Genomic DNA, 144179 nt, shown 5'->3' on the forward strand with positions numbered 1-144179 from the left:
GTCTCACTGAAAAAGCGATTTTGTTGTGTGTGTCCTGAAATGTACGTTCTTGAAAATGTATGTTGGAAGCACTATTCTGAGGGTGCATTTTAAGGGTCTTATGGCATATTAGAGCAATACAAATCAAAGATCACAGCCACCTTGTAGCACGCAATTTCAAAGAAGTTCAAAATAGTGATGTTTCCAATCTGAGCTATGTTGTGATTGACTCTGTCCCTTCCAACATAACAAGTGGTAATAGGGAGCAGCAGTTAAGGAGACTCAAATCAAGATATACATTAAATATGAACAGTATTATGCCTACAGGACTTAATACTGAAGAAGAACTATATGTACACCTGTGATTAACATATATTTCAGTGTCTTCTCCTTTGTGTTCTTAACCTCTTCCATGATCATGACGGAATGGTTCCATCATGAGCACAAGTTCCAGTGTGCTCATGATGGAACCATTCCGTCATGTGCACACTTTCAAAAAATCACAGAGGGATTTCCCTTTTTTTGCTTTGGGAGGTGGGGAAGAGATTCCCCACCTCCTAAAGTATGTTTAGGGTTTTCATTGCAATGACGATTGCACGCATGGCTCGCTGTCATCATTACAATGAAAACAAAACTGAAACTTAGTTTCAGTTTCACAGTTTCGGTGCTTGTGGGGCTATCTCAGCCCCCCGAGCACTGAAAACATGGGAGAGGTGTCACTGGAAAGGGGAGAATCCCCCTTTCCAATGGTACCCTTCCCTAGTGGATCCCAGCTTGGGGATCGCCCCAGGAGGGCGATACCCAAGCAGGGATCCACCCACTAGCCAACAGGGAGGGGCAGTGGCCCCCAGACAGCCTTTCTGCCCCCCTGGGGGGGGCAGAAAACACCCTAGTTGCCAGGGATTTTTTTTATAGGCCAGGGGTGGGGGCTGCCCAGAATAGACATGCCCTTGCCCTCACCCTACCCCCAATGAAGGAATTCGACTTTGTTGACCCCAGGAGGCAGATGGGGGCAATAGCCCCTGATCTGCCACCCTGGGGGCAGAAAGCCCAACAGGCCCCAGGGATTTTTTTAAAATATATACATAGGGGTGGGGGCTACCCAGAATGGGCATGCCTATGCCCCCACCCCAAAAATGCCACAGTCTTCTGCCCCCCAGGAGGCAGATGAGGGCATTAGCCCCTGATCTGCCCCAAGGGAGGGCATAAAGCCCACAAAGCACCAGGGATTCATTTCTTATATACTTAAGGGTGGGGGCTTCCCAGAATTGGCATGCCAATGCCCCCACCCCAATAAAATACCACAGTCGTACTGGCCCCCCGGAGGCAGCTAGGGCAATAGCCCCTGATCTGCCACCCGGGGGACAGAAAGCCCACTAGGCCCCAGGGATTTTTTAAAAATATAAATGTAGGGGTGGGGGCTGCCCAGAATGGGCATGCCTATGCCCCACCACAATTTGTTTTACATTCTTTTTGCTCCCCTGCTAGGTAGATGGGGCAATACCCCCTTATCTGCCCCCAGGGGGCAGCCCACTTGGCACCAGGGATATTTCTCTCCAAAGTACAGGGCAGGGGCTGCCCAGAATAAGCATGCCAATGCCCCCACCCCCCAAAAAAAGCCACAGTCTTTCTGCCCTCCCCAGGAGGCAGATGGGGGCAGTAGCTCCTGATATGCCCCCAGGGGGCAGAAAGCCCACTAGGCACCAGGGATTTTTTTTAGGGGTGGGGACTGCCCAGAATGGGCATGTCAGTGCTCCCACCCTCAAAAAATTACCATACTCTTTCTGCCCTCCTCGGGAGGTAGATGGGGCAAAAGCCCCTTATCTGCCCCCTCAGGGGACAGAAACCCACTAGGCATCAGGGGTAAAAAAAATCAAAATTCAGGTATGGGGGCTGCCCAGAATGGGTATGCCAATACCCCCACCCCCCAAAAAAACATGCCCCAATCTTTCTGCCCCCCCCAGGAGGCAGATGGGGTCAAGGAGCCCACTATTCACCAGCCATTATGCATGGCTTTTTTATACGTTGGGGTGTGTGCTGCCCAGAATGGGCATCCCAATGTTCCCACCCACCCAAAAAAATTAGCCACAGTCTTTCTGCCCCATTGGGGGCATATCGGGGCAATAGCCCCCGATTTCCCCCCTCCCAGGGTGGCAGAAAGCCCACTAGGCACAGACTTTGTTTCAGAATGTGCCTACCTTGGGTCCTAGCGCAGCTGGCATCCAAGGAAACCTAGCAAACCTATACATTGTTGAAAACTAGACACCCAGGGGCATTCAGGATGTGGTGACTTGTGTGGTTCTCACTCGGTTCTGTTACGCAGAATCTCTTGCAAACCTCAAACTTTGTAAAAAAACTAATTTTCCTCACATTTCTGTGATGATAAGTTCTGGAATCTGTGCAGATCCACAAACTTCCACCCACGCTGCATTCCTCAAAGTCTTCTGATAAAAATGATACCTCACTTGTGTGGGTAGGCCTAGTGTCAATGACAGGAAACGGCCCAAACTGCAACATGGATACACCACAATCCTGGATTCCCCTGGGTGTCTAGTTTTCAAAAATTTATAAATTTGCTAGTTTTCCCTAGGTGCCGGCAAAGCTAGTGTTAAAAATTTACAGCTAGGCACTTTGGAAAAAAAGGGTCAGTTTTCACTGTGAAAATGTGGTGTATCCACATTGCCTTTTGGGCTGTTTCCTGCTGTGGGAACGAGGCCTACCCACACTTGTGAGGTACCATTTGTCTCTGAAGACTTTGAGGAATGCGGGGTGTGTGGAATTTTGTGGATCGATGCAGAATCCAGAACTTTCCACCACAGAAATGTGAGGAACATGTGTTTTTTAAAAAAAAAGTTTGAGGTGTGCAAGGGATTCTGGGTAACAGAACCTAGTGAGAACCAGACAAGTCACCCCATCCTGGTTTTCCCTGGGTGTCTAATTTTAAAAAATGTATAGGTTTGTTAGGTTTCCCAAGGTGCCGGTATAGCTAGGGTTCAAAATCTAAAGCCAGGCACTTTGCAAAAAAAAGGGTCAGTTTTCACTGTAAAAATGAAGTGTGTCCACTTTGCGTTTTGAGCCATTTCCTGTCGCGGGCACTAGGCCTACCCACACAAGTGAGGTACCATTTTTATCGGGAGACTTAGGGTAACACAGAAGTGTAGAGCAACTGTTATTACCTATTGACTTTTGATGCATTTCTGCCTTTCAAATTAAAGCCAATGTGTAAAAAAGAAGTCACTTTGAAAAATGTCCTAAAATTCGCATGCTAGTATGGGTACTCACAATTTCGGACCTGTGCAAATAGCTACTGTTTCTAAACTCTATATTTTGTTAATATTTCAGAAATACATAGGTGTCTTTCATCCTGTTTTTTCACTATATATATTTTCCCAAATTAACTGCTATATACCCGGTGCATAATAAAAAACCTTTGCAAGACGCTGCTCAGTTATTGGCTCTGGGTTCATCGGGTTCTTGGTGAACCTACAAGTCCTATATATCCCAAAATCATAAAGGTCAAGTGAATGTAACGGTATATTGCTTTCAAACATATTTCATAATTAGAAGAATTTACAGGTGAAAACGCTGGCACAACATGCTGTGTTTTTCAACTCATTTTCAATTTTTCCTATTTTCAGCTGTTAGAATCTACACAAATGACCCCTTGCTGAATCCAGAACCTTGTCTACTTTTCTAAAATGTATAGCTTTCCAGGATCCATTATTGCTTTCATACCCATTTCTACCATTAACTGGAAGAAGGTTGAAAGCACAAAAAACAGCAAAAATAGGCTATATCCCAGTAAAATGCCAATTCTGTGTAAAAAATGTTGGTTTTCTAACAAAAGTCTGTCAGTCCCTGAAAGCTGGGAAAATTGTGATTTCAGCCCTACAAACCCTATGTTGATACCATTTGCAGGGAAGAAAACTAGACACTTTAATTTGCAACACTTTCTTCCCATTTTTTCCACAACCTCCCCCCCCCACATTTAGCTGTATTTTGGCTAATGTCTGGGTCCCCTCCAGAGGAATCCACAAACCCTGGGTACCTTTAGAATACCCATGATGTTGGAAGTAAAGGATGCAAATTTGGCGTGAATACGTTATGTGGTCAAAACGTTATAGGGGCCTAACCGTGAACTACCCCAAATAGCCAAAAAAAGGCTTAGCACGGGAGGCCTTGCAGCGAAGACGTTAACCAGCTAGTAAAATATGCATTGAGGATTTTTTTTTGTTTGTTTTTGTTTAGTGTGTTTCAGCAAGTTTGGACAGTTTTTTTGTGGAGACACATATAGGTATATGTGCAAATGTATATATAATTGGAAACAATGGAGTAGAATGAGTGTGAGTACTAGACTAAAAGATTATGGCTTTACCATTTGCGACATTGTACAACATCCTAGGTAGTTTACTTCACATGGACATTGGGTTGAGTTTTGACTGTTGGGGAAAACTTTTGGCTAATTGTGTCACATTTTCTGTACATTTTGATATGCTGTGTTAGCCCACTGGGGTGTAATTTTAGCCCGGCAAAAGCCAGACTTCATTGAAAATTTTTATTCAGAGGTCATTGGTGATCAATTTGAAAATGTGCCTGTGATTGATTTGAAATTTTCCAAATTGTGCTTTTACATATATTTTTTTACCAGCAGATAATTTCTTGCATGTGGAACATAATGATTAATGTTCCGATGGGTATGATGCACTGAAGGCACTTTATCTTATTGTATAAATATTTCAACATTTTTAACGGTATTACACAATGACTATCTAATATTGTGGATGATATCCAATGCATTTTAACTCCATGGTTTTATCACGGTTAGAAGAGGTGATTGTAATGTCTCCTTTATGTTAATTGTTGATGGTGAACATGCTGTTTGTATTTAAATGCATTAAAGATGGCATTTTGCTAGTTTGAGAAAGTTTGGTGAGCCAGCCAAAACCCATATGTGCGGCCACGCTGAATAAAGACTTCAAAATTTCAATACCGTGGTGTGTCGGAGCATGTTTTGGATGCATGTAGAACAGAAAGTGGAAGAAAAAAAATTATAGATATGTGTGTGTGTGTGTGTATGTATATATATATTCACTGAAAAAAACATAGGTTTCAGGGACGTTATAGTTAGTTGGACATTTCACTCATCAAAACCATAGAAATTCCCCCGTTTATAGTTAGTTGAGCTAACTATAACCCGCGCCCCCGCAATGCACTGCTGATGACGTCACATATTACATCATTCATGACATGGTCAGTGACATCACTGATGACATCACTGATGACATCAACCAGTGACTATGTGTTTCTATAAACTGTAAATATGTTTAATAAATATGCCAAGGTGTATTGAAGAATGAATGGGTGTATAAGAGTTAGGATGGATGATTTAGTAGGTGTGTGACTTACTGTATAAGTGAGTGATTAATTGTGACTTACTGAATGCATATGTTGGTGACTAATACAGACATTCACACAGTTTAGTTTGTCAGTTGGCGGGTAAGCGGTTCCATGGGTTGGTGAGTACCTAAATGAGGATCTATATGGGTTATTGATTAGTTGTTTGAGTATCTCTATAGGTGCCTGAGTGTCTGTGTGGGTAGGTGGGGTTGGGTGTAACTGTCCCTAAATGTGTGAGTTGATGATTCACTGGGTGTATAGGTTCAAGAGTGCATCTGTGAAGAGCTGTATGGATGGGTGAGTGTGTGTATGGGTGTGCTGGTAAGTGAATGGATGCCTCAGTGGTACATGTGTGAGTAACTGCATATGTGAAAGGCAGTATATGTGAGTGTTGGAGTGTATTAATGACTATATGTGAGAGTGAGTGATTGTGAGAGTGGCTGTATGGAACAGTGTGTGCTTGTATTAGTTATTGTATTAGAGTGTAAGTATGTGTTACTATATGTTTTAATAAGTGAGGTGGTGTGTGTATAACTGTACAGGTGAGGAAATGTAAGTGTGATTGAATATTTCCATGACTGACTAAATGTGATAAGATTGTACCCTTAAAACAATATTTGGTCCTGCAGCGGGCATTTCTTTTTGTTATTGAAATAAATGCACCCACTGCACCACATAGATTTTAGGCAGCTCCCAACACATTTCCACACGCCAAAACACCTGTAATGGTCAAAGCAAATCTGTGATTGTGATGCAACCGCAGTAATGGTGTGCAATGCGGGACGCACGTGAAATGGGAGTGCGTAGAAAAATGAGTGCCCATTTTATGCATGAATACACCATGCAGCTTAAACCTGTCCTATGCACAGATTCCCCACATAACACTTTCTCCTTTGGAGCTGTGAAGAGATGCCCAAGCTGGCCATGGTACAGTGGGAAGAATCCAAATTGACACGGCAGAGTATGAAGATTAAGTTGCTCGTACTAAAGTTTCAAAAATTGAGAACAAAATTAATCTTGAGTTTGGCATGCTTGTGATCTCCGTGGCCATTCTGTGCAACTCATGAGCATAAGCTCAGTTTGTTAAGTGTGCAGTGTGGGCAATCATGAATTAAAAGATCATTTCACTTGGAATTAAGTGTTGGATGGTGGGAGAAGTGTGCAAAAAGTGGCAGAACCACAAGCACTGTGCCAAAAAAATGTTTTTAGATCGAACTTGTCGCACAAGCCCTAGAAGGTGGCCCTGCCTGCAAGCAAAAACTCATTGCCAGAGGAGAGAGACTCTGTAATTATTTCCCAGGAGAGGCAACCACTCGAGTCCATGGGTGCGACACAGCTGCCATTGTACAATGTAAGATGTAAGTTTGTTGCAGTTGCTTTCACATATCACTGTAATCTTATTATTAAACATTAATTCTCATGGGATCATATAACATCACTAAGAGTGAAGCAAACTCAGGCCTCCAACACAAAAACACATTTTAAGTAGGCTGTTGATAGCACGTAGATGGTGAAATATTAGAATCCTGATAAAGAAGGAGAAGCATATATTGTATATAATAGAAATGTTTACACAGCTTCATGTGCTATGTACTGGGATAGGTGTACATACTTCTTTTATGCCATGTAACCAACAGCTTCCCAAGACTTTGCATTGGTCTCTCTTAATGTCAACCAGAGCATCTTATTAAAAAAATACACTTTTGAAAATATTTTGAGCTAGAAGTCCTGTTGCCTTTCCTATAACAAACTATGGTGAGGTCAACATGATTTCAACAATATATTTATCACAGTGCACTCTTTTTATTCTTATTTTACTGAATCACTCATTCAATGCTTTTTAGATGTGCTACACCATCATTAGCACTAGGTCTGTCAGTGCTAACATAGGTAAATTGCCAAGAGTGCCAGGCCTGGAGACCCAATCCCTGGCTGATGGGTGCACTTAAACATTGAAACTGACTAGTTGCTCCTCTAATTAATTGTGACTTACTAATCACGAAAAAAACACTTAAAATCCATTTTCATCAATTTAGATCATGAGTTCAATGTTCTTCATGTTTCGAAATCCATCCTTCATTATATCATATTTTAATCAAATAACTTGTCAAACCCAATGCATTTCGGATCGATAATGACCCTTCCTCAGGGGTCTCTACAAACGAAATGAAACAAGAGCCAGTTCAGCCTAAACTATAAATCTGCATATTTTCCATGTCATACAATGTGAAACTCGTGAATCTCAAATTTCAATCTTGTTGTAATAATCGCGTGTGGTTAGTGTAAATGTTACGAAGAACTACACAGACAATGTGCCTGATACAACTTAAAGAAAACCACGTGACAACCAAGATCAATAAATCCAACGTGTTCAAAATGTATGTGAATCATATTAATCAACGAGAAAGTGCTCCCTGATTAAAGGAACCATGATCGCAATAGAAGAAATGTAAAAGTGACCCCTCTTGTGTGGAGTTCCGAACGCATCAGGACTCCACGTTCACGACCCTATGAAACCAATACATGCCAGAAAAACGTGCCCGTGGTTGAAAAATAGTGATGCTTCACTACCTTTTCGTCGTTTTACGAAACAAACGTGCTGCATGATACAAAACTATGAAAAGCTAAGTGCGCTTTCTGTTGATGAAAATAATCACCGATCTATTTGCAAATGTTTACCACATAAATCCATAACAAAAAACATATATAAGACCTCAAAAGGAAAAAATGATCATGAAAATAAAAATTGAAAAATGCAAACTTCATCGATAACGAGATAAACGGCACATTAAATGCGAATGCGTCCATCAGTTATAGTAAGCATGATAGTTCAATACGGTCATTTAAACCTTGTGGCTGCATTGTAATTAATTTTTGTATCCAAAAAATTTTAGATCGCAACAATAATTTATGTGGATCCACATCAGGCCGATTTGTTAATACTTCCAGTATGGTAAAACATAATTGAGAAATGTTATGTCCCTCATCTCGCCAATGTATCGCTACAGAGGACTTACATTCTTCAGTCTGCTGTTGCTTTTATGTTCTGTTATGCAAATTTTTATTTTTCGTTCTGTTTTCCCTACATAGATCTTTCCACAGGGGCATTTTAAAGCGTATACAACATTGGCTGTTTCATAAGTGCTGGAATGTTGTAATGTTATATTTGTACCCTGGGTGGGATGGGTGAAATGGTTTCCTATCATTACATTAATACAGTGTGTGCAGTTTGCACATTTTTGCATACCTTTAAACTTCTCATTTTGATTTTGTTTAATTTTTGCTTGACAATAGTTATTTGATGTTTCTAGAACGCTGAAATGCGAAGATAGGAATTTTGTTTAATAAAGGTTGTAGATCTGGTTCAGTTTGGATCATGGTTCAATTTTTCCTAATGATGGATTGAATCTGATGAGCTTTAGTAGAATGGTTTAGGATGCAAATGGTAGGCTTCTCTTTAGTATGTTCTCTTTGTTGTAACAGTCCTTGTCTGTCTAGTGCGGTCACTTGTTTAATGGATTCCTCCAGAATGAGATTTGGATAACCTCTTCGCCTAAATCTCATGGCGTATTGATTGATCGCATTGGTTGCTTCCAGTGGGTCTGATGTGATTCTTTTAAGTCTAATAAATTAAGAAAATGGTAGGTGACGTTTCAATGACTCTTGAGGAAAACTCTGATAATGTAGACAATTATTACGATCTGTTTCCTTAGTGTATACGTTTGTCTTGATTCCCCTTTCATCAATTTGTATCAAAACATCCAAAAATGCAATTTCCTTCTTCTCGATTTGGTAAGTGAATTTTATGTGTTCATGACACTGGTTAAGCTCCATGATATTATCCTGCAATTGTTTTACTTCTTCCTTCCAGATGATAAAAATATAATCGATGTATCTTTTGTAGGTTACTAGATGTTTACACCATGATGTTTTCAAAAGAATATCTTCATGTTCAAATTTTGACACAAAAATATTCATATACGAAGGGGCTCCTGCGAAGCCCAACAAAGTTCCATTACACTGTGAATAAAAGGTTTCTTTCCACTGAAAATAACTGTGATATAATGTAAAATACAGTAACTCTAATAAAAAGACTTTGTTTGCTCCTACTGTATTATTTTGCAAGAGGGCCCATTCAATTGCCTCAATGCCTTCATTATGTGGAATGGAAGTATATAGAGCTGTCACATCAACCGTGCATAACCACCATGAGTCTGTTTCTTCCTGCTTTAACGATGTAAACATGTTTTAAAAAGCCGTGGTGTCTTTAATGTGTGTATCCCATTTCTGTACGATTGGCTGGAGAAAAAAATCTAAATATTGTCCAATAGGTTCAGATATAGATCCACAACCAGGTACTATTGGTCTAAATGGAGGATTCATTACATTTTGGTGCACTTTTGGTAGCATGTAGAATTGTGGACGAGGTGGGTATTCAATATACAGAAACTTGTATGGTTTTTCAGTGATCCATTTCATATTTAGTGCATTATCCAGAATTTGCTTAAGAATGATTTGAATTTCTCTGGTTGGATCTTGATCAAGCTGCAAGTAAATGCTTTTGTCTTGTACATGTGCGTCCACATTAGTTTCATAGAATTCCGTATTCATTACCACCAGTGCTCCTCCTTTGTCTGCTTTCCGAAAAGTGAGTTTGTTGTTATTTGCCATATTTAACAAGGTGCTCCATTCTTTATTCGAGAAATTACGTTTCTTAGTTGCTTTGAAATTTATTTTGTTCACTTTCATTTTAATCAGACGTTCAAATGCATCAACGGTTTTGTGCGAAATCGGGGAGCAGAAGGTGCTTTTGGCCCTACATTCTTTGCATTCGGATTCCTCCTCTTGGTTAACCGTAGTTTGCATGGTGTTGAAAAAGTATTTAAGCCTCATGGATCTTACAAATGTGAAGATTGAAATGTCGGTTTCCGCTGCATTACTGTCGTAGGATGGTAAACAAGAATGTGCCTTTATTGAGTACATTTTTCTGTGCTTTGGTCAAATTTATATTGGAAATATTGATGACTAAGACATTTTTGTCTTGCTCCACAGGGTTCTTCCCTCTGTTTCTGTGTCGATTCCTTTGGCAGATTTATAGTTTAGGCTGAGCTGGCTCTTGTTTCATTTTGTTTGCAGAGACCCCTGAGGAAGGTTCAATATCGGCCCAAAATGCATTGGATTTGACAAGTGATATATATATGATATAATGAAGGATGGATTTCGAAACATGAAGAACATTAAACTCATGATCTAAATTGATGAAATTGGATTGTAAGTGTATTTTTCGTGATTAGTAAGTCTCAATTAATTAGAGGAGAAACTAATCAGTTTCAACGTTTGAGTGCACCCATCAGCCAGGGATTGGGTCGCCAGGCCTGGCACTCTTGGCAATCAAAGGTCAACATGATTCCCATATTTGTTCACAAGTTACAACCAAGCACTACATGACCGCTTGAAAGAATGTGTCAGTGAGTTGAGCCCCAGTCTACTCAGGGCTGCCCCTTCCTTGCATGATTCATGGTATTCAGTTAGTTATTAAAGCACACTTTACAGTATGTGGCAAGGCTGCACTTTGATCATATTTCATAGCAAAATATGTAACCAACATAGACAAAATTAAACATTATGATGAAAAGAACAATACCAGTTCTGAAGTCCAACCCAACAGACATATTGTGGGTATGTATATGTGTACGTTCACACATGCTTCACACGCACAACAGTATACACAGATGCTACTCAGAATATATCAAACACACACACCCTCCACATGCTTTCTTTCAGCACACTCAACGTGAATCTAATAACACAAATCTCAGATGGAATAATAAAACACTGCAGCATGTATTCTGGCTCACGATATACACACACCACATGATGACTCATTTAACAGTCATCCCTTTCAGTTACTCAGAGCTGATTTAAACTTGCATGCTCAAGTTACTGTGCAATATTTAATTGCTCTCTATGTGACACCATTGGGGCATAGCTTGATCAGTAAGACTAGGGGGGTGTGAGCTTCAGATTTCCCAACAATCACGCTGGCACATAATGTTAAAATATATTATACCACGTGTAGGGCACACAAGAGGGTCTTAAGGTGCAGCCGAAAAGGAAAGAAATGCGGATATGAAGGGGTTCTAAGAGAGAGAACGTACATTATTTTGTTAAATTACCAATTTTTTTTAAGTGTTTCCAAACAAAGAGAGTGTCTGTGCATTTTTGTCTGTGCGTGTAAAAATTCCTGATGTAATCCGACAGACACTTCACCATACCTTACTGAAATCACCTGTACCCAACTAATTATCACAAAATACATTTATTAGGGGGGTGTAACATACCAAATACCCCCTGAACCTATACTGAACACCATAGACATTACCCCAGTCACCCACAATTTCATGATAATTAATATAAAAAAACAGACGTCAATAATTAGCATATTTACGCTGTCCACCATGTTGTAATTTACCCACATTCGTCAGAGATATACACATTTCACAATCCCCTATACAAAAAAAACATTTGGAGATGCCCTTCTAGCCTGTTTTCAAGAATAGACTTGTTTCGAGAAAAGATGATAGTCCACTCTGGAACATCTCATGTGATATACCCAAGTTTACAAAATGTTGCGCTTGTATTTTTCTTTGTGCACTTCTATTCCACCAGTTGCATTGCCATGTATGTGCCCAGTAGAAGATGTGCAAAGACACACAAACTAATTCACACAGATATTATGGCCACTGACATTTATTTTCACCTTTCTACCAGCGTGGCAATATCTGTTTTTTTCACAGGAAGCTGTCACTGAAAGTTTGGTAGACCAATAAAGTATGTTGTACTGGTATTATCAGAGTTGTTAGTTCAAAGGTTACAACACGTTTCCAAATCCTACCCATCTGACTACTTAGATATCAACGCAGGCCCAAATGAGGCATGGAAGAGCTGAAGCGTATGGGCCCCAACACTTCATAGTAATGTATGTACATGCAACTGTATGCCAGGATGACAGTGTGGATTACAAAGAACTAACATACATTAATGCAGAAAAGGTGGAATCAGTGGTAAGGCATAATGTGTTTGTGTAGTATTAATTTACATATGCTCTTCCAATGTGTTTTCAATAGGCACAATTTGTTCAAGTGTACTATGTATGAGAAACACCCTGTGCCTCAAGTGTGCATGTTTTTACATGCTGAAATGAATTTTCATGATCCAGCTGCACAGATTTAAACTCAAGGGCCCAGATTTACAAAAGTTATGCACAACATGGCACAACACCCAAAAATGCTGCTACACGCTTCATGACAGGGAGAAAGCAGGGAAGCAAGAGTTCTGCAGACATATGGCACTCTCCTCCCCTCTCCCTAACATCGGCGCACAATCAGGTTGCCTTGTGCCACACACTCGTTTGCACCGTAGTGCAAGAGTGTTAGCATGAGGCTAGGACAGGTTTTGTACGGGAAGGGTACACTTTCTGTACAGAATACTATGCCTAGACAGGGGGGGCGTGGCTAGCCAGCCAACATGGCGGACGCGGGTTCCGAACGCTCAGTAATAATCCCCTCGATTATCCTTAAAAACGACACGCACTCGCTCCATCGACCCCTGCAAAAGGTCATGATCGACTTTGGAAAGTGATCTGACTGGCATAGGAGAACAGGGAAGCGCTGCAGTGATGGACGGTTGTTTGGAGACATTCCAGCCCTGGTGGCGGGAGAGGGTAGATCGTCGGGGAAGTGAGCCGCAGCAACCACGCATCGGGAAGCCGCCGGAGGAAGTCAAAGAAGGGTGGGGGTGCAGATGACCAGCATTCTTGCCAGAATCTGTAGAGCAAGATGTGAGATGACCCCCGTCACTGCACGGAAGACGGCTTCGAGAAGAGGTGGATGAGCACCTCCCTCACACTGCAGGAAGACCCGAACAGCTTCCAGCTCTGTTCTGTGGGGACGAGTGAGGCTGCCTGGAGAGCCTTACAAGGAAGTTGCAGGTACGTGCCATAGGCTGAATTAGGGGGTACGAGAGGCGGCGGGCGGTGCCCCTTTGAAAGCCCAGCAACCTCGATCTGCAGTGGCACAGTAGAGATGCAGAAGTCAGGGAGCCACACCGAGGGAAGGTCTGGGGAATGACAGCAGGGTCTACTTTGGAGCGCTTGTGCAGCCCCGCGGAAACGCAGTGTACAACACGGCCGGTGTGCACAACTGCAGCATGCTCCGGGATCGTAGCGCTGGGCACATTTTGGATACGCAGGAGGGAACCGCGCAGAGACTCGGATCGTGAAGCCTACCGCAGGGGCTTCGAGTGCTGGCCCAGTCACACACACAGGGATTTACAAGCTTGACTGAACCCAGAACATGTGCGCAAAAAAGGGGAAAAACAAAGGGAGCAAAGTACATTGGCATTCCAAGACAGGCCAGTGATCCAGAGGCACTAGTACCGGTGCCTAGTAGACAGACCCTGGCATATACGTGAGGCACTGCAGTCAGTTACCCTGTAGAACAATCGAAGGCTCCTTCGGGCTGCATGGGACCCCAGTGGGGGAGTTGAGGATGTGGGAGTGGGCTCAGACTGGTGACACACGGTGCACATGGCGCGCAGGTGAGGGGGAGCGGTGAACAGGTGGAGACCCGGCCCTGGCCTTGAAGCCGACTTTGTCACAATAATAAACAGAGTGTTGCCCAGGGTCCAACGCAGCGACCTCGGTGCTGCAGATTGAACCTGTAGGTGAAGGCCTCCTGCACTGAATGCCCCTGGCACAGAGCCTGGTCATGGGTCAAGTGCACACCAACATGCAGCAGGCCACAATGTGACCTGAAACACAAGAAGCTTTGCGCACTGAAGGCGGAGATGCTAGTGATCCACCGCACACAGCAATTGCAGCCAAGCTAGACTCAGTCTAAACAGCGGTGGGGAAAAAAGGGACAGCACTGGACCAGACTTTGACTTTCTTGGAGTCCAAAATAAACAAAGTCACATCAGATTTTACACTGCTGCGAGCTGACCATCACAAACTGGCAGATAGGACCCAAGCAACCAAACAAGCGTTAACAGAGCTGAAACCAACTACGCATAATCATACAGCAGCCCTGCAGGACCTGCTGGACCGTGTGCACACACTAGAGGATAAATTACAAGATACGGAGGGGCAGTCAGGCTGCAACAACATAAGTGTGGTGGGTCTCCCTGAAGGAGAAGAAAGGCGCAACCCCACAGAATATGTGGAGAGGTGGATGAGAGTACTACTTCCGTCAGGAGCACTGTCGCAGCAGTTCATGGGCAAACATGCACATCGAGTACCAGCTCACAAGCCACCACAAGGCTCCAGGCTTCCTCTTCAGAATACTCAACTACAGAGATCGAGACACAATTCTCAGCGAAGCACGCAAGCTCAAGACGATCACAATTCAAAACAGCCAAGTCCTATTGTTCCCGTATTACACAACGCTGGTACAAAAACAACACAGGACCTATAATGCAGTAAAACAACAGCTCAGGGACCTAGACATCCGCTACATGCTGATATTCCTGGATCATCTGTGGGTGGCCACAAAGGACTCCACCCGATTCTTTGATACACCCTTGGATGTTTGGGACTGGCTGGAGGAATCCGGCCTGATGTCGGGCCTATACCACAGAACGACAACATGGCGCTGTCACAGAACAGGAGAAATCGCTGCTGAGGCAAAATCAGAGGTCCTGACCGTAAGGCACTGTCAAGGGTGGTCCTAGATAATGAGCAGAGACTACAGGAGCGGGAAGATGCAATACATGTGGCTGCGGCGATCAGAGCCCACTCTCATGTCTCTGATCCAGATACGAGTCCAACCTGTTCGTCCAACACAAGTGGACTGACACTGGCCAGGTCAGATGATTTAAACTGTCCACACCCCTCAGAAGTAACACCACAGACAGCGGACACTATAATATGAATACCTTCCAGTCATTAGACTGAGATTTGTTAGCATGTGACCCTATGTCATAAAATATGCTCCACCTCAATGAAACACATAACGTTGCGCAAATGGAGGTGCAGAGGTTTGTACCGGCAGTAATTACATATGCCGTCTGTAAAGGGTCTGTTATGCCCATCCAGTAATTTGCATGTACCCCTAGAGCTAAAAACTTGAGTGAGTTGTTGAATCACTTTTCAGAACCCAGAGGGGGAAAACCACAGTGCACAAACCCTAGCAGCGCGTACCCACGCACAGTTGCTAACAAGTGCACTTGTTGCCCAGTTGGGGTGTCCCAGTTTGGAAGAATATCCCTCAAGAATTCGCCCTCATATGGTTATGCATGACACGGTTGAAACCCCCGTTACAATTTTAGTTTGGACATCTCAGATGGCTTCCGATGTGACCTGACTCCCTGTAGCCCATCAAACACCTCACATTATGAGTCAAACACCACTGATATATGATGCAAGTTAACATTGTTCTGTGGAATGTAAGGGGAATGCACACACCATCGTGACATTACTCAATATTCTCCTATTTACAACACAGGTCCAAAAATAAAGCTGTGCTACAGGAGACACACCTGACACAAATGGAACTAGACAGACTATGCAAACGGTGGAGAGGACAGGTCTTCAGCACTAACTATTCCTCCCAGGCGCGCAGGGTCCTTGTATGGATAAAGACGGGGTTCCATATATAGTAGAGGAGACATTAACAGACCCAGAAGGCAGGTACACACTGGTGAGGGGCAGGCTGAATGGCCAAACGCAGCTCATAGGCTCCATTTATGCACTTAACATAGACCAACCTTCCTTTTTAGACAAACTGACAGGAGTATTGGCTAGATGGAGCGGTATACCGTGGCCATAGGGGGTGACTTTAATTTGGTGCTTAATGTAGACCTAGGCAGGTCATTTCCACCCCTGACGATAACCACAGCGGTATCTAACGCACAGGCCCTAAAGACATGGCCGGAACACTGGTCGCTGACAGACATGTGGCACTCTCTTTATCCGAATACACTAATTTACTCGTTTTACTCGGCTGTGCACGCGCTACATGTCAGGCTAGACCGTTTAGTGGATCACATGTCCTCTCCCCGCTCATAAAAAAGATAGAATATTTAGGACGCACACACTCCGATCATAACCCACAAATATTAACGCTCACCTGGAATGTAGGCCCTCCCCCAATTCCCATTTGGCGGCTTCAACCAGCAGCACTGGAAGATCATGCATCTCTATCCTCATTAGGGACCACACTCCTCGACTATTTTGAGCTGAATGAAGACTTAACAGGTGACATGCTGTTGGAATGAAATGCTTTCAAGGTGGCTATGAGTGGTCACTGCTTGGGTGCCACATGGAACATTAGAAAGCAACTAACAAACTCACTTAATACCATAGGGCGACAGTTATTGCGACATGAAGCAAAAGTAGGGAAAAAGGTGATGGGCGCACACAAATTAGCAGAACTGCACACAGAACATGCAGACCTTCTAGAATGGCTCTGCTGTCATAATTATATGGCACACACTGCACGTACGCATTCCACGGCAGACAGAGCAGGCCGACTATTAGCATGGCTTATACGCCAGGGGCAAACTCGGCATCTAATCAGTACACTATGACATGAAGTGATAAACACCATATACATGCAACATGAAATACATGCAGCCATGACACGTCACTACACTACACTGTATCAATCTAAGGGGCGCTGTGATGAACAGAGTTTGACTGCATTTTTAGATGCATTGCACCTCCCAGAGGCGATGCCGAACCACAGGTAGACATTAAATGACCTCCTTATGCTCAAGGAGATCTGTGCCGCCATAGCCACGCTGGCCACTGGGAAGGCGCCAGGACCGGACGGCCTCCCGGCAGAATATTATAAAGTATACTGCAAATCACTGGCCCCACATTTACATGCGGTGTAGAACAGCTGCTCCCTCCCTCCATGTGTAAGGCCAACCTAGCGTCATTGCTCAAATCAGATAAGGACCCCACGGACATGGGCTCTTACAGGCTCTTAGCTCTACTAAATGTAGACTATAAACTATTGGTGAAAGTTTTAGCAGACCGCCTAACACAGGTGCTTCTGTCTTTGGTCCACTAGGATCAAAATGGGTTTGTCCCTGCCAAAGTACCTCCTTAAATATACGGCGACTATTTAGAATAGCGACTGACGCTCCTACGCAATGGCCGAGAGCAGGCTGTCCGACATTAGACCTGGAGAAAGCACTTGACTCCCAGGAATGGGAGTTTTTTTTCGCAGGACTAAAAAAATATAAACTGGGCCCGGTGTTCCTCTGACTGGTTCGATTGCTATACACTGAGCCAATGGTCCAGGTCATGGTGGATCCCTATATATCGGAAAAAGTCTTAATACAGAGGGGGACCAGACAAGGATGCCCCCTGTCCCCTCTCATTTTCTCGCTAACCATCGAGCCACTAGCAGAGACAATCTGTACTAAACTGCAGGAAGGCATACCGCTGGGAAATGGCATGCACACAGTGTCATTGTATGCAGATGACTTATTGGTATACATCAAACACACTGGAAGAATTCCGCATCAACTAGTGCAAATTTTTAAGGATTTTGCCGCCCTATCGGAACTGAAAGTCAACGCTGCTAAGTCCTGCCTCTACCCATTTAGTATATAAGAAACGGGGTGGACCCTATACCATCCAGCTAGACAGGGTCAATATTAAGATTCACAAAAGAGAAAAAAGCTAGCTGGACATTTAACCACTATCAATCACTGCAAGACCAAACTATTAAATATAATGATCCAATAATTTAATCCTATCCATATTTAAATATTTTTGTTATGTCCACAAAAAGATTTGTTGGTGTTGGATAAGGAGCAAACACACCTTGTTCACCAACAGGGGACTATGTGTTTGAAATAATGCAGCAACTGAAGAAATTAATTCAAAATAGGTTGCTTATAAAATATATCCCCGTTGGGTGGTTGCCCTGAACCATAAGCTTTGGGCAGCTGTTGTTGAGCTCTGCTTACGACTGGTAGCAGTGTATATTTGTATATATTTGTGATTACATGTCAATGTTGAACAGTCATTGGATGTTTTTTCTGTGTAATGTGGATTTTTGTCTAAATTGATCTATGTCTAATTGTAAATGAAATATAATATGTGTTTTGTATATGTTTTGTAAATAATGAGAAGTGTGCATTGTTGTTCCTTATCCAACACCAAAAAATCTTTTTGTGGACATAACAAAAATATTTAAATATTGATATGATTAAATCATTGGATCATTATATTTAATAGTTTGGTCTTGCAGTGATTGATAGTGGTTGAATGTCCAGCTAGCATTTTTCTCTTTTGTGAATCTACCCATTTAGTGACATGAACCAAGACCCGCTGTACGTCCTCAATGGGGTACGAGTGCAATGGCGGTCAAACACTTTCCGGTACCTGGGTATAAGGGTATATAGGCAACCTGCAGAACTAATTGACTGTAATTTGGGCAGAGCACACGCTGCAATCCGTTCCCAGATGTTGTTCTGGAGCACTCTTCCGCTAGTAGTGACAGGTAGAGTAGCCCTGGTAAAATGGTGGTCCTCTCGTGATTCCTCTATTATTTTACGAATCGACCATTTTACATTCCCCCTTCCTTCTTCTGGTCATTGGAGAGATTACCCAGAGACTTTATATGGGGAAATACTTGTCACTGGGTAGCAATCAAGAAACTATATTTGCCCACACACTGGCGAGGCCTCGTATTTGTAGTGGGTCGCTAGATAGCTGACCGACTGGCAACATGCAGACACCACGACAGAAGACCCACCCTATTCGCTCTCACCACTGACTGTGGTCTTTCACCCTAATACGTCAATCAGACAGCCAAAACCGTTACTGTTCGCAGTGGCATATAAATGCTTCCGCAGAAGCCTATATTTGACTAGGAGTGTCGTGCCATATGCACCAGCGATACCTTTGGAAGGAGCACCTAGGGGCCAATCAGCGGTGACCAAGCGGAATTGCGAAAAAGGCACGAGGCAGGGGTTCAAACCATGGGAGATTTATATAGAGATGGAGTGTTAATCCCTTATACAACACTAGTAGAAGACGATGAGTTACCCAAGGACATTTCCTCTTAGATCGTGCATTGATAGCTACCCTTGTGGCTAAGTGGGGCAATTTAGCAAGGGAACTGCAAATACATCTCACGATGCAATATGTGCATGTCATGGGACAGGGTAGGCATCTCACAAGATGGTTTGCGGCCTCACTGAGGCAGCATACTGCAATCAATCAGACCTTGCTATGAGGTCATTGGGAGCAAGACATGGGCTGCCCATGTACAGATAGGGAATGGACCTCGGTACTAGAGAGCCCAGTGCGCATTCCCAGAAACGGGCGGCTCTGCCAGATCCAGAATTACATCACACAAAGGGCATACCTTACACCGACCAGAATTAATTGGTACTTCCATCGCATAGATGCAGCCTGCCTGCAATGCGCCCTTGTGGACGCAACCCTGCTACACATGCTCTGGGGATTTCCCGATTACGAACATATTGTATGGATGTAGCGAATACGTTGGCTATGTGCACGGAGTGTATACTTCCATTTGAATGGCACACATGCATTATACATCTATATCGTAGGCACCAGAGCACCAAAGTCACCTCTAGATTTTTAGATCTAGAAATGATAGTGGCCAAGAGCCTAATTACTCTGTGACGAGTTATCACTGCTTGACACTCGGCCAGTGGCACTTCAGGGCTTAAAACTGAAATGCTCGGGTCCGAGGCTATCAGTGGCACTCCCTCTCTTCACAAGGATGAGGGCCTCAGGCACTTTTGGCAGACTGAGGTCACGCCCATAGGGCTGTGAACTCCTCAGCCTGACAAAGTTCAGCTCAGGATGCCTGACTTGAACAAGAGGAGTGTTTGTCAGTCTGACCTCTGTTTAGTATGACAGAATCTCTTATTGTCTGGGAAAAGTGTGTGGTGAGCCCTCATCCTGTACATGGCTGCTGTCTTCTCACGGTTCCAATCTCTTATCTTCATAGCTCTTTGTGGATGCCTCAGCTCACTCTGCTATCTTATCACCACATTGTTGCTCTTTTACTATATCAGACATAGTGGGACATATTCATAAAGCCATTTACGTCTGTAAACTTGCATTTATGGCTGAAAATGGCTCCTTTTAAGAATGACAGCTACCCACAAAAGGTTACAGGTCAAGCCTAAATGATCTTACCACTGCCTATTTCCACAGTGTGATTGCATACAGTTACATAGTAGTAAGTCTCACACAAGGGGTGAGGAGTGGAAGTTTCAAGGTGCAGTTTGCCTTGAAAATGTGAGAACACTCACACACTCCTCTCCAATTTCTTCCCACCCTGGAAATGTTTTGAGCTTTAGATTAGGAGAGGGCTGGAGTGACTCACCATCCAGGGTGGCAAAAGGGAGCAGAGTAATATGAGGCAGAGTACGCCTGGAAACTGCTCCATTCACAGCTTTGCAGACATATTACTGAGCCTCATTTTTGTTAATAGGGGACCCTAAGAGGAGTAGCACTTCTGTAAGTGTTGTTTTACTGTTCCCTTTTCAAATCAGGCTCTGTCTGTCTTGCCTTTACCTACTGGTTCTGTGACACATGCACAGAAGATCCACATTGTGTCTAGTGCAGAACATTGCAATGTCTCACGTAGTAATAAATAATACCATGAGACTCTGATACGCTATTGTGCACATGTTTTGACCATTAAGGAACTATGCAAGGGTCGTTTAAGGGAGTATAGTCTATGGGAAATTAACCAAAGTGCCACCATCCCTTTAGCTGACTCAGCTCAGTACTTCATCCTTACCATGTATGTCTGTTCTGTCCTCTTTTTCCTCTTTCCTCATCTCCAAAAAAGGGATGGCACTGGACACAGCCTCAGACACCTCCTCTGTGTTTTATCCTCCTATCCTCCACTGCTCCGATGTCTTTCTGCTGAAATGATTAGTGCTCCCTAGACTTGATGTTAAGATCCTTTCCTCTGTGTTTTAATCCAATGGTGGAACAAGGTGTTCTGGCGGCACAAGTTTGTTGAGGTCTGCCATCTAATGTTGCTGGTAACTCGCAGGCATGTTTGACAGCCTTCCTACAGCTGACAACAATGCCTGGAGGTCAGCATGTAGGTTACCTAGTTACTCCATTAATTTGTCCTCCAAGGAAACTGATATTATCTATACCTAACTCTTTATATGTTACCTATTGTTGGTCGCCAGTAGATATATTATAGTTAGGACCTTGTTTCCATAGACAGAGCAATTTTTGTTTTGCTAATAACTTTGGCACCATTTGACGAATCTTCACTACATTTTCAAAGCTAGTATGTCAGTCAGTTAAGTTGCTGTCTGGAAAGTTTCAGGTGATTCATCAAGCGGGGGCCGAGAAAAAAAAGAGGCTCAAATGCATCTTCCCCATGCAATTTCCTAAGGGGTTGTAAACACGACTACAGCCCAAACCTCTGAACGGAATTACAACAAATTTAGCAGAAGCTAGCTCTTGGTACAGAAAGAGCCCTTTTTTGTAATTTGGTGTAAATCTTTACAACAGTTTTTGAGTAATTAAAGAAAAAATATTTATAGATATCAGAGGGACAGCGGATCCAACAGATCTGATTGGCTCCAATTATTGAACCAGGAAATGTTGGCAGCCATCTTGGGACTCAGACTCAGCCGTGCCCCCCCAAAAAAGGAAAAAATAACCAGCAGGTTACAGGGTAGGAATTCTCATACCACCTAGGCCTGGTGGTGGGACCCCAAAAATATCTTTTTTCAAAGGAAATTCCCACAAATTTGTGGAGGATTGACAAATCTACAATAATTTTTTTTAAAAAGCAAGGGCAGTTACCCGCACTTGCTTTTTTTCGCTTTGCCCCCAGGGGGCAGGCTTCAAGGGGATATACTTTTTTAATTAAGGGAAAGGGGTGCATGTGGCCCCCTCCCCAGGCCAACTACATCCCAAGGGACCGTCAGCCTTCAGAGCCCGGCCAAATTTTAAAACAGGGAGGAGGCCATGCAGGCCCCATCCTAGGCCGATTTTGGTCATGGGGACCCCAATTCCTGGGGTCCAGCCGTGCACTGAAAAAGGGAGGGCCCCCCTCCTGAAGCCATTAATGGCCCTGGGGACTCCATCGTCCCAGGACCAGCTCAGCTATGCCCCAGGATGCCCACCCCGAGAAAAAGTGGGAAACCAGAGGGAGCAGTTTAAATCTCTTGCCAAGTGAGAGCGAACACTAAGTTTGCTCCCAGCGGTTGGGTGCATAAAAAATGCTCCCATCCGCTGGGAGCTGAATTTGATCAGTTTCCCTACCCACTGTGAAGCGGGCAGGGAAATAGATGAACATATTGCTCCCACCAACACAGAGCAGCATTCTTAGCTGTTCCCTCTGGCCAGGAGCAATGCCAGCTCCCGCTGAAGGCAGAGAGCTGGCTGGGGCCACAAGGCATTGTGGCTTCCTGGCGACCTCCAACAATATTGAAGTGGGTGCTCTGGGTGGGCTCCAGGGCACCCACTCTTTATTGGCCGGGCCCCTGGGGATGTGCTCCCTGGGGCCAAAATTTGCTCAGGGAGGGGAGCTGCGTGGCCCCCTCTCCCATTGTTAATTAGTCAGGATCTGGGGGATAGGGTCCCCAGGGCCAATATTGGCCCACGGAGGTGGGCTCAGTTCCCCCTCCCTCTATATTATATGGCTGGGCCATGGGAGCTGTGGCCCCCAAGGCCAATATTGGCCCATAGATGGGGGCGGTGTGCCTCCCTTCCCATTCATAATATGACCAGGCTACGGGAGATGGGGTCCAGGGGGCTGAAAGCAGCCCAAGGAGATGCTGTGTGTTCCTCTCTTCCCCCATAATTTAAATGATGGGCCCTGAGAGATGGGGTCACGGGGCCAAATACGGCCTGAGAAGGGGGGCCACATACCCCGCCCCTCAAAAAAAGTGGTGGGCCCCTGGGGCATGGGGACCCAAAGCTGAAATCGGCTCGGAAGAGGGACTTTGTGCCCCCCTCCCAGGTGTGCTGCCTTTGGGGGTTTGGCCAGGCCCTCTGGGCAACCCCCTTGGGGTTGGATGCATGTGGGGGGGTGGCTGCAAGCCAGCCCCAGCAGCAAGTCCCTGCCGTGCATGGCTGAATGCTGTGCACAGCGTGGGGTTGGCTGTATGAGGGGGTAGCCCCAGGCCAACACCCTACCAGGCACAGCTCAATGATGTGCATAACATGCTGTTGGCTGCATGCAGGATTTGGCAGCAGGCCCGACTGGCCATGCACGGCAGAGGTTGGATAAACATATGGTAATTAAATATTAATTTACGTTAAAAAAAAACAGAAATTCACTGAAAGAAACCAAAGGTTACACATAGTTAGGAAAACATTTAAAAACCTTGGAAATTTACTTAAAAACCAAAGATTACATGAACATTATAGTTAGGTTTATATTTTACACACATTAAACCATAGAAATTCAGCAGTTACAGCTAGAGTTATCTCAAGCGACTATAGCTTGTGCCCTAAGAAAACCATAACTCATCCCCTTGCTATGCACTGCTAATTACCCCACATATTACAACTTCTACGCCATCATTGATAATATCTCTGCAACATTTGCTGTAAAAATATTGATGAAAAAACTGCATTGCATGGGTGCGAGTTATAGTTACCTTAAGGCACAAGTTACACGCCTTGCTTGCTGCTGCCTGAATAAATCACCAAGCACTTAACCACATAGTGTTCATGCCAGTGTGTTGTTTTGATCGAGAACACCATTTGTTTGGACTCATATATATACTGAAAAAGTAAAGGTTACACGAATGTCATATTTAGGCTCAGATTTCACTTGTACAAAACTAGTGAAATACGTCAGTTATAGTTATCTGAGCTAACTATAACTTAAGCCTCTGCAATTCACTGCTTATAACCTCACATATTACATCACTCATGACAGGGTCAGTGACATCACTGATGACATCTCAAATGACATCACTCATGACATCACTGATGCCATCATCCAGTGAATGTATTTTGTTAGAGTTTATGATTGTTAAACATTTAAACTAAGGTACTACAAAAGTTAAAGTAGTTAAATGAGTGATACTACTTCTAATACATATTATGTGAGTGGCTGTGTGACTGTGTGTATCCTTGTGCAATTGGGTTTGTGAGTGGCTGTATGGGTGTATAAGTGGGTTTGTGAGTAGCCAGTGTGGGTGAGTGAGATGCTGTGTGAGTGGCTGTATTGGTGAGTGAGTGGGTGTGTCAGTGGTTGTATTGGTGGCAGTGTGAGTGGCTCTATGGGTGGGTAAGTGGGTGTTGAGTGACTGTATGGGTGAATGAGTGGGTGTCTGAATGGCTGTATGAGTGAGTGACTGGGTGTGTAAGTGGCTGTATGGGCGAGTGGGTGGCTGTTTGAGTGAGTGTTTAATTATGTGAATTGGTGTGTTAGTAGCTGTATTGGAAAGTGAGTGTCTGTGTGAATGGCTGTATGGCTGAATGAGTATGTAAGTGGTTATGTGAGTGAGTGTTTGAGGGCATGTATGGGTGAGTGAGTGGCTGTGTCGAGAGGCTGATTGGGTGAGTGAGTGGGTGTGTGAGTTACTTTGAAGGTAAATAGGTGGGCTTGTGAGTAGCTGAATGGGTGAGTGTGTGGCTATGTGACTGGCTGTATGGCTGTGCAACCAGTTGATTGAGTGGCTGGAAGGGTGAGTGAAGGGTTGTGTGAGTGGCTCTATGGAAGAGTGAGTGGGTGCATGAGTACTTGTATAGGTTTGTAAATGGGTATTTGAGTGGTTGTGTGAGTAGATGTATATGAGGTGTTATGGGGTGTGAGTAGGTGTGTGAGTGGTTATGTGGATGATGTCATCATTGATGGCATTTAAGATGTCATCAGTGATGTCACTTACCATGTCATGAGCGATGTAATATGTGAGGTAATAAGCAGTGCATTGCGGGGGCATAAGTTATAGTTAGCTCAGGTAACTAAACTACCAAATTTCACTGGTTTTGTATGAGTGAAATGTGAGCCTAACTATAACATTCCTGTAACATTTGGCTTTTAAGTGAATTTCTAAGGTTTTTTAAATTCTATTTCCTAACCATACAACTCTGTAACCTTTGATTTTTTTAAGTGAATTTCTCTAGGTTTTTCAAAATCGATTTCCTAACAATAACGTCTCCTTACCTTTGGTTTTTTAAGTGAATTTCCATGGCTTTTTAACTAGAAGTTGTGCTTGCAGAGTGGTGGAGAAAGAGGGCGGGGCCTCTGACTAGCTCTCAGAAATCCTGCTGGTTGGACTTACTCGTGGTAACAGGAGGGCTTCTAGGCCCCCAAGAACCCTCAGCATCCAAGAGGACTTCATCACCCAACCGGCAGTGTGTCATGAGGTGAATTTGCAGAGTAGAGGAGAAAGGGGGTTTGGTCTCTGAAGACCTCTCAGCAATTCTGCTGTGTGGAACTTACTGGAGTTAACAGGTGGGCTTGTTGGACCCCAAGGACCGTCTGGAGCCAAGGGGACTTCATCCCACAACAGCACAGGTGCATTTGAAAAGTGGTGGAGAAAGGGGGCATGGCCTCCAGTGACCTGCCAGCCTTTTATTCTTTTTTTATAAATATTTATTTATTCGGGGAGGTGGTCTGTGTAGCCCACCTTCTCTGGGCCAATTTCAGCCCAGGGACCCCATCCCAAGGGGCCAGACTGCCCCTCTCCCCTGGCTGATTTCATCCTTGCCGACCCATTCCAGGGTGCTCCTCCTTTAAAAAAAAAAACCTTTAATAAATTTAACAGAAGCCCAGCCTCTAGTGTAGGGGCCCTGGTCCCACCCAGGGCACTCACTTAGAAATGTTTGGGAACGCGGAGGCACACCAAGGCCCGAGGTCCCTGTTGGCTCCCCCTTCCTGTGCTCACATGCACCCTCCTCTCTGTCAAAGGGATTATGCTCCGCTTAGAGCAAGCAAGAGCAAAATGCTCTTGCTTACTCAAATAGGAGCAATGTTTGCTATGGCTCGGCGGGAGCATTAAAGCCCCTGGCAACCCATAGCAAACAGCTATGCCCCGGGGGTGGGCACCCCAGGACATAGTAGGAGCGGGCCCTGGGGGATGGTGATCATCAGAGCCATCTACTCTGTCCCTAGGGCTGTGTGGAGGGGCCTCCCCCGCATTAATTTGTAAAGAAGCCCCATAGGGGTGGTGGTCCATGGGGCATAAAAAGCCCTAAGAGGGGGTCTGTGTGTCCACCTCCATTTTTTTGCATAATGTCCCTGGCTCACCTAGAGGCTAATAATTAAGGAAGTGCAGGAGACTGCGCTTCATTTTAAAAACAATTATTTCGGTGGGATTCACGGATCCAGCTTTACTCCCACCAATAATAAACAAAAAAAAATGCGGGGGGGCTGCGGGGTCCCTGCGGGACCCCCCTAGAGGCCTAGGGGGTCAGAGTATTTCTATGAGTCCCAAGATGGCCGCCAACACTTCCTGGATTGAAGTGTTGGCAACCAATCAGATCATAACACATGATCGGAAGGGGTCACGAATCCCTAGATATAGAACTGGAAATTTCTTTGAATTTCTCTGTAACTAATGAACAGATTTACTCTATTTAACAAAAAGAGGCTTTCTGGGCAAGCAGCTACCTTCCTGCCAATTTGCTGTAATTGCGTGCAGCAGTTCGGGCTGTAGTCCTATGAAAAGGGGGCTGTGCCCATGTGTGCAGCAGCACAGTTGATCGGCGTGAGGGGAAGTGATGCCCGTGTCGAGGGCATCCCTCTGCGAGCTGGCGCAGGACTCGCCTAATGACCTGTGGGGCATGAGAAGAGCCCCGAGGAGAAGAAGGTGATCGGGAGCCCACCCCGCACCTGGTGTGCCTGCTAGTGCATGGCGGTACATGATGGGGGTAAGAGACCACGCGGCGAGTCCTGGAGCCGGTGGCAGGCCCCTATCACCAGCCTACTGAGGCCCAAATGAAGAGCGAGCCGAGCGGAGCCCACCCGCATCGGTTGTGACGACACGCCGGGCAGGAGGTGAGCCCGTGGAATGTGAGAGGTGTCGTGGCGCGAACAGAAGAGTGACTTCTAACAGCCGGAGGTCCGCGGGAGCCCACCCTGCATCAGCGGCAGAAGGTGAGCCAAAGCGGGAGGACGGAGAGTGAAGTAGGTGCCCACTCCCCCGTCCCCGCGAGGAAGAGGAACTCTGCCCCACAATGGAGCGAGCAGACTCCGGTGCCAGCTCCAGCCCCCCACGCAGTAAGTGAAGTGAGTGAGGCTGCAGTGGTGGGGGGAGGAAGGAGAGCCTGGTTCGCTGACCCCCGGCAGCCCGGAGAGAACCGAAGCGGACCCCAACCGCATCGGAGGCAACGACCCACAGGGCATGAGGAGAACTAGGCACCAGAGTATCCGTCAGCAGCTGCAGCCCCCGCACAGCCATGAGGTGAGTGGCTGCTGCGGAGGGGCGCAGCGAAAGGGACAGTGTGCGGCCTGCGCCACTGGTAAAAAAAGAAGTGGCACGACCGGCAGCTTAAGGAGACCGTCAGAACGGTCTCCTCAAGACAAGCAGGCCTGCAGTGTATGGCCTACACCCTAACGCGGCATGGAAGAGGCGAGTGAGAAAGCAGAGCTCACCCTGAGACACCGCCACTGCCTGTTAAGCACTCAGGCGCGACCGGAGTGAAAAGATAGTTACGTGCAGTGGTGCAAATAAGGACAGGCTGCAGCAGAGGGGCACGAGAGCGAAACAAACCTCGAGCGGTGGTCGGCCACACAGAGACAGCAGCGGAGGCTTTAAGCGTGGGAGGCGACATGAGAAAAAGTGCCCCCACTGCGCCTGTGAGATATTCAAGCCTGTGGTGCCCCCAGAATAGTGTAAATCAAACGTACCTTGGAGCCGGAGAGGCTGCTGATGCCTGGCGATGAGGTCTCCTGCTGCTTGTGACTGGGGGTTGCCCATGCTGCAAGAAGCAAACAGCAACCGGCCCAGCTTTCTGTAACTAGTGAAGGCGGCAGCACTACAGACAACAGTGAAAGAGAGAGCCGAGTTGCGGCCTTAACGGCGATGCCAAAGTGAGTGGGAGTCCCCGCAGAGTGAATCCAGGCAGCGCCATCCCTGAGCACGAGGCCCGCAGCAATAGAACTTGGCAGAGACGGGGATACGAGCGAGACAGCAGTGCCATCTAGTGGCCATCTAGCGCCACTGCACCTGCACAAATAAAAGAAGTGGGCAACACTGGGAGTGAGTGGCAATATGAGATGAATAGACAGCCATTGAATAGAGTACTGCACTGCGCTCACAGGAAGTCTACCCTTTTGACATTGTACAGTGCTGATCAACAGAGGCAGCATGACCTGCCACGTAGAGAAAGTGGACCGCAGCACAGAAATAGCTGCTGCAAACTCCCTTTGTCAAGGGTGGATGCTGGAATAAACGGAACCCGGAGGACAAAGGCTGCCAGGACGAGCGAGGAGGAAGGCAGTGACACCTAGTGGCCACAGGTGGTCATCTGCATCAGCAAGAGTACAAGACAACAGCCCAAAGCAGCAAGTTTCTGAGGGACCGGAAGAAGCGAGCTGTATGCGCGCCCCCAGTGGCTATTGGACGCCACCACAAGCAATAGGTATCGCGTCACACGCCTCTAGAAGTGAATAAACGCCACAGCAACATGTGCTCCGGCGACACATGGCCGGACGCTACATTTGCACTGCAAGCAGGGAGCACGTCACTCAAAGGGACCAACTCCATCAAGCATGCCCGAAGGGAGGAAGGACCAAGCGCCATGACGGCACGGCCTCGAGGCGCAAGCACAACGCCTTTGAGTGAAGAGAAGAGGAGCACCATGAAATCCCTGAGGAGGGGATGGTGCCCATGAAAGGTCCCCAAGAGGAAGAAGCAAGTCCTACTGACAGGACAGACCTGCGACTGGTCCGCAGCAAAGTGAAGACCATCCCAAGAACCGGACACGACCAGTGAAATGTCCATGTGGCACAAACATGCGACAGGCCGCCACATCCGAGTGATTAACCTAGTCGGAAGAAGAAGAGTCTGGCATGACGCCACTCCGCGAAGGAAGAAGGAACAGTGGCATAAGCCACAGGGCAGACAACCACCAGAGGTGCGCAGGAGAAAAAGGAGCAGAGCGACAGGACAGAGGACTCATACCACCACCAGATGAGTGCACCCAGGGACACCAGAAAGCCATCAAGCCGGACCGACATCTCTGGAGACAGCCCAATGGGAGAACCAAATGTAAGTCACAGCTAGCGCGAACCGCATCTCTCTCCAAAGCATTCCAGTTAGACCGTCCAGTCCTGAAGCCAGACCGACGTCCCTGGAAACAGCCCAATGGGAGAACCAAATGTAAGCCGTAGCCAGCATGAACCACGTCTCTCTCCAACTCTTCCAAGCATGACCATCCAGTCCCAAGCATCGGCAGTCCAAGTCGGACGGCATCCCTGCTTCTCACCGCAGAAGGGTGGAGGGTGAAGAACAGCCTCCATAAGATGAAGACATGGGCTGCGAAGTCCCTCCAGTCCTCCTCACTCCCCGAGGTCACCTAAAGCCAGAGATCGCCGCCTGTTTGCCCAACTGATAGAAAGTAACTATGTTCATCATCGCACCACCAGAGTGGATCCCCACACTCCAGACAACCGGAGTTCAACGAGGCGAGCCACCCAGGAACCTTCTGTGTGCCCCCGTCAACCTGAAGCCTGCCGATGTAGAGCATACCCGACCATTGGAAGATCCACCCTTGGGGTTACACAAGACTTGGCTGTGGCCCTGTTGGGAGTTCCACAGCGACCCCTCGGCACGGCCTACGAAAAGGCCCGCACAGCCCACGCGCTCACGTGGCAATCCAGGGGCAAGGGCCTCAAAGGAGTTTCTGTGATAGGGGAGTCCGAATAGGAGAGATGCGTTGGCAGCATCTCAAGGACAGGCACGGGAAGCATGGAGGTCACAGTCGAAGACTGGTCACCCAAAGACCATCAGAGGAAGGCACAGAACCTGAGTCCTGACGGCAAGAACATCTAAACTGAGACACCACCCTCTGCGGCTACATGAGCGACTTGGCTGTGAGTCCTGCTGGCAGTTCCTCAGCGACGCCTTCGCACGGCTTTCACGAAGCCCACACGGTCCCATGGCCGCCCGGCAGGAAGGCCCTTCAGGAGGCTCCACTGAGAGAGGAGTCCAGGTGAGAGAGGCAAGTCTGAAGTTGCTCGGCTGTCAGGAGCGAGGAAGACCGTCAAGCATGTTGCCTCCAAGGAAAGGCCTCACACACCGAGATCATCCCTAACAGTTGTAGGTTTGTCGTCCACCGGAACCTGAGCGCCTGCTAGATCTCCAGAGTGGACTCCACCACCGCTCCAGATGCACCGAAACTTGAACTTTGTACATAGACTCCAACACCGCGAGACCAGGCTGGTCTAAAGTACATCACCAAGGCGGACTAAAGCATGCTGACCATGCGGTCCAAAGCTCCAGCGCTGTCTGGCTGACGGCCTGCAGAGACTCATTTGTTGCTATGTGTTTGTTTATTTGTTTTCTTACAGGTTCGACTTTTGTTTGTTTCTTTTCATTAAAGTTTGGGAGGGATGTAGTGTCCGGCTAGACACGTTCTAGTGTTCTGCTTTGCTGTACCCCACACTTGACACCCACCCACCACAGGCGTCACCTCACCGGTCAGGTGACCCTGCATATAAAAGGGGCCGGGCGCACGTGCCCTGGGCCAGTTCTGCACCATAACTAACTGCGTCAGTGTGGTCATTATTCTAGTATGCGTGCCTAGCGCCTGCCAACTATACAAGCCCCTCCTCATTTCCCTTAAAGCCCTGACTACAGCCCAGAGCAAGAGGCAGGGTGGATTTAGTCCGTCAAACGCCACCAGTGCCTTGTATGAACTGCACATCATTGCACCCCAAATCTGACCCATCTTTCTTCTTTCGATGACATTTAAATTAGCTAAGTAGGCTCAACCATTTTTCCGCAGCTGTGTCCTACAGCACCCACGCACACTTTCAGTATTCCCCCTAAGTCTGACTAGATAGCACATTAGAATTAAATGATCAGCGAATCCTTTCAAATACGTAATAAGATTTTGAAGTTAATGCTTTATATAAAGCACTTACCGAAGCTCGTGATGAAATTGCCTCAATGGTTTGATGTGGTGTTTTAATTAAAGATGACTTGCAGCTGGAGCATACCTGAAGATTCGAACGTACTCCATTATAATGCTACGTGCGCGCTGACGTCAGCTTTCTTTTACTGCAGAAATTCATGATTCACGCAGAGAGTTACACCAGAGGCCCTGCTCAATGTATACTAATTTCCTCGTTAGGAAGTTGCTTCTTGGTGTTGTGAGAGACGTTTTGTTACACACTGTAGAGACGAGAGGTGAACTCTAATATGCTACCTGGGGTGTTCGGCAAGCCTATTCGGTTTTTAGGTCTCCCCTGACCCAGCGCATGCGCTGGTCTGGCGAGACATTTTGTGAGGGCTCCAAAAAGTGCTACCAGGCCAGCCTAGAGCTACAGTGCATGTGCGCGGGCGCGCGCGTCGCGCTTTACCGCGATTACTTTCACTTTCGCTGCCGCATGGCCGCTTTGATGTTTGATTGCGATCACTTTCGCGGCCGCAACCGCTTTGATGTTCTCCGTGAGGCTTCAATAGATTGCAGCAGTTAAAACAAGCATTGGCATAGCCAATAGGTCTCGCTTTTGGGACCTTATAAGTGTTTAGTTATGCAACTGTTGCATGGCTAAACACTTAGAAGGTCCCAAAGGCGAGACCTATTGGCTATGCCAATGCTTGTTATTGGTTGCCGTGTGTTTACCTACAAGGGGCTTCAGTGCAGTGGGTGCACGCGCACTCCCAGGAAAGCTCCCGCTTGCAGTAAACAGAGAAACGTTCCCGCCTCTGTCATGAATTCATATTCTTAAATAGGCCTTTCCCTTCTCCTTCCATTATAAATAAAAAGTGGTGTCTAGAGAGCAAACTGTCGTGTTTTGCGCTCTTCTTTCATTTGTATTGCTTGTGCCGGCTGATAGAAAGCATGATGGATGCGCTGCGTTGAATGGGAACTGCTGAGATAGTTCATCTGCAAATGCATTTGCTCAGTTTTGAATCCTTGCGGTGTCTTCTACAGCGCATGTGAAGGGACTTCATTCGTTTCAGGCAAAATTCCTTTTGCAACCGTTACAGATTAGGATCTGATTGATCTGAATAGGAAATCTTTTTGCCCCAAGATTTATTAAGAATTTCCAAGCCCCCACTCTCCTTAGCTTGTTTCGGTTTCAAGATGTCCATGCCTTTTGGGCCATTGATGGGTTAAGGCTCTCAGTAAGTCATCATACATGCATTTTGTCACTCATCTTTACACTCATGCATCCTGTCATTCTTCCACTGACTCTGTCTTGCATTCACCCTCTGACACAACCACAATTAAACACACAAGAGCTCAACAACATATGCAAGATTAATTAGAAAGAATTCAAGTTGAAAACAGAAAACATACTCCCACCTAAACACTGCGGGCATGTGCTTGCAATGATGAAACTAAGCAAAGCAGCAGGCTTGGTATTGTGCATAGGCTATTGTTGTTGTAAGGTTTTCAATTGGCCACCACTGTTAGAACCAACATATTGGACATCTTAGAAACATGATACACTATGGATAACAGCATTCCATTATGTCCTCTTGGTTTAGATGAAGTGTGGGGTGCAGCACGGTGCAGATGAAATAAGTGACAAGCAATAGTCTGAATAGCAGTGCCTGGGTGACTGTTGTATCCTTTTAAGAAAAATTACACTAAAAAGAGGAGAAGAAAATGCTGCTATTCATAAAAGAAAAAAGCCAAAAGCGACTGGGGTGGACTGAACCATTACCCAATGCACTATGCTGTGATGGATGGAAGCAGGGTGTAGATTACACTCAAATTGGTAAATGACAATGTATGTATTATTTTAGCAAAGCATTGCCCATTGCACTTGGCCTTCATGGACCACTCAAGCTCTTTTGACCAGGTCAATCGGTCAACATTGTGGCAGTACCTACTTCAGAGTCACTTAGATTCACAAATAGTGAACTTTTTATCTGAGTTACATTCTGATTTGACAGCGGGGATAAGATATGGGAAAATTGGGAGTGTACCCGACCTTTTAATTTGGAGCGTGGAGTGACCCAGGGCTTTATACTTGCTCCAGCACTAATCATTTTATATATCAATAATATAGATTTGATTTGTGTCAACAGTGGCCAAAATGTGCATTCAATAAATCACAATGACTCGGTCCTGCTGTATTAAATATAAGCTTTGCCACAAGCCAAAATATAAAGTACAAGCACTCTTTTCGGTAGAAGCACCCAACCAAATCCTGTAGTCAAAAAAAACAACAAGTAGGTGGAGCCTAAGCCCTTTTCTTAGTAGTACTCCCATAGCTCTTTTTTGTTGCTCACATAGGGCCCGATTCACAGAACTAACTTAAGACAAAATCCTAAACTTACTACCATTTTGGTATTCACAGAAGGCACTTACTCATTTTGGTATTCACAGAAGTTAGTAGTCCTAACTGTAGGACTCCTAAATGCCTTCTGTGAATACCGAAAGTCTTAAAGTTAGGATTTTTCTCAGTTTAGGAGTAGTAAAGTTAGTAGTCCTAACTCTAGGGCTCCTAAATGTCTTCTGTGAATACAGAAAGTCTTAAAGTTAGGATTTTTCTCAGTTTAGGAGTCCTAAAGTTAGGACTACTAACTTTACTACTCAACCCCTAGGGAGTCTGGTTCCTGACGCAGCGGCTCATTCCGTGCAACGGGATAGAGCCTCCATTTTATACACTAGGGTACTACAGAATGGCCAGGGCCCACCCGAGCAAATGTTACCAGCAGTACAACCAACAAAACAGCCCCGAATAGAAAAGGGGCATTCATCAAAGCAGCTTGATGTTGATGTCCCTATGATATCTTCTAGTGCCTTGCCGACAATTAATCTCCCCCCGGAAGCATGCCCTTATGTAGTAGTGCTCGCAGGCGTACCAGAACTAAGGGGTGACCAGAACGAGACACATGTAGATTTACACAATAAGGTCACACATTGGCTTCACAATAATAAACCCTTGACTAGCAATGATAATGGTAACGGGGAAATATTACACGTCAGAAGGGTAGATTGGGTAGGCACCAGACGTAAGGACATTGCGGGCAATTGTATTATAGTCAACTTTAGGGACAAGAGAGTAGTGGAATATATCACGGCTTGTCGGATAGCTAACCTTACTAGCCGCATAAAACCATTGCCACTGGGATATATCTTTACCTCAGGCATGCAGCACCTCATGATGTCTTATCATCTGGGAGACTTATGGAGAGACCTAACCCCCATAGGGCTTAAGGGTACGTGGGGGATGGCCCTAGATTGAGGAATCCAGGACCACTAAGTTGCAGTAATAGGTTTAATCCCCTGGTATCGCTTGAGGAGAATGATTGACTCAATAGCACCTTACCCATAGCAGATTCCGGGCATAAAGGAAAAGGGAGGATCATGACCCTTGAGGAATCGCAAGAGGCAGTAATTGAGACACCACAAAACACTGTCCTCTTAATTCCTCGGCTTCTGGAAGAGGCTGATACCCTACGAAATGGTAGGGGGGAGAGCCCAGTTAAAACTCCAGTATATTTAACTATACCAGGGGGGGGAGACACCCTACTACCAAGTGAGATAAGGGACAGGGGAAATGAGCAAACAGCACTGGGTAGTGGGCTAGTATCTGGATTAATGGTAGGTTTGTCAAATACAATATCTAACCCTGCAGGCATAGCTGGCACACATAAAACGGAGGAAGGGTTACAACTCATCTCCTGGAACATAGCCGGACTGGCAAACAAATTTACTAATTGTGAGTGGAGGCGATACATAAATCGGTATCAGATAATTAGTCTCCAGGAGACTTGGGTGGTTGACAATAGTCTCTTTCAAATGCCTGGGTATAAATGTTTTTTTTGTCCCAGCCCAAAAATCAAGATCAGGCAGAGCTAGGGGGGGCCTGTCCATATACGTAGATCTAAACCTTCAGGGTATATGGACAGGCACGACCTGGTCTTCGCAGAATCTCCAGGCCGTGTGGTACAAGGGCAAAGGGCTAAGGCTGATCCTGTTTAATGTTTATAACAATGGGATTCCAGGGGAGAATAATCCATTCCCCCAGGAACTGGACCGTAGATTGAACCAAGAGATAGAAGCTAGCAAGGGGGTACCAGCTCCCACTATTTTAGTCATGGGCGACTTTAATTGCCACCTTTGCCCAGCCTTACTTCCCACTGATGCTGATTGGTCACACTGCCCAGTCAAGAATGGACCCCATTTTGGCCATACACAAGAAGGTTTGGCCTTCACAAAATTATTAGATAATTATGATTTGGTGCACACGTTGAACATGATGGTTCTGGACAAAGATGGGATGCTTCCCCCCACTTTTAAGGGTCGAGGTTGCTCGTCATTTATTGATTATATTGTTCTATCTAGCTCCCTAAAACATAGGATCATATTCGTAGGGATTGAATGGAGTCCTTTTAGTGACCACAATCCCGTGGTTTTGGAGCTCTTTTATCGGCCCCAGTATAGGAGGGAACAGTTGGGTAGCACCAATCTGAGAGCAACAGATCAGGGGAGGCGCCTCAGGTGGTCAAAAATAGATGGGGAAAACTTTAACAAATCCCTTATGGATATAGGGAAAAGTCCTATTGATGAGTGCCTTGATCCTACAGTGGAGGGGTTATCGTTACTTGAAGCATTTGGGCAAATAACTAACTTGGTTGATGGGCTTCTAAAAACAAGTTCCCCAATAAGGAAAACTGATTCCCTGAGATGGTTTGACAAGGACTGCTCACGTGCCTTAAGGGAACTCAAATGTAGTCTTAAGGAAAGGCCAAGTGACAAACAAAAAGTAGCTCTATGCAGATTCACGTATAAGAAGGAGATTAAGAGAAGGAAAGTAACCCTACAGGGTGAAGAATGGGCTGACTTAAGAGATGCGGCAGAGAAGAGTGACATTACCGAGTTCTGGAGAATAATTAATAAACCCTGTTTCCAGGACAGCAATGCCCCAGTGATTGGGACAAATATTCTCCTGGATCAGTGGCTTACACACTTCAAGGGCCTGTATAATCATAGAACAGTACCCACCCCAGAGGAGGGGGGGACAACAAAGCAGGGACAGGAAGTATATTTCACTCTAAAAGAAATTATTTTGGGAATAGAGGGTCTGACAAAAAACAAGGCCCCTGGCCCCGATGGGACACCACCAGATTTGTTCCTAAGTAATATTGAGTTATGAGCCCCAGTACTCACCAGAGTGATAAATGCCGCTAGTAGGTTTGGCCTACCTCGAACTTGGTCCAACGCCACAATTGTCCCGATTTTTAAAAAGGGGAATAGGGATAACCCACAATGCTACCGACCAATCTCATTGATTGTTGTGTCAGCTAAAAGTTTGGGCCGGGTAATTCTAAATCGCCTGACCGAGTGGACCGAGGAGAATAATATTATCTCGGACACTCAGTACGGCTTCAGAATAGGGAGATCTACAAGTGATCAATGCTTGAACCTGTATATGCTGGTAGCGAAATACACTAAAACCAGCAATGAAGCTATCTACCTGGGGTTTATGGACCTGGCTGCCGCCTTTGACCACGTGAACCGGGACAAACTCTGGTCTATGATGATACACTTGGGGATAGACTTGGGACTGATTAACATTTTGAGGGAACTACACGGGGATACTTCTGCAAGGGTACGCTCTAACATGGAGGGGGGCTGACTGAATCCTTTCCATGTACTAGCGGGGTGAGGCAAGGTTGTATTTTGGCCCCCTTTTTATTCTCACTCTATATTAATAACTTGGAGAAGTTCCTGATCAATTTAAAAACTGATTGCCCAAGCGTAGGATCGCGTCCCATCCCGGTTCTTTTATACGCGGACGACGCGGTCCTACTTGCACGCACCCCTAAGAGCTTACAGCTACTAATAGACGGATTTGTAAAGTTCATGGAAACCTTAGACCTGTCGGTTAATTTGGGCAAATCATACGTGATGTTGGCAGGTAATAAACCCTGTACCAACTTCTCTTATAAAATAGGTAGCCACACATTAGAAAAGGTACAGGCCTTTTCGTATCTGGGCCTACTATTTGATGGTTCTCTGCAATTTAAGCCCCTGGTGGAGGATCGCTGCTATAAATTAATAGCCTCCAATGGTGCTATCGCAGGCTATGGGCGGAGAGTGGGTCGATGGTCTCCCGAGCAAACAATGATTCTTTATGGCTCTATTTGCTGCTCCAAGGCTACCTATGGTGCAGAAGTGTGGGGCTTTGTAAACATCCAGCAGTTACAGCGTGAGGAAAATAAAATTTTACGCTCGATTTTGAAGATACCGCAGAGTACCCCAGCTGTAATAGCCCATAGAGAATTAGGGAGGCCATATTTAGAAGATCGGGTTAAACTCGGACCCATTTTGGCATGGCTAAGAATTTGGTCAAACCCTGAGGCGACTTTAAGTAGACAGATTATAAGTGATTGCATGGGAAGGGATAGCATGAGTATACCATGACTGAAATATGTATTGACTAGTTTGGAGAACCTTGGCCGAAAGGATCTATTTTTAAAACCAACGAGAATTGTATCTCAAGATAAGTTGTTTATTAAGAGATCATTCTTGGCCCAGAGAACCACAAGTAGAGCAGAGGCTGAAGGGATTAAATGTACCGTGAGCGCCTATAGTTTCGTAAAAAACACGGAGGGGATGGAGCCGTATTTGTATCTCATGCATAATGCACAGGATAGATTTTTAATGTCCCGTTTTAGGCTCAATCTTTTACCCTATTTACTGGCTGATCCACCAGGTTTTATATCTTCGATTGAGCAGAAGGGTGCCTGCGGCTGCGACAATAGGTCTCCGCAGGACACCCTTTATTTTGTACTTTTGTGTCCTTTTTATTCATTGCCTAGGCGCAGATTTCTGGTAGGAATCCTAAAGCAAGTCAAACTAGCACACGCCAAAGATGCATTAATCTTTTTGCAAAAAGCGGTTGATCCCTTGACACTTTGTAGCATCATGAATTTTATTAGAGTTGCGGTACGATTGACGGCAACTAGGGAGCAAGTTTGATTGTCATTATTTTAAACGAAATGTATTGTTTAGTCTCCCTTTCCACTATATGTGTAGTAACAGTCAGGGTTTTGATAATGATTTAATTGTATTTTAACTGTTTGTATACATGTGCTTTTATGATGTTTTTTAATCATCGAATAAAGAAATACTGACTGACGGACTGACTTATATAGAATAAGGACAAGTTGTGGATGGGAAAATGTGCACAGAGTCAAGGGTTGTTAGTGCTAAAGTCAGAGAGGAAAACTGCACTAGATAAAGTGGGCAATGTGGGATACTGGCTCCAGCATGTGGTGGTTGGTGGTTTGTTATGCCAGAAGTGGATGTGAGGGTAATAAGCAAGGAATGACTTAGGTGGAAGGAGGTGACAGTAATCAGGTGGCTAAACAGTGAAGGAATAAAGCTTAGGAATGTTCAGGGCAATTAGTAGAACATGGAGTCAGGTGGTATCTTCAATGGGCTGGTTAAAGTGAGTCATTGATAAGGTGATGCTTGAAGAGGTGGGTCATTTGCTCTTCCCTGAAGTGGAGGGTGCTGAGGGTATTTAAAGTCGGCACTGGGGTTATAATTCGTGCTGAATTTGCAAAAATCATTGATAATATTTCCTTGGTGCCAGATACAACTTTCTACTGCTATGGTTGCTATTTTATGGCTTGTGTCATCAGTATTGATGAATGCTACTACTGCATATGATCAATGCTGCATCAGGCCTGAGCCTATAAAATTGGTGTCAAGTCTGTCGCATCTGAACCTGTATGTTCTCTCTAACCTGACCGGAAACTCTACTGAATGAGCATGTAAGATCAACTCCTGTTGTCCACAGCCTGAGATTCTGGGTATAATTTTCCCCACCCGCTTCTTCCAAGTAGATTTTGAGTAATAAATCATTTAGGGCCCGATTTATCAACATATCATGGAACGCAGCGCAGCAGCCATAAATGCTGAGCGGCATTGTGTAACAGTGCGTGACAGGGAGGGAGCAGAAGAGCGCAATATATGGCACTCTCCTCTCTTCTCTTATGTCAGCACAGAATTTTGCAGCAAGCACCACACACACACCTTTGCACCATAGTGCAAGGGTGTGTGTGTGAGTCGAGCATATGTTTTGCACTGGAAGGATTGCCTTGCTGTACAGTGCTAAACACATGCAAAGTTGGAAAAGGAATAAGAAATGAAAACATATTTTCTTTAACTCCTGCTTTCAAATGGCATTATTTTTTAAGCAAAACCTAGTCTCAGATTTTTGATAGAAAGGGTTTTGCATCCAAAAGCAAGGGTGGTTGCATGAGAATGCTAATAACTCCCCATTGATGCAAAGTAATCCAAAGCAGTACTCTGGGATACTTTGTGTTACTTTTAGGCAATTTCCCGCACAAAAGAATTTCTGCGCTGGAAAGTTAATAGTAATAAATAACATTCTGTGCTGTTTTTTTTCAATTTGTAATGCAAACACAACAAATGTTGGTAATTTTGCCCCTTAGGATCTACTTGAAAGTTGTAGGATAAAAAAAAATGAAAAGAAGTAAACTTTAGAATCGTAGAAAAATGCTGCGCACGTTTTGTAATATGCTACACAAGGTGAAGTTTATAAACAGCATTTAGTAACTATGGCTTTTCGTCTACTTTTAGGGAAATTGTGCACAAATCCCTATTTGCCACCATATTTTCGGAGTTTTGTTGAAGATGGTGAAACCCCATTACCTAGTAGGGCCAGGCACGTTGGGCACACCATTACAAGATTTGTAATGATTCATGAGTGCTTATCAAAACCTCTGAGGTTTTAGCCTTTTGTGGTAAAAAAACCTTTAAAATGCAGTATTTGACCCCATCTTTACACAATGTTCTCAGCGGTGGGTGAGAGGAATGCTCACTTGCTTAATACACATCATGGTTGGGTTTTATCCCACAAGACTGTTAATAATGGCACCTTCGTAGAAACATTATGTCCTCAGGACTCAGTCACTGGCAAATTCCATTTTGAGCACAGTACTTTGGAAAACTTATGAAAAACATCAGCATTTCGAAAAAAAGAGCGCCAAAGGAGAATCTAAGTTTTTTTTTAAACAAGTAATTTTATCTCAAGTGAGCTGTCACATGACCTATTTGTGTTGAAACATTTGAGTAAAATGTATATGCCGAGCCAATGCAAAACGTAATTTGTCCTTACAGTCAGTTAGAAACTATTTGCACTCATGGTTGGGGCAAAATCAACATTTCCACTAACTCAACAGCCAAACTGCCAACTGGGCAGTGCAAACATTGTCGTTTTTTGTAGTAGTCTGACTGTACAGATATTATTTTTTATTAATTTGCTGGTGGAAGTGCCATGGAATATCGCTTTCTCACATATGGAAATCTGGTCAGTCACTAGCAAAATGTATCAAATTCATACCCAAGTGAAGTGCTTTTGGTGCACATATGAGTACAGCAAGTACTGCTTGCAAGTTGCACACCAACAGCAGATTACAAATTCACTCATTTAAATAGTATACTATTGATCCTTATTAGAAAAGTGCAATCTTGATCCCATCTGAGATACCCTAGGAGTGCTTAATAATCATGAGTAGTCAGCACTCGAAAATATTCTGTGTGATTAATGTTACTAAGCTGAGTGGAGCATTAGAAATGTAAAGTACAACACCTGAAGAATTTGTGTAAGAAGGAGATTGATAAAGGTCTATGTAACATTTATATATTCATTTGCCAGGCTAAGCTAACAAAATGTATCCCACAGAGAGGTTAATAAAATAGACTGTGTATGTGTAAACGAAGGCTGAAGCATTTATTTGTGGGACAAGAATTATTTCCATTGAGATGAATTTAGAATGACATCTTCGTAATCTTTTACAATTTATATGTGTCTTAAGAAGCTGTATTTAGTGTGTGTGTAGAAATGTGCACGTATTCTGTAACCCTGTGCACTGTTAAAGGCGACTAGGATAGGCCTCTAGAAGCCAGTTCAGTTCATGCTCACTTTTGAAATCTAACATGTAATTCGCATTTAATCTTCAATGCAGAACGCATTTGCTTGTATTTTGTTTCCACTGCAGGTATGGACAAAGCCTCATTAGTTAGCGTAGAAGGCTTTCGTTTTTATAAGATAGCAAGGTATGAGAAGATGAAGTTGACAAGCAGAAGCGTGTTAACGAGCAAGGAGGCGAGTTCTCATGGTGGAGGAGAGGAGAGGAATGACTGAGGACGAACGAAGTTGCAACTCATCGATGTGCGAAAGGTGGTGCAAGTATCTAGTTGTGGAAATGTACTAGCAAGGATCACATTGGATTATCTACCCTGAATGCAATTAACATTTTATGCTGAAACATAGTGAGGGACAGAGAGAGTCATCTTATGATTTTATGGAGGGCAGATCTATGCTGCTTGTGTAGTTTTATGCTTCTTGACCCAGGGTGAAAGTGTCTTCTACTGAAGACTCCGAAAGCTGACGCCTTTCTGATTTCACCTTTACCAAATGTTTCGTAGTTTAGTGTTGCCCTTTTAAGTTAGTGTAAGGAGAGATAGCTTGCTCATACTTACTTTGGAAAATCATTTGATGCAATTTGATACTCAGTTATTTTTCCCGATAATCTGTATCATCGTCATAGAGTTAGTCGTGTGCTTTGTTTTATATAGGGTAAACCTCTTCAGGAGATTTGGATTTATCATGGTCTTTCTGTATTTCTATATGATCATGTTGAGATTGGTCTATGTTGATTTGTTTCTAAATTTATAATTAAACCCTACTAAACTCAGATTAAGTTTTCGAGTAGGTTATTATGTGACCACATTGGTTACAGTGTGATGGGATGTTAACAAGTGACAGTTTTCTCTCTTTACATTTCATGCAGCTATAACAAGCATCGATCTGAAGATGTTTGAGTGGGCCCGAGCTTCAGCAATAGTGATACTCTACATTCCACTAAGTAGTAGCAATTTGAATACATCTTACCAGTGATTAACCTTTTGAATATACAGAGCTTGTCTACAAAGTGTTCTACATTGAGCATCTTTAGGAAAAAATAAGTAGTGCCCAATTTAAAGTTGCATGCTTTTGACCACCTGGTAATGATGAACAACTTCATAATCCGTGGTGAGAACTGATCCTGCAACTTGAATGTCCCACAAAATTCTTAGGCCATCGTTACATGTTTTGTGTAAATATTGATTCAGGAGGTATTGAATTTTGTAGTAAAATGTGGATTATATATAATTAGGAAATTCCAGCAACTCTGCAATTATCTCCTCACACATTTCACCAGGGAAAAACAGGCAAAATGTAGAGAATTCAAAATTCAAAGAATGATGGGTGAGTCTGCAGGAATTGGTGAGTTAACAGGATTTCTGTAGTTATTCGTCATCCTCAAGGTCAAAACTTGTAATGGTGTGTTAATACTGCACCCGGTAATTAGCACACCTGGCAGTATCAGTAATCAATCTGTGGTTTAAACTACTGCAGGCCTCATGATGAGCCTCTAAGAAGCCAAGTCTTTTACTGAGGTAATCTTTGGCCCATGAGGATGGAATTTCAGGCAGCATATCTTAATGGATTCAAGCTACACTTAAACACTGGTGTACATTGTTACAAATAATTGCTTCCATAAAATTAATCCACCACCTGCAGTTAAAATATTGCAGAAGTGAAAAGCACTATAGTTGCCTATTCTTAAAATGAGCACAAATAAAAAGCAGTCATGTGGCCTTTTCCCCTGCCTAATATATAGAGATTGGCTGTTAAATTTTAGTTGTCATCAAACCATACCAAAATCTTATACTTTCTAAGGAAAATATAAAAAGTCATGCAAATTTTGTAGTTCATGAAGAACAGAATTATTTCACTTACATGGGGCAGAAACACAGATCCTGCAATACTAATGTTTCAGGTGGAAGGAGAAGTGGGCAAATGGAAGTGCCACCTGAACTTTAATTAGATCTGAGCTCCCTTGCACAGAAGTAGCACTGTTTCAGAACAAGCTACCTTTAGTCCTTCTCATAACTAAGACAACAGTTCTTGACTATTCTTAAAACACATGTAAAAAAGAAATGCCATGGCTTTTTTAGAGAAATTTGAGTAGGCTTTGCTATACTGCCCCTGAAATCTATAAGCATAAAATTAAAAATTGTAGGTGCACCGGATTCAAATATTTTAACATGCTAATCTTGTGCATTTATTACTTTTGTCAGTCTATCTAGTTTATGTTTGGTTAAACGACAACCATAGCATAACCACCATTTGCTGAGAATGAAACTCTCATTTTCCATAAAAAAGTCCACCCCCTTGATCTCTTTTGCGGCACTATAAAAACAGAGTTGAAAAATGTACTAAAATATATATTTGGTAGTACCACAAGATCATAAATATTTATTTTCAGTAGTGGAAGGAACCCTCCTCTTCAACAGATTGTGCGGGAGTGGTCCCTGCGCTCTATGGGCTGGTGAACCTGGCCCCACTACAACTGTAAATTTTATTTTATGCTCCTCTTCGGTCTGCAGACAAAATGCTCATAAATAACACTGTGGAAATTCCAGATCATAGTGATGCAGATGGGGAGCTGGTCCTCACGCCACAACAGGTTAGGGAATGATGAAAGCAGAGGAAAGCAAAAAGAGGGGGACAATAAGAATAAGTGAGGACGGGAAAGACAATAAATAAATAAAAAACATGTGAGTAAAATATAGATAAATAGAAAGAGGACAGAAAGAACAGGAGCCAAAAAGAAGGGTGAAAAGAAGGAAGGAAACCTGAAAGGACATAACGAATAAACAGTAAAAGGCAGGATGAAAGGGTGAAAGAAAGGGTGCAAGACTGAATGGATTGAACTATAAAAGGAAGGACAGATGGAAGGGTTAACAAGTGGATGGATGCATGGATATATTGATGGGAGAATGAGTGAAAGGCCGGAAATGGGCAGATGAATGTATGAATATATGGAAGGGCGAAAGGATGGATAGATGAAGGATGCTGAAAGGGTGAAGGAAACTCTTCTAACGAGGTCTGGGTTTGCTCCCTTTGTATGCTCAGCGTGTCTAGATGTATGGTTCAAATTGGTTATTTTAACTTTCTGGCTACTCCAATGGTTCTTTTCTGAAAGCAACTCTCCCACTTTCCTCAAGTGGCACATGATAGTTGATTTCAATGTAATGGAATTCCAACTTATTTTTCTGAGAAAACACAGGCTACTGACTGTAGAGGCTGGAATCTACATAGAATCTACATAGACATAGACCAGGCCACCCAGGCTTGTGATCAACATTTCAACATATTTTGTATACACAAGCAACTATTAGTAAATTGAAGCAGCCTTTTCTAATGATAGAGGAAGCAGGTCTTTAAGCTTGGACAAATCTTGTTGGCCCAAAGAGTAACTGGCTAGGGTGCATTCATATGAAATAGCATTATGTTTAGAACAGACAGTATTCTATTGAAAATTTACAATTCGGTTTTTGCACGAGCTTGCAAAACAAGATGGCCATCTCCCGTTAACTGTCCCCGATGCCCGCATCATCGACAATCTTTTTTATGACATAAAGCTAGAATTACCTCATTAAATTGGCCTCTTGTGCCTGCTTACCCCCAGCGCTTTGTGAAATTATCTTTGCTGGGGTATTTTCAAGTGCGTGTCACTGTCTGACCTTCCCTCCCATCTCTCCTCTGTTCTGCAGCCGAAGCTCTAGTCAGGAAGGCGAAGCTGCAACAAGGAAAGGGTGCAGCTGAGGCCAAGACCACTCCCACAGCTGGTTTTAGCGGCATCACCTTCTACTTTTAAGGTGACTCTCTTTTATTCCTTTCAACATTTGTATTTTCTGATTTTCTTCACTACATTGCTGCATTTTATCATTATGGAAGGAAAAAATGTGCATGTAGTAAACAAACACAAACAGCGTCTCCTCCATCAGTTAAGTAAAACATTGTAGATTCTAATGAACTGTATTTGCCCACTTTATTGAAAGAATTACAAGCTGTTCACTCTAATACAGAAAATATTGCATCAGAAATAAAAAACATTAGTAAAGATATGGCAACTCTTTCTATGAAGGTCTCTGAAAATGCAATACAAATTAAGGATAACCAGTCAAAAATTGACAGTATTCTGACCATTTCAGAAGAAAATTTTCCAATGAGTAGTGTCTTGCTTGATTTAGAAAATTGCAATCCGCAATATAATTTACCAAAGGACGTTGAAGGAAATGACTGTAGGTGTTAGTTGGAAAACTTACTATCTGGTCTTCTACATTTAGAGTTTCCAGACAAATTTGAAACATATAAGGCACACATAATTCTTTCACAGTGTAATCCAAGTAATACCAAACCTCACCAAATGACCTTTAAAGGACTGCGTCATCATCGTTTACTGATGATCCCTAAAGTTGCAAGAGCGATTCAATTCCTAATGGTTAATGGTAACAATATTTTTAGCCATCAAGACGTGGCCAAGGAAACAGTTCATATCCGCAAAAAATACACGGTGCTCAGACCAAGATTCTGAAGTGTTTTTTTTTTAAATATGCCCTTTTTGAATGCCTACTATGAGAATTTGGAAAGATGGTTTCTCCGAGTCATTTCAACGTCCTGAAGATTTTCAGACTTTTTTGGATCAACACTCTCCGCTTTCAATGTGTACGAATGAGACGAATATCTGAATTCTTGGTTTTACCATTTTAATATAGTTAGCCTATTTACTAGTTCCTATATTAGGGCATTACCTCCACTGGTCATCTTTGCACATGTGTGTGTGCCATTCCATAGCATTATTTATGTGCCTATGTTGTCCTTTTTATGTTTGTCCTTGTCTTTTCTTTTCCTCTATCCCTTTTCTTCTAGAGCTACTTCCTACTTTTGCAGATTATCCTCTTTTTTCTTTACTATTGTTTTATCTCTTTTGTAGATATGGATAATATTAATGGAATTAAACTTGTTTCTTTTATTGTTAAACGTTTATGAAACCCTGTTGAATGTATAAACATTTTAGATTATTTAGCCAGACATAAAGCAGATGCTTGTCTTCTTTAAGAGACACATTTAGATGATACAATTTATATTATACACAAATAAAAAATAGGTTGGAGATGTTCTTTCTTCATCTACTGCTAATAAAAAATGGAGTTGGTATTCTTTTTGCTAAAAACAGTTGTTTCCAAATACTAAACAAATATTGTGATATAGAGGGTCAATATCTTATTGTCAATGGTCCAACATCTGATGATCCAAGGTTTTGATTCCATTTTATCTGGGAAGTGCTTAAATTAGGCAATGTCCCACTTATTCTTGGAGGTGATTTTAATTTCATATGTGATCCCTTATTAGCTAGAACATCTTGAACTAAATATCTTCCTCCCAAAGTATTTTATTTTCTCAAACTAGTATATATTTGGCGTTTACATCATCCAACAGATGAAACAATAACTTTTTTCTCAAATTCTCATAATTCTTATTCTCGAATAATTATTTATTAACATCTCATCAATTAATCAATTCAAATTCTGATCCTATTATAAATAATATTGATATTTCTGATCATGCACTCATCTTTTTTGTTACACAACTTTATTTCCCTCATCAGTCTCAGGGTAGATGTCTTATGAATGTGAATGTCACCCTTAACAACATTAATAAACCAAAACTTTAAGCAGCAATACATTACTATTTTTCTTTTAATCCACAAGGTTCGACTTCAATTGTAAATCAATGGTATACATTCAAATCCTACCTTAGAGGTGTAATTAGATCTATTATGGGAGATGATAATACATCTTTTAATTCTAAACTCAAAGATTTAGACAAACATGTTGCCAAATATGAACACCTCTTTATTACCTCTTTCTCACTTCTATTGATCTTACTTCGTTATGAATTATATTCCCTGTTATGTAAAAAGCCTGGAATTCAAATTTCTAATAATAAGACTATATTTTGTTTAAGTGCTCATAGATCTGAATGCCTTTTAGCAAATTCCCTTTGTATAAAAAAGGTAAAAAACTAATAAATGCAATTTATGGTCTAAATGGAAAAATTGCACTAACACTTAAAGAAATTATTAATTTATTTTTAGATTACTATTTATGTTTATACAGTAAATCTCCCTCAACTGATACTCATAACATTGATAAACTTTTGGCATCCTGTGGTTTGCCTAAAATTTCACAATCAATTAAAAATAAACTGAATTTGCCAATGTCTTTAGAAGAGATTGAATCAGTCATGAAATCCATAAAATCCCTTAAATCCCCTGGTCCCGATGGTTGCCCTGTTGAATTTTATTTAAATGTATTCCTCTACTTCAACCTCATCTACACAAACTATATACTAATTTTAGTAATGCAGGTTCAATTTCGAGATCCTTCACTAAAGACTTAATTTTAGTTCCCCCAGAACTCAGTAAAGATCACACCAAAGTTTCAAATTATCTTCCTATATCTTTAATTAAATAGGACTGTAAGCTTTATGCAAAATTTATAGCAACCAGATTATCTTCTTTCCGTGACACTGTGACACTGTCATCCTGGTTTCATGAAATTTAGGTACTCTGCGAAGAACACTAGATTATTATTTAATGTAATTTGAAGTTAGTTCATTCTTTACTTTACCTCAGGGAATCCTAGCACTTAATGCTGAAAAGGCTTTTGATAAAGTCCACTGGCCTTAATTATTTCATACCTTATGTGGAATTGATTTTGGCAGTTTGTATATTCGCATGAAATCAGCACTCTATTCAAGTAAACGTTTCATTAATGGCCAAAATCAAAACTTCAGCCTATGCTGACGATGTCCTTTTATATATAAGTTAACCTGAGTCATCCATTCCTCCTGTACTAAACCCAATTCAAAATTACTCTTAGATTTCAGGATACACATGAAACTGGGTGTGGCCCAGGCAGGTAAGAGCGGCGGAGAGGGGTGTGGGGAGTCGACAGATGACGACGAGGGAAACTTAAATAAATAAAAATAAAAACCACTTTTTTCATTACCGTTTCCCTTGTTGTCATCTGTCGAATCTCCCACCACCCCACACCTTCATCCCACTCCACCGCTCTTATCTGCATGGACCGTGCCTGCTTTAGACACTAATAAAACTGAATATTTTCCCTTGAATGTTCATTGTACCCTGGATTTGCTTCCCAACAACAGAATAGTATGGCAAAAAGATAAAATAAAATTCTTGGTATGATATTTTTAAACCCTTTTAAGCAAACAATTACTTTGAATTGTGAATACATTATTCAACATATCAACGATACATTTTGTATATGGTCCTCCTTACATCTGTCTTGGTGCGGGAAACTGTGATCTATAAAAAGGGTTATTGCTCCAAAAATGTTGCATTTCCTCTCTATAATACCTACTTAATTACCTCTTCAGTTCTATAGTAATGTAGATAAACTCAAATAAATGTATTTGGAATGACAAACTCCTCATTTAAGTTACAAAAAACTAAAAGCTGCCAAGATTAATGGAGGTTTTGGTTTGCCAGATTTTCACAAATATCATAAAGCTTTTTTTTTTAAAACAAGGTTCATTTTGGTTCAGTACCCTCAACAAGTCACCCTGATGGCTTCTTATTGAATGAGAATTGGTATCAACCTTCCCTTTACCTGCATTGTTAATTACATCCAATTTAACCACCTGACTATAACCATCATTCATTCTTAAATCTACAAAACGAATAATACAAGACTTAGGTGCTGATTAGGATGGCAGTGGGACCGCCACAACAGGCTATCGGTGATAGTCCTATCGCCACCCAGCAGAGCAGTCCGACCGTCGGCATTATGATGCGGTCAGTCAGACCACAATGGTCAGAGGGACCGACCAATGCTTCCGATGTGCTTACGGAGCCAGTCGAACCATTGGGCGGATCATATTCCCTACAATAGGGGCGTGCCTGCTCAGGCACTGCCGTAGGGATTACGATGTCCCTTTCCAACAGTCTTTACATGACAGTCCGCTATAGAAAGGCTGTCAGAAAGGGACTTTGGGGTCCCCAGCTGGGCCTCCGTCCCCCTGGTTCTCCTCTATGGGGTCAGGGGGGCAAATGTGGTGCCCCCCACATACCGATGCTCCCTTTTCCAGACACCACATGGTGCCTGGCACACAGTGCAGAGATGTTTGTAAAGATGCATTAAGGCCCTGGGGCTTGTGCTGCGGCCCTTTTCCAAGCCGCATCACAAATCACAATTGCAAAGGCATGTTTCAGACCACCTACATGGCGGTCGGATCGTAATTCGGTGGGCGGTACCACCTACTACCTGTCAGCTGATCCTGATCCCGCAATGGACCCCCATCATAATAATAAGTAGAGACTCTCTGTTTCAATCTCCTACTTTTAAAATCAAATATGTCGCTATGGTATAATCCATCAATAAAGCTTGTTCGAACAGCTAAAATTTTGCCAGTCTTGGATGAAAGCTGGTATTTATTAATTAAAGGATGTATATCATAATAACACTTTTAAAGGTTTTGATGAAGTGCAAAAACAATTTCTCTTAGCTCTCTCAGACAGTACTAAATATGAGATTTTGTGTAATTCCACCCTCAATTCTTTTCCTAATAATTTGCTGTAGAATGCCACTTCTGACCTAGAAATTTATATTCATATGATCGCTACATCCCCACATTCTGTTTCAAAGTTTTATAAAAAAAAATTGAACAATGTGTTGGAGAACAATATTACCTCTCTCTCTACTTTATGGAACAATGAATTGGGCCTGTCTCTTTCTCAGGAAATTTGGAAGAAAATATGTTCGAATAGTATTTATGTTTGGTTTCCCGTTACTTTATTCAAAACCAATTAATTTATACTATTTTATTGTCTATAGACTCCTTTAAAGTTATGCAATTCAAATCGTTTAGACTCTCCAAATTGTTGGCATTGCAATCTAAAATCTGCCTCTCTAAAACATATGCTGTATGACTGTCATATGGTGTCTAAGTTTTGGAGGGAAGTTTTGGGATGTTATTACAAAAGTATTTAAAATTTCAGATAATCTTTCTTGAGATATGTTGATTTGTAAATCTACAATAATAACCACAAATTCTCTTCTGTTTTAAAATCAACTACTAATTCAAAAAATACTCCTTTATCATCAATCCATTCATGGTAGTCGCGGATCATTTTTGCTAGAAGAGGTGCACATGTAACTCCGTTAGGTTTCATTGATAATACTTCTATCACTAATTTTGTAAACCAATTGATGAATATATAGCAGTTTATTTAGAAATTAGTTTTACTAAGATGTTAAACAAACTGTTAATACTTAGGAGATTTAAAGTAGAAATTGGTAGCTCTCTTTGGATCTTTCTCTGTCCATACTATTGTTTTCCCCTTTTTATTGAAAACATTGACCAGCAGTTTTTACTGCATCGGTACATTTATCATATTCTTATTGTTTGATATAATTTGTGTGCGCCTTTGATCTTTTCTGTATAGTTTATAATTCATCCTAAAACTCAATAAAATATTTTGAAAATAAATGTACAAGCCAACTAGATTGTGTTCTCTTGTGCTGTGTTGTTTCTTGCTGTCAATATTTTCTGAAGCAGATTTCTCTAAATATTCATTGTACCCTTTTCATTCATCTTGTGTGATCACTTTCCATCACCTTGATGTCACATTGCCGCTCACTCACTTCTTCATCCCGTATGTCATAAGTCGCCATGGAGAGCTGAACTTTTTATAGTATCCTGCTAGACTAATTTTATTCCAATGTATTTCACCTATATAGAGAAGGCACTCTTCTATTATTATTATTATTATTATTATTATTGAAGCTTGTAGAGCACACGGCTACCTCCAACGGAAGTGTCCTGGTGCTAGCATCCTACCTAAGAGAAGAGGAAACCAGGGAAGACCACCGTATCTAGGGCAGGCCAAAAAGCCAAGTCTTCAGAGCTCTCCTGAAGAGGATTTCCGCATCTATTTTTCTCAGGTGATTGGGCATAGTATTCCACAGGGTAGCAGTTTTTACAGAAAATGCACGGCCACCGGTCATTGCCTTCATGAAACCAGGAATGACCAGAAAGTTACAACTATTAGATCTGAGTGCCCTAGCTTGGTAGTATTTCTGAAGTCTCCGCTTCAGATATTGAGGACCGGTCCCTCTGATTGCTCTGTGTGCAAGTACTAGGGCTTTGAACTGTACTCTTCTCCTAACTGGGAGCCAATGTAGGCTGCGTAAATGGGGGGTAATATGATGTCGCAGTGGCACATTCCTGATCAGCCTAGCTGCCGCATTTTGTATAAGCTGTAGTCTCCTCATCAGATACTCAGGAAGACCAATATAAAGGCTATTGGCATAGTCGAGTTCAGAGGTAATTAAAGCATACACAATTGACTTCCAGCACTCCATCGACAGGAAGTGAAGAAATCTGCGCAGAGCCTTAAGTTTCCAAAAGCACTGAGAGGAGACATGAGTAATTTGTGCCTTGCCCGTGAGTTGGGCGACGAACTTGAAACCCAAATTCCTAGCAGAGGACACTGGTAGCGGAGGCGGGTTTACCTCGGTTGGCCACCACAGCGCAGTGCATGGAGTAGTCGGTTGGTTAAAAATAAAACCTCTGTCTTATCAGTGTTCAATTTTAGGCAGCTGTCTGTCATCCATGTTGAGATATTTAAGAGACACTGTCTAAAATTGATGAAGGCTGTCTCGTTGTGTTCTTTAAAAGAGAACACAAGTTGAGTATCATCTGCATACGAGACAACCTTCACCCCGCATTTTTTTACAATTGCCGCAAGGGGAGTCAAATAAACATTAAAAAGCGTGGGGCTCAAAGCAGAGCCCTGAGGAACCCCATATGGCATAGGGCAGGAATAGGAGACATTGGGAGGCAGAAATACTTGTTGCGACCGACCCTCAAGAAATGAAAGAAACCATGTCAAAACAGTTCCTGTTACTCCTAAATGGTGAAGTCTATTCAGGAGGATCCTGTGGGAAACCGTGTCAAAGGCTGCGGACAAATCCAGCAGCACCAACATTGCACAGCTTCCCTGGTCTAAGGTTTCCCGGATCGATTCGGCCACCTCCAGAAGGGTTGTCTCCGTACTGTAGCCTGTCCTAAACCCAGACTGAGAATCGTGAAGATGGTTATTCGATTCTAGGAAGTCCGAGAGTTGTCTCTGGACCTCTTTTTCTAAAACTTTGCCAGGTGCCAGAAGGAGAGAGATAGGCCTGAATTTTTTAGCTCTGCTGGATCAGCATTCTCTTTCTTGAGGATAGGCCGGACATAGGCCTTTTTCCAGCCGGTTGGGAAAATCCCAGTCTCCAAAGAGGTGTTCCAAATTGGATTCAGGATGCCATTAAGCCAAGGTGCTAATAGCTTAAAAAATCTGGCTGGACAGGGGTCCAGTGGAGAGCCTGATTTTATTTTCATTAGTTCCCTCAATGACGCCTCCATCTCAAATGGGCAAAAGGCTGACCATTTATCTGACATGGGATGAGTTGCAATATCAGAAGTACCTGATACAGGAAAGGAAGAATAAATGGTTGAAATTTTATTCTGGAAGAAAATAGCTAGTTCTTCACAGAGAGCCACAGATGGGGGAATAGTGCTCTTCAAGGCCTGAGGTTTCATAAAGCCTTGAACTATCTTAAAAATTTCTTTTGGGGAATTATCCGAGTCCTTAATCTGCTTTGCCACGTAGTCCCTAATGATCTTACGCTTCAAACTGTGAAATTTCCTCCGTGCTGCCTTGTATTCACATTTGGCTGAAGGTTCATAGTTTTTTCTCCAGACACACTCGAGCCTCTTACAAAGGCTTTTCTCCATACGAAGCTCCATGGTAAACCAGGGAGCAGAGGGTTTGTTCCTAGATAATTTAACCGTCTTAATGGGGGCTATTTTGTCAAGGGTTGAGTTGACCCAAACGTTAAAGAGAGGAGCATCAAGGTTGGGATCGCCAGAGAGTTCGGGGAGGTGTGATGTAATTCACCACCCATAGATTCAGGTATGACCTTCCTCCTGTTCCTCCTATTCTCCGTACTAGACCTTATATAGTTGTCACAGACCATCCAAGTCAGCCTGAACGGGACCAACAAGTGGTCCGACCAGGTCACCGGTGAGGGCTCCTCCACCTGAATGATGGGATCATTAGTAAAAAGAAGGTCTAAAGTATGACCAGCTACATGAGTGGGACGTGATACCTTTTGAGTCAGGTTTAGCCCTTTAAGGGTATCTCCTAATTGAACTGCTAAAGGGCAGTTCACATTATCCATGTGGACATTTAAATCACCAAGAACGGTGAAATTAGTATGCCTCAGGGAAAGGTTGGCAATACAGTCATACAGTTTCTGCCAGTAGGTGGACACAGTATTTGGAGGTGTATAGACCAAGAGCCCTGCCATAGAGGAGGTTATGGAAAATGTAATGCAAAAAGACATGGCCTCTATTAGTCCAATGTCTTAAATTTTCTTATATGAAATTTCCCAACCTTCCCTCATAATTACGGCCAGGCCGCCACCGAGTCTATTACCTGCCCTATCAACCTTAGCTATTCGATAGCCTATGGGGATGGCTAGGAAAATATATGGATTTGAGCTCTCTCTCAGCCAAGTTTCCGTAATAAACATAACATCCCAATCATAGGTCTTTAGCGAGAGCCAAATATCCGCAGCATGTTTAGGAAGAGACCTACAGTTAATCAGGCATGCCTTAATAGGCAGTGTAGAGCTGGGTCTACGCAAGGATCCTGAAAGTAATGTGTCCACTGGATTATAAATATCTACCTCCCCTTTCCAAAAAACCACATCCACATTAAAAGCGCAAGCTACTTGCTTTCTTGCCACCTGTCCAACCTGTGTGCAGCAATAATATCTCACCTGGAGCTGATAGCAAAGCAAATACTCCTGCTGGTTGGAATGATATCTCTCCTGTGTCGACTTTGCCACTTAGACTCTTTCTGTCAGTCATACATTGGTATGGCTCTCTGAAAGTGAGTAATTGACACATCCCTCTTTAATGAGTCTTCTTCAGACATAGGAATGGTAAATAGTCTGTTCCATAAAACATTTATTTGCGTAGTACAACAGCAATTGTAATCTAACCAATACATAATAATATGCTGGGAAAGGGGCAATGGATCAGCCCCAACACTGTTGCTTGTTGAAAGCGACATTCACATTTTGGATCAGCCCCGGTGGCAGCCAGTGGTAGCAGGAACTGTCAGTCTTGATTCTGGAGTTTAATTTGTTTACTGTAGGAATCCAGTAGGTAAATGAGTCAATCTCCAGCATCACATCAAATGATGTGGATGGTTATGGCTTGGGCCACACCAGGCTGGGCTGTGGACTCCTTTCCCCCCTGCTCTATGCAGCTTTCTTTGGCATGAAGAAAGCTAGAACACCCCTTGTACTGAGCATTCAAAAGGTTCAGGCCAAAGCCTGCATACATGCTGCATGTTGAGTGTCAGGCCCAACACTACAACTCTCCCTGGCCTGCATCACTATTTAATTTCAGACATGGGCTGGACCGTGGAACAATGGTGGAAAATCAGGCACACAACTCTGACCTGCATTTCTATTTAATTTCAGACATGAGCTGGACCCCAGAACTATAGTGGAAAAGCAGGCACACAACTCAGCCTCATGATGAGTGACAGCCACTGTCTCTACTCCAATGCTCAGTTTCCTAAAGCTGACTGCAGGTGAACTGTGACAGAGTTTAGCTCATACATTGTCTCAAGGCCATCGTATTTGCGTCGGCTCTGGTGCTCACTCTCCCAATGCTGACAGCTATACTGCACGGTGATCAGAGAAATAGCACAGTGTTTCCAGCGGATGCTGATCATACCACTACCATGCGCCACTTCTCTTGAGTCAGTGTAGACAGAAGGGGCAGAGTAGGAGCAAGGCCACATGAGAAATGCCACCAAAATAGAAAATAAATATATTAAAGATGCATGGAAAGAAGCAGAGAAAGCACTTAAGTCTTCTTTGTGAGTCATTCCACAAACACACATCTACAAAATGGGCTCCAGACATGGCTGGCTGCAGTGTATTCCTAAATCACAGATGCAAGCGCTACATGGCACAGTCAAGAGGCCAGCGCATGCACCGCTATTTGACCGGTTAGGCATTAGTGTGCTTGCTCGCGTAACAGAGGGCCACATATGTGGGCCAGCCATCTTTGTAGGATGTATTGTATACGGGAGTCATTATTGAGCTTGCTGATATAATATAGGGTCACACATGTATGTTATCTATCTTGTTAAGGGCACAAGTAATATGCAACATAAGTATACAGCCAGAAAAAACACACAGTATGGCTCTTCTGTCTCTAGCTGTATATATTACTGAAGCTAAGATTTTAGAACAATTCTCTGAATGTGAAATATAATTTCTACAGAAACAATGACTAAATACACAGAAGAGCCCGAGGGCATGCACTTATTATTAGGGAGTGATGATGCAAATCTGAACATACAGTAAGCAATGCTGAGAAATTGAACAAATCTGAACAAAGCTCTAGGATTAATGAGTAATGGAGAAAATCCGAGCATGCATTAAAGATTAACCACATCATATTTTAAGCATGCACATCTATTCAACACATATGCCCATGGCTACAAATGATCACATTTTTTGTATTTTCTGATCTGAGATTGATCAGCAAATGACAAAAAAAAGAATGAAAGCGCTCCTTTAAAATGTTGTGCGGTAGTGCTTTTTTTTGTTGGAGTTAATAATAGAAAATAGACACCTATTGATTGAGATTACATTTTGTAAATGATATTTAGGACACAGTATTTATGTGTTACTATTAGGAGACCATATTCTTGAATGTGATGTGTGAAGTAATTGTAGACCCTGGGTTGCTATTGATTTCTTTTTTTCAAATCGGAATATTGGCGCCTGGTCTCAACAAAGATGGGGCCTGCTGTAGATGAATTATTGCCTGAGTTGCACATGATATGACTACAGCCCCTCATAGTATGTCTGGGCTGAATACCTTACTGTACATTCAGGAGTGACTTAGATCTACACTGAGCTTAAGTCTTGATGAAGTCTGAGATTAGCCAGTCTGTGACTACCTATGGGACTGAATGGGAGCTCTGATTAAAAATGAGACACCAGGGAATTCCAGCCTCCAGAAAATCTGTCGGTATACACAATCCAGTAGCAGTATGTTGCATGAGTGATTGGATGGTTTTTTCAGTTAATATGTTTGCAAATCCATTTCAATTGGCAGCTTTCAGGGCATGAAAAGCGGTCTGACAGGCATCGGTCCAGATCACTTTCTTGGGCTGCTTCCTCGAAGTCAGCTCTGCTAAGAGAGCAACAATGGTGCCATATCCCTTGGCAAACCATTTGTAATACCCGGTGAGGCCTAAGAAGGCACTCACCTCTGTCTGAGTCTTGGGTGGTCCTCAAGCCAGAATGGTATCAATCTTGGCCTGTAGGGGCGCCACCTTGCCGCTCCCTACTTGGTGTCCCAAGTACACCACTGATCCCTGCCCTATCTGGCACTTACTGGCCTTGATAGTGAGGCCTGCGCTTTGCAGAGACTTCAACACTTCACAGAGGTGTTGCAGATGTTCCACTCAAGTGGAGCTGAACACAGCAATATCTTCCAGGTAAGCGGCGCTGAATTCCTCTAGCCCGGACAGTATCCGGTTGACCAGTCTCTGGAAGGTGGCAGGGGCGTTTTTCAATCCAAAGGGCATAACACGGAACTGGTAGTGCCCCTCAGGTGTTGAAAATGCTGGCCTCTCTTTGGCCCCTTCAGTTAAGGCAATCTGCCAGTACCCATATGTTAAATCAAATGTACTGAGGTACCAGGCAGCGCCTAACCGATCCACAAGCTCATCAGCTCTGGGGACGAGGTGTGTGTCAGTCTTGGTGACCGCATTGAGCCCACGGTAGCCCACACAAAACCGAAGTTCTGGAGTGGCACGGGGTGCAGCAGCTTTTGGTACTAAGACCACTGGGCTAGCCGAGGGGCTGCTGGAGGGCTCAATTACCCCTAGCACCAACATCTTGGAAATTTCTTCCTTGATGCTGGCCCTAACATTGTCAGCTACTCTGTAAAATTTCTGTTTCGCAGGCAGACTGTCCCCAGTGTCCACATCATGGACGCACCAATTGGTGACTCCTGGTGTCAGGGAGAAAAGGGAGGTGAACTGACCCAACACATGGCAACAGTTCCTCTGCTGCTCTGGGGTCAATGTAGGTGAGAGGTTCACCCCGTTCCCGGACCCATCCTGCTCCTTTGCTGACAGGAGGTCAGGAAGATGCTCACTCTCCTCCTCCATCCCATCATCTGTAGCAAGGAGCTTTGTCACATCAGACCTCTCAAAGTGTGGCTTGAGGCGGTTCACACGTAGGACCCTCAAAGGGTTACTGAGAGACTGCAAGATAGGTTACTTCACTCTTGTGCTCCACTGACTCATAAGGACCAGTCCACTTGTCCTGGAGCGCCCAGGGCTCCACTGGTGCCATCACCCACACTTTCTGCCCAGGTTGAAATTCGACCAGAGTGGCATTCTGGTCATACCATCTTTTCATTTCTTCCTGGCTAGCTTCCATGTTCGCCTGAGAGCATTTCCTGAAGCAGTGAGTCTGGTTCCTGAAGGCCAGCACATAGCTGAACACATCCTGTGGGGTCTTACTAGGAGACTTCTCCCAACCCTCCATCACCTCACCAGACTCAGAGGTCCTCCCACAGGGTGACCGTACAGTATTTCAAAGGGACTGAACCCTAAGGACTTCTGGGGTACCTCCCTGTAGGCAAACAACAGGCATGGCAAAAAGACATCCCACTTCGGTCTCATGGGTTCTGCAAGACCCTTGATCATGTCTTTCAGGGTTCGGTTGAACCTCTCAACCAACCTATTCCCTAGAGGGTGGTAAAGAGTGGTGAACTTGTAAGCTACACCACATTCCTCCCACAAAGATGTAATGTACTTCAAAATGAAGTTGGTTCCCCGGTCGGAGACCACCTCTCTGGGGAAGCCTACACGGGAAAAGATCCCCATCAATACACAGTCCACCATGGGAGCTGTGATTGTCCTGAGAGGATTACGGGTACCGGGTGGCATGGTCCACCAAGACCAAGATTAACGTGTTGCCTAAGGCTGTCTTGGGTTCCAGTGGCCCCACACTGTCGATGCCCACCCGCTCAAAAGGGGTGCTCACCCCAGGAAAGGGTTGGAGGGGAGCCTTACACTTCCCTCCACTCTTGCCACTTTCCTGGCAAGTCTTACAGGTCCTACAATGTGTACCAACGTGCTTCCTCATTTGGGGCCAGTATAAGTGGGTGACAAGCCTCTGATAGGTCTTGTTGCACCCCAAATGTCCTACGAGAGGCACGTCATGAGCCAGACCCAGTAGGAAGGTCCTGAAGTGCTCGGGTACCACCAGCACACGGGCTGCACCAGACTCAGTGACCTTAGGCTCTCTGTAGAGTAATCCATCGTCCCAGTAAATGAGATGTGATCGATCCGGACTGATCACCTGCTGCCTGGTCTGCAGCCTGTTGCCGCATACCAATGAGAGAAGGGCATTCCATCTGCGCCTTGCAGAACTCCTCCCTTCCTGCTGCCAATAGGTCAACTCAGGCAGGTCTCCCAGTTCGGCCACTTGTTCCCCTGTAGGTTCCAGGGCATCCCACTCAGGTTCTGCTTCCTCCTGGACCGTGGGTACTTAGGGGGCTGGTTTCCCATGCTCCCTGCCCCTCCTCTTCCTGGCAGGCCCCTGGGCCACTGTTTCAGGCTCCAGGTCCTCTTGATTGCCCCTACTGGCTGCCCTTGACCGAGTGGTCACACAGACCCACTCAGGCAGACCCAACATCACCAAATGAGCCTGGCGTTCCACCTCCTTCCATGGGGAACTCTCCAGGTCATTTCCTAGCAGACAGTCTACAGGCATGGATGGAAGAACAACGACCTTCAAGGAACCTGAGACCCCCCTCACTCAAAGGGAACTAGCACCACCTTACACAGGCACACAGAGTTGTCTGCTGCAACTACAGGGTGAAGTGCATTGGGAATAACCTGCTCCTCAAACACCCATTGACACCTGACGGATGTCACACTGGCTCCTGTGTCTCTCAGAGCCTCCACCTTCCTCCCATTGATGGTCCCCCACTGCCTGTATTTTTTTAATCTTCTCAGGCAGGTATTACTCCTGGACCATCTCTCTGTCTCCAAAAGAGACAAGGGTCATCACTGCTTGCTCCACCTCTTCAGTGGAAACCAATTCCTTCCCCAACGCTACACTCACTGTGGGTGCTGGGAGTTTCTGGGGGCAGTTAGGGGCAATGTGACCCACCTCTCTACATAAATAACACGTGGGTGGAGGTCGGTTGTCCTGTCTGCCCTTAGGGGGCCAGGACCTCTTAGGCTTGGGGGGCTGGGACTCCTTCTACTGGGAACTATTTTGGGGCCCTTTAGGGAACTCCTTTTTGTTGTTCTTGTCCTCCCCCACCTTCTGCTGGGGACCCTGTCCACCTTTGGCTGTGGTACCCACAATCCCCTTGTGGACCCTGGTGCTGACCCAGCGGTCCGCCTCCTTAGCAAGCTCCCTTGGATCAGTTAGCTTACTGTCTAAAAGATGCTGCCCCAGGTCTGGAACACACAGACTACTCAAGTGCTCCCAAATAATTAAATGGCACAACCCCTCATAATTAGTTACCTTATCCAACCGTCCACTGCACGCATGTACAAATTCAAACACTCAACCCATGTACTTGAATCAAGCTTCTTGAGGTTCCTGAACTTCTGCCTGTACTGTTCTGGGGTGAGCCCATACTTGAGGCATAAGGCCTCCTTCATATTGGCGTAGGTCAGGGTACCCGCCTGCTCTAAGGGTGGTAAGACATCCCTCCCAGAAGCCTCAAAGTGTTTCCATAGGCCCGCCCCCCAGTGTTTCTCAGGCACCTCATTTATCTTTAGTGCAAGCTCATATGACACAAATCAGGCATAAATATCCTCACCCCTCTGGTAATTCTGCACTAAATCCTTGGGTATATACACCTTACCTGCTTGCACTGGCTGTGCACTGCCACCATTCGAATTGGACTCCGCTTGCTTGGAATTAATGTCCAGTTCCCTCATGCCCAACTTATGAGCCAAAAGAAGTTTCTTCTCTTCTAAAGCGAGAGCGTCCTAGCTCTCCTCTGCTCTCTTTTTGCTCTCAAAGCGCAATTTCTTTTCCTCTAGGGCACAATCCTCTTTGCTCTCCTCCATTTTGGCCTTGAGCTTCATAATTTCCAGCTCGTGCTCTCTGATCCTTTGGTTCTCTTTCCGCTCCTCTGGGGAAAGACTTCCAGCGGAATGGACACTGCCAGCCCTGAAAACTGCTCTTGGCACAGGCAAATCCTGTGACCTGATCTCATCCCCTTGTGCATCCTCATCCACTTCTGCATTAGCTGTCTCCTCAGCTTCTTTTGTCTCCCACCAGGCCTTTAAGGCCTTCTGTAACTCATCCTTCTTAGAGCTACTCCTCATGGGACATCCCAAATCCTTGCAAAATTGCTTGAGTTGATCTGCTTTGTAGGAATACAAATCCTCAACGCGAAACTCCAATTCTGCTTTCTCATTCGCTGCTTTACCATTCTGAGACATGATGCTTGGATGACTCAAGGGTCAGATCAAAAATAGAACCAAAATAAAACACAGTATTTGGCTGCGTAGTGGTCTGTGCAAAACTAGTGATGTACACCAATCACTGTGGGTCAAGTACAAATACAAGTTCAAATCCTCATCGCTGACCACCAATGTTAGAAATGGGGATCACTAGTTGGCAGAGGTAGGTACCTTTGACCAAATGGGGACCCTTCCTTCTAGTCAGGGTAAGGGGGAAACACACTGTAGATAACCCCTGCTCACCCCCTTGGTAGCTTGGCACGAGCAAACAGGCTTATCCCCAAGGCAATGTGTAAAGTATTTGCACCAACACCCACAGTAACACAGTAAAACACCACAAATGGACACCACACAGGTTTTTATAAAATTACAGTTATCTTTAGCTAAATACTGCAAGACTAAAACGACAAAAATTCCATACACATTTAATCTTTTCTTGTAAGTGTTCTCTTGGAGGTTCTGTACTTCACTGATGTGACCAAAAATAAACTGGTAGTGGTAGTAGTCCCTTTTGGCACATAGAATGTGATGAAAACAACAGACTCCAACATACGGTAGTTGCATGGACTGTATTCTTTAGGGTAATGCAAATTATCACAATTTAGTTCCTGGGCACCTGTTATCGGTGTACGGTGCTTCTCCTAGCCTTCAAATGGCTTTGCCACCTAAAACAGCTGACTCCATGCTCAGCACTGCCAAATTATGCCCCCAAATACATTTAACGGAGGAGGGAGGCGTAGCTCAGGCCCATGGGGCAGCCGATCCCGCTCTGCTCATATGCGGCCGTCAGCAGTCCCCCTTCGATCTGCAACCCGCCCCCAGGGCAGCGACACACGCTGTGACTCCGTACTTCGATCCGAGTCTTACCTGGGAATTGCAGTTCGTCTTCTTCTGTTGGGCGGACCCGGTTGGCAGCAGCTGATCAGCGCGGATGTGCCCCGGTTACTAGGCAATTTCCGGAACCGCTCCAGCTGTGACGCGGCTCCTTCTTTGGCAATCCTGGCCTCAGGCAGTCGACTCGAGCAGCGGCGGTGAAAGCAGGCATGCAGCACTTTTGTAGATCGCGGGCCAGCGACTGTGAAAGCAGGCACGCAGTACTTTTGTAGATCGTGGGCCGGCTGCAGTGAAAGCAGGCACACAGAGGATCGCAGCTTCGTCCCGGATTCCTCACAGTCACAAGCTGGGTCCTGGAACACGCACTCAGCAACGTAGAGGAGATCACAAGTAAAGCCCTTCTCAGCAACAAGGGCTCTACGCAGAACACAAGCTGGGTGCAAGCACACACACACAGCGGTGTAACGATGTTCTTGGAAACTTTTATATCACTGAGTTTCTGTAACAGGAGGCCAGCTCTTCTCAGGCCCTTGGAGACAGTTCCATCAGGACACAGCAAAGTTCTTTTCAAGCAGGGGGGACACAGCACACAGCAAAGTCCCTTGTCCTCTCCTCATCAGAACAGCAAACTGCAGGCCAGCCCCAAACACAAGAGCAGTACTCCTCAGTCTCTTCAGCTATCCTCATTGGCAGCAGGTTCCTCTTGATCACGAAGTAGTCTAAATTACAGGGGTTTCAGCTCTTATATTTGTACCCCAAAAGTCTTTGTTTTCTATATGTGGAAGGGGTCCTGGACCCAGTCCAACCAGTTCTGGGTGCACTCTGCCAGTGCACAACTTCTCCTTTGTGAATGTGGACCAGGGTCTTCAGACGCACCGCAGGATGTGGAGCCAGCATTCTGGAAGGCAGGCACAGCCATATTCAGGCCCAGGTGCTACCCCTCCCACCACTCAGCCTAGTGCTGACTCACCCAGACTCCTGGCACCACCCCAGCCCCTGTCACTCTCAAGCCAGACAGTCAATCCACAAACAGGCAGAGGCACACAGAAAGGTTGAACAAGATAATAGCCACTTTCTAAAAGTGCTATTGTCAAACACAGAATTTGAAAACCATCTTTACTAAAAAGATGTGTTATTAAATTCTGAGTTCAGGGATCCCAGACTCCAATTTTCTATCTCACTCCTAGGGGAAGATATGCAGGTAATAGGTTACACAGCATTCCCCATTCTGTCCTATGGGCAAGATGGCCTTGCAGTAGTGAACAACTAAATTGGCAGTGTTTCACTATCAGGACATGTTAGACACATCAGTACATGTTCTACCTTTCACATACACTGTACCCTGCCCAGGGGGGCACCAGGGCCTGCTATAGGGGTGTCCTATGTGCACAGAAAGGGAAGGGTATGACCTGGCAAGTGGGCGCATTTGTTAGGGCATCATGGCAGTTAACAAACTGCATGCAGGCACTGCGGTGGCAGGTCTGAGACCTCTTTTTAGGGCTACACATGTGGGTGGCACAATCAGTGCTGCAGGCCCACTAGTAGCATTTGCTTTACTAGCCCTGGCACACTTAGTGCACTTTACTAGGGACCTACTAGTAAATCAAATATGCCAATCAGGGAGAACCAATCATATTCACAATTTACACAGGGAGCACTTGCACGTTGACACTGATCCGCAGTGACAAAGTGCACAAAGCATCTAAGCCAGCAAAAACTAACTCCAGCATAGCATCAAAAACACAGGTGGTGGAGGCAGGGAAAACCACGCCAAGGATGCCAGGTCTAACAGTGATCCTTTAAAATGTCAATAAAAACGTGTGCTGTACACAATCGGCAGTGGATAAGAGGTTTTTATAAATCAAAGGACAGGTTAAAATAGGAACCATTGGCCAAGAGTCCTGGGGAAAGGGCAAAGAGGTTAAAATGTGGAATATTTTGTTGGCACTGACCAAAGAGATCAACTATTTTCTCAGTCAAAAAGCGGAGATCAGTCTGTTGTTGGGGCAAATTGATGTATTAGGTCCTGTCATTGTTTTGCTGCCTTTATGAGTGCCTTCTCTGTGCCATGGATATACTTAACAGTTCTTGCAATGAAGCATTAATCTGATGAGTTGAAGCAGGTCAGAATGGCTTCCCTATAAGCACATACCACTTGCTTTATCCATTGATGGGGCAGAAATTTCCGACTAATTTCTAGGGTGGCTTCACAGAGGCTGATTGTGTGGGAACCAAGTTTTAGACTGGCATGTCACATAGCCTAAAGGCCGTATCTACCACTGTCCTCAGCCAGACTTCGAGAATCAGGGTATGAGAGAGTCCGTTTAGGTATCTGAACATTCCTGCCAGGCCTGCAGCAAGAGCGAACCCTTTCTTTTAATTTCCCCCTAGTGAGACTTGAAGGAGCCTTCACTGGCAAGTATGAGACCGAGGTACTTGTAGCTGTCTATTTCTTCTATCCTTCTCCCCCAGAGGTGCAGAGGTAGAGGGGGAGCCTTGAGGCTTTGGATTAGTCGAGTATGAGCGATAGGGCCATTATGTTTGTTGTGGTGCCTGTTTTTCTTGTAAACCCTGTTTGGTTATGGGGGACGATAGAGTTTGAGTCAGCTCAGTCTCTAAGATGCTCAAGTAGGACTCGGCGTAGTATTTTGCCTCATTATCAATCAGTGCTATCAGCCTGAAGTTTCCTGGACTGAGTTTGTTCCCGCCTTTAAAGATTGGGGAGATGATGGAGCCTCTAAAGGAAGGTGGGATTGATCCCCCCGCTAAGATGTAATTGAAAAGTGGCCCCATCGCTACAGCCCATTTTGCCTGGTTGATTTGTATACTGCATGGGAGATACCATTTGGTCCTGGAGCCCGGGTGTACCGCTTCTTGGTGATCTGTCGCTGTACCTCTTCAGGCTTGATTTTGGTGGTGCCTGGCTTGCCTGACCCCCCACATCGGGCAAGTGTATGGTCTGATCCTGAGTTATCTGGCCTGTTCTTATGCTGGAGTTTGTTTGTGTCTACTTGGGGATTGAAGTGTGCTAGTAGAAAGGCGGCCCAGTTGGATTGTGAGACATTTGAGCCGGGCTTCCTGTGGATGGGGTTTTTCAAGGAGTTCACTTTGTGCCAGAAGTTGCTTGCGTTGTTGTGCTTAATGTCCAAAATGAGTTTAGCCCAAAAGGTATCGATGTTTGCTCCCTTCAAGGTGGCACCGTTTAGTTAATTCGACGGGTTGCGTAGAACTGGTCACAGAGCCTTGTTGACCTCCCACTTTAGATGTTTAAGTTTGGACTTCTTGTATAAGTTATGGGGTTTGTCCGGGCAGCGCATTCCCAGGATTTACTTTAGTTGAGAACTGTCCTTTGTAAATGCTGGTGAATTCGACCTATTTATCTGTGATTGTGCTATTAAATTGTTGGGATTTTTCCAGATGGTGAGTTGCCTCATGTTCTAGTCTTTCGACTGAATTTGAGGACCACTTGATTCCTTTTAAGGTGATTGAGTATATGATTCCTTCTACATCTGCTGAGTGCTTGTTCTCTGTTGGAGACACGGCTAGTACCAACTCCTGAGGTAAGTGGTCGTTTCCGGTCTTGAGCCCATTTTATATGAAAGAGCTAAGTGTAGTAGGGGAGAAGACACTGCAGTGTGGTCTATTAGTGAGTTGCCAGATTGAGAATGGAACGAGAGAGCTGGGAAGAATATATCCATTGATGCGGCCATTTAGAACTGGCAGCCCCTGATGCTCCAGTTTTCTGACCAAGGATATACCCATTTGGTCCTTCCTTGATGTGCCTAGTTGGATTTGTTTAGGGATGTCCCACTCCCGTTCCTGGGCCTTAGTGACTTCACTTTTAATGGTGTAGCCTAGCAATGTCATATTGAAGTCATCTGTCACTATTAGTAGGATACCTGGATGTTCGCCTTCTAAGTCAGTGGTGTGATTTATTAGCTGTTTTGACGGCTCTGTACGATCTTTCCGTGTTGGTGGTACGTAGATGTTTATCAGTGTGAGGCCTTATTCCTTTCCTTTGATTGTAAAGGTTAGGTGCATTATCTGTAGCCTGACATGTTTGGTTTTTTGAACCTTGAAACTCATTATGAGTGCTGTTGATATGTATACTCCCAGGCTACCTTTCCATCGGCTGAATTTTGCTTCTCTGGTGCTTGGGATCAGGGTGTGAGTGTAGACTGAGATTGAAATCGGTTCTGATGCCCAGGTTTCCTGGACCTCTATTCTTGAGGATAATTGGAGATAGCTCAGTGTGTTAGGGTCGCTGATCTTGGCCTTCCGTCCATGAATGTTCCATGGGCAGAGTCTTAGGTTGGAGATAGTCTGTTTCGGTCTGGTACCCAGGCAAGTAGTTCAATCTATTGTTGCTCACCGGTTGATTGTGCTTGTGACCCACCACCTTTCATTGCTTGTGTGCTCAACCCCCTATTGAATCTGGGCGTGCGTGTGTGGCTCTGGTCCTTTGTCTAGGTTGAGGGACGCATCTGTTGCATTCTTGAGGACAGAGAATGGCACTTGTATAGGTGTCTGTTTTGTGGTCAGTGCATTTTCTGTTCATTTAAGCGGTTGCAGGTACCCAGGTTCGAGATAAGTTTCAACTAGAATCCCCCTGTCCATAAATTGTTTGCTTTCGATTTGTATTTTTGAGCAGTTTCTTCTGATTTCCAGGTGACCTTGGTTAAATCGCTATGTTGCCCTGGACCAGGGTTAATGAATTGGACCAATTTGATTTCAGCTGGTGGGACCCCTGCTAGAGTCGGGATCTGGCTCAGAATTCTAAGTATGTTTTCAGGATTTAAGATGTCATCCTTGCCCAGAGAGTGCTATTTTGGATGAGGCAGGGTGGTACTTGTAGGCCCACTGGGGCTTTTTTCTTGGGCTTCCCACCCTGACTGCTCCGTGCAACTTGGGGCCCTACCTTCTAGGCAGTCGATTGATGATGCAAGGTCTGCGATCTTTCTTCTGGACCCAAGTGATCCCCTTCCCCTCCTGTTGCACTCCTCTGGTGCATATGGGTTGTGAGGTGAGGCATTGTCCATGAGTGTTTGAGTCGGTGATGTCAGTGGCATGCTGTTAACGATCGTCGTTGCTGGGTCACAAAGCCCACTCCTGTGTGCAGTGTGCTTCTCCCGAGGACTTGAATGGAGGAGTTCCCAGTGCACTTGGGGCACGTGATGATGATTGATCCCTGTTTCAATGTTGCTGATTGTCCTTGTTATGATGGGTGTTAGACCATACTTGGTTGACCTCAAGGGTGAAGTGGAACTTGTGTTTGCTTTTTGAGTGATATGTATTTCAGGTACTAGTCCCCCATATTGTGCGCCCTTTCTATCTCCTTGGCCTTTGATGCTGGTAGTCGTCGCACTACCCTCTCCCCCTTTGTCTTCTGTAATGTTCCTTGCTTGATGTGAGGTAAACAATATGACAATGTTGAAGGCATTGTAGAGTTTGACCCTTAAGTCCCCTTGGGGGTCTTAATTGGTGTTGACATGTTGTTCTGCGGGTGACCTGCTCGCTGAAGGGTTTCTGAGGGTGTTCTCTACTAGTTTCCACGTTTCATGTGCAGTTCTGAGTATGGGAGACGTGGTCCGTCAACCAAGTTCATTTTGAGAGGTTTTTGCTCCGGGATTTCTTTTTTTGGCTCTGTTATAGTTTTGTACTGTTTCTTGTTGAGCCGGTGGGTTCATGGTCCTCTTTTTTGGTTGGTTGGTTTTGCAAGGGGCGGTGGTTTTTCTTGTGGTTCCGGTAATTGCTTCACTTGTTTTGTCTGGCCAAATCCTTATCGCCTTATCTTTAATTGCAAGGCTGTTGTTCCTGTCATGTCTTTCAGGATAGTTCTATTATGTATACCACATTTTACATACATTATCCCATCCACACAACGCTAACGATTCTAAACAGGTGACCTTTTACCAAGTAGCTTGCTCCTGTCTCTTTAACACCATGCTCTCCGTACTCTATCATAATCCCTGTACCTGATGTAAATAAACATGTCTTCAGGCAGGGTATAATTATTCTGAATACGGGTCACCGCTTTTTTCATCCTTGGCTAATCGCATGATCGCATTTGTTTGGAAAACATTCATGATTGTTTCCAAAACATTTATGGTTGTTATCAAAACATATCGATTCTAGAAGAAACCCTGGAGTGACCACTTTAGTATACAAGACCCTCACCCCCCCCCTACAAATTGGAGAAAAATTCCTTCCAAGCTGACACGGAGTCCTGTATGCTGAATCTTCGATACGCAGCAGTATGACATCCCTTGTGGGCTGTCATCCTCCAAGCAGAGATGGGGTCCTTCGTTCTCAACCATCAGGTGAGGGGATGGTTTTCCCCTAGGGGTTTCTTGGCTACACACATTATCTACTGGCGGTCGCCAGTAGATAGTTATAGTTAGGACCGTGTTTCCATAGGAAATCCGCAACATTCTATTTGGAATAACTTTGGCGCCGGTTGACGAATCCTCGCGAAATTTTCAAAATAGGTGGGGCGCTCCGCTCCTACCCTGAAAGTCTCGGGGGGATTCGTCAAGCGGGGGCTGAGAAAAAAGGGGGGTCCCAAAATGCATTTTTCCCATGCAATTTTCCATAGGGACCTTTAGGCCAAGGTACAGCCCGAACGGCTGAACAGAATTACTTGAAATTTGGCAAAGAGGTAGTCCTCAGGTCAGGCATGTGCCTTTTGCATATATGGTGTCAATCTTTTCAGTAGTTCCTGAGAAAATCAAAAGTAAAATCACATACATATATGGGCGGAGCCTAACCACACATCTCATCGTGAGATCTGATTGGCTGTCAGTACTTCATCCAAGAAGTGTTGGCAGCCATCTTGGGGCCAATATACATGATAGCACCTCATAAAAAGCATTGCAGTTAATAGAAGGTTTTAAGACTTTAGTTACATTATAAATCATTTGTTGATGGTACCATACTCATTTTAGGAATTGTGGTGTGTTCTAAGGTGATTTTACCATGTGAAAAAGCCTTCTGCTGTGATATCACGAACCATGTTTGAGAGAAAACTATTTTCTCATACTTTTCCCACAGAGGTTTGGAAGGTGATCTATAAGCTAAACTGAGAGCATATTTTCTGTAAATTCACATTATCTTTCTCAGTCATGTAAGAATGAAGTCTGACATTCTCAGTAAAACATGTACATCAAACAAGGGCAGAGACTGTCAGTTGATTCCTTTGTGTTCTACTGCAGCTTCCCAGAGTGTTCTAAAGAACAACTAGAGCGCTAACAGTCTTACTTATGACAAAAGTATGGCACACCTGAAGCCATCTTGATTGGAATAAAGTGGTAACACTTAAAACATTTAATTTACAAAGGGACAAAATGAGGGGGTTCATTTTGCCATATAAATTATGATTAGTGCTGCAGAAAGAAAAACTAGGGCACATTTTGACTTCTGAAATCCTCTTTTATTTCATAAAAACATTCTGACATGCAGACTGAAACATGCACTTTGAATACCAGCAGCAGACTTGCCTGGTGAGCAGTAGCTTTACTACAGTGATCTAATGAGCAACTAGAGTGCTAATATTCAGAATTTATGGAAAATGTGTGACACATCTGAATGCCTTCTTGATGCAATCAAAGTAAAAAACTGAAAGTATTTCCTACTGAGGAGACTGCAGTAAATGAGGAAATTATGAAACTTCATAACAAATAAATCTCCCAAGATGGCCACCAGAGACAAAAGAGCCCAAATGTAGCCCAAATATCACCCAGATGTAGCCCAAGTATAGCCCAATGACAGAATGTCCCAGAGTGTTCTTAAGAACAACTAGAGCGCTTACTGTCTTACTTATGACAAAAGTATGGCACACCTGAAGCCATCTTGATTGGAATAAACTGGTAACACTTAAAACATTTAATTTAAAAAGGAACACAATGAGGGGGTTCATTTTGCCATAGAAATTATGATTAGTGCTGAAGAAAGAAAAATTAGGGCACATTTTGAGTGACTTCTCAAATCCTCTTCTATTTTATTAAAAAATTCTGATATGCAGACTGAAACATGCACTTCTAATACTAGCAGCAGACTTCCGTGGTGAGCAGTAGCTTTATTACAGTGATCTAATGAGCAACTAGAGTGCTAACATTCAGAATTTATGGCAAATGTGTGACATATCTGAATACCTTCTTGATGGAATCAAAGTAAAAAACTGAAAGCATTTCCTACTGAGGAGACTGCAGTAAATGAGGAAATTAGGAAACTTCATAACAAATAAATCTCCTAAAATGGCCACCAGAGACAAAAGAGCCCAAATGTAGCCCAAATATCACCCAGATGTAGCCCAAATGTAGCCCAATGACAGAAGTGTGCAAAACACTTATTTTTTTTGTCTATTTGCAGTTTTATATAGTGCAGACTTGTCAGGTATTGAAGTGCTTTACATGAACATTGGTTACATCACACAAGATCAAATTCATTTTGGTTGTAGACATGGGGAGATTAAGTGATTTGACCAGAATCACAGAATGTTGAGCTGAAGCAGAAACTCCAACCTGGTTCCCCAGTTGCAAAGTCTGCAGCTCTGGAAGTAACACCACACCCTCTCCCCTTGGATGCAACATTTAATTAAGTGGTCAACTGGATAAAAAAACTAGGATTACAAATAATTTAAAAGTTCTTAGTCGCTATTTGAAAACTGTTGTACTTACACTTCCTGCTGCTCAGCCAGTATGCATGAGTATGTGTGTATGGAATGTTGGAATGCGTGATGACTGTGTAGAATGTTGGTGTGCCTGGTGGACTGGAGGAATGACAGTTGGAGGAGTAGGCTGAGCAGCAAAGATGCAGCTCCTGGTGGGATCTTGAATTAGCCTGCTTAACATATTTACTTGGATCTTGAGATCTTAAACTAACTTGTAACTTACCAATAAACATCTACTTGAACTTACCTCGTGACTACAATCCATCTTTTCTACATTGGCGACGATCTGGAAGAAACCCTGCGTGACAAGACTACTGATGGTTAAGATACTGATATTTTTTTTGGAACTGTATGGATTGAAGAAACTACTCAACGAAAAGAAACTTAAAAATCAAGGAAAAGAACGCCCTTGTAAATCCCACCAGTGTCCTTCACCATCTGGACAGCCTACCCAGGGCGCTTCACATTCCTTATGGCTTTATACTTCAAAATAAACGGATACATCGCTGATCAGTAGACATCAAGGTCTGGCATATTTTTTATGTTGGCTACATTATTGGACTTTCAGAATTATTTGGAGACAGTGGTTAAGAGCACAAAATGTATGGCAATGTTTTGATCAACTGTTATCAACAGAAGACACGGTTGTGAGGAGTGTTTAAAGTGACGCTTTGGGTGAGGCGAGATCTGCACAGCGAGCACTTTGTTTAAGGCGTGATTAACGCGACGCTTTGGATGAGGCGAGATCCACACTGCGAGCACTTTGTGTAAGGAGTCCTGGGTGCGGTGCTTTGGGTGAGGCGACAACTGCACTGTACGGTATTATTTTGTTTTTGTCTTTGCTTCCTGTACCGAAGGCATGAGGTTATGGACAGATGGAGGTAAGCCCAATTTTTGAATTTCATTGTGGGCCCCAGCCGTTTTCCCCTACATGTGACAGTTCATCGACCAATTTAAATCACTACATCGCGCGCTCGCCTTGTGTGTGGACATTGCGCGTGCAGCCTTACCGCGTTCCTGTGTCCAGCGAAGCTGCTGTGCTTCCTCTGTGACGTTTGCTGGTCTCCGAGGTTCTAATGCATTACGCTTTGCAGCACGGTGGTGCCGGGAGCCATCCTGCACGGGCGTCACCGGTGCGTGCCTCCATTTTCTGTTTGGCGCTCTCCTTCGTGCCCAGCAATTTCACGCACAATGTGATGTCTGCCAACCACGTTTCTTTTGCGTGTCAATAAAGTTATTTTGACCGTTGACTCCATGCAACACCGAGGAATTGGATTGCTGTCAGCTTCATTATCTTGCTCCGTAGCTCTTCGCATTCTTTCAAAGTTAGCACTCCTGCGCTGTGCTCTCGTTGTGATGTCCACGTTCTTTACAGCATATTGACAGTTTTTGTGAACACTGATGTTTTGAAGTCAAGCCACGCTACTCACCGGAAATGTCTAGATGAGGCGAATTGGACTTAAATCGGCGTGGGACAGTTCGTGCCTTTTCGGGTGAGAGAGTTCGCTCACCGGCGTTTGTTCTTCCTTTCTTATAGATAGTCATCTGCCATGAGTTTTGAACCACGATTTAATTTGCTTGTAATGGCTTATGTTTTGTTTTAATGACATTCTAAGGTGTTTGACAAGTGTGTGTAAGGGGAGGTGTACTTCAGTTTCATCTTATTTAGTACACCAGGTAATCTGTTATTTACACTGTGTTTTGTTCTATCTTTACTCATATTTTAATTGAGTTGTTGCATATGTGGTATGCATTTAGTGTGAGCTTTATTTGCTAATGTTATGGCCGATCTAGTTATCTTCAGGGCACTATGCTTAGATGTTTCCTTTAGGGTAAGTTGTGTATTGGAGCTGGTCTCTATATACTTGTTTTTATCTTTCGGTGTGGGTGGTGCGCACACCCTTTACACTGATTTCACCTTTTACAGCACGTGTGCCTAATTTTTGTGAAGATTGTTTGCCTAGTAGTGTGGGTCGTTTACCCATTTTACACTTGCATTACCCGTATAATTTCTAGCGGTGTGGGTTACTTTTCCTTTACACCTATATTTTTGTTTTGTTTTCCCTGCATACTTGTGCAGTTGGTGGTTTAGCCAAGTATTGTAACATGTAGTGCGCAATGGGCAGTGTACCCTTTTCTTAAATTTTTAGTGCTCATTGGGCTGTGTTTCCCATACATTATATATTTTGGAGCGCAATGGGCAGTGTATCCTTTTCTAAAATGTATGGTGCGCAATGGGCCGTGTTCCATATATATTATATATATTTTGTTTGTTTTTGGTGCGCAATGGGCAGTGTACCCTATAATTGTTTGTTTCGTACGCATTTGAGTAAATGCATTAAGTTTGCCATAGTGTTCCTTATATGGTTGTGGCGTGTAGAACAGTGTGATTGGTTTGGAATTTACACTCCGCGGGTGTCCTCCATTCTCCAAGTCCTACCCTTTGCCCTCTTTTGTGCGTGGTGTGTTGAAATGGGTGACTAGTTTGGGTTATATACTTTATTGGTATCAACTTTTCTCCAAAACCTGCACAGTATTTCCATGCTAAAATTGAATTTAATATAGTGGTTTAGAGGATAGCCTTCTTCCTATTCTCGTTTTCCATCTGAAAATCTTATTTCCATGTGAATTGCTAATATGTTTCCCTCTTTATCTCATATTTGCAGTTTCTCATTTATTCCAATTTCTGGATTCTTCTTCTTTATGTTTCCAAGGGAAGGGGATGTGCCATGTTATGTTCGTTTTTTCTCATTTGCACTCTTTTCCTTGCTGTATACTTTCACTCACTTTTCCATTCTCTGTTCTTTTGCAATACGTACCTATTTTCTTGCAGCTTCAATGTTCTTCCTCATCTTGCATCCTTTCTTCACCTAAAATATTCTTTTGGTTGCAATGTTTCAACAAGCCCTCTGCATATGGGTGCTACCCTCTTAAAAGCTTGTTCTGTTTTTTTAGTTCGTTGATTTCTCAAGGGAAGAGGATATGTTGTACTTACACTTCCTGCTGCTCAGCCAGTATGCATGAGTATGTGTGTATGGAATGTTGGAATGCGTGATGACTGTGTAGAATGTTGGTGTGCCTGGTGGACTGGAGGAATGACAGTTGGAGGAGTAGGCTGAGCAGCAAAGATGCAGCTCCTGGTGGGATCTTGAATTAGCCTGCTTAACATATTTACTTGGATCTTGAGATCTTAAACTAACTTGTAACTTACCAATAAACATCTACTTGAACTGACCTCGTGACTACAATCCATCTTTTCTACAAAAACTCAGAAAATATGTCCTCATTTTAGTTTTTTAGAGCACTAACCATAATTTTGATGCAAATAAGACCCTCTCATATATGTAATTTCTAAAGGAAATGCTCTAGGCATTACAGTTTTGATTACATCAAGATGACGTCAGGCATTCCACACTTTTATAATAAATATAGAATGTTAGCAATCTAGTTGTTCATTGGGATACTGTTGAGAGGCAGAGGCCAGGGGCACGGACTCTGAAAATTGAAGGCAGGTAGGAGAGTGCAGAGGCAACAATTTGACCACACTAGGCAGGCAGGAAGCGCAGTGGCAGCACAACAGACTATGGAGGGCAGTGGAAAGGGGGGCAGGGGCAACAAACCAACAATACAGGACTGGCAAGAGAGGCTGTGGCAATATAATAGACCATTGTGGGCAGAAGGAAGAGGCAGTGGTCATACAACCATACATGCCAACAGACCTGTTTCAGCCTGGAAACGTCCAATGTTTTTAAGCTCAAATGGGCTTTACTTGATCTGTTTCCTGTCTACAATCTTCTCTTTTTCAATGTAACTCAAAGGAGAAAATCAATACCCCAGTTTTATTTCAAAATCTCCCTCTTACCAAGTTCAAAATGTTCGCAAGTATGGTACATTGGATCATGGTAGGCAGGAGGAATTGGGCTAGGGACATGGACTCGGATAACAGAGGACAGGAGGGACATTGAGAGGTGCACCAAACTGACCCTACAGGGCAGACATCAGGGTTTGCAGAAGCACAATACACCACACAGGGCATGCGGGACGGGAGTGCAGCACAACAATCCATAGAAAGCAATAGGAGGGGACAGGACCATGCACATGGACAACAGACAACAGAGGGGAAAGAGGCAATGGTAGCTAGCTGACCATAATGGACAGACAGGAGAGAAAGCTGCAGCATAACAGACCATAAAGGGCAGGAGGGACGGATCAGGGGCATTACAATGGAACCGACAAGCCAGGAGGGAGGGAATAGGGGTCTGCACATGGAAACAGAGGGCTGGGGGCAAGGGGGCAGGGCAGGAGCAGCAAGATGACCATGGAGGTCAGGCAGGATGGGCACTAGAAACAAGACACACCATGGAGAGCAACAGTGAGACTATGATGGCATACACACAGACCATGGAGGGAAGGTGGGAGGGGGTCAGGAGCAGCTAGCTGACCACACAGGGAAGGTGGGAGGGGCCATGGCAGCACAGAAGACCATGCATGGCAAGCGGGAGGGTTAGTGGCAGCACAATGGCTATGATGGGCAAGAAGGAGGGTGCAGGGGCATGCACAAAGGACCATGGAGGATAGAAGGGAGGGTCAGGACCTGGGCATAGACAAGAGAGTTCAGGGGAAGGGGCCTCACAACAGACCGCGTGGGGCAGGCAGGAGGAGCAGTTGCAGCACAACAGACCAGGGAGGGCAGAAGGGTGTGGCAGTAAAATGGACCATGGAGGACAGGAGGAAGGGGATAGGGGCATGGCATGTGGACAGGCAGTGTGGAGGTGGCAGGGACAGGTTACAGTCATCTGACAATGCTAGGCAGGTGGTAGGGGAGTGGCAACTCAACAGAACACTCAGAGTAGATAGGAGTGGCAGGTCCATGGAACATGGTGGTCAAAAAGGATGGAGCAGGGGCATGCACAAAGACATCGGAGGGCAGGGGGAAGGAGAAGAGAGGCAGCAAGCAAAGCACAGAGGCTAAGCAGGAGGTCAATGATGGGCCATAGAATTGGGCAATGGAGGGCAGGATGAGTGGACTGGTACATCATGCTAAATGCAGGGCAGTGGCAGCACATCAGACCATGCATGGCAGGAGGGAGGAGGCTAGTCCATGGATTCAGACAACAGAGGATAGGCAGGAGGTGGATGGGGCAGCAAGCTAACTGTTCATAGAAGGTGGGTATTAGGAACTTTATTGTTTTTAAAATGTGTGTCTGTGCGAACTACTTAAAATATGAACAAGTATGCAGCATAATCTCACTTTTATTCAGGAAGAAGAGGACGTTTGGGACTGTGACTCCGGGCTCACTTGGCAGAAACATCCCCTGACCCTCCACCCCCCATTGCAAAATGTAATGCCCGTGAAAAGGGTAGGTGGACGCAGTGTTATATAGAACATAGTCCTGAGAGCACGATTGAAAATGAAAACTAGATATAGTATATGGTATAAACTATGCACCAAAAAGTGTGATAGAAGATGAACCGGGGCGTGAAATATAATATGCAATACATTGTGCGCAATGACAGATTCATTGGAGAGCGCGAGATAGCACAGGCACTAGCGCTTGCTATGTGATATGCGCCTTGGAGTGTAATATGCACAGGGCAGTGTTGTGTAACCTAAGTAGTCTCTAAAGTTGTAATATAAAATATGTTCTGGGTAGTGTAACATTGCATATGCACTGTGACAAAGATATGGATCCCAGATTGTAATATGTATGGCATAGCGCTGTTCTTTATAACATAGGCATCGAGGAAGGCACGTTAGATGGGGCAATAGAACCCGTGCGAAGGCAAGTGTGGCATGACATATTCACGGGGTGGTGTTACAGTGCACATGGGCTAGAGAGTGTCATAGCATACGCACTAGCTGGTGGAATACAGCACAGAGGTGTGTGGCACTCGGCGGGCACTGGTGGGTGTATCACAGCATTGGACTCAGCCAGGAGCACGCTGTGACTCTCAAGTGAGGTTTGTCTCCTTTCCAGAGAGTAAAATAAAAAGTATTACACATCCGGCGGTGGATGTGTGTTTTATTAACCGTGAGGGGGTTTCTTGCATAGTTTGGTCGAATTTTTGTCGAATCCCCTTTGAATGGCTTGGTGTGCATGTGTATTAAATGTGCCCGTCAATAGCTACCCATGTTTGTATAAATAAACGACAAGGGTGTCTACTTGGAGAGTACCCACCAGCGGGGGCGCCGGGATTAGGCACGGTAGGGTGTCAGACATGTCAGAGCTTCACTAGCGGTGTGAATACATTCTACGTGGATTCATTGTATGCATAGTCGCCTTTTAATGAATATCACGCAAATCGTCATGGTGATAGGTACATATGGTTTGTCCAGCATGTCCTAGGTGTTTCTATAAATATATATATATTTTTTTAAAATAAAAAACAAAGGCCGGCCCCAGGGGATGGGGTCCCCGGGGCCATAAGTGGCCTGAGGAGGGGGGCAACACAGCCCCCCTCCTAAAGAATAAGAAAATTAAAAAAAGGCCATGACCTGGGGGTTGGGGTCCCTGGGGCCGATTAAGGCCTTGGGAGGGCCAAATTAAATTTTTTCTACAAAAAAAATTAGGGTGCAGGCCCTGGGCGATGGGGTTCCCAGGGCTAATAAATTAGAAAAAGAAAGGGGGCCACACAGCCCTCCTTCTTAAAAATAAATAAATAAAAGACCGGCATCGCGCCGGAGGCCACGCCCCCTCCTTGCAGCACTCTGCAAACATGCCCCCTGGCCAGTTGTAAGTTGAGGAATTAATTCCCCTTCAATACTGAGGGTCCCTGAGGGCCAACTAGCCCAACAGGTATCTCCAGTATGCGCCAGGGAGCTGTGTTGCAGACAGGTGTTCTGAGGCCACGCCCCTTTTTACACCTCCATGCAACGCAGCTCTGTGGCGCTTACTGCAGGTACCTAGTGGGCTAGTTTGACCCTATGGACCCTTAGGATTCAAGGGGACTTAATCTCTCAACTCAGAACGCCCACAGGCCCTGTGGCGCGTTTTTAAGTTGGGGAAATAATTCCCTTTCAATCCTGAGGGACCCTGGGGTCCAACTAGCCCACCAGGTGCTTCCAGTAAGCACCACTGCTCTGCTTTGCAGAGAGGTGGTGCAGGCCGTGCCACTTTTTACACCTCTCTGCAACGCAGCTCTGTGGCGCTTACTGGAGGTACCTAGTGGTCTAGTTGGACACTAGGGACCCTCAGGATTCAAGGGGACTTAATCTCCCAACTTAAAACGGCTACAGGGCGTGTTTACACAGTGGGGAAGGGAGGGGACGGGGCATGAGGTGACGTGTTCAAACACGCCCTGTGGTGCGTTTTAAGAGGTAGTTTTAATCCCCTGCCCTATTATATACTAGGGGCTTACAGAGGAGGTCATGCTAATCACAGGGGGACCCCAACACATAGTGTGCCCTAGTGTATGTAGGTGTTTTCACTGTATTCTGAGTGTCTTTTAACATAGCACTGGCTCTAGGACTGGTTAGTCAGACTCAGTTACCACCAGTATCCATCTGAAAAAGTTGAGGGTACAGGATGATTTTGCAACAAGGCTTGTTTCTGCTCTTCTGTTTGTTCTTTCTGCACGTTATACTTCTTCCTGCACTTTTCTTCGTCTTTGAGGACTTCTGTTGCTTCTTTCTGCATTTCTTTTTTTTCTTTCTGTGCGTTTTTCCTTCTTTCTTCACATGTCCTATCTCTGTAGGCATAGCTAGAAATTAGCATTTAAAAAACCTTTGAAATTCACTGAAAAAAACATAGGTTTCAGGCACGTTATAGCTAGGAATTAGCATTTAAAAAACCTTAGAAATTCACTGAAAAAACCATAGGTTTCAGGGGCGTTATAGTTAGCTGGACTTTTCACTCGTCCAAAACCATTGAAATTCCCCCGTTATAGTTAGTTCAGCTAACTATAACTCGCGTGCCCGCAATGCACTGCTGATGACGTCACATATTACATCACTCATGACATGGTCAGTGACATCACTCATGACATCACTAATGACATCACTGATGACATCATCCTTGTGATAGAGTGTCAGACCTCCTCTCCCCCTAATATAACCTTTGATACACACATTCAAAAATAGAAATTAAAATTTTCAAAACAATGGACATACCAATACCAGTTACAACAACCTATTCAGTAATTGTAAGATCCACATCCACATCCACTCATTCACCAACAGTGCTATACAGTCACTCATACATGTACTCACTCATCATATGTACTCATACACCTATACATCCTGTTACACAACGTCACTCATCCATAAAGTTACTCACACACATAGTCACTCATGCTTACCTGCATATACAGTTATACACACACCACCACACTTACTTCTACAGAAACTTACACATACTTAGTCTTTTTAACAATCACTTATAGAAACACATACTTATTCATACAGGAACTCTTTCAATCTCTCACTCTCACATATACTCACTTATATACACCAATAGTCACATATACTAGTTTAAAACATATGTAGTTACTCATAGAGACACTATTGAGACAGTCATTCACTCACCCATGCACACACTCATCCACCCATACAGTCCTGCACACATGCTGTCTTCAACACATACAAACAGTGAGTTACTCATTCATGCACCTATGCACTACGTAATACCCCCACCGAACCATACAGACATCAGACACTTATACTGATTCTCAAAAAACCAACTAATAACCTATATAGACACTCATGTAGCTACTCACCAACCCATGCTGCCACTTATACACAAAGTGAGAGACTGATACAGATATTTACATATTTAAACATTACTCACTAAGCCATGTATTCACTAAGATACACTTAATCAGTCAGTTATACAATCAATTTTTCAAAAACAAATCATCCATTTAGACACTTATATACCCATTTATTCTTCCATCGACCTTGAGATATACATATATAAAACATATGTAATTTTCAGAAAAACACACATTCACTGGATGATGTCATCAGTGATGTCATCAGTGATGTCATTTGAGATGTCATCAGTGATGTCATGAGTGATGTCACTGACCATGTCATGAGTGATGTAATATGTGACGTCATCAGCAGTGCATTGCGGGCGCGCGAGTTATAGTTAGCTGAACTAACTATAACGGGGGAATTTCAATGGTTTTGTACGAGTGAAAAGTCCAGCTAACTATCAAGCCCCTGAAACCTATGGTTTTTTCAGTGAATATATATATACATACTACATACACAAATCTAGGCTAGGTACATTCAGACAAATTACTTAGGGTGCACATTTTAGGAATAGGCAAGGGGGGTGCCCGGAAGCAGTAGGGGCACCAAGCCCTCTGTTTAGGTCATCCAAAATTCGCAGGTCCTGGGGGACTCCTAGGAAATACATGACCTTCCCTGTATAGATCTCTTCCTGGACCATTCTGTGACTTGTGACTGGGAGTTGTTCAGTGTCTTCACGTGACGGTGTACAGTCACTTCTCGTGGTTAGAGTGTTGTCTGTTTTTGTTTTATTTGTAGCTTTCAGAACCTCTAGGACTTCCCCCAAGACTTTGGGCAAGGAAGTTAGTTTCTGCAGGATTTGGGAGCATGTGTCTTGTGCTCTTTTGATTAATTTGTTCAGGTCAGCTATTTTCTGGTCATTCCCACTGAGTAACACTGAATTAATTTCATATCGGAATTTATGGGGTGTACATGCACTGAATTATTAATTTGTTGCCAGTCAAACTCTGTAAATTCCATCCCTATAGCCTAAGTTCATTTTGCCCTGATTTTCCCATGGTTAACCTTTATTAGCATATATAGTTGCTGTTATACTCTGGCCCTACGACCCTTGCTAGGTTGGGTGTGAAGACATTTTCTTGTATAGGGAGGAAGAAACACCCTTATCCAGTTTTGACCGAAAGCTGCACCACTGCAGGTATCGATAGAGGTTACCCTTAAAAGACAACCAATATTCAGCTGCTATTACTGGAATTTTTTCATTGTATCTTTCTGACATAATTAGTCAACCTCCCTGTTTCCTTGGATTCTCAATCAAGAGGATTTTGTGGTAAGTTCAATGGAAATGCAGGGTATGTCAATAAAGGACAACAGCCATATTCTCCACTAATATAGCCTTATAGCCCGCTGCAGAGGGCATACCGGTTGTTCAAGGCCCTGAATCCAAGTTATAGGCCCTAGCTGCAGGTGAGTGCCCATAACGAGGGAGAGGGCCTTTAACAACCAGTATAGCCCAAGGCAGAAGGAAAATAAAGCGATTAAAACATTACACCCAGTAAAGGTATAATTTTCTAAATTAAAAAGTGAGAAACATGAAGACAAACATTGGAATGTTGGAGTTCCTGGCTTATATTAGCCAATATAAGCCTGGAGCTACTTCATTGGCTTCAATAGAGCTCTCAACAATCCAGGGTTCTAATCATGAAGACAGCGTATGTTTTGCAATGAAGTAAATTGAAACTGTGAACCGTTCTCCAAGTTATGATATTTAGATGCAAACCAAATAATCCATATTCTGCCACAATCTGCGCAGGTTGGACAATTTTGCAGGGAATAACTAAGCATCTTAGTGTTAGCAAAACAGGACTTATAAAAATGCTCAAAATTTGGGTGTGTCTAACTCCCCTCATCCATTATGGCACTCAGGTTAACCCTTTCAGCTCTAGTGTATTTACCGGCACATATAACTTGGCTTATTGGTGCAATCAGCTTAGCAAACAACCTTTGTATAAAAACATGGGAAAAGCGGAAACAGAAGCGGGCATTTGGGAAGTCTTATCATTTTAAACATATTTATCTGCCTTACAAATGACAAAGATAAGGTCTTCCACTATTGATTTTTAAAAAATAAATATTTTCCAGAAGCACTAGCATATGTATATTTATACAGATCCTGCAACTTGGTAGTCAGCTTGACCCCCAAAATCTCAGACTTTTTGGTTAAACGGCTTGTGTCATGATTTTTTTTTGACGTTACTGGCCACTCTGAAATTATATTGAGACATTTACCAAAACAGCTTGTCGTGCTCGATGGCATGATGATCTGGGGCAACTTATCAATAAACATAAGAATTTTCTTCAGTGTGTGCATCATGCTAATATATGAAATGATTTCTTAGTATCCCCTGGACTAACACAACCACAGATCATTGAGCTATCTATCTTAAGGACATGAATTATTATGCCATTTGTAAAAAGAATTAACAAGTGAAGTCTACTACATAAATATTTCCCTCTTATCGCAGAGCTTTCTTTATAAATATAGCCCCTTTTGCACTTTCTTTCAGTTTACCTCGTTCACAATAGGGGGCATATTCTCAAGGACTTATCGGCACATTAGCGCAGCAAAAGTGGCGAACGAATTATCGCCTCATTCTCAAGGTGGTGCAAACTGCAGATATCGCCAGTTTTCCAGCAATAGCTTCCGCAAAAAACATCGCCACGGATGAGAGCGACAACTAACGCTCATGATATGCAGAGTAGGCGTTCCCGTGCAAAAACACACGAAAACACCACTTCGCGATATTCTCAACGACCAGCCAGATCTGCGATGCAATCCAAAAATAGGCGACAAGGCGCATTAGCAGCAGGGATTTAACACCTGCCTTTTGCTGGTGTAAAGCAGGACGACTACCTGCAGTATGAAAGGGAGCCCAGCCCAGAGCCACATCTGAAGACCAACACATGTCATGGAGACACTGATCATGCAGCTCGGAGACCCAAGAGTTCCACAACACCCACCGCCACCACCCCATGCCCCCCCGGACCACACCCCCTCGGACTACCACCGAGGCAGCGCAGAACAGGACAGCGGAAGTTCTTAACACGCACCAGCCTCAGAGACTCAACGTCAGAGGAAGTTATTGCCCACTGCACGCACAAAAGGACAACCATCCTCCCCATCCTGACCCACATTGCCCACAGGCTGATGGTACCAACACAGCGGACAACCAACATCCCTCCGCAGACAAAGCTGCTAGCTGTGCTGCACCTGTTGGCCCCTGGTACCTCCCAACTAACAACTGCCAGAGTCCAAGGAGTCCCACGGTCAGCCCTATCAAACTTCTTCACACATGTCTTGAACACATGTCCACAATAGCAACGGCGGGCCTCTGTATCCACACCACACAACAGTTCCAATTCATAGTGTTTCTGCGCAACCAACCCCAACGCCAGCCATTGCCAGATGCCTCTGTGCCCCAAATCCAAGATTGTAGTAACTGAAATGGGGGTGCGCACGGTCATGAAGTCCAGTAGTCAACAGTAGTGCAAAAACAGCCAACGTCCAACAGGGAACATCATCAGGGCAACGTGTGGATTCAAGTAACTGCATATGCTGCGGGAACTCCCCAATACAATACCATACTCCGGAAGTCAGTATTCAGAAACCTGTTGGACAAGTGGTGCCAATGGTCAAGCGTCCATATAGTCACAAACCTAAACTGGTACACTGTATAGCACATGGACAAACTGGAATGCTTACAGGAAAGACAAATCCTGCTCAAAAAGACCGTAACAGAAGTACGTGTGGTCGTAACCTTTGTAGGAAAAAAAAGGAAGGTTACAGTCACACGAACTTCTGTTATGGTCTCATGATGCAGGTTTTCTCATACCTGTAAGCATCACGGTTTGCATCAGCTTGATACCCATGCACCTTCACTCCCCCCACCCAGCCACGAGGGAGCCGCCATGACCGGTGGTGCCTATGCGATCCTGTGCACCTGCTGCACCCCAGCCCTGGTCCCCAGACTGGTCTGCTGCCCAGCGATGACTGCCCGCCCCTGCGCACCCAGGCCTCAATGCTCACCTGCTGCCACCGGCGTGTCTCCAAGAGGGCCCACCATGTGCCGGTGCAACCTCCTCAGCCGATCGCAGCATTCTGAGCCACAGGCCCCTAGTGCACCCTGCTGCACCGGGCCGTGGAGTCATGTCTGTGCAGCCTTCTGCCTTCGGCATACACTGTGGTCCAGCTGGGCTCACAATTCAAATCGAAACTTGATTGGCAGGACGGCGTATCGAGGCCCACGCATCATCACAGGCTGCACACCCGCTAAGCTCTGGTGCCACTAACTCAGTGCACCGCAAGTCATTGCCACGTGGTGGGAGGCCCGTGCCGGCCAAAGTGCCTCGGCTGCCACTAACTCTGTGCACCGCAAGTCATGGGCCCTTTATGATTGAGTCTCGTGGTGCGGATGCCATCATGTCGCCTCTGGCAGTGGGGAATGTGATATGGTAGGGCCCTAGGCCTTCATACATAAATAATGACCCCACGGACACACTCAGATAGATAGAGCAAATGGCCTCGAGGACGTGCACCCGGCCCGTTAATTTGGCAGGGTCACATGTCCAGAGACACCTGTGCTGCATGGGTGTGGTGTGGGTGTAAACCAGCCCTCAGGGAGTGGCTGTGGCATGCTGACAACTAGTCCTGTGATCAGCAGATCACTACAGGGAAGACCTGGGACATGTAGCGTTGTCCCCCCCTATAAACGTAAGCAGAGTGGGCTGGCCTGGTGTATACCAGTCCAGCATAGGGGTGTGAATAATGACCCCGGGGCTCTGGGCGTGGTTCCATTCTGGGCTGGACAAGAAAGTAACTATTGCATGTGTCTCTGTTGTAGTGTCGGTGCCACCCGGACCGCAATCGGTAATGTTGTACCCTGTGACTAAAGTCCCACAACATGAGCAACATGGATTTAAGGGGGAATCACTGACCCTACATTCATCCATACTTTCACACTTGAATGATCATAGACATGACACATCTATGTGAATTTGAATGTGTAATGCACATTCAGTGGAGTGTTGTAGCTGGAGCAGTACAGGGCCATGCAAACCCCACTTTACATTGTTGGCCCGTGGATGGCCAGCCAGAGTCCTTCAGGGACTGACAAGTACATCAGAAGAGGAATAATTCACTCCACAGTCTGATATCTGTGTCATTGGTGACCAAACAGAATATGGCAGTCCATGTCGAGGTCCAAGGTGAGTGTCGGAGAGTGCATTGGGGACAGTGGAAGGTGATGATGCAGAGGGCAGAACCAAGCAGAAACAGGCCATATGATGGAAATGAATGCTACTGCTTCCTTCTTACCAGTAAGGCAGAATCATCCGCATCTTCGTCCTCTGATGTTTCATGTGCCTCACATGTGGGTGGTGGTGTTCTGTCTCCAGCACTGTGTGGCACTGGCACATCAGGGGGCGGAGATGTGGCTGTCGAAGCAGCAGCAGCACTCATCTGCGCCAGGCCATGTGGCAGCAATGCCATGACGAGGATCTGCAGGGCATGGTAGATCCCAGCTACATCACGCTGGTGTGAAGCCGTGGCAGCCATTTTTTCCGCCTGCACCCGCTCCATGTTCTCCATGGTCCACCGCATGTGTCCCAACTCCCGGATGACACCGCTGGAGCCACTCTGACTAGACAGTTGTCCTTGTCTCAGAGTCAGGACTCCAGCGATGTCATCCATGGATCGTTGTAGAGCAGACTGTGGATGTCTGTTAGGGACTGTAAGTGGTCCCTGATGGGACTTAGACACCCACATATGGTATCTAGTTTGGCTGCCATGAGGTCGAACCCCACCCGCACCTGATAAGCCATCTTCTCCTGGTACCCTAACACACGTCATTTGAAGGCCATGTGTTGTTCATGTGGGTCCTGGGAGACAGCCGTGGTGGTTGGTGCTTCCTGCTGTGTGGTCTGTGCAGGGGGCGAGGTCTCCTCAATGCAGCTGGGCTGCCCTGCTACATGAGGTGAGGTGCCGAAGCTGTCCATGAGCTCTTGGAGGGTGTCGGTGTCGAAGGTGGGGAGGTCCTCTTCGTCATCAGTGAAGAGTTGTAGGGACTGCTCTGCAGGAGGTGTTGATTCTCCCTCTGCAATGTGAAGGGGAGATGCAGTTTAACATTGTGTTCACATGTATGTTGACGCGGGACAGAGGACATTTTGACAACATCACGGAAGTGTGTTTGTACTTGTACATCATCATCTCACATTTCCCTGCTATGCCAAATGTGATTGGCCAGTTTCTACACACAAGCGGCAGCAGTTGTGTCCTCTGTTCTGTTGTGAACATGTTGCAGTTTGTACCACATTGTTGCCAATGTTGATGTGCTCTGCTTCTTATGTGTGTGTGCTTCATTGTGGGAGTGTTGCCCCTGCGGCTCTGATTTTGCTGGCCCTTATCCTTTTCAGGTGGTGTGCCTTTCAATTCTGTTCTTTTACTGTGCTGAGATGTTGCAGACTTGGGTAAATTGGGTTCTTGGGGGGAGTTGGGACTCTTGGGCATGGTTTCTGCTCAGATGTCTTGTTGACGGGTTGTTTGTGCACATGGATGTGTCAGAGGGTGACCTGCTCCTTTACGGATGTGGCCCACACTCAGCCACCTCAGTGTCGTGGCGTGCACCATGTCATGATAATTGGACTGCAGTCATGCTAATCGTCATGCAGTGTCACTTGCATTGTCAGTGTGTGTCACGGACCCGCACCTTTCCTAGGTTTAGCACTTGTGCATGGTTTGTAGTGTGATTAGTGATGTGTGGGGAGAGCTCACTCTGGGCACATAGTCGACGAAGGCCTACTTGCAGTATCCAGGTGTGCTGCAGTTTGCCAAGGGGATCAGGGACATGCTCCAGAGTCATTGTGGGTGTGCACTGTGCTATGCTTAATTGTGCATGTGTGCCATTGTGCCCATCTCCCCCCGTCCCCCCAGTCCCTGGTCGTTACTCACCTCTTGCTGTTGTGTCGGCTCCTGTCGAGCAGTGTCCGGTTCCCCAACTCCTGCCACTGTCTCCACACTGATGACTGTGGACACCATTTCCTCCATCTCGTCCAGCTCCTTCTGTGGTGCTGAACTCCCACCTCCAGTCTGCATTGCTGCCTTCTGGTTGTTGCTAAGTTTCTGCTTGGTTTCGCGCTTCACATCATTCCAGCGCCTCTTGACCTCTTCCATTGTACTCCTCAGCACTACGATTGCATTCACCTTGGCCATGATGGACTGCCATATTCCATTTTTTGTCGCCAATGACACATTGGAGGTGACAAACAGTCGTTGATGGTATTTTATCACCTCCGTTATAAGGATCCTGTTTTCCTACGGAGTGAACCGCGTCTTCCTCTTCTTCTTGTCCTTGCCCTTCCCTGACCCCGAGGTCCCGGCCTGGTCCTCCGGGGGGCTTGTGGGTTTCTGGTCATCCTCTGTTCCTGCTCCGGCTTCCTCCATTGTGCTTCGCAGTTGTTTTGTTTTTATTTGTGTTTTTTTCTGCTTTTATAGTGATTTTTCCTGCCTGACGTGTGTGAATTGTAGGCCTGGCACAGCTTATTGCTGATTTTGTCATCGCGGTTGGGCCCATAGCCACTTTTTTCGCTTTCGGATTTTGGTTTTTATCGCCATCCCGGTAATGTTTTCGCTGACATTTGACGCGGTATCGGGACACTAACGCATGTTACTGCCGTGTTGACAATGTGACGTTGACACGGAGTTATTTTCCCGCGATAGATGGCGATATGTGAAATTGCATTAACCTATTTTGCCGATGATTATCGCACGTTCTTGAAAATATCCCCCGAGGTCTTCATGAATTGATCACACACTGTGTTCCATAATTATATCAACCCTTCAAACATTATTGTTTACTTTTTAAACATTTAATTTAGACTCCATTTAGTTACTCACTTTACATATGATTTCTGATACAATTATTACTGTGCCATCAGATTAAGAAATGTTTTGGTCTTCCTTATTGCTATCTATACATGCTTATTGATATCTCAATTGTTAGCATATTTTTTCAAGATCAATAGAGAATTACTTTGTCTCGGTTAATAACATTTAATTTACGACACAGCTTGAACACTCTAGTAACACAATTAATGTATATTTGAATTACACTCTGTGGTGACCTTCTACACAAGTGTGTTTTGTTTTTTGTCCTTGATGTTTGTTTTATCTATTCTATTTACAATGCATCCCGTTGTGGTGTCTTTATTGGTTACCTGCACTTTAATATATATCCTCAGTTGTCTTTATGTGTTTATTTTTGATTCATAAACGAATGTCTGTGTTTTATCTCTTCTTTTTAAGATCCATCTCAATATGGGGTCTTTGTTGGTTCATTGTATTGAAATGTATATCCTTATGCATTTAATTATGATTAGGCCCGGAAGAAGCGATGCATTGTAAATGACTTAGTAGTTGCGAAACACGCATTGGCTGGGACATTCTTGATACCTATTCCTTTGCTACTGAATAAAATATGTCACTTTTCAGCCTGGAGAAGAATTTGATTATTTCTCAATTGGAACCTGCTTACCTCAACAAACCTGATATCATAGGGTTTCTCTCCGTTGAGCCTCCCAAGTATACTGACATTGGTGTTTTTAGCCATTATAGAAATTACCAGGATGCTGTTAGATAAGAAGCCCTGATAGTGCATGAATGGTGGCACCGTTTATGGATATCTGCGGGTTCGAGATGCCTATCACACAAAATAACAGTGAAGTATCCACCTGAAACAAACCTGGGAACCTATGTTTATCAGAGTACTTACACTGCTATACCACGGTACCTAGTTAAAGGAGTTGGGGAAGGTTAAGGGGAAAAGAAAAAGTTGGAAAAATTAACTGTCTGCCATGCCATTTGAACTATATTGTGTCTCTTCTGTATTTTTGTGATGTTTCTGCTCAGCTGCTAATTTAATAATAATGTTCATAATATGACTTTTTTTTGGAAGACATTTTCCGCATAAAAGAGATGAAATTAAAAAAAATGAAATTCCTTCTGGCCTAATGCAAGCTCCATGTACATGTACCTTAAATGCTCCTCAGACCATCTTCAGGGAGGTGGTCCCAGAGTTACAAAAATAAAAGAGTTCCGTTCTTGAAGTTCAAATAATTTTTAAACAACCTTCATCTGTAAAGAGACTCAGAGTAACTCTCTATATTGTATATACTGCTCTCTGTTATTGTATGACCTCATTTAATTGCCCTGCATATCAGGGGAGGATCAGGGAGAATTAGTGGGAGAATACAAGATTCTAGGCATGTCACTTCTTTACTTGCTAGGAAGTAATCAATAAATGCATAACTATGATGGATATATGTGAACCTAGCTTCATTTTCATTCTGCTTACATTCTGTTTATCCTTTTACTTTGATCCTCTGAGGGTTGCTTTTTTTATTTTGACTCCTCCTGTGGTCCGAATCACAAACCCCATATAAAAAGTCTGAACTCTACTCCCATACGTTTCTTCCTAAATTTTGAGTTGAGTTTCATTCTTTTGGAGCTGTCAGCCTGAGGGTGATCTTCCCCCAAACGTTTTGCCTGCTTACCTACTCTTTTTGCTGGTTCTTTTTGTTGGCTTAGGACACTGAGCATTTTACCACTGCTGACCAGTGCTAAAATGCACATGCATCTCCCCTAAACATGGTTACATCGGTTTACCTACAATTGAAATATTTAATTTATCTGTAAGTCCTTAGCAGAGTGCGCTACCTGTGCCCAAGGCATACAAATTAAATGCTACTAGTAGGCCTGTAGCACCCACAAAAGCAGCCCTCTAAACAGGTCTCAGGCCTGCCACTGCAGAGCCTGTGTGTGCAGTTTTACGACCATATCGACTTGGCATTTAAAACCCCTTGCCAACCTGTGTAAGTAAAGGTTAGGACATGTACTTTTGTTTTGCATGTCCTGGTAGCGGAAAAACACCTACATTTGTTCACTACTGTCAGGCCTAACCCTATCCTAGGTTACCATTGGGAATTCCTTATTACACTTTTAAGCTGTAATTCCTGAATGAGAAGGAGTAGCTCTTTCATGTTTCATTGGAATGGTAATGATAAATCCTCTTTACTGGTAATGTTAGATTTCACATTACTACTTTAGAAATGCCACTTTTAGAAAGTGGACATTTCTCTGCTCTTAAAGCTCTGTCTCCAATACATGTCTGGGGTGGGTGACAGCATGACTCTGTTCATTCCCTCTAGACAGTCACACACAATGAACGGTTAAGTGTGTGCAGGAAGGGAGGGAGAAGCTGACAATTACACCTGAATAGGGAGTGTCCTGTCCCCACATAAAGGGTTGATTACCCACTACAGATAGACTGGAGCTAGGGCTGGAAAGACCCTTCTTTGAAGTCACCCTACTTCAAAGGCACAACTGAGTATAAGTACTGGGTCTCTGACCCCCACCAAATTAAACACTTCTGCATCTGTAAAGAACCACTGTCAGAAGAGCTGCTGTGCTGCAAGGAGTGTCACTCTACTGGACTGCCGCTCTGGAAGAATAGCTTTTCTGCTGTGCTGCCATGCTGCTCTCTGACCCTCCTGAGGGTGAGCAGAAATCTGCCTTGACCCCAGAGTGATCTCCAAAGGAATGTTGGCTTGTCTCCTATTTTCTGAGATTCAGGGATATCAAAGACTCACCACCTACTCCTATGCCAGGTCCATTGGAAGTGGACCCAGGTGCTTCCTCCAGTAAAATAGACGCATCTCCAGTCTGAGAGTAGAATCATCTTAAAGAACCAATGCATTGGAACCAGCGCATCGCTGCCACTGCAGTGTGGGAAGATCGACGCATCCCCTCGATTGCATGGAGAAACATGGTGCATCGTCTACGAATCCAATGTCTCTCTGCTCAGTGCATCATCTTTGTAACTTGTACATTGCCACTGCATGAAGAAAAGAAACGCATCACCTTGACTGAGGGATCAACTCCGACGCGTCACTCGGCTGCATCATGCAACTCGCTTTTGCTACTAAGATCAAGGTAATTTGTTTAGCAGACTTACATGGTTCCTGGTTCGGCCTGTGCTCCAGTGCGATTTACCTGAACTATTGACTTTGCCCTGGTCCAGCCCGACCATATAGGCACTTACTGCTTATAAGTGCTATTTTCACATTTATTCTTTAAAAATGCATATCTCTGCTTCTTCTCATTGGATTTTTGTTGTTTTTGATCTTGATTTATTTTTATTAATATCATCTACTTTTCTAACCTGTGTTACTGTGTGTTGTGTTGCACAAATATTTTACACATTGCCTCTTAAGTTTTGCCTGACAGCTCTGTGCCACGTTACCAGATGGTGAGCACAGGTTAACTTTTAGTGAATATTTTACTTACCCTGACTAGGAATGTGTTTACAGTTTGGACAGGGTGCATACCTCTGCCAACCAGAAACTCAGGGGAATATTCACAAGGAAGTGTCGGAGAGAGGCGTTAGCCTTCTTGGCTTAACCATGATGAGGATCTACCATGCCCTGTAGATCCTCATCATGGCATTGCTGCCACAAGGCCTGGCGCTGATGAATGCTGCTGCCCCCACACTATCCACATCTCCGCCCCCTGGTGTGTCAGTGCCTCACAGTGCAGCAGGCGTATCCACTCCGGCACATGATGTGCCACTGTCACACAGTGCGGCCGACAATCCTCCTCCAGCCCCGAATGTGTCAGTGGCACACAGTGCCACAGCCGGTACGGCAACACCCACAGGTGGGGCAGAGCACACATTCGAGGACAACTACGTGGATGGGTGTGAGTTCAGAAGGAGAAACTAGCATTCATTTCCCCACCTGGCCTGTTTCTGCTTGGTGCCGCACATGGCCCTATGACCTTCCACTGACCCCCGATACCCTCCGTTGCACTCACCTTGGACCATGACATGGACTGCCATTACCTGTTCAATGACCAATGACACAGCAACCAGACTGCGGACTGTACCCTTCCTCTTCCGCAGTACTTGTCATCCCCGGATGGACTCTGGCTGGCCCTCCATGGGCCCATATTGTGTAGTGTGCTTGGCATGGTCCTGTACCGCTCCTGCTGCAAAACTCCACTGGATGTGCAATAAACATCCAGTAACGCACTGCTGTGCCATGTCCTTCATCATTCATGTATGAATGCATGGATGGATGTAGGGACAGTGATTTCCCTTACGTCAATGATGCTCATCTAGTGGGATGCATTGCCTATTGTGTTCCGGGTGCCGTGGACACCATATCAGGGACACACGCATTAGTCACTTCCTTGTCCGGACATGGACTGAACCACGCCCAGAGCCCCTGAGTCATTGTTGCAAGCCCTGCACTGGTCCTGTGTATGGCAGGCCAGCCCACTCCACTTACGCACCGAGGGGGGGCCCACATAGCTACCTGTCGCAGGTGTACTCGCTGGTGGTGTGCAGGTCACTGGTCTAGTTGTCAGCATGTCACGGCCACTCCCTGAGGGCAGGTTTCCACACACACCACACCCATCTGGCACAGGCGTCACAGGCCATGTGACCACGCAAATATAAGAGGCCGACAACATCACATTCCCCTCTGCTGGTGGTGACTGGATGACGGATGCTCCATGGTTCTGAATCATAATGGGCCCATGAGTTGTTGCGCACAGGGTCAGTGGCACCCGAAGCCTTGCGACCGTCATGGGCCTACCACCACGTGGCGCTGACTGGGGTTGTACAGGGTTAGTGGAACCCAAAGCCTTGCAGCCGTCATGAACCTACCACCACGTGGCTCTGACTGGGGTTGCACAGGATAAGTGGCGCCGAAATAGCTGAGCGGGTGAGCTGCCTGCGATGATGACGTGTGCACTGATGTGGTCTCCGCCATTGATGACTCAGAACTCAGAATCATATGTGGGACCTGCTGGGCCACGGGGCTGCTCCACATGATGTGGACCATGCCATGGTGGCAGGAGCGGGGCCTGGAGCTTGCACGGGCATGTGGTGTGCCCACTGATGGACACACCGGTGGCAGCAGGTGAGCAGTGGGGCCTGGGTGTGCAGGGGCGGCGGTGTTTCCATCTCTCTCCCTTCCCTCTCTTTCTCTCCCTTCCTTTCCTTCCCTCTCTTTCTCTCTCTGGCTTTCTTTCCTTCTCTGTTTCTCTGTGTCTCGCTCCTTTGATGTGCGCATGACACACGTCCTGATTTTGTTCTTTATTTTCCAGGCTGTGACGTCGAGTTGTCCCTTACGGACCCAACAGGAGTCTTCTGCATCGGTGTTTTGTGTTGTATTTCAATAAAGTTTTTGGTTGTTACTTCAGTGCTGTATGATTGTTTCTCGTTCTTCTGGCCACACATGTGTGTTTATTTTTGGCAATGTGCTTCATCTTGCGCTTTTTGTGGCTCTTGTGTCGTGAACGGTATGTGTATGTCGGTGGGGGGCTGAGGGTGGTTGCGGTGGGTGTTGTGGCCTTCATGGGTTTCCCCGTTGCATGATCATTGTCTCCATGGCATCTGTGGGTCTTCGGGTATGGCTCTTGGCTGAGCTCCCTTTTATGCTGCAGGTAGTCGTCCTGCTTAACACCAGCAAAAGGCAGGTGTTAATTCCCTGCTGCTAACGCGGCTTATCGCCTGTTTCTGCTTCGCATCGCAGATCTGGCAGGTCGTTGTGGTTTTTTCATGTGTTTTCGCACGGGAAAGCCTACTCTGCATCTCATTAGGGTTAGATGGTGGTGTCCACCGCGGAGATAAATTTTGGGGCAGTCATCGCGGGAATACTGGCGATGTCTACAGTTTACACCGGCTTGTGAATGGGGTGTTAAATCTATCTCCACTTTTGATGCGTTAAGGTGGAGATAAATCGGAGATAAATCCTTGTGAATATACCCCTGGGTCTTTCTTTGAAATCTATTAACCTCGAGTTAGCCAAACCAGTCAATTAAATCCATCGAACCTGAAATATGAGGACATCGACCTCCAGTGAAGTAAACAAGGGTTTACTTCTAAATGTTAAGGTTTGGAACTTACACATAATTAACCAAATCTTTGGTTTAAAATAAAACAGTACAAGAGACCTAGAAGCAACACTTGGATCACAAGTACATGTTCGATCTCCATTGTTAGAAAAGCACCAAAAGAGAATGCCACAGTCCCCACTGGAGACTTGACCCTAATTCAGCAGGAATTATGCACAAATGAAACAGCAGCTGAAACAGCACAGGAAGACAATTGAACAGTGGAGGAGTGTAAACTACAAGGTGGAGGAGTGTAAACTACAAGGTGAGAGGAGATGAATGAATGAATGAATGAATGAATGAATGAATGAATGAATGAATGAATGAATGAATGAATGAATGAATGTGAAATACTTATATAGCGCACAGCTACTCCAGGGATGTCCGAGTGCTTAGATAAACAAAGACTGAGGTAGAAGCATGGAACGGTGGGAGTCCAACTCTCTCTAGCATCCTAAATGTCACTTCTACTGAAATAGATCTCAGATGTCCAGGCATTTAGTTTCACTTACAGGCCACTATGACAGTAAAGGAGGAGCCCCCTCTGTGCTGCTTTTTAAAATGGGGAACAGAGAGTAGACTGGTGTTACTGGAGCGCAGGGTTCTCCCTGTTCTATATTCCTTGATCCTCTCATTGATACAAAGCCCCTTGTTGTGGAGGGCTCGATGAGTCAGTGTCAGGGGTTTGTACATCATGTTTTGTTGGACCGGTAGTCAATGCAGTATCTCCCATAGCTGAGAAACCAAAGAATGCTTGGAAAGTTTATAAAGTAGGTGGACTGCCATGTCCTAAACTACTTGTAAACGTTAAACCAAGTATTCCGGAAGACCCAAGTACAGAACATTGGCGAAGTCCAGGCTAGAGAGAATCAATGCCCTCACCACCGTACCTTGAGGCTCATTGAGCAAGAAGTTGAGATATTTGCCCAGCATACGGCCGATCCATAAACAGGATTTTACAACTGCTGAAACCAGGGTCGTGAAAAATAGTTGGCAGTCAAACATAACACTCAGATTCCTGGCCACCGCCGTTAGAGGGGCGTGGGGAACCTTGTTGGGTCAAACACCTGCCCACCCTGGAAGAGGATTCAGCCCAAACAATAAAATCTCAGTTTTGTCTGGGTTGTACTGCAATTTGTTGGTTCTGAGACATTCAAGTAATGCCTTCAAGCAGAGATCAAATGCTTCTTAAGCACAAACTGAATCCCGCTCATAGGAGAGCAGGAGCTGTGTATTGTCCACATATGATATGACCTTGATTTTAAAGAATTCAACCAGGGAGTCATATAAATGTTAAAGAGAAGAGGACTCAGGGAGAAGCCCTGCAGCACCCCCCACTTAAACAATTTTTTTCCAATGGCTTAAGGCTTCATCCAGAACACTCTATGCTCAATATGCATGATGCCTGGGTCACCAATTATACCTTCACTGTATTAAAAAAAATAGTTAACAACGCTGCAAAACAAAAAGCTTGGCTAATGGACAAAGCTGCTCTAGCAAAGAAAAAACACGGCTGGATGGTTTAATCTACGTATGAGATCCGAGCACCACAGCCGTACCTTGTCCAACTCATAACTCCATCAGTCCAGCACTTGCTACTTTTGATTTGAGTGGGTGCTTTCAGTTCAAAAGACCAGGTCCCAACTTGGAAACAAACATGGTCAACAATACAGTGCAGACTTTGCGATCAGGCGGAAGAAACACTTATATACTTTTTGTGCATTTGCCCAGCTGTGAACAATTTGAGACGGCATTATTTACTTTCTGCATTCCGCTCTCTCCAAATTAGATCATGCCGACTGGCCGAAATGTCATTACTAAATAGCCAGTCGCTCCAGATTTCATACAGGGCAGCCAGATTTCTGCAAAAAGTTAGCACATTGTTACAAATATCAAACAGATAGTGCCCATAGCACATGACCGCTATATCACTTTTGCATACTTTGCACATTTGGCATTCTGGTGGTGGATATAAAAGGCTTAGTGTGGAACCATAGTGCAGGAGTATAGCTAGGATTTTAAGGCTGGTTAACTATCTAGATATCAACAAGCGTGCCATTTATTATACTACACGTTTTAATGCCATTAGCGCTATGTCGACTTTGGATATTATCATTGTCTTAGTGACAAGCACATTTGTATTTTTGCATATGATTCCAGCCATGAAATTTAGGATCACTACTGTATGGTATTAACTTGTATATAGCTCATACTTTCATTTTTGCACATGTTTTTAGTTATGAAATTGAGGATCTGTAACATCTAGTTTACATTTGTAATTTTGCCCATGAATTCAATTATGAAATTGTTAGGCCAATTTTAGACATTATCACTTTGTTATGATACGTGTCTTTGCATTTTTGCACTAGTCACTTAATTATGACATCGAGGACGATTAACATCCAGTAGTAACCTGTATATAGTTTAGATTTTTGGGGGGATTTAGAGGTATATCGCTAATTTTCAAGTTTGGTGCAAAAATCAAACAATTATAAAGAGTTTTGCACACAAACAATGAGAAACGGCTAGCTGACTTATTCATAATTGGTAGTTAAATCGTGCCAAATTGGGAGCCGATACACTAGGTTAATGTGATTGTGCATTAAAAGAAAATGACTTCTGCTTGTAAATAGGAAAGTTATGACAAAACTGATGATTTTTAATACAAAATGGTCTGCTCTTGTCTCTCGAGAAAAGAACCCAGCCAGCCTAAAGCTGGGCCCATCACCCCCAGATGCTCTAGCCTGTGGAGCAAGATGGAATGGCCCACCGTATCAAATGGTGCTGACAGGTCCAACAGCACCAGAGTGAAGTTAAGTCCTGAATCTATGTTGACCTTAATAGATTCGGAGAGTTCCAATAATGTCGTCTCGATGCCGTGGTGGGAGATACAGTCCCAAGGACAAGGTGGAGAAAAGGGTTGGGCGAAGAAGTGGGAGCATGCAGAAAGACTGACATTGTCGGAGACTGGGGGTGAAAACGAAAGTAGAATGATGAAAGGTGGTGGACAAAGAGAAGAGAGACGCACAGAGGCCTGAGAAGATGGGGAAAATCGTTTTTTTAATGTCACCTGAAGAAAAGGTCTGTGAAACTTCCAAATCGAATGTCTTGTAATGTCTTGCCATTTCATTTTCAGTCAGCCAAATAACAAGGGTCGAATAACAAGGGTCAGTGCAGATATTCAGCTATAAGGTGGTTGATGTTGATAACTACAGTGCATGCCTCTTCAGGATAACGTCTTTGGGATATTAATATAAAAACCTTATAAGAATTTGGGGGTCTTTGAGAGGCGCGAAGCAGAGAATTGTAGAAGGAGTGCAGACACAACTTTAGATTCTGGTGTAACAAAGTAGAAAGAGACCTGTGCCAATGTTATGTGTGCTCTCTTCTGCAGTGCACCTTAACAAATGACTAAAATGTAGCTTTTTTTTTAACTACCTCAGACATGTAATCATGGATTACAAAAATTATAAAAATGCCAGCTAAATCCTGCTAAAGTGATTGATTTTTTTTAATTGTATTCATATATTATTTTTTTCGTAATGCTTGTTAATCCATCACGCCAATGGACTAAATTGGCGTCAGTTCGCCAGGAATAATGATTAAAAAAAATATTGATGTCACAGTGTCTGGTTTGGAGCGATTGTGGGCAACGTGATTCACAGCAGGCCACAAATGTGCATCATGTCTGGCCCAATTCAGCCTTTTATATTTCCGATATAGACACATTTATTATCATCGAATTCACTGATATTTACACCAGCACTTGGAACCGTTGCAATATGGACTAACTCTTTAAAACACAATAGAAAAAAACCATGTACTTTATTTTACCCAAAGGAACAGACAGTTCGTTTTCTCCTAGGACCAACTCTATCAGAGAGCAGTCTGATCGGATAGCGTGTCAGTGCCCTCTTTTACTTAGAAGTGTGGAGGGAAGGCTTTTTTCAAACCGCTCATGGTCCTAGGTGCACGTTTAATAAATTATAAATCTGTGCTCTGTGTTTACAAAGGTTTCTTGTTTAGCGTGAAATATTTATTTCCTGCTATGCATCTGTCACTCACGCTAGCCTGCATGTCAACACTGAACAACTTTCTCAAACGATCAGACGTGCTGGGAGCCTAAAAACAACGCAGTCTTCTCGCTAGGAGGAGGATAACGATGTATAGATTTTGGAAGCTAGGTAATGATCGTTAAAAGAGCGTTTAGAAACCTTTTTTACTGCTCAAGCATTTTTGCATTGGCTCAATTATTTATTAACATCTGTTCTAAAAGCGCGGCCGTATGTAAGACCCTGTGTACCAGTTCTTTCAGATATACATAGCATGTGCGTTGAGGGCTCCACCATGGGGATTATACATCACTCACCTTAGGCCACTGGCTGTTTGGATGTATCAATTCTTCCTCCAGTAGAGTGTTTGCATTGCAAAGCACGTGGACCTATTTTACTTTTTAATAGTACACTGAATCACTGAGTCAGTAGTCAAAATACCAACCAGACCTATTGGCTTTGCCAGTGCTCCTTTCTTAATGACAGCCCCACCATATGATAAGATTGAGATGTTGTGGAAAAACTCACTGTACTTGCTGCCGATGAACGACTTAAAAGAATCATTATGTGACATCATTCCGCGGTCCTGTCTTCTAGTTCTGGTTGGCTCTGTGGAATGAGAAATTGAGAATAAATGGTGGCCTAATGAGTAATTACCCAATTCTATCTGGGGCGGGAAGTTTAAAGTTACTGTAAACTAGAGTGATAGGTTTAAGCAGTAGGTAGAACATAAAATATAGAACCATAGCCCAGAGGGCTGAAAGGGCAACAACAACCGCCGCCACCACCCCCAGGACACCCCCTCCCCGGCACCCCCCGACCAAAGACATGACACATCAGCTACACCTAAACACGTACAAAATAATCTGCTTGATGTCGCACAATCACAACTGGTGATATGCATGTGTCATCACAAAAATGAGCATTGTACATTCATTTTCGAAGCAACAAATGAAACTTTATTAACATGAACACTGAAATGAAATGAAGACACATGGCGGCTCCCTCGGGACAATCCGAAGGTCACAGCCTGCAAGACAAAAATCATGATGAGAAGGTGTGTCCTGCGCACATGAAAGAACAGAGAGAGAGCGAAGGAAAGTGAGAAAGAGAGGGAGAGAGAGAGAAGAAGAGAAGGGGAGAGCGAGAGAAGAAGAGAGGGGGAGAGAGAGAGAGAGAGAAGAAGAGAGGGGGAGAGAGAGAGAGAAAGAGAAGAAGAGAGGGAGAGAGAGAGAAGAAGATGAGAGGAGGATAGAGAGAGAGAAAAAGAGAGGGAGAGAGAAAGAGAGAATGCCGCCCCTGCAGACCCATTCCACACTGTTCACCTGCTGCCACCGGTGTGTCTCCAACCACTTGCCGGTATGTATAGCAGTACACCAGGTCACACATCTGAGACATACCCGTCATCTGAAACAGAGTCCACATACATGATTGGCACAGTACACACAATTGCACAAGACAACATCGTTTGCCTGCCCATGCACACCCAGGCAGAGGCACCCCAGCCCCTCCCGCCGTCCATCGGAGCATGCCCGTCCATGCACACCCAGGCTTCACTGCTCATCTTCTGCCACCGGCATGTAGACAGGAGGTCCCACCACGTGCCGCTGTAAGCCACAAGCCCGGAACCGGCAGACATAGCACCCTCCACACCATACAGCCCCGCTCCGCAGGCCACCAGGTCTCACAATTGGCGCTGGGTCTTGATCACTCCATGGCATAGGACATACCAGTGCACCCGGCATCATCGCAGGCTGCACACCCGCTCAGCTCAATGAGTAAAAGACACACAATTGATGGCCGGAATGCAGAACAAATCAAAACATTCACCCCCAGTCAAGAGATCTGGGTTAAATCCATCATTCTTTTGCTCACCATGCCACCCCAGTTTAGACCTAGCCATATGCAAATCAGCCCAATGGGTGCCACTAACTCTGGGATCCCAGAAGCGACGCCACATGGCGGTAGGCCCGCGCTGCCCGCTGGCTCTGGCCTACACTGCGGTCCAGCAGGGCACACAAAACCTGAGGTTTCCGGACCGCCGGGACGGGTCATCATTGCAGGCTGCACACCCGCTCAGCAACTAAAGGTGCCATTGACTCAGTGCACCGAAAGTCACCATCCAATGGCGGGGTGCCTGTGCCGGCTGCAATGCTCCGGGTGCCACTAACCCTGTGCAACGCAGTCAGCGCCATGTGGTGGTAGGCCCATGGCGGCCGTAAGGCCTCGGGTGCCACTAACAATGTGCAACCCCAGTCAGCGCCACGTGGTGGTAGGCCCAGCACGGCTGCAAGGCCTCGGGTGCCACTAACTCTGTGCGCAACAACTCATGTGCGGTCATCCAGTCATCACCGGCAGAGGGGAATGTGACGTCGTCGGCCCCTTATGTTGGCGGAGTCACATGGCCTGTGCCGCCTCTGCCGGATGGGTGTGGTGTGCGTGCAAACCTATGACATGCAGACAACTAGACCAGTGACCTGCAGACCATCAGACAGTACGCCTCCGACGGGTAGCAATGAGGGCCCCCCTCGGAGCGTAAGCGAAGTGGACTGGCCTGCCGTACGCTGGACCAGCACAGGGCCTGCAAATATGACTCGTGGGCTCTGGGCGAGGTTCAGTCCATGTCCGGACATGGAAGTGACTGATGCGTGTGTCCCTGTTGTGGTGTTCATGGGACCCGGTACACAATATGCAGTGTAGCACCCTCTGACTGGCATCCCACAGGATGAGCAGCATTGAGGAAGGGTACAGTCCACAGTCTGGTCGCCTTGTAATTGGTCATCAAACAGGATATGGCAGTCCATGTCGCTGTCCAAGGTGAGTGCATCAGAGTGTATTGGGGGTCAGTGGAAGGTCATGAGGCCATGTGCGGCACCAAGCAGAAACAGGCCAGGTGGCGGAAATGAATGCTAGTGCCTCCTGATCACAAACCCATCCACGTCCTTTTCCCCACCTCTGCCCCACCTGTGGGTGTTGCAATACCGGATGAGGCACTGTGTGCCACTGACACATCAGGTGCCGGAGTGGATACGGCTGCCGCACTGTGACGCAATGTCACACCAGGGGGCGGAGATGTTGATGGTGTTGGGGCAACAGCATTCATCTGCACCACGCCTTGTGACAGCAATGCCATGATGATGATCTGCAGGGCATGGTAGATCCCAGCTACATTTCGCTGATGTACAGTGGTGGCTGCCATCCTTTCCGCCTCCATCCGCACCATGTCCTCCATGAGCCTCCACATGTGTGCCAGCTCATGGCTGGTATCGCTGGTGCCTCTCTGAGCAGACAGGTGTTCTTCTCTCCACGTCAGGACTCCAGCGATGTCAGTCAGGGCTCGTTGGAAACCATGGAGCGGGCCTAGACACCCATGGATGGTGTCCAGTTTGGTGGCCATGAGGTCGAACCCCACCCGCACCTGCTCAGCCGTCTCTTCTGGGCCACAAGCACACGGCGTTGGAAGGCCGTGTGTTGTTCCAGTGGGTCTTGGGAGACTGCTGGGGCCTTGGGTGCCTCCTGCTGGGTGGTTTGGGTGGTGGGTGGGGTCTCCACGATGCAGCTGGTCAGCCCTGATCCTGGAGGTGTGTCGCGGATGAGGTCAATGATGTCCAGGAGGGCTTGTGAATCGATGCTGGGGTTGTCCTCCTCATCATCAGTGAAGAGTGTCTGGGACTGCTCTGCAGGGGGTATTGACGGTGTCCCTGCAATGTGAAGGGGAGATGGTGTATTGCAATGTGTCCACATGTATGTAGCCGCATGGTACATGTTGACATTCAGACAGCATGGCATTGTACATTGTGACAGTCAATAGCTCGGGGCAATGACCCAGAGTCATTGAGGGTGTGCACTGTGCTCTGCTTGATTGTGTGTGTGTGCCATCGTGGTCATCTCCACCCATCCCAATAGTACTTGGTGGTCACTCACCCTGTTACGGTTGTGTTGTGTCCTGTCGAGCAGTGTTTGGTCCCCCACTCCGGCCATAGTATCCACACTGATGACTGTCGACGCTAGCTCCTCCATGTCATCCAGCACAAGCTGTGGTGCTGGGCTCCCACCTCCAGTCTGCATTGCTGCCTTCTGGTTGGCTGCGAGTTTCTCCTTGGTCTTTCTCTTGATGTCATTCCATCACCTCTTGACCTCGTCCATTGTCCTCTTGTGCTCTCCAACGGCATTCACCTTGTCCACGATGTCCCGCCATATTCTAGTTTTGGTGCCCAATCACACGTTGGAGGTGACAAACAGTTGTTGATGGTGTTCCATCACCTCCATGACTATGATTCTCTTCGCCTGTGGACTGAACTTCGTCTTCCTGTTCTTCTTGTCCTTGCCCTTCCCTGTCCCCGAGATCCCGGGCTGGTCGTCCGGGGTGCTTGTGGGGTTGCGCTCATCCTCTGCGCCTGCTCCAGCTGCCTCCATGTGCATGGATGTTGGTCAGTTTGTGTTTGGGTGTTTTTTCTACTTTTATGGTGTGTTGCAGGCCTGGTGCTGCTTATCGCTGATTTCCTCATCGCGCTTTGGCCCATTGCAGGTTTTTTTGTGTTGTGGTTTGTGTTTTTATCTCTATCGAGTTGGTTGTGATTTAGGCAGACTATCGCATGGTACCGCCTTGTTGTGAAGTCTACGTTATCACAGGGTTATTTTCCCGCGATGGGCTGCGATGTTGAGAGTTGCGTTAAGCTACTCTTGCGGTAGTTATCACACGTTCTTTAGAATATACCCCTTAGTCACATAAACTCAATCAATAATGGTTCACTCTAACTCCTGTGGCAGGGTGGTAAATGTACCTCTTGCTCTGAGATTTGTGTTGTGAGATATAAATAAGAGTAGAGATGACATATTATCTTTACCTTCACTTTCACGAGCAGTTTATGGCAGTGCATTTTTTTGTCAAGGCATTGCTTTTATTTTTAACCAAATTGGATCAATTCTCGTGTGGAACTTGGCAGTCTATTTATAAGTGATCAGAATATGGCCTCGTTGCTAAATTCAAATGCAGCTGTAATCTCCTTGTTAGAGACATGGCAAAAAGAAAATTTCTAGATGAAAACTTAAAAAGAGGCCATGCAAGCAGAAGTATTGTCTTTGTGCTCTCAATTACTCATCTAATTACATGGTTTCTAAGCAACTCAGTACAATGCCTTAAATTTGACTTCACAAGAACTTCAGAACGACATTTCTCTTGGCTAATGCTTAATGTTTATGTATGGCCGGATTCACTCTATAAAGCACTATTGCTTTTTATGTTTGAATTTATTACTGAGATAACTGAGATGGAACTATTCAATCTGGTCCTTATTGTTGGAAATTTTAACACTAAACTGCCAAATTATGTATTGGATATTTACAAAAATGCTGACATGGAGCAGGCATGGAATATTCTGTACACTTTATTTTTACAGAGGAGCAGCACTTCATATAAGTTTGTGGCTATGATCATAGAAAGACTAAGGGAGCTATTTAGTGTGATCATTAATGGCCAAATGGAACAGTTATGTAAGTACAATAGTCAACTAAGGTCATTGGGCACAAAAATCACTCTCGACTCTTTAGAGATGTAGGAGATTGGAGTCTCTCTTTAGAGATCAATAGGCTAATTCAAAAACAGTTTATAAACTATTATAGAAGTTGAACTAAGTAAATTGGTATCTGGAGATAGAGATGGTCTAGATATAGGGTGGTTTTGAGAAGGAAACAATTTGATTTTTTGTGATAAAATATGCATAAAGCTTCCCTACCAAAGAACTCAAGACATTTCTGGTGTTCAGTTGCCCTCACATGTGGGTTGAGGGCTTAATTAGCTATTGGATTTGTATGCTATAAAAAAGTAAGGTTGCACGCCACTAGCATTGAAGAAACATTTGTCTGATATGCACAGGACTCGGAAACGCCACTTAACACCCTCTTCTATGCACCTCTGATAGGTAAGGAGATAGCGAGTTTGCATGTGGAGCAAGGCACTCAGGTGTATTTGGTCCCAATCGGAGTCCTACAGTAATGATGAAAAAGGACCCTGTTCTCTGGGGCTTGTTGCTTGACCCTCCATTGCACCACTTCTATATAACTGTGTGTAACAAAATTATAGCTTGGTAGTGTAATGCTCCGCTTGTATAAAAAGAGCCTCGGAAATTCTCCAGGTAGTTTTTGCCAAATAACTCTTCTAGTCTCGGTTGGAAAGATCTTTTGCAAAAGTACCCTCAAGCACCTCTTGCCCTGGGCAACAGATCATGGGCCAGATGTAGGTGGCTAAATACCGAAAATTCTGTAAATTTCAGCGTTACCGACCAGTATTTAGCCATGTGCGATGTAGGAATTACCGAACGCCATCTGTAATAAGGAATCGGTAAAAATAAGGGAAACCAGTTACCGATTCCTTATTTACTGATTTGCAGACAAAAATACAGAATCGGAAAATAAGGAATCAATAAAAAATCGCAAATGCTATGTACCAAAAATCATTAATACCGAATTTGCTAAAAATCGGTATTCACGAATCTGTAATTAGCACTGACTCAAAGCAGGTGGTAATCAGGTGCACTGCATATGAACAGCCCCAAAATGCAACAGTGTGAACACAATGGCGGCCCTCTACGTGATAGCAAGGTGTCTTTGTTTGCGAGCAGCAGGACTGAGGACCTGGAGACGGGAGGAGCGCTTGTACAGAGTGCGCGTTACACTGTTCCAAATGACTGAGGCTGAGATCCATGAGAGGTGCAGGCTACACCCAAACATCATCCTGGACCTGATATGGGACCTGCACCCACTCCTGGAGCACCAGACACCAAGGGCGCACGCAATACCCACTCAGTAACAGGTACTCTGTTGCCTGCACCTCCTGGCATCTGGCAGTTACCAAGGGGTAATAGCTGTGGCAGGTGGAGTCTCACAGAGTTGCCTGTCGCATTTTCTCAAGAAATTCCTTGACGCCATGTTGCAAAGGATGCCACACTACATCAGATTCCCCAGCACACAGGCAGAACTGCTGAAGACCAAGTTGGACTTTTATCAGAAGGCCCAGTTCCCACACGTCATTGGTTGCATTGACGGGACACATATACCACTCTGCCCCCCTGCTGCGACTGAGTACATTTACCGCAATCGCAAATCCAAACATTTGATTAATGTCCAGGTCATATGCGATGCGTCTTACATTATCACCGACCTAGTTGCAGAATTCCTAGGGAGCACCCATGATTCATACATATTCAGGAACAGTGGGATCTATACCCGTCTCCTTGCAGGGGAATTTGGAGAAGGCTACCTGCTAGGTAAGTACATGTGACACCCCCTCAAGTAATCACCTGTTGCTGCGATTGTAGACTGTGACTTACTTACTTACTCCTCACACACAGGTGACAGTGCCTATGCGGTGCGCTCTTTCATCCTGACTCCGTACCTGCACCCATCCACCCCAAGTGAAAGGCAATACAATGTTGCACATAGATCGACACGCAATGTGGTTGAGCGAAAATTTGGACTCCTCAAAAGCCGGGCCCGCTGCCTGCACAAAAGTGGAGGTGCACGGCAGTACCAGCCCCTGGTCTGCTGCAAAATCATAACTGTATGTGCCTGCTGCATAACCTTGCCACTAAGAGGGGGACACCTGTGGAAATGTGTGATTCTGAAGAGGAGGATGAGGATGAGGAAGGTACACAGCCACAGCACAGTACAGCAGGCGGCGCAGCTGCAGCAGATAGGAGACAGAGACGGTCAGAGATCACACAAAATTATTTCTGAGTAAGTAATGAGACAAAGCCTGTTAATGCATTTGTGTCATGGTGTTTAATAGACCTTACAGCAGGCAATTGTCCAGCACACCGTAACACCAGCTATGTGTCCAATGGGTTACGTCACCCACAACCGAATGAAAGTAGAAGGCCGTTCCTTTCTCCTGCACCCCCGCACACCAGTGCTGCATTCAGCATGCTCACTGTCCTCACCAGCGCTGTGTCCTGCGGCAGACCCATGCCTCACACTGTGCCTCCTGCTCTCTGGCAAGGAGGGAGTTACAGTGCTGCGACTGCTTGCCTCCTCACTGTCGTCCACATCCCCTGTAGCAGTGGCAGCAATTTGGTGAGTCTGCATCACCTCTACGGCACTGGTGACTGTGACCAGGCCCTGAATAACCTCACGGCTGCACTTGGCCATTTCAAGTTGCATGGCCACAGATCTGCGACTGAGCACATGCGTTGCATTGCACAGCCTGTTCACAGACTTGGTGAAGCCTGCAAGTACCTGCCTGTCTCTCCGCCTTGCAGCGCGCTCACCATCCATCCTGCCACATAACTGCCTCACTGCCTCCGACACCTCCTTCAATCCCTCTGCAACAGTATTGTAGAGGCAGTAGATGGCCTCCTTCATCTCGTCGACCTTCCTGTTGTTAGCCACCATCTGTTGTTGAATGGCCCTCATTCTCTTCCCCTGCAGGCGCTGCACATTGAGCATCTGCCCCTCCAGTCCAGAGAAGACACTGGGTCCATCAGCGGCAGGATTCTGTTCCCTCTGTCGCCGTCTACGGGCACCTGTGGTGGTTGCCTCCATGGGGGACTTTGCCCCAGATGTCTGTGTGTCATCGCCCGGTGTGGTCTGTTGGGCTTCCTGCCTGTCCTCCTCTGTGGCATCTATCTCCTGGAGTGTGGCCATTGTGTACCTCTTTGATCGTTGTGGTGGTGGCTGTGGGGATGTTGGTGTACTGTCTGCAGGTGACATGACTTCCACCTCAATTGTGTGTTCCTCCCTGGAGGCCTCGCCAGTCTCCCCTTCTGCAGCCCGCGGTGCTGTTCCGCCTGTGGATACAGAATGTACTATTACTCACTTTTCTGCCAGCATCTGTCTGCGAATAAATTTCACAACTGACATTCTAGCTGTCTATCTTCCGCTATCTCATCTATTGCTGTGTGTGACATGCCTATGCTTATTGGGGGCTGGCTGATTTGCTACCAGTTGTTAGGGACTACATTTCCCATGATGCATTGCTGATCTTACACAAAACATGTTCTGGAGTGGGATTTTTGCAGGGGGATTGGGGTTAGAGAGGGGAGACAGCATGCTGTGCATGCATCTTACCTTGTCTCTTGGATGCTGTTGCTGAGCTATCCACGTCCCTGACGATACTGACGCTCTCTGGCAGGAGGGTGGTCTCTACCAGTTGGTCTAGGGCAGTTGGTGCAGGCGCTGTGGAGCTTCCCCCGCCTGTCTTCCCCGCTTGTTTCTTCCGGTCAACCACCCTCTCCTTCGCATGTGCCCTCAGGTCGTACCATCGCGTTTTCAAGTCCTCAATTGTGCGATGTGTGACGCCAATAGCGTTGATCTTCTCCTGGATTGCCAGTCAAATGCTCCTTTTCTGGGACTCAGGGACGTTCAGTGATCTCTTGCCAAAGAGCTGGTCGTGGTCTTTGACCACTTCCTCTATGAGGACCTCCAACTCCCCCTCACTGAACTTGTGCTTCCTTTTCCTTCCGGCAGCATCTTTCCGCTTCTCCTGTGAGGCCATGGTGAAGTTCCTCTGTGTTAGCTGGGTGGTGCCTGTGCAGGTCCTCTTCTCTTGCTCCTGCTCCCAGTCTCTCCAACAGCTACAGATTCAGTGCACCTGCATGGGTGTGGCCACTTCCTGGTTGTGAGGTCATGTGGATGCACAGGATTGGCTGATTCGCCAATTACGGATTTTTTGGATTACCGATTCGTTAATTACTGAATCGGTATTACCGAATTGGTTTTACCTATTCGGTAATATGGAATCGGTAATTTTTTTACCGATTTGTAGGAAATCGCAATTTTTTAGCGATTATTACCGAATCAGTATTTTTTACCGATTTTTTACCTACATCGGAAATACCGAGTCCTTAATAGCGATTCGCTAAAAATCGCTATTAAGGACTCGGTATTTTGAACTTACCTACATCTGGCCCCATGTAGCTATTCCATATCAGCAGTGAGGCAATAAACCCAACTACTAAACGGTGGGTGAAAAATCCACTGTACAATCTATTCTGAAAAAATATGTATTCGTTAGGGAACAACTAGCATATGCTGTGTTTTTTTAATTTTTGACAGGGTTCAACAGAGTTGATAGACATTTTCTTTGTAGAACGTTAGCAGCTCTGATGATTCTTCATGGTCTGTTGACGTTGAGCATTGCACTCTACTCTTCTGCTTGGTAAAAGGTGCTTATTGGAGGGCATAGAGGACTGTCCCTGAGAACTGACACTGAAAACGAGCGGATGCAGGGCTGCCCACTAGCTCTATTTCCCTTCTCTTTGTACTTACCTGCTCTTCCTAGAACGGATGCCCACCCACCCAAGTTAGGGCCATTTTTGCTATGTGCTTCAATGTATGCTGACAATGTGATTTTATTCAATCCATGGGTCTTCAAAGAGGTATGGATGAATTACATAAATACACATTCATGCATTTGTTGCAAACCATGTTTTACAAATTAATGCAGTGGTGTTTAGAAGTAAACATATTAAGAACAGTCTCTTTTCCTGGAAGCTAGTTCCGGAGGTAATAGAAAACGTATAATACTATCCACATCTGGAAGGTATTTTCTCTATGACCTCCATCCTGTACACACATTACCCAACGGGGGGAAGGAACTGGCTCTTGGTGGAGGCCTGGTCTCCTTGTAAAACTGGTTACGGAATGGACATTTCAAATGCCTAAATGTCATCTAAAATATTTTAAGATCCCTGCCGCGCTACTTTACTCAATTGAATATGTACATCACATGTCATGGTCTTACATAGATAAAGAAGGGTATATCTTAGGCAAATTTGTTGGTTTAACCTTTTCTACTTCTGTTCAAACTTTAAGGGCCCGATTCACAGAACTAACTTAAGACAAAATCCTAAACTTACTACCATTTTGGTATTCACAGAAGGCACTTACTCATTTTGGTATTCACAGAAGGCACTTACTCATTTCGGTATTCACAGAAGTTAGGAGTCCTAACTTTAGGACTCCTAAATGCCTTCTGTGAATACCGAAAGTCTTAAAATTAGGATTTTTCTAACTTTAGTAGTAGTATAGTTAGGACTCCTAACTTTAGGACTCATAAATGCCTTCTGTGAATACCGAAAGTCTTAAATTAAGGATTTTTCTCAATTTAGTAGTCCTAAAGTTAGGACTCTTAACTTTACGACTCCTAAATGCCTTCTGTGACTCCGGAAAGCCTTAAAATTAGGATTTTTCTCAGTTTAGTAGTAGTAAAGTTAGGAGTCCTAACTTTAGGACTCCTAAACTGAGAAAAATCCTAATTTTAAGACTTTCGGTATTCACAGAAGGCATTTAGGAGTCCTAAAGTTAGGACTCCTAACTTCTGTGAATACCGAAGTGAGTAAGTGTCTTCTGTGAATACCAAAATGAGTAAGTGACTTCTGTGAATACGAAAATGGTAGAAAGTTTAGGATTTTGTCTTAAGTTAGTTCTGTGAATCGGGCCCTAAGACTCTAAGGGGCCGATTCACAGAACCAATCTGAGATAAAATCCTTTACTACCACGAAATGCCTTCTGTGAATACCAAAAGTAGCAAGTTTAGGATTTTATCTCAGTTTAGTAGTAGTAAAGTTAGGAGTCCTAACTTTACTACTACTAAGGTGCCGATTCGGATCCTGGAGAAACCGGGTACGAACCGTCGGTCGGAGCGTTTTCTCCGTCCGACTCGTACCCGGGAAATAAACATTACAAACATGGAAGTACGATTCCCACGGAAACACCATTTCCGTACGAATCGTAAAAAACATCGACCGACGAAAATATACATACGAATGTGATCCGGGAATGCTCCGACGTGACGTCGGGGCGCATTCAGGCTGCGGTTCACGAACCAGGAAGTACGATCCGCACCGACGTCACCCCGCACGGATTATATTTTCCAGCTGCCAAAAACTGCCGGGAAATCAGGACGACGCGCACAAGGAGCACCTGTACGCGACGGACAGCCATGGACCCGAACCTACGTGTCATCCCAGCCCTCATAGCAGTCCACCTGCTCTACAGGCACCGACGCAGATGCCGCAGAAGGTCAGAATAACACCCAGGGGCAAAGGGGGGGGCAGGGGCAGGACACATAACCCCCACACAAGCCACAAATCACACATGCCCTGGACATACCTGACCTGCATGACCTGGTCACCTCGAGGGGTTGGGGGCGTGTCCAGCAACGCAAGCGTCCGCCACAACGGAAGTGGATGTTGACGCGAACCGGCAACACAACAATACCGGTACGTACCGTCCCCAGGCCTTAAGAGCGTGGCTACGGGCCGTACCACGCCTACCACTACGTCACCCCAACAATGGCGGTACGGCCCGTACCCACGTAATAAAGGCCTGGGGACGGGCCGTACCAGCATTGTTGGGGTGATGTAGGGGTACGCGGGGTACGACCCGTACCCACGCCCTGAAGGGCTGTGGACGGCACCCCATTGGGGGTCTGCACCGTACCCAGGCCCTCAGAGCGTTGGTACGGGTCGTACCACGCGTACCCCCACATCACCCCAACAATGCTGGTACGGCCCGTACCCAGGCCATTAGAACGTGGGTACGGGCCGTACCACCATTGTCGGGGTGCCGTAGTGGTGGCCGTGGTACGGCCCGTACCCACGCTCTTAAGGCCTGGGGACGGTACGTACCCAGGCCTGCAAACCGTGGGTACGAGAATGTACGGAATGGATGAATGGAGCGTACCCCCACCCCACCAGTGCATGTACAGACCGTACCCCCACCCCACCAGTGTATGTACGGACCGTACCCCTACCCGTGTATGCATGCAGCGTACCAACTCTCCACCCGTGTATGTACAGAGCGCACCCCCACCCGTGTATGAATGGAGCATACCCCCACCCGTGTATGAATGGAGCGTACCCCCACCCCACCAGTGTATGTACGGACCATACCCCCACCCCACCAGTGTATGTACGGACCGTACCCCCACCCGTGTATGCATGCAGCGTACCAACTCCCCACCCGTGTATGTACGGACCGTACCCCCACCCCACCAGTGTATGTATGGACCGTACCCCCACCTGTGTATGCATGCAGCGTACCTACTCCCCACCCGTGTATGTAAGGACCGTACCCCCACCCCACCCGTGTATGTATGGACCGTACCCCCACCCGTGTATGCATGCAGCGTACCAACTCCCCACCCGTGTATGTACGGACCGTACCCCCACCCCACCCGTGTATGTACGGACCGTACCCCCACCCCACCAGTGTATGTACGGACCGTACCCCCACCCCACCAGTGTATGTATGGACCGTACCCCCACCCGTGTATGTACGGACGGTACCCCCACCCGTGTATGCATGGAGTGTACCAACTCCCCACCCGTGAATGTACGGACCATACCCTCACCCCACCAGTGTATGTACGGACCGTACCCCCACCCGTGTATGCATGCAGCGTACCAACTCCCCACCTGTGTATGTACAGACCATACCCCCACCCCACCCGTGTATGTACGGACCGTACCCCCACCCCACCAGTGTATGTACGGACCATACCCCCACCCCACCAGTGTATGTACGGACCGTACCCCCACCCCACCAGTGTATGTACGGACCGTACCCCCACCCCACCCATGTATGTACGGACCGTACCCCCACCCGTGTATGCATGGAGCGTACCAACTCCCCACCCGTGTATGTACGGACCGTACCCCCACCCCACCAGTGTATGTACGGACTGTACCCCCACCCGTGTATGCATGCAGCGTACCAACTCCCCACCCGTGTATGTACGGACCGTACCCCCACCCCACCAGTGTATGTACGGACCGTACCCCCACCCGTGTATGCATGCAGCGTACCAACTCCCCACCCGTGTATGTACGGACCGTACCCCCACCCATGTATGAATGGAGCATACCCACACACCACCAGTGTATGTACGAAGCATACCCACACCCGTGTATGAATGGAGCGTACCCACACCCGTGTATGTCCCGACCGTACATGCCCAGACATAGGAGGGGTGTGTGGAGAGTCCTCCCAGCAGTGCCCAGACACAGGAGTGGTGTGTGCCTATCACTCCCAGCAGTGCCCAGACATAGGAGGGGTGTGTGCAGAGTCCTCCCAGCAGTGCCCAGACACAGGAGGGGTGTGTGCAGAGTCCTCCCAGCAGTGCCCAGACATAGGAGGGGTGTGTGCAGAGTCCTGCCAGCAGTGCCCAGACACAGGAGGGGTGTGTGCCTATCACTCCCAGCAGTGCCCAGACATAGGAGGGGTGTGTGCAGAGTCCTCCCAGCAGTGCCCAGACACAGGAGAGGTGTGTGCAGAGTCCTCCCAGCAGTGCCCAGACGCAGGAGGGTGTGTGCAGAGTCCTCCCAGCAGTGCCCAGACATAGGAGGGGTGTGTGCCTATCACTCCCAGCAGTGCCCAGACATAGGCGGAGTGTGTGCAGAGTCCTCCCAGCAGTGCCCAGACACAGGAGGGGTGTGTGCAGAGTCCTTCCAGCAGTGCCCAGACACAGGAGGGGTGTGTGCAGAGTCCTCCCAGCAGTGCCCAGACACAGGAGGGGTGTGTGCAGAGTCCTCCCAGCAGTGCCCAGACACAGGAGGGGTGTGTGCAGAGTCCTCCCAGCAGTGCCCAGACACAGGAGGGGTGTGTGCCTATCACTCCCAGCAGTGCCCAGACATAGGAGGGGTGTGTGCAGAGTCCTCCCAGCAGTGCCCAGACACAGGAGGGGTGTGTGCAGAGTCCTCCCAGCAGTGCCCAGACATAGGAGGGGCATGTGCCTATCACTCCCAGCAGTGCCCAGACATAGGAGGGGTGTGTGCAGAGTCCTCCCAGTCGTGCCCAGACACAGGAGGGGTGTGTGCAGAGTCCTCCCAGCAGTGCCCAGACACAGGAGGGGTGTGTGCAGAGTCCTCCCAGCAGTGCCCAGACATAGGAGGGGTGTGTGCAGAGTGCTCCCAGCAGTGCCCAGACATAGGAGGGGTGTGTGCCTATCACTCCCAGCAGTGCCCAGACACAGGAGGGGTGTGTGCAGAGTCCTCCCAGCAGTGCCCAGACATAGGAGGGGTGTGTGCCTATCACTCGCAGCAGTGCCCAGACACAGGAGGGGTGTGTGCAGAGTCCTCCCAGCAGTGCCCAGACACAGGAGGGGTGTGTGCTTATCACTCCCAGCAGTGCCCAGACATAGGAGGGGTGTGTGCAGAGTGCTCCCAGCAGTGCCCAGACATAGGAGGGGTGTGTGCAGAGTCCTCCCAGCAGTGCCCAGACACAGGAGGGGTGTGTGCCTATCACTCCCAGCAGTGCCCCGACACAGGAGGGGTGTGTGCAGAGTCCTCCCAGCAGTGCCCAGACATAGGAGGGGTGTGTGCCTATCACTCCCAGCAGTGCCCAGACAGAGGAGGGGTGTATGCAGAGTCCCCCCAGTCGTGCCCAAACACAGGAGGGGTGTGTGCAGAGTCCTCCCAGCAGTGCCCAGACACAGGAGGGGTGTGTGCAGAGTCTTCCCAGCAGTGCCCAGACATAGGAGGGGTGTGTGCAGAGTCCTCCCAGCAGTGCCCAGACATAGGAGGGGTGTGTGCCTATCACTCCCAGCAGTGCCCAGACACAGGAGGGGTGTGTGCAGAGTCCTCCCAGCAGTGCCCAGACATAGGAGGGGTGTGTGCCTATCACTCCCAGCAGTGCCCAGACATAGGAGGGGTGTGTGCAGAGTCATCCCAGCAGTGCCCAGACACAGGAGGGGTGTGTGCAGAGTCCTCCCAGCAGTGCCCAGACACAGGAGGGATGTGTGCCTATCACTCCCAGCAGTGCCCAGACACAGGAGGGGTGTGTGCAGAGTCCTCCCAGCAGTGCCCAGACACAGGAGGGGTGTGTGCAGAGTCCTCCCAGCAGTGCCCAGACACAGGAGGGGTGTGTGCCTATCACTCCCAGCAGTGCCCAGACATAGGAGGGGTGTGTGCAGAGTCCTCCCAGCAGTGCCCAGACACAGGAGGGGTGTGTGCCTATCACTCCCAGCAGTGCCCAGACATAGGAGGGGTGTGTGCAGAGTCCTCCCAGTCGTGCCCAGACACAGGAGGGGTGTGTGCAGAGTCCTCCCAGCAGTGCCCAGACACAGGAGGGGTGTGTGCAGAGTCCTCCCAGCAGTGCCCAGACACAGGAGGGATGTGTGCCTATCACTCCCAGCAGTGCCCAGACACAGGAGGGGTGTGTGCAGAGTCCTCCCAGCAGTGCCCAGACACAGGAGGGGTGTGTGCAGAGTCCTCCCAGCAGTGCCCAGACATAGGAGGGGTGTGTGCCTATCACTCCCAGCAGTGCTCAGACATAGGAGGGGTGGGTGCAGAGTCCTCCCAGCAGTGCCCAGACACAGGAGGGGTGTGTGCCTATCACTCCCAGCAGTGCCCAGACACAGGAGGGGTGTGTGCAGAGTCCTCCCAGCAGTGCCCAGACATAGGAGGGGTGTGTGCCTATCACTCCCAGCAGTGCCCAGACATAGGAGGGGTGTGTGCAGAGTCCCCCCAGTCGTGCCCAGACACAGGAGGGGTGTGTGCAGAGTCCTCCCAGCAGTGCCCAGACACAGGAGGGGTGTGTGCAGAGTCCTCCCAGCAGTGCCCAGACATAGGAGGGGTGTGTGCAGAGTCCTCCCAGCAGTGCCCAGACATAGGAGGGGTGTGTGCCTATCACTCCCAGCAGTGCCCAGACACAGGAGGTGTGTGTGCAGAGTCCTCCCAGCAGTGCCCAGACATAGGAGGGGTGTGTGCCTATCACTCCCAGCAGTGCCCAGACATAGGAGGGGTGTGTGCAGAGTCCTCCCAGCAGTGCCCAGACACAGGAGGGGTGTGTGCCTATCACTCCCAGCAGTGCCCAGACATAGGAGGGGTGTGTGCAGAGTCCTCCCAGCAGTGCCCAGACACAGGAGGGGTGTGTGCAGAGTCCTCCCAGCAGTGCCCAGACACAGGAGGGGTGTGTGCCTATCACTCCCAGCAGTGCCCAGACATAGGAGGGGTTGGTGCAGAGTCCTCCCAGCAGTGCCCAGACACAGGAGGGGTGATTGCCTATCACTCCCAGCAGTGCCCAGACATAGGAGGGGTGTGTGCAGAGTCCTCCCAGCAGTGCCCAGACACAGGAGGGGTGTGTGCCTATCACTCCCAGCAGTGCCCAGACATAGGAGGGGTGTGTGCAGGGTCCCCCCAGCTGTGCCCATGGAAAGAAAGGGGTTGAGTACACACAGATACAATGGCCACAATTGTCGGTCAGGTGCTCAAAGACCCAGCAGAACACGAAACACATGTGTGCGAGGCTGGGAGTACACACATGCATGGTGCGGAAAAGGGAACATGTACACATGAAGTCCTGTCAATATACTCCACTCACAAGTACAGTGACCCCCAAGGATGACACAAATGATGCAGGTGGAGACCTTGGCCAGCATGCATGGCCAAAGTTGAAGGGGTCCGTCACACACCCAGCAAATGTAGACACAGCACTGCACAAATGTCTTCACAACACCCTGCAGGGAAGATGTCAGGGTCCACAGAGGAAGGTACACACCTTGGGACAATGTCACCATGCAGTAACAGCTTACATGAGCAAAGTTTGATAGCAAATATCGTGTGATGGCACACAGATAACAGGGTCCACCCCACGAACAGCATATCCCAGACACCTAACACATTATCGCCACCCCAAATCATGGAACAGCACCACCAACAGCAATGCCAGAAAAGCAGTAGTGCGCCAAGGAAAATAAAATAGCTTTATTCAGCAATGTTCTAAAATGAATTGTACGAAGAGTTCAAAATGCACTAGGCCCATAGGGCAGTCCATAGTTCCAATCCAGGTGGGGGACACATTGGGATGCGTGTCCCCTAGCTTGCCTGCACAGTTCAGACTACCTTGTCATCCACAGGGGGGGGTCATCATGTGGGGGGGAAGCACCAGGCACCGCAGGGACAGGAGGGGCAAGGGTAGGTGTTGTGGGTGCAGGGACGGACGACTCCAACACAGGGGGTGGGTCAGCGCCAAAGGTGGATTGGAGCACGGCGCTGCACACTACTGCCAGGTCGCCCAGCGTCTCCCCTGCACCCGAAGGAACCACAGGCCCCAAGGAGGGGGGGGGGTCGCAGGGATGGGTCTCAGCGCTACCCGGGGAGGGTGTGGGCAGGGGGGGGACTCAACCACCCTGACCGGGGACTCCTTTCACCGCTTGCGGGGTGGTGTCACTTTGGGGCTCAGGGACAGAGCGGCCATGAAGGAGTCTTTGGTGGAATCCTGGCCAGGAGAGCTGAGGGGAGTGGATTTGGAGGGTGGTGGTCGTGAGGAATGTGGACTCCCACTCTGGCTGCGTGTCTTCTGTTTCCCCCCCGACCCAGTGGGTGTGCCTACTTCACCCTGTGTGTGCGTGCCAGGAGGTGTGCGCTTTGCCTCCCCTGGTGGTGTGGTGCCTGTGTCTGGTGGTGTGCGTGCATGGCTACGTCTGGGTGTGCTTTGGACAGGCATGGGAGTGGGAAGTGTGGATGCTGCAGGGGTAGGGGGGGGGACGTAGCGCTGCAGGAGACCCAATGCTGCAGTCAGTGTCGAGTCTATGGACCTCAGCAAGTTGCGTTGGTCAGACTACGCAGCTGAAATGCCCTCCATGTACGCCTCCATCTGGTTGAGTACTTGGCTGTGGCCATGGATGACATTAAGCATCGCAGTCTGACCAACCTGCAACTGCCGCAGGATGTCCACAGACTCGGCATTGGTGGCAGCAGTGGAGACAGGGGCAGGGGGTGCGGTGCCTGGCAAGAAGGAGACACGTGGTGACCTAGCACGGCGGGAAGGGACACGAGCAAGTGGGAGGCCGGTGATCGGAATGGAGGGGGCGGGTAGTGATGGAGTGCTGGTGTCAGCTGTGGGAGCAGCCTCCGCCCCCTCGGAGTGCTCAGCCTCGGACCCGTCTGCGTCATAGTCGGTGGTGGTTTGACTGGACAGGTCCTTCGCTGCACTCCCGTCGGCCTCCGTGCCACTCGATGTGCCAGACAACTCTGCACTGCTGGCACTGATGCTCGCTCCCTCCTCACGGTCCGTGCCAGTGTCTCCCTCGTAGTCCCCCGACGATGCTGTGGGCAAGGTGAAGAGACAGGAGAAATCAGACACCTGTATACATATGTCACATGAGTCAACTCTACATAGGTCACAGTGCATAGCCTGAAAAGCAACAAGAGTAACATCTACAATACAAGGTACATATGTAGTCCCTGCAACACACAGTTTGTTGACCCACCATGCCACTGTTAAAATATGGAGAGCATGACACAATAGCAAATAACTTGATATCAAATTGTACAGAGGAGCCAGGCTCTGGGGACAATCTAGCACAGCATCAGCGACACACAGCGTAGCCAAGAATGGGATGAGCAGGAACCATGTCTAGCAACTCTTGGGACATGCTGCAAAGGTAATACTGAAAACCATGGCCAACATGACTGGGGCACTGCACCATGAGTGTTTGGCCACACAAATATCACACACTGGCCAGACCGAGCAAGGAGACTTCAGGTTTGGACATGTAGGCCTTGCCCGCACCAACCTCCCTCCTACCTGAGACAATGTGATTGAGACAGAGGAAGTACTTACACCTCTTAGTCTGGGATGAAAACACATGGCCTGCAATTAATCCTGATTGCACACAAACTACCCCTGGTGCGCCTGTCCACATATATCACTGACAAACAACCATCATCAGATAGTTGTACCAAGACACACAGGCACTGGCTTTGTGAGTATGCACCAGCTAATTTAGGTCACCCTGTACAGTGGACACATGTAGTACAGTATACGTGAATACAAATGAGGCCAGGGTACTATGCCACAGGGCCCAAACTATGCTGAAGACACAGAGAATGTCCACATTGTCTGATGACACACATGACACCTAGGAAAAGGTGCCCCAGGGAACTGTAGTGGCCACACTACTCCATGGCCCTGGATGGATATGACTGGAACACAAGCCACCATCCCTGCACTATGCACATCTCACACTCAAGCACATCATGTCAGAGGGCACAACATTCGACATGCAGGCAGTAAGGCAGTACACATGAAACACACACTCCCATGTCGGGACTCAGCATCAGTGCCAAGTAACATGGACCCCACAATGACAGAACTGGCCAGGGCACAGGCAACGTGCAAAAACCTGTTACACACCACCCCCACACATGATGCTGCAAGCATTGGGCACTTGGAGTAACTGCCAGCCTAGATGACCTTGTGCAAGAGTGACTACACACAGACCAGGGAACACATGGCAAGGAGGGGAAGGGAGGAAGAACAGCACCGCTTTACTTTGGGGAACAGGATATGCACTGCACATTTAAACCCTAGCAGTGTATCCATGCAACTGCGCACTTCCAAAAGCTGGTCACACACAACAAACACACATGTACCTACCCCCTTCCTGCTGCTGCTTCTCTGCTAGGTGCCTATCCAAGTCAGGGAAGACCACCGCCAGCACACGTTTATGGATGTGGGTCAGTTGGCGGTGCCCACGGTTTTTGTGGCTCACAGGTGAGTCCCCCAGCAGGACCCGTGCGATCCTCCGCATCCAGCACCGGATGTCCTGCCAGCGTTTCCTCACCTGGGCTAGGCGCCGCTTCCGACCCTCCGTCCTCCTCACGGCACTGACGGCTTGCTTCCAGATCTCCCCCTTGGCACAGACGCCTACCTGTGAGGATGCAAAAGTGCCAATACATCAATCCACCTTATCAATGATACAGAGACACACATATTACAAATCATGCATGTTTGAACTGGCCATAGTATGCAGCCAACTCATTGCACCTTTGTCATAGTGACATCATCCTCCTGGGAATGGGCAAATGCAGTAGGTGCCATTGAAAGTACACAGGTGGCATGAGGGGTGCAACACAATCAATGATGCAGGCTCACACTATGCATCCCAAGCTACAACAGGAATCTGAACAGTACCCCTAAGCAGTCACATGCCCCAGCCCACTTACGCCACCTCAGCAGAGTACACAGACACACACAGGCACTGAACAATCACCTGGCATTGGCAACTGCCGCTACAAACCTCACTCTGCACATGTGCCACTAGACTGGGGGTGTCACAGATGTGGGGCTGTCTCAGCACGACAGACATCCAGCACAGCTCCCTGCTCACATCAGATGGCCAGGGTGTATCCATCCCACATGCAGCTGGGGTGCAACACTCCACATATGCACACACCCACATGACAGGGGACTCACACACACACACCAATGTCCAGGGGACGACCACATCATTTGGACACTCTCACCACAGGTACACTGAACAGACACACATCTGTGGGTCCTGGCACCTGTCACCCTGGGGGGAGCACAGACTCACATCAGGACTGTAGGAACAACATTTCCAGGAGGATTAGGCAGTCTGAAAGCGGCATGCACCATGCAGTGATCGTCACAGTAAGCACCATACTAGTGCGTTGTGCACCTAGGAACTACAGCATGCTCTGCATGGGAGACATGAGCCCTTCCCCCCCCTGGTACCCCTATGAAGAACCCTGCATGTCTGTCACACCTGGACAGAATGCCAGAAGTCACAGTAAAAATAAGGGGCACAGTTTAAGCTAGTGGGGTCTGCACTCACCTGCTCCCCTGGTCGACCATACAGCATGGTGTACTGTGGGAGGATCACATCCACCAACGCCATATTCTCCTCCATGGTGAATGGCTGGGCCCTCTCCACAGACCTGGACATGGTGCCAGAGGAATGACAAGCAGCAGCAGTGTTGTGGAATGAAGGGATGTGCAGGCAAGTGCTCTCTCAAGGGGCCTGGCTGCCTTATATCTTCCTTGCTGGCCTGTTTCATTTACAGGAGTACAGAGTGATTGGCTCAGTCACATTTGCATCCTACGTGTCCTCCAATCAATTTAAAATTACCCCAGTGACAGGCTATGCATGGTTTTAAAATTGAGCATGATGTAATGTTAACAACCACATTGCAACAAAGTAAATTGTCTCCAACCGACTTGTGCTGGCCACATGATGCAAAATTCAAGCCTGAAACTCGGTCTTCTCCATGACAACCAGCATGCATTTAGGCCCCTATACTTGTCCCTCATGTGTCCCCTATGGCAATCCTATGTCACAACACAGGTACGGTGCGTCCCACAGCCCTAGGGCACCCCAAATGCATTGCAATGTACGGTCCCTATCACTATATTGGTGCTGGCATATGCGTACGCCATAGTGATAGGGACCGTACACACACGTGTGTATGGTCCGGACTACTATGGCGTACACGTACGCGAGCACCCCCATAGTGATAGGGACCATACACACGCGTGTGTACGGTCTGGACTACTATGGCGTACACGTACGCGAGCACCCCCATAGTGATAGGGACGTGTCCAGTCCCTATCACTATGGGGGTGCTCGCGTACGTGTACACCTTAGTAGTCCAGACCATACACACGTGTGTGTACGGTCCCTATCACTATGGGGGTGCTCGCGTACATGTACGCCATAGTAGTCCGGACCGTACACACGCGTGTACGGTCAGTATCACTATGGCGTACGCATACGCCAGCACCACCATAGTGATAGGGACCCAATACACGCCCTCGGAGCATATGTACGGTGGGATTCACACCTGACAGTGGTGACAGGCGGCACACATGAATGAATTGAGCTGTCATACATGGCCAAGGCTGGACATCAAGGCATCGTCTGTGCAGTACTACATGTGTCGGGCACAGGTGGGTCAAGCTGTGATGTGGCACCATACTCCTGAGGTGTGAAGCTAATTACAGTATGATGGGCTGTGTACACATGTCACGTGTGATGGTGCCCTATGTGCCACACATCCCCTTCACTCCTTTGACATGTGTGCATGTAGTACTGACTTGGTGGGCCATGCGTCACTGGCATGGCACAGTCACCGACACCCGCAAATGTCCCCTGATGCCAGGTACACGGAATGCTACCCCTGACAAGTGAATGCCCGCGTTGCCCGCTGTAGCTATGTCATGTGTGTGTCATGTGTTCCCATAGGTTTGCTGTAGGTGTTTGGTCAAATGCATCTGCTGTTGCTGCAACCAACATGTGTCTGTGTGTAGATGGGCATGGCACACTGTTACGCACACCAGCACACATGTGTAATCCGACGTTAGGTGTGTATGAATGCATCGACACGGAGTTCCAAAACACGGACATATCTGCATACTCACAATGTATGTATGATCAGTCTTGACATGTAATCCTTCATGGCAAGGTGTGTGGTGTGTCCTTATTCTATGACATGTGACCTGTGCCTCTAGTGTTCTGCAACCTGTCTGTGCAATAAACATCCTTCTTCTGCACATATTTGGATGTCTGTAAGTCCCGTAATGCATCTGCCTGCTCACTTACACTGGCCCACAGCTAGTTTCATGGCATGGCATATTGAGGTTGAGAATCAACGTTTGTAGCTGGCTCTTGGTAGGAGTGTCACATGCCTGGCATACGTGCCCAGGGCATATTGCACAGACCTGACTCTGTATGTAGCATATGTGTATTGCCTGTTGAGCATGTGCTCTGTACATTGACATTGGTGGTGTACTGTACTCACTCTTCGTTGTCCCTTCTAATTCACTGCAGGGCTCCGCCTCTCCTTCGACCAATTCCGGACTTGGCTGACATGCGGGAAAATGACTGTATATGCCGCTACCGCTTCCCCCAACGCTTGATTGAGGACCTGACGACACGGCTGGCACCACACCTCCAACCGCTACACAGGTATCCTACTGCACTGACACCCAAGATGAAGGTGATGGCAGCCCTACATTTCTTGGCCACGGGTACCTTTCAACATACCATTGCCCATGTCGGTGGCATGTCCCAAACCATGTTCAGCCATGTTCTGCATGATTTTTTAGAGGCCATGTTGGAGCACCTGGATGAGTTCATTAAATTCCCAACTCCTGAGCAGTTGACAGCTGTCAAGCGTGAGTTCTATGCCCTGGGAGGGATGCCCCATGTCATTGGGTCCATAGATGGAACACATGTGGCTTTGGTACCACCACAGGCACAGGAGGTAGCCTTCCGTAACCGCAAGCATTACCACTCCATTAATGCCCTTGCGGTGTGTCTTGCCAACATGGTGATTTCACATGTCTGTGCTCGTTTTCCAGGATCAGCACACGATGCGTACATCATGAGGCGTAGCAGGGTGCCTGAAATGATGCTGCAGCTGCGCCACAAACGAGCATGTACTGTTGGTGGGTATACTCTGGCAGTCCTGTATTTAACTTCATCTTCCTGTCTTACTGCTCCTCCTGACCCACTCTTGTCCATGATGTTTCCATGTAGGGGACGTTGGCTATCCCAACATGCCATGGCTGATCACGCCTCTCCGCAACCCCAGCACGGCTGCCGATCACCGCTACAACAACGCCCATGGGCGGACCAGGCGATTGATAGAGAGGACGTTTGGCCTCCTGAAGAGCCGATTCCGTTGCCTCCACAAGACCGGTGGCGCACTCCCATATGCACCGGTGAAGGTCTGCAAGATATTCCTCGTGTGCTGCATGCTGCCCAACATGGCAGTGGAGAAAGCTGTGCCACTCATCCTGGATCCAGATGAGCAGGACCATCCACCCGTGGAGGATGAAGGGCTTGGGCACGAGGCAAGTGATGTGGAGGAGGAGGAGGCGGTAGAGGACATGCGGAGTCGGCTCATACGCGACTTCTTTGCTTAGTGGTGAGTTCCAGTGTCTGAGTGTGCACGCATTGGGCTGTGTGTGGCATGTGTTTCAATGTGTGTGTCCATCTGCATGTCTTCCAAGTGAGTCTGAGGTGTGTTTGGATGTGTCACTCGAGTGATGGTGCAATAGAAGAATGTTTTTCCAGAGTCATCATTGTCACCTAGCATGTTGACAACCTAATACGTGTCGAGTACATGCACATGCATGCGGATGTGCTTCTTTTGTCTGACTTCTGGTGTGTCTCCCATCCACAGGTACTTGCGCATGCTGTCTGCTGGTGGCATTGTTGTGCTCCTGCTATTCCTCATGAACACAGCAACATGTGCTGATCAGCGTTACATGCACGGACAAGTTCGAAAATCTCCTTCGGGTAAGGGATGCAGCACGGCTTTTTGGGAGTGGTATTTGTTTTGAATGTGTGTGCACTGCTCCTGTTCATGTTTGGATACTTTACATACATGTAGAATCACCATGGGGCACATGACCTGGAGCAGAATTCACCTGAATTGATGGTCAGACTTGGTGACAGTCATCTGTAATGGGATTGTGATGGAGCCATCAATGTGTGTAACACTGGCCTCAGAAACATACGGGTTGCACCGGGTTGACATGGTGTGTGAATTCCCCATTAGGGGCTCAATGGTGTATAGCAGGCTCTCCGTGAGCAGCAGGGGGTGTTTAGCTGTAACCCGTCACTTGTGTGCCAGTGCCATGGATTTCCAGCATCTGTGGTGGTAAGGGGGGTGCCAGTGTTGGTAACACGTGTTCATCCACATGACCTGTGTATGTGTTGACAGAGTTGCATTAGCATTCCGACACACATGAGTAATAAAGGTGTCCCTCTGCCTCCAAGGTGCCTCATCTCTGTCAATGGTGGTCTGTTGCCACTGTGCATGCGGCATGTCTGGCATTGTTCTCAGAGATGGTGCATATGAGTCTATGTGTAGAGTAGCAAGATGCAAGCTGTTTGTCAGGGATTAGATTCTGTATTGTGCATGATGTCCATGGCTGTGTAGGTATTGTGGCATGTCAGTCTCCACAGCGGCCACTGTGCTGCATGTGAATCCATTGTGTGTGTGTGTGCCATGTTGAACCAGACATTCCTTCCTTGACATACACCTTTTGCATAGTTCCTTCCTGAGATCCTTGTCTTTGTGTGTTACTTGTGGCATTGTTTCCTTGACATGGCGCATGCTGCTGCAGGCCCTGCAGCAAAGGTACCCAGTGTCCACGCAAACGAGCTGGTGTTCATCATGGATTGCTTGCTGACATGTGCTATGCTGATCAGCAGCATCTGTGCCTCATGCGGCAGCACACTCTGCATTATGCACAAGATCCCCAGTTCCATCCACCTCAAGGCAAGAGGGAGACCATCCCCCAGGTCAAATACGACATCCGTGTCTAATCCTACCCTGCACTCTACGGACATGTGCGTTAGAAATCCCATGATACTTATCCACATCCAGGGTGCATCTGCACAGCTCTGCTACTACATCCGGCGACCAGGCCACATCAACGTCCAACAGAGATGGGGGGAGTGGATCACTGCCAGCTGCAGGATGACCTTCTCAATCCACGCACACACTCAGGATGCAGCCCACAACCACAACACAACCTTGTGGCACTGTGATCCAACACCCAATTGTGCCATCTCCATGCATCCAACCTTGGCTGGCCCACCATTCTCCACATCCACCTGACTCAAGCATGCAGGACATGGTTCTGCCACGTGTCTACACATACCTGGGACTCCCACCCCAGGTCACTCCACATGATCCCTGACCTCTGCGCATGACTGTTGCTCTTCTAAATAGGTCTGTAGGCACAGTTGTGCGGGCACCCCCTCAGCTGGTTGGGCCCATCACGGGTGAGTATGGTGCTCCATGTCTGTCTTGGATGGTACATTGTGACCCATGTGTGTCCTGTGCCAGACTCAGTCCCCAGGGTATGGATGTTTGGAGTTAATTCAGAAATCAGGCATGGTTTGACTTTACAACACGCACATGTAGTGGAATAATACTAAATGACGGCATCATCTTGTGATTGTGATGAATTTTATTAGTGCTGGGGTACGTGTTTGGGGGGGTGACAAGAGGTGCTTGGCGGGAGTGTAGAATCCAAAGTTCACAGGGGGAGTTGGTGTCCTTGCCATTGAAAGTCATCAGAGTCTGTGCCACAGTCTTTGTCAACATTGGTCAGACAGTGACCAGCAAGGCCATGTGGCAGAGAATGTCCTTTGTTGCTGTGCTGCTGTTGGGCCAGAGGGCCAGGTGCCAGGCCAGGTGACCTGGGAGATGGTGATGTTCCGCTGACTCTCCCGGTCTTTTTCGTGGACGACCCACCTTCCTGCGGGGACCCTCAGAAGCCTGCCTTGACGATGCAAGGGACGCTCTGTCAGATGAATCCTCCTCCTCCTCCCTCCCTGTTTCTGGTGCTGCTCTACGCCTGGTGGCACAGGGAGGGTTTGCCAGGCTTTGGGCGATCTGATGGAGGGATTGGCTCACGTCCCTGTGCACCGCCAGGAGCTCTGCCAGTCTTGCCTCCATCCTGGCATGATGCTCAACCTGCAGGGTCTTCATCTCATTGACGGTCCCCACTACCTGGGCGATGCCTCTGGAGTCACGCCGGTATGCATCCAGGATGTTTCTGACGTGTGCCATAGCCGGGTCCTGAGACAACTGGGCAGGTTCGCGCCTCCGCCGTCCTCCACTCCCACCACCCCTGCCCACTTGCGGCTGGCCTGCTGTTGTGGGCACATCGGGTCTCCGGGGCCCCTGAGGGATGGCATTTGCGGTGTCGCCTGCCTCCTCCTGGGTGCCCGGAGGACCTTGTCCCTCCTGGACAGACTCGCTGTGTTGTTGTGTGCGGGCAGGGCTCCTGGGTGTCTCCTGGGATGTGGCAGGAATGGGGGTGGTGGTTGGCAAAGTTGTACCTGACGCAGGTGCTGCAGGTGTTTGGACACCAGAGGGGCCAGGTTGGTCTGGGTCATCCACGGAGTGGTGAGAGTCGTCGCTGCCGGTGGGGTCCTCTTCAAGCAGAGCCTGGTCCTGTGAGTCTTCCCCCCCAGTGTTGGGGGAGATCGATGACGTTGACCTGTGTGTGAGAGAGACAGTGTTAATTGTGTTACATGCGACATCCATGTTTCATTCTTTTTTGATTTGGCACAGTTCCTCTGGGTGGTTGGATTTGGCTAGCATTCCTCACACAGTGCACCTGTGCATGGGTATGTCCCTTGGCCACAGCTTTCGACACTTTACCTATGTTTGACACAATCTTAGTTGATTAATATTTTGGGAACGCAGTCAGCAGTGTAGTGAGCGGGCGTAGCAAGCCATGCAGAGCCGCCTTACGTGTTGCACTGTACGTGGCCAAATGGTGTTTATTCCATGCTATATGAGAATGCAGGTAGGTAACTTAACAATTTGTGACAGGGTTCTGACGAACACAGTGGGTAGGTATACTGGGTGTAAGGTTCTGTTTGGGCCTGCAGCACGGATGTACTTGTGCACAGATTGACACATGGCCTAGTGTTTATCAAAGGTTGAAGGGGGGGGTTCACGCACTGCCAAACCTTGTCTACATGCACACAGTCCACCTGCTGACGAGCGGACATGGCCAGACCACCCAAGGGTGATTTGGTCTCCCTCTGTCTCCCTTTCTCCCTCCCTCTGTCAGCCTCCTCCCTCTGTCCGTCTCCCTTTCTCCCTCCCTCTGTCAGCCTCCTCCCTCTGTGCGTCTCCATCTGTCTCCCTTTCTCCCTCCCTCTGTCAGCTTCCTCCCTCTGTCCGTCTCCCTTTCTCCCTCCCTCTATCAGCCTCCTCCCTCTGTGCGTCTCCCTCTGTCTCCCTTTCTCCCTCCCTCTGTCAGCCTCCTCCCTCTGTCCGTCTCCCTTTCTCCCTCCCTCTATCAGCCTCCTCCCTCTGTCCGTCTCCCTCTATCTCCCTCCCTCCATCTCCCTCCCTCTATCAGCCTCCTCCCTCTGTCCGTCTCCCTCTATCTCCCTTTCTCCCTCCCTCTAGCAGCCTCCTCCCTCTGTCCGTCTCCCTTTCTCCCTCCCTCTATCAGCCTCCTCCCTCTGTCCGTCTCCCTCTATCTCCCTTTCTCCCTCTCTCTGTCAGCCTCCTCCCTCTGTCCGTCTCCCTCTATCTCCCTCCATCTCCCTCCCTCTATCAGCCTCCTCCCTCTGTCCGTCTCCCTCTATCTCCCTTTCTCCCTCCCTCTATCAGACTCCTCCCTCTGTCCGTCTCCCTTTCTCCCTCCCTCTATCAGCCTCCTCCCTCTGTCCGTCTCCCTCTATCTCCCTTTCTCCCTCCCTCTGTCAGCCTCCTCCATCTGTGCGTCTCCCTCTGTCTCCCCTTCTCCCTCCCTCTGTCAGCCTCCTCCCTCCCTCTGTCTGTCTCCCTGTGTCCACCTCTGTCTCTGTCCCTCTCTCTGCCCCTCTCCCTCCCTCTGTGTGTCACCCTCTGTCACCTCAGCCCAGCTTCCTGGGCACACACAGTTTGCAGGTCTTGCAAAGGCCATTGGCTTGTTCATGTGGGTTTGTTTCTTCTCTGCCGGCACCCATTGGGCGGAGTGTCTGAGTCTGCGCTGCTGCTGTGGCGGTGTGTGCTGACACTCTTTCAGTGTGCTGCGTCTTCATTGGCTGCTGTTATGTGCAAATTGTGCCTTCATACCCATGTTGTCCTGCAACGCGGCCACCATTAGCAGGCAAAACAGTACTGTGTCGGGACACACTGTTTGTATGGCTGTGCCCTAAGCCATATGGGCTGAGGGCATTGTTGTGTGCTTCAGAGTTGCTCTATGTTAGTTTTGAGGCCCACCCTCCCGGCATCGGGGACATCCTGTCTTGTGTTGGTGTTTTGTGTGGCCTGTGACTTGGCATGGCCTTGCTTGGGGCATGGGGCATGGAGGCGCTAGTGGCATGTGTGTGTTTTTGGAGTGTGGTTGTGTCCGGTGCTGGCTTTGGGGGGGTTGCGTGCATGATTGGTATTTGGGTTGTATATGGCGTTCCCCCCATGTGAGGTGAGTTGTTTGTGTACTCACCAGGCTCTCGGACTCCTTCTAGTCCGTCTACTCCCAACGGCGGCAGCGTGGCCATCACCTTCTCCTCCCAGGGATGGTAGTGTACCGGTCTGCGGGCCGGACCTCCTCTAGTGATGTTGGCCTGGTTGTGCTCGTCCGTCATTTTGCGGCGGACCGTCCTCCGCAGATCGTACCACCTGGCTTGGCACTCATGCCTGGTCCTTCTGGTGGCCCCAACAGCATTCACGGAATTGACTATCCTCTCCCACATGGCAGATGATTTTTCTGATATGCTGGTCCGTCTGACCAATGTTCCAAAGAGCTGTGGCTCGACTCTGATGATTTCGTCGACAAGGGACTCCAGCTCGTCCTTTGTGAACTTTGGATTCTTGTTGGTGGGCATGGTGTGGGGTGTGGGTGTGGATGGTTGTGGGTGTGGGGGTGTGGATGGGTGTGGGTGTGGATGGTTGTGGGTGTGCAGGTGTGTGTGTGTGAATGTGATGAGGGTGTGTTTGTGATGGTGGTTGTGTGAAGAAGTGTAAGGTGTATTGATGGTTGAAGTATGGTGCAGTGCGTTGTCTCTGGGGTCTGGCAGCAGTGGATCTGTTGCAAAGGATCATGGTTTGTGTGTGTTGGGCCTTTTTATTGGTCCATTTGTGGGTGTGGCTGTGTTTGAACTTTGGGTGGGTGTGTTATAAGGAGTGGTAGTGGTTTGGGCCTCTGTTTATCTGTTTGTCAGTTGCAGGTCAGTGTATAGGATGTATTTGGCCTTGTTGGATATGTTTTGTGGTCTTGTGTGCCTCGAATTGACTCTCCTTGTGTTTTTTTTGTTTGTCCTGGTTCAGTAGGAGTGTTTTTAGCGTCTGTACGGTGCGTACATGGGCCATGTTGTTGTACAGTGCTGTCCTTTGCTATGGCTTAGTACGACTCGTACATGCCCGATGTTGGGTGAGGGTGCTGGTGTGTGGGCCTGGGGTAGGGTGCGTACGAACACGGGCAGGGTGTTGGTCCGCACCGTCCATCGGTGGTGGTGTTTCGCACCGTACATACAGGGGGGGCTGGGTGTAGGGTCCGTACATACATGGGTGGGGAGTTGGTACGCTGCATGCATACACGGGTGGGGGTACGGTCCTTACTTACACTGGTGGGGTGGGGGTACGGTCCGTACATACACGGGTGGGGAGTTGGTACGCTCCATGCATACACGGGTGGGGGTACGGTCCGTACATACACTAGTGGGGTGGGGGTACGGTCCGTACATACACGGGTGGGGAGTTGGTACGCTGCATGCATACACGGGTGGGGGTACGGTCCGTACATACACTGGTGGGGTGGGGGTACGGTCCGTACATACACGGGTGGGGTGGGGGTACGGTCCGTACATACACGGGGGGGAGTTGGTATGCTCCATGCATACACGGGTGGGGGTACGGTCCATACATACACGGGTGGGGTGGGGGTACGGTCCGTACATACACGGGTGGGGGTACGGTCCGTACATACACTGGTGGGGTGGGGGTACGGTCCGTACATACACTGGTGGGGTGGGGGTACGGTCCGTACATACACGGGTGGGGAGTTGGTACGCAGTGCAATAATAACTTCCTAGGCAATTAACATTTTTTGTATATTGCTATGTAAAGCGTGTCCAAATAGTATAGCCAAAAACAGTATTTAAAAATATCGCATTAATGTTTATTGTTAATATGATTCTCACAGAATCATGGGCAAAATCAATAAAAAAAGCAATTCAACAATGCATTTGTACATAGTATAAACATTCAATGTATTAATATTCATTAAACAACAGTTAAAAGTAGAAACAAATCTGTGGCCATATGATCATCTTCTACGCGCGTTTCGGCGAAAAGTACGCCTTCGTCAGGAAATGCCACAATTCCTGTTGGTTGGAAAAAATATATTTAAAAAAATGATATTACATGAATGATTTTATGTTTTTATATCTTTTACATAAAATTGGCTATAAACTAAAAAAGGACACCTCACATACAGCGAGAATCTGTTATTCTCACCCGAGGATAGAGAGAAGGATGACATTAACATTTAAGATGATTATACGTGGAAATGATAAATATCTATCTAATGGATGCAGATGTGGACAATGGAACGTCTAACAATGGGTGAAAGCAGGAAGGGGGGGAAGAAAAAAGGGGGGGAGGGTTGTTTGAAAAGGGGGGGAAAGAAAAAGGGGGGTTATGTTTTAAAAAACAGAAAAGAAAAGAAAGGAGGGAGAAATAAAAAAAGAAAAAAAGAAAAAAGAATTAGAACGGGAGAAAGGACAAGAAGAAAGAAAGCTGGGAGAAGAAAAGAAAGAAAAAAAGAACAAAAGGGAAGAAAAAAAGAGAAAAGAAAAGAAAGAGGAGAGAAGAAAGACAAAAAATGAGGAAGAATACAATGAGTAAAGGAGAAAGACAACGAAAGAAGAGAAGGGAAAGGACAGAAAATGGGATGTGAAAATGGTTAAGCAAGTAGGAGTGTGATGACAAATACCGAGGCAGTTAGTTATTTGTGAACATCATTTAACGAGAAAGGTAGCCCTAATGCTAGACCCTGGAAGGATAAAGAGCAGTGCTTACTTAAAGATGTGGTCTAGCGAATGGGTAACGGGTAAAGGATTTATCTGGAGGTAGTGTGAACAGTCTGAAATGACCAAGAGACAGGATGTAAGGAACTCAGTAATGATGTCCGCAAAAGGCTGTAACACTAGGAGGAATCCTCCAGTACCTGATAGTTGATGTAATGCCTTTAACCATGTGGTTTCACAGTGAATAAAAAGAACGTTGCCGGGTATTACTGGTGGTGGTCATAAAGCCTGTAAGGATAATAACATGCAGTTGTGTGGGTGTAGATGGAACTTTATTAGCAACACCATAAAGAAGGTTTTCTTTTTAAAAATATATGGATTTACTTTGTATCGAATACAATAGAAATACCTGTTCTATCTGCTTAAATGGATTTTCACATGTGGCGATCAAATAGCTTGAATGAACGGAGTGTTCATTCATAAGTTCAAGATATGTTCTTTATGCAGCAAGATTCTGGAGCGGGAAATCCAAAATATATAATTAGGATAAATGCGTGCCTATGAGGATCGGGCATTTTCAAGGTTATAGCTGTTTCATTATTTACCTTTTGTTGTGTAAACCCGATGAAGAATTCACAGATGATATTTAAAATGATGCCGTATGGATGACGGGCGTCTGGTTTTAGGGACAGATATCCTAAAACAAAAGAAACAAGAAAGGGGGGGGGGAGGGGAGGGGAGGGGGAAATTGATGTGAAATAAATATCTTCACGGTGGTGTGTGTATGACGGTTGTTAAACCAATAAAGTGGGTGAGTTTGGTTTAGCTCAGGTTAATGTTGTTAATTGCGGTTTAATAATAATCATTTTGAGGCAAGGAATGATTACATGCCAACTGCAAATAAGGGAAGTGGGGTTAAATAGAGGCTGGGGGATGGATATGAAGGGCGAATCTGTCACATCAGCGAGTGCAAGTTACACATAAATAGTTCGACAGTTTTTCAATTAAGGGATAAAGGGTTTGCAGGTTCAACTCTGAAGCGCTGGAAATAATCTTTACCTGATCTGCGGCGTGGTGGAGTGCCGATTGCTTCTTTGTGAACGTTTACTCAGCTGTGGATCGGGCGGATAAGCGATGATGGCGGGATTCGCGTTCATTTAAATATTTAGGTTAAGTCAGTCTGATTGGATGTAGCTGACTGTGCGTGCTACGTGGGTAATGTGTGGGTGGAGTAATGGCTTTTATCGTGGTGGATAGTAACGTTAGAACTAAGAACATCGTTCTGCCATTAAAACTAAGAAACTCCAAGCCCCCTTAGTGAAACATTTCCTCCAAGCAAAACACCACCCAGATGATCTGCGTTGGTGCATTTTGGAAAAAATCAAAACATCCGATACTCAAGGTGGAACTGCAGTCCGAAAAAAACGTGAAGTGTTTTGGATTTTTTCCTTAGACACCTTTCGTAATGGTCTGAATAGTGACTTGCCGTGGGAAAATGCAATTATCTAATCAGATACATAAGCTATAAAGATGCAATACTTACAATTGATACTTGCTTTTCTCTTCCCACATTAATGTGAGTTTCTTCTTACCGACTTCTCAACAAACCCCTCCTGTAACCAACCCCACACCTGCTCCCATTCCCCGATACTACGGTTACATATATAATTTTAAATTTTTTTTTTTCATCTGTCTCTAATTAATATACTCACACAGTCTGCAGACATCACTCACTATCACACATTAGATTAAACACCTTTCATGTAACTTTCCATCCCAATATATATAATCATCGTGCACAGTGCATGTGAGATTGCACCTATGTACAGATCCATATTAATAAGAGATTTCAATAAACGATATTTATCCATCTGTACTTATGGATGCACACGGGGACCGCTGTTCACAAGTCGGGTCCGGTCTGCTACGGTGGCCCTGTCAATTTCTCGCACATGTGCCCTTAACTAAACCACAACTTAGTTCTAACGTTACTATCCACCACGATAAAAGCCATTACTCCACCCACACATTACCCACGTAGCACGCACAGTCAGCTACATCCAATCAGACTGACTTAACCTAAATATTTAAACGAACGCGAATCCCGCCATCATCGCTTATCCGCCCGATCCACAGCTGAGTAAACGTTCACAAAGAAGCAATCGGCACTCCACCACGCCGCAGATCAGGTAAAGATTATTTCCAGCGCTTCAGAGTTGAACCTGCAAACCCTTTATCCCTTAATTGAAAAACTGTCGAACTATTTATGTGTAACTTGCACTCGCTGATGTGACAGATTCGCCCTTCACATCCATCCCCCAGCCTCTATTTAACCCCACTTCCCTTATTTGCAGTTGGCATGTAATCATTCCTTGCCTCAAAATGATTATTATTAAACCGCAATTAACAACATTAACCTGAGCTAAACCAAACTCACCCACTTTATTGGTTTAACAACCGTCATACACACACCACCGTGAAGATATTTATTTCACATCAATTTCCCCCTCCCCTCCCCTCCCCCCCCCCCTTTCTTGTTTCTTTTGTTTTAGGATATCTGTCCTTAAAACCAGACGCCCGTCATCCATACGGCATCATTTTAAATATCATCTGTGAATTCTTCATCGGGTTTACACAACAAAAGGTAAATAGTGAAACAGCTATAACCTTGAAAATGCCCGATCCTCATATTCACGCATTTATCCTAATTATATATTTTGGATTTCCCGCTCCAGAATCTTGCTGCATAAAGAACATATCTTGAACTTATGAATGAACACTCCGTTCATTCAAGCTATTTGATCGCCACATGTGAAAATCCATTTAAGCAGATAGAACAGGTATTTCTATTGTATTCGATACAAAGTAAATCCATATATTTTTAAAAAGAAAACCTTCTTTATGGTGTTGCTAATAAAGTTCCATCTACACCCACACAACTGCATGTTATTATCCTTACAGGCTTTATGACCACCACCAGTAATACCCGGCAACGTTCTTTTTATTCACTGTGAAACCACATGGTTAAAGGCATTACATCAACTATCAGGTACTGGAGGATTCCTCCTAGTGTTACAGCCTTTTGCGGACATCATTACTGAGTTCCTTACATCCTGTCTCTTGGTCATTTCAGACTGTTCACACTACCTCCAGATAAATCCTTTACCCGTTACCCATTCGCTAGACCACATCTTGAAGTAAGCACTGCTCTTTATCCTTCCAGGGTCTAGCATTAGGGCTACCTTTCTCGTTAAATGATGTTCACAAATAACTAACTGCCTCGGTATTTGTCATCACACTCCTACTTGCTTAACCATTTTCACATCCCATTTTCTGTCCTTTCCCTTCTCTTCTTTCGTTGTCTTTCTCATTTTTTGTCTTTCTTCTCTCCTCTTTCTTTTCTTTTCTCTTTTTTTCTTCCCTTTTGTTCTTTTTTTTCTTTCTTTTCTTCTCCCAGCTTTCTTTCTTCTTGTCCTTTCTCCTGTTCTAATTCTTTTTTCTTTTTTTCTTTTTTATTTCTCCCTCCTTTCTTTTCTTTTCTGTTTTTTAAAGCATAACCCCCCTTTTTCTTTCCCCCCCTTTTCAAACAACCCTCCCCCCCTTTTTTCTTCCCCCCCTTCCTGCTTTCACCCATTGTTAGACGTTCCATTGTCCACATCTGCATCCATTAGATAGATATTTATCATTTCCACGTATAATCATCTTAAATGTTAATGTCATCCTTCTCTCTATCCTCGGGTGAGAATAACAGATTCTCGCTGTATGTGAAGTGTCCTTTTTTAGTTTATAGCCAATTTTATGTAAAAGATATAAAAACATAAAATCATTCATGTAATATCATTTTTTTAAATATATTTTTTCCAACCAACAGGAATTGTGGCATTTCCTGACGAAGGCGTACTTTTTGCCGAAACGCGCGTAGAAGATGATCATATGGCCACAGATTTGTTTCTACTTTTAACTGTTGTTTAATGAATATTAATACATTGAATGTTTATACTATGTACAAATGCATTGTTGAATTGCTTTTTTATTGATTTTGCCCGTGATTCTGTGAGAATCATATTAACAATAAACATTAATGCGATATTTTTAAATACTGTTTTTGGCTATACTATTTGGACACGCTTTACAAAGCAATATACAAAAAATGTTAATTGTCTAGGAAGTTATTATTGCACTGTGTTATACCCTGTCCTAGGAATTATATTCCATTTCCTCATGTTCAGGGGGTCCCTGTTACCCACATAAGGGGAGTTGGTACGCTCCATGCATACACGGGTGGGGGTACGGTCCGTACGTACACGGGTGGGGGTACGGTCCGTACATACACGGGTGGGGTGGGGGTACGGTCCGTACATACACGGGTGGGGGTACGGTCCGTACATACACTGGTGGGGTGGGGGTACGGTCCGTACATACACTGGTGGGGTGGGGGTACGGTCCGTACATACACGGACATTATATTCCATTTCCTCATGTTCAGGGGGTCCCTGTTACCCACATAAGGGGAGTTGGTACGCTCCATGCATACACGGGTGGGGGTACGGTCCGTACGTACACGGGTGGGGGTACGGTCCGTACATACACGGGTGGGGTGGGGTGGGGGTACGGTCCGTACATACACGGGTGGGGGTACGGTCCGTACATACACTGGTGGGGTGGGGGTACGGTCCGTACATACACGGACGGGTGGGGTGGGGGTACGGTTCGTACATACACGGGTGGGGAGTTGGTACGCTCCATGCATACACGGGTGGGGGTACGGTCCGTACATATACGGGTGGGGTGGGGGTACGGTCCGTACATACACGGGTGGGGTGGGGGTACGGTCCGTACATACATGGGTGGTGGTACGGTCCGTACATTCACGGGTGGGGAGTTGGTACGCTCCATGCATACATGGGTGGGGGTACGCTCCATGCATACACTGTTGGGGGTTCGGCGCGTACATCTGCGGCCGGGGGGCGTTTTGCGCGTACATGCGGGGTCTGCGGTGGGGTGTTCGGTGCGTGTGCGGGCACGTGTCTCCATGCTTGCTATGGGAGTACGGTCCGTACGGTGTTATTTCCATACAGTTGTGAAATCGAAAGGACGGGAGTGATTGTACTTGCGCGGTCGGACTTCATTTTTCCGATTCGTACGGTAAATCGTCCGGGGATGTGTCGGACACAATTTCCGACCCGAGGACGTGTGGGGAAATTTTCCGGATGTGATTCGTATGGAGTTTTTCCCATGCGAATCGCACTTGGCAGTTTGTACGCTACTTGTACGATTCAGACGGAAAAAAGTCCAGATTCAATTCGGACGGGGGAAATTTTTCCAGGATCCGAATCGGCACCTTTATGCCTTCTGTGTATACCAAAAGTAGTAAGTTTTGGATTTTATCTCAGATTAGTTCTGTGAATTGGCCCCTAATTTGGGTTGCCGAATTCCTTAGCCATTGCTTTTGCGGTGATGATAAGCTGGGACATTCACTTGTGGTAAATAAAATATTACGCTCTATGTATTTCAGAATATCAATAGGATCATGCATAAAGCAAGAGGCTGAGTCTGTGGTATCAGGTTCTAAAAGGGCTTTATTCCAATAACTCGAGTCAAAGGGAGAATATTACCATCACCAAAAAAGGATCTGGAAAGGGACTCAAAAGTATTCTCAATATTCTCAAAACATTATTCACAGAGTACAGTATATATACATTTCTCAATTGTACGTAAGCAAAAGAGCAAGAGAGAATGAGATAAGAGCATGTGGGCGTGTAAGTAGGCGTGAAGGTGGGCGTCCATGTGGGCGTCCACTTGATGATAATGGGTAATTTGTCATGTGTGGGTGGATACCTGGAGGGGGTTGCGTGATCTGCTGGAATTGTACTGGAACTTTGCCTTACTTGTGCTCAACTCGAGCATGACGTGTAACTGACGTGGGGAGGGTTGCTATGCAACCGAACAAGTCTGGAAGTGAGGCCTTCAGTTAGTGAGGCCTTCAGTGTCAAGACGACCAGCACATCTTGTATTATCTGATATCCGATGTCTGGAGCAGGGACTGATTTGTGACATAGGTTGCTCATCACCAAGAGCCGATGTGGCATCTATTTCTTCATTTACTTCATTTACTGCAGAAGCCTTACATGGGGGCTATGGGCTTTTTACTGACGTGAGCTTTGCAATCTCACAAAGAGAGACAGTAGGGCTGGGCTCCCTCCTTGCAGATGGGTCGCGTTCATTCCTCCTTCACCAGGCAAGAATGTGGTTTCAGTAAGAGTAAGCAGATAACCGTGCTCAATACTGTCTCGACACCTCGGTCGGGGCCCCTTTGGCTGAGGCCCAAGTGTGCAAGGCCAAGGATACGTAGCTGTAGCTTTCAGAGCGTTCTGAGGCATGAAACCTCTTTTTGGCTCTGGCAGAGCCATAAACATGAGCTTCATGAAAATGCAGGAAAACATGATGAAAAACGTGTAGGCCTCAATACAGATTTGTCGTTTCTCTCATGGGAGACTGGATGATGGCAGGCCACGTTATAGCATAAGCATCATGATAGAAAGGCCATGGAGGGGAAATACATAGGTTACATGTATGTGCACATAAGCGTTCGGGGGGGGCACATGGGGACACATAGGCCTCATAGATTTTTATTTTCCTCATTCCCTCCTTGTACCTTAGTGAACCCCCTATGTAACCTCTATTTTCATGAGACAGTCGATCTGTTCTTGCAGCATTATTTTTCCATTTTCAATGCTTTGTAAATAGGGATGTGGAACACATGCAGTAGCACACAGGCCACAAATGGCCGGGCCACACTGCAGAAATAGGCAACAACTGAATATCATTAATAGTATCAACCCACAGACGGTCAACACTTTCCATCCCCAAGCCGATATTAATCCCCAGAGCCAACCGGACCATGTCCACGTGCCTGGGTCTTGATGTATGTTTTGGGCAATCTTGTGGAGCCTTGTTATTGCTTTGTATTCTTTGGCATCACCGTTGATGGATGTCATTAAGGCAAACCATGCTCCGCAAGAACCATTATGGGAGAACGGAAAAGGAAAAAGAGGCAACACTCCCTTTACCTTCTGATACGGGGGAAATCGGCCACAGACCCAGCAGTCTGTAGCATTGCTAGTCTGATGTGAATGGTGCAGCATCTGAATAAAGGTATTGTTGCGTAAGGCAAGTCGATATGATAGCTCATGGGATGGCAGATCACTAAATGTGTGCTTTATGGTATCATTAGTGGAGGAGTATAAAAGTGAGGCAATAGGAGGAAAAATAGCATGTAGTATTAAGCTGATACATATTATCGTGATGCACATCTTGCTCTTTTTTATCAATGTTATTGTCCAAGATCTTATGCAAGCCAGAATACATGTTCAACCGCTTCACCACCTAGTGGACTTAATTGATCAAACGGGTTCTGACTTTTTAGATCTAAGTTTAGCTTTGTGGAAACTGCTGGGGAGTCTCCTCTAGAAAATGGTGTTCAAAATCCAAAATCCAAGTTCAAAGTCTTTTTCCTTTGTAAAAGAGTGGTGAAGGTGCAACCATCCTTTCCGCCCTTTGACTTTAACGGCCGTCCCCGTGGTCCAGAGCACTGACTTTGGCGCCTTCCATCCAGGAGCGATGGAGTATTCTTTGACCTGGGTGTTGTCAGGGAAGGCGGCAGCAACCTGCGAACAACAAGAGAGTAGTGCAGACATCAAGGAAGCCAGGTAATCTGTCAGCATGTTTACTATCAACAGCAGTAATCTTTTTAGGCATTGGAGTGCCCCACATATTCGGTAGTCTACCAAAGACCACTTCATAGGGAGATAAGCCTGTTCTAGAATGGGCTACCATTCGCATGTAAAAGAGGGCAACCGGCAGGGCTACCATCCAATCTACACCTTTGTCTGCGCAAATTTTTAATGTCCGATTATGTCTTTCTACAAGGCCAGGATGTCGCACACAATGGAATTTCCAGGTATACCCTAACAGAAGGGACACCTGCTTCATTAGTACCAGGACATATTTGTAACCTCTACATCTGTTTATTTGGATATAATCCATTTGGAGCACTTCAAAAGGGTGGTCAGGTGGATGGAATCCACCTTGTTCCATCGGAATGCCTTTACCTAGATTGAATTGGCAACAGATCATACATGTTCTGACCTTTTGTTTCGCTGCTGCACGCAGGTGCTTGTTGAACCATATATTCTGTAAGCTATCTATCATTGCTTTCTCTCCTAAGTGTGCAGGACTTATGTGCGGTATTTATAATCACTTGTACCATCGAATCAGGAAGAAACCATGTGGATTTGCCCTTTGTCATCCAACCCTGATCAGTCAGTACCCCTCCTTGTTCCGATCATTTCTTTAATTCGTCTACAGTAGCATGTGTCTGTATGTCTTGTACATCCTTGGAAGGATCCCTAACTGTCATGGCTTTGGACAGTGATAGTATCTGTGATTTTGTCATGTCTAGTGGGGTCTGAGCTGTCTGTTTAGCTGTTCGGTCTGCCAGATCATTGCCTTGGGAAATGGTATCTGTGGCTCTAGTATGTGCTTTACATTTTAGGATAGCTATGGCTGTTGGTAAATGTATTGCTTCCAGTAGGGCTTGAATAAGGGGGCCATGCTGTATCTTGGCCCCATGAGAGGTCAAGAAACCTCTTTCTCGCCACAGAATCGGTGTAAATGTTTACTCTCAGGTGCTTAGCTCTTATGCTCTGCTGCTTGTGCTGACAATATGTCTATTCTTTTAGTCTCTATTATTACAGTATCAGTAGTCACTGCATATGCTGCCACTAATTCTCCCGCCCCTGTCCTCATGCATGAGCCGTCAACATATAGTGTTAGGTCGGGGTCTGGGAGTGCAACGTCTGTCAAGTCTTGTCTTGGTTTAGTCACGGTATGTATTACTTCAACACAGTCGTGTGGTGAAACGCTTTCTGTACTGGAGGGCAAAAGGGTAGCAGGATTCAGTATGTTGCATCGTCTGATCTCTATGTGTGGTTGAAATAACGTTGGCTCATAGCCTGTCAGTCTAGCTACAGTCAGGTGTTGTGTTTGTGTCCGGTTCAAGAGAACCTCTACTGCGTGTGGTACTTGTACTGTCAGAGGGTGGCCCAGCACTATCGAGTCACTTTGTCTTATGGCTAAGGCCGTTGCTGCAACTGATTTTAGGCACGCAGGCAAAGCCTGTGCTACTGGGTCTAATGTACTAGAAAAATAAGCACAGGGCTCGTGTTTTCCTGCATGATCTTGTGTTAGGACAGATAGTGCTGTTCCATCCCGCTCTTTCACAAAAAGCATAAACGATTTGTTGTAATCAGGGTTTGCTAAAACTGGTGCTTGACATAAAGCTCTCTTTAATTCTTCAAATGCCACAGTGTGTTCTTGTGTCCAAGGGAGGACTTTAGTAGAAGCTGTATTAGGGGCTTGGACTAATTCCCCTGAAAGATCACAATAAAACATGAGAAAAAGGGGAAAACACCATACCTATTTCCTCGGCTTAATTTCTAAGGGGGCTAATTTCTAAGGGGCTTAATTTCTTAAGGGGCTAGCGGGAAGCGAACATCCTCAGGGGCCAGCAGAAAGCCAATATTCTCCTCCTTCCCCCCCTTTTTGACAGGAGGAAATCTGAAACAGATTTCACTGCTGTCAAACACTATCAAACCCTGTGTCTTGTCAACACTATTAATCCCTGTGTGTAGCTACTGGGCGTAAGCAAAATTATAGGAGATACACAGCGTATTTGAAACGGCGAGAAATCCTTCAAATTAATGTACAAACCTCATTGTGTTAGCTCATAAGCTGGCCAAATGACATCTCATATGCAAATGTCCCTATTACATGAACCTACACCAACCTGAAGTCAATATTAATGCTAGGAGGCCCTAATAGGAATGCTAAATTACCTAAATATTCGGAAAACCAAGTTTAAGAACAGTTGTTAATGTTGATAATTAATAATTCATCTGCTAAAAAAAATCAGTAATTCTGCAATAATTTCCACCTATACAATAAACAGCCTAATTTAAAAACAAGTCAACTTTTGGGGCCACCACTTACAAGAATGAGCTTACTAAAGCAAACTTTAAAAAGGAAATCCTGTCAGATATTTTCTCATTACCCTAAATACCGAGCCTCATTTGTCACTCTGGGGTGGCAGTCCTTATTTAAAACAGGCCTTTCAAGAGGTAAGATGCGAGTGCACAGATCATAATGGTTCCTCAATGTCCAATCTGGAAACATATGACCGAGGCTGCCTGTCTATAAGAGAAAGGCAGTCATGTGATACATATTTAAGTCTTGCATAACTATTTTCTTCTTTTATTCATCACCAATACCAATTAGACATACACTGATAACGTGTTGTCCGCTATTTTGACAGCATGATAAAGGTAATATCATGTCTGTGAAATTTAGTAATTTTGAACAAGTTCCAGCCAAGCGCTGCGCACAGATTTACGTCGTCACGTCCATCTCCGTAACGCCCAGGAGAACTTGTATTAATGCCAAACATACTGGTCAATACAACACAAAAACAAAACATATATAAAATACATATGCCAAGCCATCAGTATACCAAGCACAGAAAGCATAGACAATTACACTAACATATATAAATGAGCAGCGATGCGCAATTATAGTACCTACAGCTCAGAGGCGAACACTCTGGCCTGCTTAATTTGTCAGGCTTATAATCAATAACTTATTTACCTGCCCTATACACCCCCATCTGAAATCACCGTGTCAAGTCTGACACACAGAATCAGCAAGAATAATCAAAAACGAAGAACACACAAACCTGTTTGTTTTTTTTTTTCATAAAAATGAGCTATGCATCTTCGTCAACACAATGTACCCTAATGTCCCAGACGAAGACGCACCTCTCATCTCTCCCCACAGACTTTTAACCACTGGATCATTTATCCAATGCAACTGGTGGCAGCTTGTGGCCACAATTCAAAAATGTCTGAATTTGAAAATCGTTTTTATATAGGCACATAGCCCTTAAAATTCCAAGCAAGAGCAACATTTTACTTTCTGGCCAGAAGCAATATAACATTTGCTAAAAAATAAAACAAATCTTCTCCATAGACATTTCCCCGGGGCACTGGTTTAGCACAGAATAGACCAAGGGAATCTTTCTCGACTTACATTTCTCAGCTGCCCTGTCTTATCAGAGAAGCTAAAAATAGCCCCTCAGCGCGGCCTGAGCCTGGGCTGCCAGCCAACTTTTTTGTTGTTCCGGCTGCAGGCATTACACAGATGCGATGTCAGAGAAGCTTTCTAAGCAGTGCCTCTGTTCTGCTCCTCTCACCGGCCCCCACCTACATTGGCTACAAGGTCAAAATCTGTCTCCGATTTCTGTATCACATACTGCTCTACACAGCCCCCACCTTCTCCTCACTCTGAAGCTGTCAAAGACAAAAAGACTACTCAATTCCATAAAAACTGCAATAATTCGCCCAATTGAAAAATTATTTTTATATACAATTTGCTCTCAGGGGGTCATAATCTTACCGACTTGACCCAGCACATTGGCTCACTGGACCACCAAGAACACAAACCTGTATTCTTGAACAATTTGCAAATTCGAAATACCCACAATTCTTTTTTCAAGCTAAACTTTTCACTAATTATTTTTTCGTTAACACTTTGTACATTAGGGGTGTCATCAAATCACAGGTGTTGCTATTACCCTAGCTACACCCCTCTCAAGTCCCTTTTAACAACGTAATCAAATGTTGGACCATGAAAACACCAGCTATGCGCTGTTCGTTTGGTGGGAGGTTCAAGAACCTTTGGACTACTATATCATTATTATATGTATCGTGGTACTTGCGGTGGCACTCTAACTGGTCTTTCTACTGGGGCCACTCTTGCTAGGTCCTCTGAAAGGACGGGATAAATACCAGCAACGTCAGTATTTCTTCCTCTGTCAGCCTGCACTCATTTCACCTGCTCCACTTCCTCCTGTAACATCTTTTCCTTGGCTTTTCCAGACTCCAGTCTACTTCTCTCTGCTTCGTGAAACACTTACTCTGTCCTCCTATGTGACTCCTTGCGCCAAAACTCAATGGCATCCTTCCGAGCTGGTCTACATTTTCTCTTTCATAAGAGTGTTTCGTTGTCTGTCTACTTGTTCTGCTTTTACTCGGATACCTTCCTCAACTAATACGTTTTCTCGGGCTTTGTCTGAATCCTCCCTACTTTCTCTTCTTTTCTGAGCGCTTTCTCTGTGCGTCTATGCAATTCTTTACGCCATAATTCAATGGCATTTTTCTGTGACTGTCTGGCTGTCTTTTTCCATAATTCTTCTTCTACTCTCATGATACAATCTGCATCCCATGTCCCAACTGCGGGCCACCTCTGACTTTCGGCTAGATCCTTGGTGTAGTCCACCCATAAATCAAGAAATAATACGGCATCTAGGCCATGCTTATGGTACATAAAGTACCCTGGGGTGTCCCTAGGTGGAATGGGAACAGCTTCCTCGAGTACCCCTTTCTAGTTTTGATCTGTCTTAATTTTGAAAAGAACGGCATCTTTAAACTTTGCTACTTGATTTTGAACACAATAAATTACAATAAACACAATAATGAACACTCATTCATACCACAATTTTTAAAACATTTTAAAACATTTAACATTTAACATTTAACGAACGATGATAACTAATAGGAAACTAGTTACTGACATAATACTAACACTAGAGAATACTGAATTATATGCAAGACATACTAGATATACTGCTAAACAGTACAGATACACTGCTGAAACAGTGCAGACCGGATTTGTGTACCCAAACCCGTCTTGACCGGCACAACCTAATGTGCACGTCTAACTGCCTCCCCAGCAACGGTACTCACCGGGTAGCACGGAACGGAAGGCCTCGGAACTGAACTGGACTAGACCAAACTGGACTGGACTGGACTCGACTCGTGACTTGGATACTTCGGAACTTCGGAATCTGGTGGGCCTCTGTATACCTCGGACACAGCTCTCTCGCAGGTGGGCTCTGGGTAGGATAAACTGCGTTCCTCACCGCCTCGTATGGATGCCTGGTCGCAGTCTGTCCCCTTCGTTGGCCTGAGGGAGTTGGCGGGAAGACCAGCGACGTGCGCGCTTGAAGTCCGTCACGGCTATGGAAGGGGGCAAAACTGGACCTTCATCTCCGGCGTGTGGGGAAAGAGATGTAACTGTTCGGGCGCCATTATGTGGTAAATAAAATATTACGCTCTATGTATTTCAGAATATCAATAGGATCATGCATAAAGCAAGAGGCTGAGTCTGTGGTATCAGGTTCTAAAAGGGCTTTATTCCAATAACTCGAGTCAAAGGGTGGGGGTACGGTCCGTACATACACGGGTGGGGTGGGGGTACGGTCCGTACATACATGGGTGGTGGTACGGTCCGTACATTCACGGGTGGGGAGTTGGTACGCTCCATGCATACATGGGTGGGGGTACGCTCCATGCATACACTGTTGGGGGTTTGGCGCGTACATCTGCGGCCGGGGGGCGTTTTGCGCGTACATGCGGGGTCTGCGGTGGGGTGTTCGGTGCGTGTGCGGGCACGTGTCTCCATGCTTGCTATGGGAGTACGGTCCGTACGGTGTTATTTCCATACAGTTGTGAAATCGAAAGGACGGGAGTGATTGTACTTGCGCGGTCGGACTTCATTTTTCCGATTCGTACGGTAAATCGTCCGGGGATGTGTCGGACACAATTTCCGACCCGAGGACGTGTGGGGAAATTTTCCGGATGTGATTCGTATGGAGTTTTTCCCATGCGAATCGCACTTGGCAGTTTGTACGCTACTTGTACGATTCAGACGGAAAAAAGTCCAGATTCAATTCGGACGGGGGAAATTTTTCCAGGATCCGAATCGGCACCTTTATGCCTTCTGTGTATACCAAAAGTAGTAAGTTTTGGATTTTATCTCAGATTAGTTCTGTGAATTGGCCCCTAATTTGGGTTGCCGAATTCCTTAGCCATTGCTTTTGCGGTGATGATAAGCTGGGACATTCACTTGTGGTAAATAAAATATTACGCTCTATGTATTTCAGAATATCAATAGGATCATGCATAAAGCAAGAGGCTGAGTCTGTGGTATCAGGTTCTAAAAGGGCTTTATTCCAATAACTCGAGTCAAAGGGAGAATATTACCATCACCAAAAAAGGATCTGGAAAGGGACTCAAAAGTATTCTCAATATTCTCAAAACATTATTCACAGAGTACAGTATATATACATTTCTCAATTGTACGTAAGCAAAAGAGCAAGAGAGAATGAGATAAGAGCATGTGGGCGTGTAAGTAGGCGTGAAGGTGGGCGTCCATGTGGGCGTCCACTTGATGATAATGGGTAATTTGTCATGTGTGCGTGGATACCTGGAGGGGGTTGCGTGATCTGCTGGAATTGTACTGGAACTTTGCCTTACTTGTGCTCAACTCGAGCATGACGTGTAACTGACGTGGGGAGGGTTGCTATGCAACCGAACAAGTCTGGAAGTGAGGCCTTCAGTTAGTGAGGCCTTCAGTGTCAAGACGACCAGCACATCTTGTATTATCTGATATCCGATGTCTGGAGCAGGGACTGATTTGTGACATAGGTTGCTCATCAC

Source organism: Triturus cristatus, chromosome 6, assembly GCF_964204655.1.
Source record: "Triturus cristatus chromosome 6, aTriCri1.1, whole genome shotgun sequence".
Classification (NCBI taxonomy): domain Eukaryota; kingdom Metazoa; phylum Chordata; class Amphibia; order Caudata; family Salamandridae; genus Triturus; species Triturus cristatus.